Raw genomic sequence first — 144,179 nt, forward strand, 5'->3', positions numbered from 1 at the left:
ATGAAGCAGCACAAATGTCATGGGAACAACACTAAGGTAAGAGCTATGGGGTTTGTTTCTCAGGAGGGTTTCGGCCTGGATGTCTTGAATGAGCCTGGTGTAGACTTTTGCTTCACCTTGTATTTAAACAAGCAGGAGCTTAGAAGATTCCTCTTGTAGCGGGTGGAATCAGTGCTATGAGCGTGTGCCAGTTACGGCTATTCTGGGCAAGGTGAAAAGCATGGAACATGCCATTGCTGGCTCCACAATACCCAGGTCCATCTGGTTTTAAGACAAGGAAGAAACCCAACAAAACAGCAACAACAACAAAAAGAGGCCACTTAGAGCTAAGACTTTAAATGTTTCTGGGGTCCTAGCTAACGGACACCATCCATCCACACGAATGTCAGGCCTCAAGCTTCGGGGCCAGGGAAAAGTAAGTTTAAATCAGTCCCCAAGAGATCAAATGTTACAGGTGTCATTTTTCTCTGTCAGGGATAGGGCACCTTTCATTGTATCTTTGAAGTCAAAGGGAAGGCACGGTTTGCATTTGCTGCTGCATCTCTCAGGACCCTGTTCTCATACACAAAGTTGGAATAAGACGCGGAAACGGTCTGCAGTGGTGCACGGCCTCTAGAAGGGAAGGTGATGGGGAAGAGAAGTGATGCTCTAAAGCATCAGCTTGAGTGTAAAGGGAAAGAAACCCCAGAGAGCAAGCCCCAGCCTCCTGCACAAACGACTGCAGCATCTCAGCTACAAGCCAGGCACCACATTTAGTTATACCGTGGCTGTGCAAAACCTCTGCTTCTCAGTGGGTCCTGGCTGGTCTTCAAACAAAGCCATGCTTGCAGCTGCCTAATTACTGCTGTAATTACTGCCCGTTAGTTTTCATTCTTAGTCACTTGGGTACTTGCCCCAGCAGCACTCAGCTCCTCCAGCTTCGGTTCAAACTCCTTCTAGGATGGACAGGCCATTCACAGCGGGACAGGCAGGGATGCATCCGTACATCGAAGCATGGTCTATGTCTCAATGGCCAGGCTATTTCAGGCCATCTGCACGCAAGGTTTGACTTTGGCAGGTATTTGTGGTATCCTTTCGCTTCTCCAGGTAGCAGCTTTTCTCCCTCGTTACAACAAGGAGTTTAGTCACAATAATGAATTGAAAAGTCAACTCTGTTGTTTATTGCGTAAGACTGACTAGAAGAGGGGCACTAACATAAAAGCCAACTTGCTACTCACCACAGCCTATCACCTATTGCTCTGCCGAGGGACACTGCACGGCAGAACTGTATGAACCAGACCAACTCCTTCCTTCTCAATAAGACACGGCCGCGGCCGGCTGCTCCTCTCAGCTGGCCCCTTAGAGAAGAACAGGACTGTGGCTGGCACATGATGTGGCCACAAGCATCAGAGAAGAGCTTTTTAGAGGAGTCACATAAGGGTAGGAGCTGCATTGCAAGGATTAACCACGGTTTTTCCTTGCGGGGCTTCAGCGTGCTGTGATTTACACCAGTCTCTTGACTGGACAGCTGAGATTTCCCTGAGACCTGCATGTACTGCTGCCCTAGAAATCTGGTTTAGACCACTCATTCAGACAGGACTCTCCAGTTATTTGTGGTCTCCCTATTTCCTTTCAGCCTATTGCTAATGCAACATAAAATGATCAAATTCCTCTTTCAACACCACATTAGAGCAGCCAGTTCCCAGAGCAAGGGTCTCATGGCATGAGGTGGATAAAGACACCATCTGAGACAGGTTTATGAAGAATAGTACTGGAACCAGGCTTTCATACAAATAGTGTACATGCTAATGCTGTCTAAAATAAAGCCTCCTGGTTAATGAAGATCTTTGTAACACCATTACTACAAGATTCTAATGACTGCTTTGTAAAATATTACATGTAATATATCATTTTACTAATCTTACATTTACTTTCTTGTGACGTTGCAAATGCTGTTCTAGATAAAAGTATCTCTACTGCCTGCAAATGTGACTTTAGGTATTAGAAACCCTATCGCAAGTAAAGACCTCCTGAAAGAAAATGTTGAAATATATACAATTTAATACAGATTTCTTTAATTTGCATTACTGCTGACTCCTTGCTTCTGAATTTATTTCTTGGACCTGTTTCATGCACCCCTATAGGTGGGAAGCTTTTCCCCCCTACACAGAATGCTCTGAGAGAAAGCAAACCTTCCTCTTCTCTATGCCCTGCTAAGCTCAGGATGTGCAAGCAGACCCCTGAATCACTGCCCTCTTACTAGAAATAGAACTTGCTGATCCATTTTAGTAGTAGCCTCTTGTAGTACACAGGATTTAAAACATCTTCACAGGCCTTAACTTCCAGAGGTGCTCAAGAGGTGAAACCACGGCACCCTCAGGCTCGCTGGCACTGGGTTTATAACCTCGTCTTCCCACCCATTTCAATGGAACTTGCAGCTGGCATTCCCAGGAACGTCTCGCTGTTACTTTAAACACAAGCCTAAAGCTCAGGTGGCCAAATCTGCCCGCAGCAACCCAACAACGCCCAGAGCCGTGCCCTGATTTTCAACTGATAAACTTCCGAAGGGCATGAGCTTAATTCATACAAACTAGGCCGCTTCTTTAGAGGTACCTCCATGTGGATTTACCGGCTTAAATCCAAGTACCCAGATCCCAGAGCCAGCCCAAGGCCTTGCGGTGTTAAGAAAACCCATGTATTCTGTAAAAGAGATGCCAACAAGAGCCCTGTTTTACTGGTGACATCTCTTTGAAGGGACACACAACGCTCGCTAAAGTGCTTTAGAGGAGGAAACACAAACAGCTTCCTTAAAGCTATTAATTCCTAAGTAGCCTTAATGCAATTGATCGGATTAGCCTCTGTGCATTACATGAGCTGGGACATTTTCTACCAGCCAAATGCATGTGTGCAGCTTAGCAAAGAGCCTGGGGATGCTATATCGGGCTCCGGGGCAGCAGCTGGTGGCCAGGGAAGATTTTCAAGGCTGATGGAAAGGAAAGGAAAAGGATTCCCAGGAAAACCCTTCTTCTCCAGCAGAACTTGTTTGCTTTGTAAGGAACCCGAGCGCTGCTCTCACTATCAGCGGTGTAAAACGGGGACACATCACAAATGCTCATTAAAGGCAAAAAAGAAAGAGCATTATTAGAGATTAGGTAATTAAGAGCTAAGGGCAAGAAAATAGCCTGGAGCCATGTGATAACGGCCCCCTGCGGGGAGATGAAGGCTTAGAGACACTTATTTCTGGTAACAGGAATGCAGCTTCCTCAGCTGTGAAGCGACGCAGACGTGAAACTTCCCTTTAAATCCCTGTTTTAAATGGCATCGGCCCTACAGAGCTCGGGGGCTGCGACAGTGAAGCGGTGAAACTCCCCTTGGAGCACCGGCGTTTGCTGCTCCTGGCTCACTCCATGGGTACCCCTGAGCTGCGATCCAGGGCACGTTTGCGGGGTGGGGAAGCCGGCGGGAGCCTGGAGCTCAGCTCTGGGGGCTCTGCAGCACCGTCCGCAGCCCTGCTCCATCCAACCGGCCCCTCCGCAGGGGCAGGTTTTGCCCCATGAGCCCGTTGGCACTGCACGGGAGGGCGGTCCCCAACCTGAGCCGGCTCCGGAGCTCACAGAGCCGCGTTTCCGCACCTTGTGCCCAAAGCGAAGGGCAGGGCTGCAGCCTCTCCCCTGATGGAAGGCGCTCCCTTCCCCAGCAGCCCAGCCACACACGGCCCCAGCCTGCACAGGGGCAGGGCTGCAAAAGGCTCTTCCCTGTGAGGGTGCTGAGGCGCTGGCCCAGGGTGCCCAGAGAAGCTGTGGCTGCCCCATCCCTGGCAGTGTTCAAGGCCAGGTTGGACACAGGGGCTTGGAGCAAGCTGCTCTAGTGGAAGGTGTCCCTGCCCGTGGCAGGGGGTTGGAACTGGGTGAGCTTTAAGGTCCTTTCCAACACAAACCAGGCTGGGGCTGTGTAAAGGAGCCGCGGTCCCTGCCCGCTCCGCAGGCGCACACAGCCCCCTCCGGCCGCATTCCGCTGCTCCCAGACGGTTCCCGCAGGCAGAGCTTGCCTTTAAGAGCAGCTTTTTGCCTTCCCAGCCGGCCCGGTAACCTGCTGAGAGGGTGGCACAGCTCTGCCTTACGCACACACTGCCCAACGGGGGGGGGTTTCCCGTTCACACCCGTGTTTTCTCGGACACCAGTAACAGACCAAGGTGAAAGGTGGCAAACGTACAGGTGGGAAACGCAAACGGGCACGGTGAGGTCTCGGGTTCGTAGGGATGAATCTGTCATTAATTACACAAGTTAATCAGGAGCAGGAGTAACACTGATTCTGCAGTGCTGCTGTAGGCATATTTGAAGTGAATTATGACAGCATTTCTTGTTTGCATCCTCAAATCTTAACTGCAATTAGGACCTAAAATGTCAGTTTATTCTCTTTTTATCTTTTGCTGCTAATTTTAGATCACTTCAGGTTATTCTCAGCATCACAGACTGGTTTGGATCATCTTCATCACTTAGGATCGTCCAGTTCCAGCCCCCTGCCACGGGGGATGCTTCAGATTAGGTAATGTTACCAATGGATGCAGTTTATTTCAGGAAGCATTCTGACTCACAGCGGCATGTCCAGAGCTCAGAGCATCACTGCCATGGCATGGCCCCAGCTCCAGTGGGACCAAAAGACTTTGTCCCCTGCCTCTTCGCAAGCTGGTGCTCAACCAGGAGTGCAGCTGATGCAGGCGCCACGTTCCCTGTGCCACAAAGCCTCCTCAGGTGCTTCACAACCAGGTCTTGGTCACTGGTGAAGACTTCCAAGTGGATGCTGAGGCTCTGAGAGAGCAGGGAATGGCCTCATCCTCCTTTCCCTACAACCCCAGCCCTGACAAACCACACACACCCCGGTAGCCCTGCCTGGAGCAGAGCTTCGACCCTGAGCACCACTGACGCTCCAGTGCAAGGGAGCAGCCGTGCTGGCTCTTGGCTTTGGTGTCTCAGGTGATGTGACACCTCTCAACTCCTGCGTAGCTTGTATTCCACATCTGCCCAACCGCCTGGAACACAAAGGTTCCCATAGTCACAGACTGGTTTGGGGTGGAAGGGACCTTAAAGCTCACCCAGTTCCAAGCCCTGCCACGGGCAGGGACACCTCACACTGGAGCAGGTTGAAACCTGGAAGTTTCACTCGGCGGGAGCTGAAGCAAAGGTTTTGTTCTGCTCCATAGCATCAAAGCACTGAGCTTTGGGTAGCCTCCAGCGTCAAAACTGGCACCCTGCAGCACACATTGCTGACCTCCTTGCCTTCGTTGTTTCTGTATCACCTTTCTCTCCGATGTGTTAACACACTTCAGCATCCTCCACGGTTAGAGCCCTGCAAGTACAGCCATACATCCCACACGTGATTCCTCAAACATGGGGTGATTTCAAACCGCCCCTTGCTTTGCAAGTCCCTAAAGCACCCCGCAGTGCTGCGCCCAGATGCCGGCACGAACCCGAGCTCAGCGGTCCCTGCTCAGGGCTCTTTCCTTCCAGGATCCCACACAGAGGACAAGCTGGAACCCCCCCCCAGGCTCAGACTGTCTGAAAGGCACTGTGGAAATAAGCACTCTCATCATGGCTGCCATGGAGATGAAGCTCAAACTTGCCCTTTCTTAGCTTCTACACCCAGCACACTGCGAGGCTCCTTGTATCCCTCTTCTTTTAGCCTCTGAGAGTGACAAATCTCTCCATCAAGACAGACAGGTTTAAGATTTGGGCTCCCAATGCTTGCACACTGGGAGAGGGGAAAAAGGGGGCAGAAAAGCAGGAAAAACCCCAGAGGATGAACATGGAACAGCCTCAGGATAAGACATAATACATAATATATGTATTGATTCATTTCAGATCAAATATTACGGGCAAACTAATGGTAAATGCCCCATCCCTGGCGGTGTTCAAGGCCAGGCTGGGCAGAGCCTTGGGGGACACGGTTTAGTGTGAGGTGTCGCTGCCCATGGCAGGGGGTTGGAACTGGATGATGTTATGGTCCTTTCCAACCCTAACTGTCCTATGGTTCTATGGAAACTAGCCCAATAGAGCTAAATAAAAGCCACACCTGACTCGGCCACCAGAAACTGAGCTGACTCTCCCAGAACAGAACCAGGAATCGCTGTTTCTCCTGACCATTGCTGGCCTGGGAGTAAAATCAGTAACAACAACCCCCCTTCTCCCTCTTACTGGAAATAGCTGCCAAGAGCCTGAAGGACACAGCTCTGTGGGGCTTCCAGTCTGGCCTCAGGGGGCTTTCCAATGGAAGAGCTCCCAGAGGGAGCAATGCTGGTTTCCCAAACCAACAAAAGACACTGCAACACTTACTAGAAACCAGAAGTTATGAGCAGCCGGAGATGAGGATGTGTTATCCATACACAGACTTTCATCAGGCACTACATGATGGAGACTTTTTGCCTCGGCAATACCTGTTTGCAGTGTTCTTACTGTGGGACTCTTTCCACCTTTGTTTGGATGTAGCTCAGAAGGAAAAACCAACTCTAATCCTTCCCATCCTTCTGAACATTCAGAGAGAACAAAACACATGGATTCATGGTAAGGAGAGATGTTTCCCCAAAGACAACTTGGCTCCAAGACTCCCCATGACTGGCAAGCAACCTTTCTGTGTGCCTGTCCCTCAGGTTATGTTGAAGCAGTCCCATTCAACCTGAACTGGTTACCTCCTGAGGAGGTGGACCAGCACACGGAGACATGCTGGCTGCATAGGCAGAGATGGGGTTGGCAGGCTCCAGGCTTCCTTGTCCTCACTCCCTGAGCACCTGGAAGCATTCCTGCAGAAGGCAAGCCTTGATAATGCCTGAATCAGCTGGGTTGGAAAAGACCTTTAAGATCATCAAGTCCAACCTTTACCCCAGGACTGCCAGGGCCACCACTAAACCATGTCACTAAAGTCTCCAACCTTCCCTATGCAAGGCCATGTAGCACTCCGGACACTCACCATAAGGGGCTGAGGAACTGAACAGCTCATGGTAGAGAAGTGGATGCGTCCTTAAGAAAGCTCTCCTTTAGTGCCAGTTGAGATATGAAGAGCGCCATTCCGCTCCCGCTGAGAGGCAGGACTGGCCAGGTAACAGTCCTGCCTCACCAGAAGCAGCTTTCAATATGAAAACATGAACCACAGAACGGTTTGGGTTGGAAAGGACCTTAAGATCATCCAGTTCCAAACCCCTGCCATGGAAGATCACACCAGAAGCCCCACGAAGATCAAACCCCAATTACCTCTTGCTCTCATCAGAGATAGCCTCCCTATCCTGGTCATAAACAGAAACCGTGCAGCTTCTGGATTAAAGGCCTGTTCCTCTTTTGCTTCTTAGTAAATGGAAGTTACTGTAAACCCACTGTCTCTGTACAGCAGATGTCTGACTTTAGACAAGCTTTCAATATGATTCCAGACAATATCCTTGTAACTGATGTGGGGAGACGCAGCCTGGACAGAATGCAAGGTGGACAGAAACCTGGCTAGATTTCAGGCTCAGAGGGTAGCAATGAACAGTTGGAATCCCAACAGTTACAACTGGCATATCCCAGGGGCTTATATTCAAGCCAAAACTGTTTAATACTGCTGCATTTGACATAAACTCAATAATCTCAACAGTGGAATGGAAATACAGAGCCACTGCTGCTTGCCAAAGGCAGTTACTAGAAAGGAACATAAAAGGAGAGTCCAGGGCAGAAGAGAGGCACACTGCATAGTGAGTTGATTGGAACAGGACTCTACTGTGAGGAGATAGGAGATGCAACTCCCCTTGTGCAATTTCATCTTCCAGAAAGGAAAATGGCTGGGATGTTGTGCTGAAGGTACCTGCACAGTAGGTGAACATCTGGCTTCTCCTCTACACATCCAAGTCACGAAGAAAATTATCACAGCGATGTTGCTTCTAAACAAAACACCAAGTCATTTAGCATAAAATAAGATGCACTTAAAGGAAGATGCCAGGGCTGGAACATGAGAGCAGGTGGGGCTTCGTGTCAAACACCAAAGGACAGAAAGGGTCCGTGCAGCTGCATGTGCAGCGTCCCTGTCCCAGTAGAAGTTGTTAACTGTCTCATGCAGCACACTGAACCCTTCAGTCCAGGCTGTTCCCAGTGGTAGAGTGGGAAACGAGGCAGGAATTTTACTTGCTTAATCATCAGCATGAAGACTGCTCTGAGGACATAGGAAGAAGCTGTAGGGAATTGGGTGAGAGCTGAGATGTAAATAGGCTGAGAATCCACGAGCACTTAACCTCAGCCAACAAATTCCCCTTAACATTACAGATGAAGTAGGTAGAGAGCTGTGGGAGCACAGGTTCTTGGCACAGGTCAGAAGGCAGGAGGTGTTCTCTTGGTTAGGTATTTCCACCACAGTAAAAGTGAGCTTCCTGCGGCAGCTTAGGGGGACTACAAAGTATGAACAGAGTAAAGATATCAGTGATGTGAACCTCACCCCTCATCCCTTTAAAAAGTGCAATTTACAATCCTTTAAGACGACGACTGGAACTCTTTGGTAGAGGTCAAGCAAGGTTTAGCTGACTGAAGCAAATGACACTAATAATATAATCATCTTACATTTCTAGCCAGGGAACTGCAGATGTTGCACATCCAGGTATTTCTGTTAGCTTGTGATTAACAAGGTGACACACTTGAAGGAACAAGCTCAGCAAAACTCTAAAAGCAACATTTAACAAATGCTTATTGAATGTCAGCACCAAAAGCACTCGCTTAATGCTTTCAGCTTTGGTTTGTATTCTGCTATGATGGGAACTTTGAGGGGGTTTTGGGTTGGTTTTTTTCCTCCTCCCCCAAGATATAATAATTCTAGATTGTACACACAATCCATACGTATTAAAGTTATAGCCAATTTATTACAGATATTATTTCCCTGATACTGAAACAATGTTATATATAAATATTTCTACAGTAATATAAATACATGCAAAACAAATCAGAAAATAGAAGTCTTGATTAAAGAATAACTAAATTGCAAAAAATGATAACTAGTGTACTTCGCAGTTACTTATGGTCATCATTTTACCAACCTACTCAACCTCGCAGTCTCTGACTCTGATCCCAGAAGGAAGACAAGAAATAATCCTTCTTGCTGTCAGTGTTCTGCTTTGCACAGAGAAATCTGTCAGTCTCATCAGTTATCTTTTTAATATTATGCTTACAGGAAAGGAGTTCTTCAACGCAGTTACACATTATCTGAAACTGTGGCACACAGCTTAGGAAGCAAGACTCTCTGCAAAGGAACAGTAACGTCACCAAAGGAGTGTGATTTCTAAGTACCATGCACAGAAAACTGTTGATCCGTCAACCAGCTTCAGTACGGGAAGGCAGAGATGAAGCATTAATGTCATTTTTCTCCTGCAACTTCTGCGTGTCTCTTTATAAAAAGAGACAGCAACACAGAAATGATTCAATCTACAACACGTAGTAGAGACACGATGAGCCTGTACCGGTTTTAAGAAAAGGAAATCAACGTTGGCCAAGTTTCTTTATTTCATACTTCACATCTTCACTCAATACTGTTACTGAATGTTTGAAAAAGTGTCCTGTACACCATGAATATACAAAATTGATCGGAAGCATTAAGTCTGTAAAAATAGAAACAATTCAGTCAGACCAAGTGGAACTGAAGACGTGGCGGACAGCTGAGGGATTGCTTATCTGGGCTGAAGACGGAGTCAGAAAGTAAGACTTGACTAAAAAGGACCACAGGTTATTAAGGAAACAGAACTATGGAAGTTAAGATTTCACTCACTTGTCAGAAGATAGGAGAGAGGAAGGTAATGGGTTTTATTTGCAATCAGTAAGCAGAATGTCACTTTTTAGAGACACCTTGGCGGTCTAATTACATACAACTAGAAAACCTCACTGCCTTCAGGCACCCTCAGATCAAGTGCAAATCTGCGCAGTTATAGAATATATTTATAAAATATACTATATGCAAACATCTTTACAGAGCTTTAAATCAAGCCAAAAAGTAAATATACTTGATGGGACAACAGAAAAAAAATCATGAGTCTATGCAAAAATGTGGGCAGTGTGATCGTGGCCCTTTCAAAGCCAGAGGAAACCATGCCGTTTGTCTGCAACAAAAAGGAGATGGGATTTGCACCTTAAAAGTTGACGGTTACCAAAAATGATGAAAATACCCTCTGTGCTTCTGCAAGTTAACATAAAATAAGCAAATTCACATAAAATACGTGACATTTTATGTATCGTCATTATCTTAAAATACCTTCTAAAGCACAATGTCAACCCTTGAATACCAATAACCAATCACATAATTGAAGGTGAAAGGGTTTCCCAGCTAAATTCAGATTACAAACTACATCAGCCTAAGGAGTGCAATGCTCTGGAAACAGCTTTAAATTAAAATATTTTACTTTTAAAAGCTAGTGTTAGGGGCTTTTTTTTTAGTTTAAAACAAACCTGGAAGCAAGAAAGCTGCAAGAGTCCAAATGGCAAAATCATTTTAGGTACACCGAGTGAAAGAGTGAATTATCCACTGATGCAGACAGAAACATCCATTTGCTACATTATTTGCTTCCTTACTTCATTCCATCGCATGTACACACAGCTTAAGTATTAAAATGCAGAGTAATAAATAAAACGGCTCAGATTACTAGCAAGGGGCAAAACACAATCCAGAGTTGTGCTCTATCTGGTTTCTGGTTCAGCAGTCTTTTTCTCTTGCAGTTTATAAGAAAAATCATTGTCAGACTTCCAAAAAGAGTCATTCTTGGTTTTTTGTGTATCAGAAACTCAAGTTTGGTTGCCCAGGTTTTTAACCCAAGACATTTCTGTGAAGGAAGCACAGTGCAAATTATATGACTAATAAAACTTGCTTACATAGAAAGTTTACTTGATTAATGTTAACTGGTATCTTTATGAAATACATTGTAAAACAAAGATTAAATAACAGGACTGGGTTCGGGGGTGGTTTTTTTTCCCTCCTCAGACATTTTTTCCTAATCCCTCTTTTGAAAAGCTTACTGAGATACAAAAAGCTTAATAAAGTTCCAGTCTTCAGCAGATGGCCATTATAAATGCTGCCAATCGATGCCAACTAGCGTCTGGTTTGCTTCTTGTGCATGTCCAATTTCCTCTGTGATACTGTGCTGCTGCCAGAGTTTTTGAATCTTTCTAAATCGTTCTTTGCACAGATGTAAGGGATTCCCACGCCTGAAAAGGAGAGAATAGCCATGAGGAATGAGAAAACACTGCAGCCAAGCACAAACGCTCACATGTGACATGTTAAATATTAGATAACCCTATCAAATGTCAGAAACATTTAGATATCCCTTTAACAGTAATCTCTTGTCAGAAGAAATCATCAGATACTTGGATTAGGAAACTGGAGTGCTACTGTGTCTGGTCGTACAGCCTCGGTGCTCAACAGTCCCCTCCAGCCTCTGGGAATGTCACGTACAGCCCACACAAGCCTTGACCGGAGGTTTTCAGCAATCTTTCCATGCTGAACCAGTTCAGATTCTATGATTTCCACACCAGTTTCAGAAGTAGCAAGCATTAACAGTATCAAACCCCCAACTACTCTCAGAGGAAGCAGCAACACAAGTTAAGACAAAGAACTCCCACATTAAACAAACTAATCTCATAGTATTTTCACTTGGTATTAAATTAATGGAGGTTATGCAAGTAAAAGCACTACATATAAGTAAGATTTTCAGCCTTAATTTCTAGGCAACCTCAGGACAACTGTTTATAACATGGAAATGATCTTCCATAGTTTTAACTTAAAAACACATATTAGCATTAAAAATATTTGAAGATCCTCGATGCAGCAGCCACCTCAAAATATAACATTACCTATGTAATTGAAATTAAAAGGTAACATAGAAAGTGTATGTTACAAACCAGAGAGGTTTAGAATTCCTGTCTTTAAAAGATGTATTTTTTATATCACTTACCTGAGCCCCTGATCTGTCTCTCCATAATCATCAAGATAAGGAGGAGGATAAAAGCAGCCCTTAGTTTTTCCAGCTAAAAATAGCACCTGACATTCTCGTACTCTAGGGAAACACAGAGGAGATTTCGGGTATTGAGTTTTAGGTCAATAGTTTCTCACAATTTGTAGATACTCCTTTTCCAACTCTACTTTCATCCTGTACAATCTGCAAGTACACATTTTTAAGGGCACTTCTTTTAAACTAAAGATGTTATTCTCTTCCTGCTGTCACTCCTCAGTAGTAGTTACAAACAAGGTAGGTTAATGCCATATTATTTGCACTCTATGCAAAGTACTCAACACAAGAGAATAAAATAATTCCACTTCTCTCTAATCTTTGCCAAAGGAAAACCAGGCATTTTCTAACCTTCCACTTTCCGAAGAAGACAACTAAAATGAATGTTCATGTTTTCAACAGCAGCAACAACAAGGAAATTCAGGTGTTTGCCTTCAGCATTTTGTAATACTTGAGTGGAAATAAATGCACAGAGAAAACAAACCCACTTTGAAATGAAATTCAAATTTTCGATGATACTTTATCTTCAAAGAAACAACCTTGTATCAAAGCATAAGGAAGATAAACACTACAGCTTTTAGGCAACCCTGCTGTTAGCAAACCACTGCCTTTACAAACCACTCCTGCAATCACATTCAGAGAACTTCTGATTTCATGTCTACACACACCATCTAACCTAGCAATATAAGTAGAGGTGTGCAGTTCCTTACCTAAGGAATATGCCCACTCCAGACCCGCAAGCGTATGTATGTGCAGTACAGGCTCCAACATCTTCTCCTTCTAATTCAGTTTGACAGCAGTAACTCTGAGAACATAGCATGGTCCCACACACAAGGCACAATGTTGGGGCTCTGCTTTTATCACCACCTGATTTTGGACATCTTTTGTTAAGCGAAAAATAAAAGAAAATAGGAAAAACACTTTGTAAGTATTAAGTTCTAGATGGTAAAAGATAAGATTCAAAACTACTTTTGAACACTTATGCTGTTAAATGTTAAACAAATCCTTGCAGTTTCTACTGCACTGAACTAACACAGCAGTTTTGCTGGAAGCCACGACAATCAGTATGTGCCATTAACTTTCTGAGTCTATAAACAGCTTTGAAGGCTTTCAGGTTAGAGGGTTCCCAGTTCATTCAAAGGAGCAGAAGACTTTAGGGCTCCTCACTATAATTGCATACAACTTACGAGAAATTGGATGCTTGGTTAATGAGGCAGCTGTAGTCATCCGGAAGGTCTATTAATCTGTTGGATTCTCTTGCATAGCTAGAATAAAGCAAGCACATTAACTACTCATACTTCAATGAATAATACACAGTGATATCAAACTCATTCATGTTTTCCTGACTCATCTAAACAGCATCTGGGATTAATTACATTTTTAAAGCTTACCTCTTCTCTGCCATCCACAGAGTAAAAGGTAGCACATGAAGAAGGAACATACATCTCTCCACTAGACTACCTCCAGTTTCTTAGTCATAGTTTTCATGGATTTATATGACAGGCAGAAAGTTAGAAAAATACCTATGTCATAGGTATGCTTTTAGCAAAACTCTTGAGGAGGTCACTACAGGTTTAACTGAGTATTTGTTCTGCTCCCTTATCAGTTTGCTTTTTATTTCCTTAGGTGACATGGCCTAGTGTGAGGTGTCCTTGCCCATGGCAGGGGTTTGGAACTGGATGATCTTAAGGTCCTTTCCAACCCAAACCATTCTAGGATTCTATTCTCCTTTTGCCACTAATACTGAATGGAAAATAGCTTGACTGTCAAGTTCAGAGAACTTGTATCCTGAAGAGCATAAGATATTCATGTACTGAAAAGAACTATTTAATGCCAAATATTTTTATCTTTAGAAATAACAGTTAAAAGTTAACTTTTTGGCAGATGCTATACACTAAATTTTAATAATCTTCAATTTTAGGAATAATACAAATTCAACTGTGATCAGTTAACAGAGGTTTGTAACAATGCACAACAACATACTGAGAGGAAAACAAAATCACTGTCAAGTTAAACCATCCTGGAAAGAGTAGTTAAGAATCAGCAAAAGGAACACATGGCAAGAAATGGCAACAATCACATAACAGGAAATCAGTTCTGCTCTTCTTACTGTATACGAAAGTCTGTTAACAGCCTGGTATTTAACAGATGAAGTGATTAATCCTTATTTGTGTCACTTTGCCTTACTGTATTTACAACACTAAGATTGACTTCATGTATTTAGCAGAGGACATTAAAATACAGGGATATGTTTTCTGATGACAGCACTGTCAAGCTCCATTTATAATTATTTGGATAATTGATTACCACTATTTTTACTCAACCTTCACAAAGAAAAACACCTCAAACGCTCTTCAACGCCCACTGAGCATTAAATGTTTTCTGAATCCAAAAGAATCGCTTAGCAAGTAGAAATGCATGAAAAGCAATTCTTCCATTTAGCAACTGATGCAGTGTTGCTTTCACTGAAGAATTTGGATTCTTTCATACAAGAGTTTAGAAAGCTCTTCAATAACAGAAGTTTTAAAACAAAGGTTGTAGATGTCTTTTAGCAACAGCATATCTTTTGAATTAGAAGGTACAAATCTACTATAGGAAGCACAAAAAGAAATGTCATAGCCTCTGATTACAGCAGATCAGTCTAGATAAAACTGTAATATTTAACTTTGCCTTTTAAATATGCTAAGTAAGCAATATTTCACTTTTCTTACAGGATTCTCCAAATCTCTTTGCTTATCCCCTAGTATCTTTGTCATTCAATAAACCAGAAGTGATACTATGTTATTATAAGCATCCTTTAAAAGAACTATTTGGAGACAACTGCGACATTAAAGTTTCTTGCTTGTCTCTGCTTAAGATTTGTCCATGTTTACCTGATAGCATGTCTCTTGCCTTCCAGATACCTTTTTACTTCATTGTTACTGCACCAACTACAAGAAAGAAAAAAAAATAGCTTTTAACTTCAATAGATGCTACTTTCCAAACCCAAATAAGCAACTAATCCATAGTACATCTATTCAATAATCTCTACAACCAGAATGACTGCTTTCAAAACACTTCTTTCACAATTGCTTTTCAAATTCCACAATTCACTTCTAGATATGCACTCCTGGGAGAATACTTCCATGACTCTTGTGCAGGACTCCTTGTATTATTAAAGCTAAGCATAGAAACAGGACTTACCTTTCTATTAACGTGTTCAGAATCTCACTGTTTTCTTGAAAAAGGCAGGTGAGGTTGTTTGGCAAGGAAAGATAGCTACATAAGTGTTCAAACTGGTTTGTTCCATTGACTGAAAGAAAAAGCATACTTATCATTACATTTTCTTTAATGGTATTATCTACAATAAACAAAATATAGCTCTAAATAATGGGACACTTATCCTTTTCTTGTTTTTTAATCGACTGTATTCCTCCCCCCAAAATGTGGTATAAAGTATAAAAGTGGTAGTAAAGGCACCAGACAGCCAGCTGCTTGTAACGAAAAGCAACCTTCCTCAACCTTTGCCCCCTAAGCCTGTTTTTCATGTCATATACAAACTACAACAGAGGTTTCAATGGCCTTTACAACTTCAGATGTCTTTTGTTCTAATGTCAGGCACTAAATGGCCACTTTGTGCTCCTCAGACACCGTGACACAGAGACAGGCAGCCTGTGACAGGCAGTATACCACAGCCTCAGAAACACAGACACTGCCAAAGCCTGCAACACCAAACTCTACTAAAACATGTAGGACACAACCACCAGATTGCCATATTCATAGCAGTCTGTTGGTTTGACTCCCTGGGCCTCGGCTCTCTCAGCTTTCAGGACAAAGAGTACCAGGTACCTCTTCCACGGCACAGCCACTTTTGCTCCTGAATAACAAAGTGAATTACAATAAAAGCTGTGCCTGCTTCCCTCTCATGCCCATGTAAATTGCCATTTTGCAACCTCCAGTAAAACATCAGAGAAGAGCAATACAGGCCAGTTGTGGGATCAGTGGGTCCTGGGGTGGGAAATGGGAAGGAAAAGCGAAACAGCCACTGCCATGGCCACCGTCAGGATATCCCTCAGTGGTGGGGATCTGCAGAGCCATCCAAACCCCTGGGACTTGAGGACTGTACAAGAAGTGAAGCAAAGCCTTCCTCTCCCCCTCTCCTATAGCCAACTCTCTAAAGGCCTCTGAACCTGTTGTCCAGGAACACATATGCACTTTGGACCTCATCTTTAGAGTACCCATAACATAAAGAATTCAAGTGGTCACTACTGGTCCAGACAATGAACTTGAGAAACTTTGTTACAGAAAATCAAAGGAAAATGTCAAGGAAACATCCTACAACAAGATCCAAGTCAAAAAAAGTACTCCTGACTTTTTTTTTAACCTGTCTCACGTTAGCTCAGCACCAACCATCAGACTTTGTTTTCAGCATGGGAGTCCTGAAGCAGCGTGAATCCACTTATTATTAGCATCTTCAGGTTTATACTCTATCCCTACGTACACCATATTTGGAGGATAGCAAGGTATGTTACTAACATCAATTATTTGGGGTGTAATGTTATTTGGGGTGTAATGTAACATAGCGCATTTATAGAGAGAGATAAGTTGGTGGTGGATGCTGATTCAAATGAAACCAATGCAAGCAAAAACATACCTCATTTCAAAACAGTGACCAATAGATTTGAAATAACTGAAATGCCACTTCTTAACAGAAAAGCATCACTTTCTGTTTTAAACAATCTAGAATGGCATTTGCTTCTATATTAAAAAGACATTTTTAAATGGAAGCAGTATTTTCTTAACTTTTTCATTATGCAGACATGATTCTGCACTGGTAACAAGCCCACATTCATTCACTCAACATCTCAGAAAAGAGTATAAATGTAATTTATTTGTATTGAAAAGCTGACTTAACACAAAACAGATACTACCTTGAATTTCTGAGGGTGCTGGGACTCCATTTAAGTAATGGAAAAACAAAGCAGAACATCTCAGGAAAGGCATGATTCCAGCTTTTAGATTCCTCCACAGGTGCCAGCCTGAGGAAATTTCTTTCAAGGCACTGAAGAGAACACAATAAAAAAATCACGTCACTTTGAGAGCTATATTTAGTAAGTCTTCAGTCATATTTCATATTAAATTACTGATGTTCAACTGACGTACGCATTATACCAAGTGTTTATTTCACAGCTGACTCCAAGACAAAGAACAAAATAAAGATTCATAAAGCCAAAACCAACTGGGACAGTAAATTAAGGGAAACTCTGCACAGACATTTCAGATGCCACCAAGTTCTCTGTACTCGGACACTGCCAATTCCAGACACAACACATTCGCAAGCTGACTAGAAAAACTGCTCCAGAGCATAATGCTCACAAGCAGGTTTCTTCATGAACACAACTGATAGAAATAGTTACTTCAAAAGAAGTTACTTCTAGAAGTATTGGATAAGAAACCAGGTGCATGAATTCCCAAGTTAAGCATCTCATTTTTGACAGCATTAGTATATGGAATTCAGTCAGTAGTTAATGTTGAGCTCAGGAGAGAGAAAGTATTATGAAATGTTATCAAAACATTGCACTTTTACCTTCCTGTACACTGGCAAAGAAATTTATACAGTGTAAGCACAGCTACTTCCTCTTCACTGTTAGTGTTTTCTTGATCCATGCCATTCTCTTCTGAAGGAGAAAGCAGTAATAAGCAAGTTACTTCATACAGAAGTGTTTCTACACCAAGAATTTATTTCTTCAAGTTTTGAGTAAAAGGCCAAAACTGAGTGAATCATTCCACTGGGCTACAATATGATGTACTGGAAAAAGGTTTTCAGTTCACATCTTATGTGGTAAGTTTATGCAACTGCCAGCACCAGAGAGGTCCTGGTTTGCATGTTCAATTGGCTGGGATTCTTAATACACCTGCTTGGAGTTCTTTGCTTTTGGCACACCATACCTTATCCAGTTCCTCCTACTGGGAGATACATGGGTTACTTTGCTAACTGCAATTTATGCATCACACAATGCCTAAGCCAAGTCTTTGCAATACTACCTTGCTACATGACTTAGAAAGCTAGGATTCATGATTAGCTATGCTCCAAAATACCTGCAGCGTTAAGCAATAAAGACAGAAGACTGAACTTTCATGAATAGAATTTATTAGTATTTTGTGACTGTAAACTGCACAGATTTACCCACAGCACCCTAGTGTTTCCCAAGTACAGAACCGAGGAATCATTTCACTGGAAGTTGAAAGAAAGTGGCATTACCTGTTGATGAGGTAAGTAGAATTTGTACTATGTGTGCCATCGTGACAAGATGAAACAGGTGAAGATCTCCAGTGCCAAGACTAACGCCTGAAAATTCCTGACAGTGTATGGCAGGGAAAGAGAGCACCAAGCTTACCTGGAAAAAAAACCAGAAAGCTTGAATACACCTTTTCGTTTTGAATCTACCTATTTTCTCTGCTCATGCTACTGCTCCGCTAAGGCTAATTTTGAAGTTAAATAAGCAGCCACAATTTAAGGGCACAATGAGTAACTGTATCAGGGGGTTCTGGGGGTGGTGTTGAGTTTTGGTTGGTTTTGGTTTGCTTTTGTTGTTGCTGCTGTTTTGTTCGGGTTTAGTGGTTTGGTGGGAGGGTTGGGTTTGGGTTTTTCTTTTGCTTTACCATTCAAAGAGTACGCATTCTGCCTCATTATCCCCCTTTATATTTATAGATAAGAGTACTTGAAATGAAAAGGAGTCTTGAAATTCTATTAAGTAGTGAAAAAATACTAAACCCCTGAACATTTTGAAAGGTTCCTAATCCAGAGTAAAGAGGAAGTTTCCAATTAAGTTTTTACATAGTGCCTACTAGACCAAAGCATTCTTACTGTATCTGACGGAATACTTACCAATAAGTGAAACATGTCAATATCAAGTATGCAAGGAAGACTTCCATTTTTTTCATTAGGCACCAGCGCTGAGTATTTTAGAGAGAAAAATAAACTTATTAATTGAACATTTAGATATTAAAAGGTTTTAGTGCACTTCACTTATAAAACAAGAGCCATCTCCTTGGTTTATATGCTTTAAAATACAAATGTGCCCATTTGGGACAGAAAGTCATGAATTCAAGAGGTTTTCAATATTTCTGGAAAAGATTTTTGCCTACTTAACTATAACGTATTGAAATGAAACAAACCCAAAGTAACTATCACAAAACAAATGCTGCCAGTCACTACTCCCATCATGACTTCTCTTTCATTGCTTTGGTTTCTAGTGGGACACAAAATGAGATAGTATCTCAAGCTCAGTCCCAGAAAGCTTGTAACTAAACAAAGTTCGTGCCTCATGTAACTCATCTGTGTGACAGACTCAAAAACACATGGCTAAAGAGTCTCTTAAATTCATTATTTTATCCCTAATTAAGAGCTAGGCATCAGTCTCTCCATCACTCTAGTATTCACATTCACAGTAACCACAAACTATTAACCAAAGCACAAAACAGAATTTCATAAATCCCAAGGCCATCTAAAAGCAAACCTAAATTGTCTTGCAAACATTACAACATATTTAAAGTAACAATCAAGGAACAGTTGCCAGTAAAATCTGATTTACAACACAAGAGCAAAAGTGCAGCATGAGAATAGTTATACAATACAGATGTAAGCATTAAGCTGCCAAGTTTAAAACACTACTACAGTAAAAAATGGCCTCATCACAATGACTTCAAAATGCTTCAGTTGCAGACTGCTGCCTTGATGGCCAAAAGCTTAATCCGTGATATCTTGAAGCTGCTTTTATCAGCAGACATACCACCACCACTCTGATTTCAAATCCTTCTACCTCGGTAAGCAGATAGCCACAGAACTCAAACCAGAAGTGTGAAGAATGCTTCTATGAAAAATGTGACCAGAGCAAGGGACTTTTTCCAAACTCAGCTTTTCTTCCCCAAGTTATTTTTATGTATCATTCATAGAATATTGACTGATTGAAGGCTAATATTTTTCCTTACTCCTAGGCTTGAAAAATACACTAGCAAACACTAGTGAAAATACCAGCTCTGGGTTTATTACTTAAAACCAATGCATAAAACAACCTTCTTGTAATCATGATTAACAACATTCCGTAAGCATTTTCCTGTATCTCCTTGTAAAAAACAGCATAGGGTGGTGAACTTACATGCTAAGAGAGTACAAAAGTGACCCTGTACTGCTGAAAGAGATGAAACTGTCCAGTGAGCTGCTGCAAATCTTGTTAATGACTTAAGGCAGTCATCCTTTAAAAACAAAGAGACACGGCCACAGTTAATGAAGTTCCTCAATATGGAAAGGTTGTTTGACTTACAGCATTTGAGCAGACCCCTCAAACCGCTCCCATCAGCTACAGTTTAGTGTCTAAGTACATGACAGATATTTATGTTTATGCAAATATAAAAGTTCCCTTCAGTATTCTTATTTTGACTGTTACCATGAGCAACTCTTACTAAACTAAGAATTTATGGCAAAATAACCCAAAATATAATGGGTTTGTTGGCTAGATTTGATTGTTAAATAGATGAATAATTAGATACTGACTGATTACACAGTGGTCTCCAACAAATAAAATTATCAGGTAACCCAAACTTAAAATTTACATATTCTGCATTAAAGCAGCATAATTCCCTCTTTTTTCCACTGATTCAGAGAGGAATTGCTACTTGATCCTTACCTGCCGACAAGGTAAGTGACCAAACAATGGTTTATCTTCATCAGCTAAAATGCGTTCTGGAAAAAACCAAGCCCACAATATATTTGAGCAGTGTGAACTTAACTAAACTCCAAAATTCACATAGAAGGGAGCAAAATGAATACATTAATACCTATAGTCTGTATCGTGTAAGCACAGCTTCCCCAACACATTATAGGTACACGTGGATCTTCTTCATTTGGATGAACCTTCAAGCCTACTTTGTATGTTGCTGTACCAAAAGTTGTTAACATCTCTTTTATGCTCTCAGAATAAGGATTCCTGAAATGAAGAAGGCAGCATTCCTAATTCATCATTTTCTCCATTGGCAGCATAGAACTTTTCATAATGAGCATTTACCCCATAGCTGAACACCTGGATTTTTCACGTTTAAGTGAGAACTCCAGTACCCTGGTTTGGATCTGGGATTCTGTAACCTCTTTCCTGTGACAAATATACTCCCCAATTATTTTTTGATTATTTGATTGGAACGGATCTCATTTTTTAGTATTAAGAAGATCCAGCCTTCAAAGATAATATAGTTAAGGCTAAATTAAAAGAATCAGTCACATCCCCTACTCAAGGAAAGGTAGGCTCAAACACAAACACCCCATAATAGCTGAAATTACATATTAACATACTCTCCATCTCATAGTCTTCAGGTTTTACTTGTAGTGCTGAGCTCTAAAAGGACTCTTTCATCCAGTTACAAGCAATATGGAAACAAAGCTTAATCCTGATGTCTATACAACTGCAGCATCTCTGCACATCCAATTACCACATTCACCTCTGAAATTCTACTGCATTATTTACTACTTGTGGGTTGGACTTCAGTATTATCATAATAATGGGATCAGCTTTTCTAATTAAAGCAAAATCCATATATTTTCCTTAATTATTGAGACCTTATAGCAGAGGAGTCACATTCTATTTTTACGTTACCATTTCATGATTCATTTTTCATGATTTATTAAGACTGAAATACATACTTGGGTTTGAAATCTGGTCTAAATCCTTCAGGTAATTGCAGTTGATCCATTTTTTCTGAATGACCAGAATTGCCTGTATAAACAAGAAGTAATAAACCACAGATTATTCACCTATATGTACTCCCTGCAGTATAAAAAGGTGCAGGGGGATATAGGCATAAACTGAAATTCCAAGCTGTTCTGACCACTTTCACAACCATCTCTCAACTCCACTGTGGTAGAACCACAATACTTGGTCTTTTCCATAAATAACATAACATTCTCACATACAGATATACACATTTCTTCAGACTTACTTGCACCGTCTTCATCTCGAAGTAAATGCAGCGCTTTTATTTGCTGGGATATTGTTTTGATCCACTGAGTTAGGTTTGGTTGGCTTGAAAAGTTTAACCTGTTCAAGAATATACATAAACAGAACACATACATGAGTTAAAAAACAAACTATATGCTGAATTATGCCATAGGCATCCCATGTTCTTGTGTTTCTCAACAATCTCTGCTGTGCCACTTCTCTATGTTCAGTTCTTTTACTGCAGTCTTACACTTGACTCTCCCTTCATACTCTAAATTCCATACTATCCAATCATCAAGTCAAGCCCATAAGCCAAAATAAGCAGGCAGGCAATCCATTTGAGATTATCAAAACAGAAGGTAATAAACACCTTGAAAGGGTGTTTTGGGGTGTGGGATTTTGGTTTTTGCATTTTTTGAGGACATGTCTAAAGCCAACAGACCTGTTAAATAAAACCCTTGGTGGAGGAAGCAGAGGAATAACGGTGTTGCTTAAGCATTCACAAAGTGGGCAAAGGAATTCACCATTTTCTACATCGTAACTTGTGTGTACTCGTAATCTTTGTTGTCTTCGTTGCTCTTTTGCTTGGACAGCATCAAAATACCTTTAGAAAAGAGGAAGATATTAGTGGCAAATTATGAAAACATTAACATACAGATGAGTAAATTCCCATGAAGGCCCTCTTTCGCCTTTCCCAGATACACATAAAAGAATTACTGCAAGGAGAAAGTTCTACCCTGTGACTGACAAAGCATTACTAACTGCAGACTATCCTCAGGTTTTGGCAGCCAATATACCCCAAAGTGCTGAAGGTCACTGGGCTGTTAGGTCTCAGCTATAGCACTTTCCATTTATGATAATAAGGGTAAGGGGAAGAGGCGAAAAGCAAGTTGAAAGCTCTCAGTTTCACATAAAGGTTTAAGGGAGATAGCAGGAGCATTATCCCGGTGCTTATTCCATTACATGCCACAAGAGAGCACTAACTGGAAGAAACGGTGGCTGATCTCCAAATCTATATGAAAAAGAACTGGATTCGCTGCTTTGTTAAACTGCTGTTCCTCTGAGACGGTTTAGAGCATGCCTGACGATGACCCAAAACTGGACTGAATACAAGCACCTAAGGACATTTTCAGGAGTTAATGGCAACCACACAGGACTGTACATGAGCTAAACAAGAAGATGCAAAACACATCTTTAGTGAGTAGTGCTATCAAAGACCATGAACCTGTGCATGGTTACAGACACAGAATCTTAACAACCTTCACACACATGGCAGAAACTGCAACCAGGCACTGAACAGCCATGCCAAAGATCAAAGCAAAGGCCTAACCAAAGCCAAGAGGCTTGAGTGGTCTGCATTTTTCACATGGCATTGGCACCATGTAGCACTAAGCATGTTTATCCCCCTCCAAAAATCAAAGAATAAAAGTAACAGAAAAAGGGTTTATAAAAAAAGACTAAGAAGAAAAGATAAAATTGAGTTTATGTTGAACATGAACTTTAACTAGGTAGCAGATGTTTCTATTTCAAATTCAACACGAAGAAGGAATTAAGAATGCAAGGAACGCATTCATTTAAAACTCCAGTAGAAAGCACAAGAAGCAGCAGGAACATGTTTATTACTGAACTACACAAAACCTCCACAAATTTGAGCTTCAGTGTTCTATGTGCACCACAGGGGATTATGCATAGGGATAAACAATCAAAGAGAATGAAAGCTGCCATGGGTGGGGTTGGAACTAGATGATCTTAAGGTCCTTTCCAATCCAAACCATTCTAGGATTTGGATTCTTCTTTACCAAGATGACAGATTATAAATGAAAATTTTTTGACCAAGTTTACAGTACGTATTATAATATTATTACAAAGATTCTATTATAATGATTACTACTTGGTTTTCCCCAGGGGAAAGCTGGTTTCAGTGCTATATGAAATTCTGTAAGTTTACTACATGCCAGTCATTTTGCCATAAAAATTACTGCCATTAGGCAAACCGATGGCATGACATGCTATTTAGACTAAAAACGTATATAAAGCCTTTTACCTTTGCCAACAATGAGCATGCATAATATGTCCACAGCTACCCGTGTGTGTTCCACATGACAGATCTGGATGCATGAATAATGGGTCATACTTTTCTGTATTTAAAATAAAACAAAACAACTTTGAAATAAAGAGTTATCGAAAGATTTAACTACAGATAAACGTTACATATTTATGTTACTATTAAACTTTATGACAAAAGTGTAACTCATCTGATGAAGCATAAAAGCTATTACTAAGCCACAACATCTACATCATTTATGAGCATCCCATCATTTTGTTTTGAGTGCATGTACTGTACTCAAGCTTTCAGAGGTATTGGGCTGCGGTAAAAGTCCCCAAGATCTACCTGCAGTTTTGGTGGTTCACTACTATTAAACAATGAGTCCAAGAATGCTGACCTTCAGCGTATTAGTGCAAAACGACTGAGTGCAGATATTTTCTGTGTTTGGACCAGGGCAGTGATTGTGCCCTGCACTGCGCACTGGTGAGGCCGCACCTCAAATCCTGTGTTCAGTTCTGGGCCCCTCACTACAAGAGAGACATTGAGGGGCTGGAGCAGGGCCAGAGAAGGGCACTGGAGCTGGTGCAGGGCCTGGAGCACAGTGTGATGGGGAAGGGCTGAGGGACCTGGGGGGTTCAGTCTGGAGAAGAGAAGGCTCAGGGGGGACCTGATGGCTCCCTACAACTGCCTGACAGGAGGATGGAGCCAGGAGGGGCTGGGCTCTGCTCCCAAGGAACAAGGGATGGGACAAGAGGAACCGGCCTCAAGCTGTACCAGGGCAGGTTTAGATGGAGCTGAGGAACAATTTCTGCCCCAGAGGGTGCTCAGGCATTGGAACAGGCTGCCCAGGGCAGGGCTGCAGTCACCGTCCCTGCAAGTGTTCACACACCGTGGAGACGAGGCCTCAGTGCCATGGGTCAGTGGTGGCCTTGGCAGTGCTGGGGAATGGTTGGACTGGATGAGCTTAAAGGTCTTTTCCAACCTAATTGATTCTGATTCTGCATAGAGACTATAGAGGAACCTCTGTAACAATGTTCACTGATCATTGTGATCTGTTTCACCAAGTTAACTAAATCGAAGCATTTTTTATTATCACTAAGAGGCATTTCAGATCATGTAACTGAGAGGAAAGAAATGTCTATCTCGTGCTTTTGCAGCACTACATCAAGACCTCCTCTCTCTATAACTTTAAGCAAACACTTCTGCTTTTAAAGGGGTTTTTAACAGTAAACCGTTTATTTCCAATTATTCATGGCAGAACATTTAGATAATGCCTTGAAGTGATTTAGAACACACATTTCTACCTCACTAAAAATATGGGAGCTTTACCACTGATCATAATGAAGTCATTCACAATTACACAGTCAACACAAGCAGGTGAGGCCACTGTCTAAAAAGAGAGCAGGTGGTTGTTACAGTGACTTGACATTCCCTAATATTAAAGACAACTCTAAACGCTACTTACCAGGGTCTGGAATAATTTTGCTTCTATTTTTAGACAACACAGTTGATCGCTGAATAAATGCTGCCAAGACCATAGCCCTGCTGTCCACTTTTACTTCTTGTTCCTCCTGACACAATATACACATAACAACCTGTCTGTGTTCAGCTACTCTAGTTTGCTCTGGTCCCAAGGCTGTGAGTTTTGCATCCGAAATGACAGGGCTGGAATATTCAAAGAACACCAATGAGCAAATGATTTGAAAACACTGCAAATCAGAACACGATTTAAATGTGATTAATGGGCTTCATGATAAATGCTCTTTTGGCATCTATACAATTCCTTTGTCCCCAGAAATAGAACATATTTTCCAGAAAAAATTCATACCCTCCTAATAGTATTACACAGTTTAACACAGAAACTGTGTCTGCAGCTCTCCATCATCACCATCCCTGAAGTGCCTGACACAGATTCTGAGAACACTCTCCACTTCCCCACAAAACCATCAACATGCTTCCATTTGTACTTTCAGCTAGGAGCAGAATTTCTTCCAGATCCTCGACAAACATATAATCAGCTCTTTTCCATTTACTATGTTTTATCACATAGTCTTTTCAGTGTTATTAACAATTTACTCAATGGCTTGATACAAAAAATTATTTGCCTATGTTGAGCACTATGAGGATGGGATGAGGGAGGAATCAATATTTATCCCATCATCTTGACAGAAAGTGAGAGGAAATCATTCCATTTACTGCTGCTTTTTTAGTCTCAGAAACTTATGAATGGTTTCCATCAAGACTAATAAAAGCACTTTTTAAAGCAGTCACGATAGGACAATCTGATATCAAAGTTAAAGGAAAAAACAATTTAAATGAGATTCCTTTACCTATTTTCATGTACCCCAGAGGTTGAGGTATCGAGCTCCTCCAAAGTCTGCTGAAAGAGTTCTTTGTTTTCATTAATGAAGTGCCGCTGCATCTCAGACATCTGGGCCATGATCTTCTCCCTGCGCAATCTGGCAATCTCAGCTTTTCTCTTCCTTTCAGCTTTGTCTTTATCGCGTGAGCTCTGAAATCATATTGTTCACCTTTCAAACCTTGTTGCAACAGACAACTCTAGCTACTCCTATGTGTAACTTGTGTACTAACCTCCAAACAATGAAAATCTCATAAACACAGACAAAAGTCTACCAAAAAGCTATTTTGTGCTCCCTTTTGTGCAGATCCAGAAAGGTACCTCTCTCCCTCAACCTTTACGTGTGTTTTTTATTTCTTTCCCCTTTTAAAGCATTCATAACAGGCTGCCCAGGGGGGTTGTGGAGTCTCCCTCTCTGGAGCCATCCCAAACCCGTCTGGACATGTTCCTGTGTGCCCTGCTCTGGGTGGCCCTGACTTGGCAGGGGTTGGACTGGATGATCTCCAGAGGGCCCTTCCAACACTGATGGTGCTGGGATTCTCTGATAGATAAAAAGATAAGCAAGTGACACATCCTGTCTCTAGAGCTGCTCTCCATCTGTACTAGCTGTATTCCTAAATCCACTACAGTGCTCCAAGGTCTTTGCATAGCATCTAGAAGGTCATGTCAAGCTAAACGAATTGGCAGACCTTATCTAGAATAAGCATGGCAAAAATATACAGATACCATTTCTTTTGATTTTCCAAGGAGGCTGAAATAACAGGAACAGCAGATTCATTAAATGTTGTGATCAGTACTGCAAACAGTCCTAGGGAGTACACTTGCAAAAGATTTGAAGACTACAACCTACAAAATGAAGGAACAGTCCAGGGACTCTCCCAATATGTCTTTCAAACAAATGAGTTGGATCTATAAAGCCACGAGACAGAATTTCAGGAATCACTGATATTTCCCATCTCTGATTTAAAGCTGTAATCAGAAACAGAGTCCTTTGCTAGACACAACCCAGACCTGTCCTGGATCTAGCTAGGTGTTACAGTTTGCTTTTACCTCCTCCATTATATTTCCTTCTGCCTCCGTCACAGGACTTGTAGAAGAGCTTTCTCTTAGTTTCTTGATAGTATTAAAAGTCTGTAAGAAAAAACCAACATATATTCACATGTCACAAACAAATACAACTGTCTAATGCTGCCAGGTAACGTGCAATGTTGGGATTCCAGAAGAGGAAGAAAGTAGGTACACAACAAACCAATAAATGAAATAAGGAAACTTTCACAACGTGATCAGGAAAGTTTCAAAACTCTTCTTTCCATGATTTTCAGCACTTATATAACATAGAACTAGAACAGAATATTTACCTTCAATATCCATCTGATCATGTCCTTATGCACTTCCAGATGAGGTGCACTTTGCAGTGTTTCTAGCATAGCAAGTATACTAGGGGAATTATTTGGTGCCTCTCCTGGCCCTGAGAAAAATGACAATCACAACTGATTATACTGTTACCTGACAAACTAATCATTTCCTAACATTAATAACAACAAAACCCAAACCCCAACCCTTCCTCAACAAGCAGGCACAATGTGTAACTTTCACTCTCTACTTTGCAAGCGCTTTCATTAATACCCTCTAAATCCTGAAACGTTAGAGGCAATAGTCTAAGAAGCCTTGCTCACTGTATTTTCTTATAAGACATGCACTCTGTGTGCTGCCTGGCTGTTTTCATCTTGGGAGCTGCCATGTACAGCTTCCAATATTTTATTTCCCATCTATTTTAAAGGGAAGAGTCTTAGCAGCTTTTATGTCTTAACAAAACCAGAGGCACTAGTCAGAAGAAACAAAGGAGAGACAACGTGAAAAGACTGATGAAGAACACAACCACAGTTGTTGCAATTTGAGCATGTGATCCTGTACAGCAATACATCTTGAGATGCTACTTACAGATATTAAGAACAAGATTTACTAGGAATTATTCAACTTCTGGATTTCTCCTCTAGGAAAATCTTACTATTGTTACTGTCATAGAATCTACACATAGGTAAAACCCATCTACAGTCGACTTGGTAAAATTTTGCTGGATAAACAAGTAACACTCTTCTGGTAAATGCAGTTTCAGAAGAATAAACCACAGGTAACTGCATTTTCAGTGACTTAAAATTTGCTAAACATCTGAAAAGAATGGCATACTTGATATTTTCTGAGTGAAGGTAAATGTTACAACATTCTCCTCACTGACATTCTCTAGATGTTGTTTTTCTTCTTGTAGTGCCATTCCAATCAAATGCAAAACCTAGGTAAAAAATACAAGTTTTAGTTATTTCTTAAAGAATCCATAGAATCTCTTCATATACTTTGTGTAATTCATTAAGAGACAAGGAAGTCATACACAAAATTATATAGCAAGCATATAGAAGTTATTTCCATATACAACATTCCAAAGCTCTCTTACACAGGAGTAACAGCGTTTGCTTACAAAGTCTTGACACTTCGTCACATAAAACCCCTCCACATTACACCACTTGTATCATTCTGTCTGCTGTCCTGTCTAGAGAGTAAGAAGTGACTGCTTCTTAGCTTTCTCCCTAGCAATTGCGTGTTACAAACACAAGCCTCCGGACAGCGGCATGATGCACTTTAAATCCTTTTTAAATACGAAACTCAGCTGGCAAGCTAAAATGATTAAACTAAACTTATTCTAACACTCTAGAAACACATTTTAAAATAATTTTCCCTTTTAGGTCTGTAATCTCCTGGAACTTCAAGATGGAAATTATCCTCTTTGGTGCTAAAGTAGTCTGAATGGCATTTTAAAGCTGAAACTCTTAAACCTTAGTGGGGAACTCTATCATGCGACCCCATACAAACTGGCAGGAAATTCTAGACAAAAAGCATTACAGAATGTCTGGAATCAACACAAACCTGGAATGAAGCAGTCTTAAATATCCACTGAAAAAGGGGTAAAACCAGAGCAAAGTCTGGAAACTGTCACCATCTCTTCTAAGAAGTAACAGCCAATTTTTCCTCAGTTTATCACATCTGTCTAACAAGGTCTCACCAGATATGGGTCACCTCTTTCACATGTCTGATGTTAGCCTTTGCATGATGCTTTCCAAGACAAGAGTGGTAGACTTGGGAAAGACGCAGTCCAAATGCACAGCACCAGTGAGTACAAAGTGCCATGAGTTTCTGAGCAAGGTCCCTAAATGAATGGCACGTTTTGGAGAGCACCACAGAGGTACTCAAATGGCTGAGCACACTTTAGTTCAGTTTCCAAGTATGAAGATGAAACATTACTCTACCCAAAGAGTTATTCCAAAGGCTGGCATTCTCTCATCACCCACATGTAATTTCAATTTTTGTGTATAACACTGATGTATTTCTCCATTTTCAACTTTTGTGTAATACAGAATTGCTGATGGAAATTTCAGCTTAGCTCTAAAAAGGGGTATACAGTCAATGAGACCGTCAAAAAATCAATACTCAGTTTCAAAGCTGGGGGTTCACTGCAAAATGTTATTGATAAATTCCATGAACATTCTTTACAAGTTTGGGTTTGGACACTAAAACAACAACCCCCATCAATATGAACAGCCCTCTGATGGCAGCTTACCGCTTCTCTCTACACACATAGAAAATGACCATCATGGACAACAAAATCTGCAATAACCCTCCAGGCTTCCCAAGATATATAAGGATAAACAAAGAGCTCAGTTAAGTTTCCCAGAGCTGATATGTTTTCAACTTAGGAAACTCTTTTCTGTAGTTCTGTGATATTTTTTCCCCCTAAAGTGATTTAACTTACACTGAAAATAAGCAAAGGAACATCACTCTGCTTTACTCAATACGCATAACCTCAGACAAACTGGTTCTCCACCACAACAAACAAAATTTCAACTGATTCAAGCAGAATACTCCCCTCTCCTGTGCATCCCATTGGAAATTTACCTCTATCTTCCATTTACTTTTAAAACTAGACTGCATCGCAGGCAGAGAGGCTTCCCTAGGCTTGTATATCAGAAAACACAACTTTCTTCTTATTCGGAGTATTCTGGGCATGTTAGATACCAAGTAAACAACTCAAATCTATAAACCCATGTTAAAAACTAATATACACATTCCATCCTTTAGCATAGCATGATTTTAAGTAAGGAAACATACCCTTTGCAGCATGGACTCTGACCAGGCATAGCCATTGTGTTCTACTGCCCACTGCAGTATAGTTCCCATAATACACAGCATGACATCAGATTGCAGAATATTCACCAGACTTGCAAAAAGTGGGCAGAAAGGAGGAAGAGCTGGTGGTGGAAGTGCTGAAAGGGAAATTTGTGTGACATTTCAGCATCTCTCAAGTTTGCAACACACATATAACATGGATGACTCTAGAGAGCTTACGAACTTAAGCCAAGACAGTATACAGATGCTTACAGAATCACAGAATGGTTTTGGCTGGAAAGGGACTTAAGATCATCCCATTCCAATCCCTTGCCATGTGCAGGGACACCTTTCACTGGAGCAGCTTGCTCCAAGCCCCTGTGTCCAACCTGGCCTTGAACATTGCCAGGGATGGGGCACCCACGGCTTCTCTGGGCACCCTGTGCCAGCGCCTCAGCACCCTCACAGTGTTGCTAAACAGTATTACAGATAACAGGCTGCAGCATTCAACATGGCTTGCACATAACAGAAAAGCCAAAGGAATAAGCCTTTCATAAGGCTGGTTTCACGATGGATCGGATTTATGTCTATAAGCAGGGAGATACAACATAAATTGCTACATTTTCAACCAATTTCTGGCTCGCCCAAGAACAGGATACTAGTCTAAGTACTGGAGCAATACATGCTTTGATAGCTGCTTCCACCTTCTCTCAAAGAGAATTAAATACCTGTATCTTCTCTGTTCTGTCTTCTTAACTTTCGTTGTGCTTCCTCAGCCTGAAATAGAAAGACGACAATATTATCCCAAAACCCCATGCAAATCTATAACTAATCAAAAGGCATTCATGCTCTGTTACATTGTTACTGGTTATTCCCCTTTTTCCTAGCCTTAAATAAAATAAGAAAGCTTCCAGTTCTTCAGAACTACTTGTAAAATAGGGCATGCAACTTCAAAATTAACCTTTCACCTTGAGCCAACCTGGTTTCTTTTTCTAGCCTAAAATTGTAAGGCAAATCTGAGCTAAAATGGCATTTCCCATCAAGGTAAGTGAAAAAAACCAGACTTGTTTAAATACTTTCAGTAAAATAGGACTTAAAAAAACCCTTTTTAGAGGTCCACCGATCGCAGGAGCTCTGTATAAGGCACATAATCTGGTGGCACAGAAATAACTGCAAAATCTTGGGCAAATTTTGTTAACATTCTGAAGTAAGATAACTTTTAAAAGCTAACTTTAAAGCAGCTGATAATACTTCACCTCAAACTTCATCAAGCCTTGGAAAAAAGCAAACCACAAGAAGACAAACCAAACCCCAGACAGTTATGAGTTACCTTTGATTGCTCTGCCCTTGAGAAGTGATAGAAATACAGATTGAAGTTCCTGGCACATTCTGGTTTTAATTCATACAGCCCTCTGCCTGTTAACCCAGGCTTCCTACAAAAACCAGAACAACCCAAACAAGACGTTCATTGATTGTTAACATCGGAGCACAAACGGTTAAGTAAAACAGCTAAAATACCCCACTGCTCAACAGGCAATCTAGAAATCAAATAAACAGCAGTATTAAGCATGATACACATGAGTAAAGCCATGGGAAAACACCATGACACAGCCTCCTTTCTTCTGTTCTCTCATTTTCACTGATTTAGGTATTCCACTTTTAAAGTTGAAATATTAGAATTACGGGAAACATACTTGAAACATGCCACTTCTTCAATCACATTTTCCATTCCTGTCTCTCTGTTCTCCTACAGTGAGTGAAAAGACAAGACAGTGTGTTACTGTAGTGCTTGGATTAAACACATTCAAAACCATATGACACTAGATAAGTACGCAAATGGAATGTAGTAGGAAGACATTTTACAGGCACTGAAGAGGACACAAAAGCATGCAAGGTGAAAATACGTTCAGCAATACCAGCTCTGCAAAAGTATTGTTAAAATATCATATATTAAATGCTTATTTCTTTTGTTTTATTCCTGTCATAACAAACTTGGATGCCACAGTAGCAGAAGAAAAACCTCTAAGGTAGCTTACTCAGCATATCTTAGGAACATACAGCCAGTATTTCTGGTTTCTAGCCCTTTAAAATTAAACCAATCTAGGAAAGCTAAAAAGACCCAATAATGTAAAATGGTAAAACACCCGAAAAAGGCAGCAGGAGAAATCAGCTCAAATATGTACAACGCCACTTCATGCACAAATTAACTGTTAATATTCCCATCCCCTTCCTGCAATACATATTCACAGCAATTAACAAGCCAGGGAAAAAGTATTTAAGACTGACAATGCAATTCAGAACTCAAGCTTAAATCCTAGTTTGCTTTTTCATTCCACCTTAAAGTGCTTTTAAAAAACCATAATGCTCTCCTACAAAACCCCTCATACCAGAATTCAGATAAATGCTTCTGACCATGAAATTAAGCATTTCTGTTCCACAAGTCATTACGCTCTCTCTGAATTCATGGCTTTTCAATTATTGTTAGGCCTTAAAATATAACATATATTTTTGTGTAGCTCCGACAACCCACTTCCATACATCTATTCATGGCTTATAACTAGACTGCAGACACTGCCAGCCAGATGGCCTGATAAAGAGACAGTATTAAAAAAGAGACAAGAGCTGAAGCAGCTCTCAGGTTCCTGCCCATTTCATATGCTGTTTCTTTTTCTATAGCTCTTTCCTACCTTCTCCATGACAACTGCTAATCTGTACCCATGTTAACTTTGCTCTTAGCATAATCATGCTGCTCCCATTCCAATGGCATAAGGTTGTGTAAGAAAGATTTTCAGCAATCACTCTTAAAAGGTTGAAGTTGCTTTTCTGCCCGGCAAGTTACTTACATCTTCAGGTAAGGCCTTCACCAATTCACTGTGAGCCATCGGCCTAATACTCAGTTGATGGATAATCTCTCGTTTGATTTCATCTGTTGCATTTACCTGTCCTATTCCAGGACTGAATCTTTCACCTGTAAATGTAATAAATATATATATAAAAACACTGGAAAATAAGTCTCTTCTGTGAAAACTTGTGTTCACCCCCAGTGTTCAAAAATTCATTATGTTAATCTAAGGAAGGTTTCAAGGCTTTTTGCCCAAGAAACAGATCAGAACTACAGGAAGTTCAAAATAGAACTGCCCTTGAGATGCCAATGAACAATGCTCATTCCAGACCATTAAAGAAACCAAACTAAAAACAAATACTGAAAGGTATTCTGAGCTTACCAACAATCATTATAATGAGGTACAGCATCTCTTCTATGAGAGTGTTATTTTGTTGAACAACATCCTGGATTAAAAGAAAAGAAACAAACCAAAAGAATTTACATTTCTCAAGCAAGGGTAAAAGAATTATTCCATAGGCTGAAAATGTTTCTTCAGTGCTTTAAAACATTGCCTGGTTTCACCCTTAGCGCTCCCAAATTAAGCTGTGCTGAAATGCGGCCACAGCTGACTTAAACTTCTTCAACAATGCAGAAGAGTTTCTGACATTTACCAGTTCAGCAGGTGAAAGGATTTATGCATATTTCAAACTGGTCAAACAAAACTGAAATAGGACAGGTTTTGCACAGTCTTGGTACAACAGCACAAAGTTGCACATTTTCTCTTGCAGTAGAACATAAGGTACCTTGTTAGTATTTTCTGTGCTAAATCTTTTGCCATAGTCTGGAGTACTAAATATCTGATAAAGCTCAAAGCGACTCAGCATGATCATCAAGAAGTGATTTGGATCCATCATAGACACACCTGTCTATTAAAGAAAAAAATTATTAGAAACAGAAGATACAACAACAGGGTGTTGTTATAGCATGTTTATATATTTGTATACCATGTTCACAGTATATTCTTTATGACATTCACTCCTCTATCCTGGGCATGAAGATTTACTTAGGTTTACTCTCTTTGGACTCTAATAATACAAGTCACAGCATGTATGACAAACAGGATCCTGTGCTCTATCAATAGTTTCTGATGCCCTTTTAAGTGTAAAATACTCAGGTCTATTCTTCTGTCTCAAATACTCTACATAAAATTTGATGACAGATGGTTGGTTGTTTGGGTTTGTCTCTACAATCCTGTTCCTGCTGGGTCAACATAATATCACTTAGTATATAGTACATAAACAGTTTAAAAACAAATCCCACAAATAATGGCTTTTTTAACTTGTCATTACAAGGCTCTGATGGAGCTAAAACCAAACGCGAATGTTTGATCAAAGTGCAAACTGGCACATGTGGTTACCTGAAGCATTACTATGTCCTTGTCAAACATCTCCCTCCTGCACTTCACATTATGATAGTAATAAATCTGAAACAAAAAAACAAATCCACAATCATTAACAAACTGATTTAATCAAAACTTATTTTCAGTGTGGAAAAATCGACTTTGTTCTACAGTATCAGCAAACAAAATAGGAATCAGTGGCTTGAAATATAATTACACAAATATTTGTATGCAAAAAGCACTTTCATATAGCACAAACCAAGCGTAGTTGCTGGCTGGTTTGTATTGATTTAATGTTTAGATTGCATACACTTAGAAGAAGAATCCTGTGGAATTCTTTGGGCTTCATTTTCATCTATCTATTTGTTTAGCAATGAACCGTTTGAACTTCACAGGATTGAAAGCCCTTGCAGTTAGAGAAGTGTTTTTTCTTTGCTCCATGAATTGCTTTTTAATTATTTGAGATATAAGCTTTCAGGAATTGCCAGATTCAAAGTGTTCATATTGTGACAGAACCATTCTTAAGCCAAAGCATTCTGCGAGTAAACTTCAATATGTACCACACCAAGCAGTGGCAGCACCACAGTTGTGGCACTAAAATGTGGGAAAGGTTGAGTCTATCACAATTAAGGAAAAATAAAGAGGTTTCCACCTGGAACTGGGAACAATCTTCAGCATGCTGAACCTTCTAGAGATAAATTATTTCTCACCAGAATTACATGGAGGAGAGCTAGGCATGTCTCCTCTCTCTTCCCCACACTAACAATCCACACATACAGATGCCTATTCCTATCTTCTGGGAAAACATCCAAAAGAAACTGGCTGAACTTCAGCTCTCCATAGGCAAAGGAAAAAGAAGGGACTTCCAGACTACGGGAGCTGTATTACCTAAACTAAACAATGCTCTAGACTTCAAGATGCTGATGAGTAGCGGAAATGAACACAGAAACTTATTTCTCCATCAAAAGCTATGCTGAAATTTCGGATTTTATGTTTGCCTATAGTAATATGGGCAGTGCTGTAACTGTACATAACTAGACCTCCTTTCGCTTTAATAATAACAATAAAGAACATCACCTTATTAGATACCCTTTAGGTCAAGAGGCAAAAGTGGCAGAATGTATTTGAGAAGCTTAATTCAGTCTCCTAGTACACAGGCAATGCAATTATCTAGTGAAGATGAGGGATTGTGGGAGGGAAAGAAGTTTCTTGCAAATAAATCAAGTTAACACCTCGCAGAACCAAATCCTATTTCTGTTTTAATCTGTGTCTCACTAAGAAAATCACTTTGGACGATCACCCTGGTGGGTGGCACTGACACTACAGCTCCCATTTTATAGCTGTTATCCTTGAAACACCTAAGACCTAATTCGTGCAAACACAGAGAACCTAAGTTTAGTGATGGATGGAGCAAGTCTCCAGCAGTACGAAAGACGTACGAGAGATAAAAGCCAAGAAACACTCAGTTCTGTGCTGGTTCTAATACTTCTGTGTGGTCTTTGGATTCCAATTACTTAATAATCTTAATGGTGTATATTTTCATATTTGATACACTTTGATGTGACGGTGGTGAATGCATCACTGAGAATGCACAGATTAATACTGTGCTTCACGTTGCTGTTGGACAGTAGACAGTAAAAAGGCAGTAACTGCCTTACACTAAAACTTCTTCATGCACAGAGCACTAAGTTCACTGAGCACTGTTGCAGCTCTGAAACAAGAAGTAACTTCTGACTAAGAAATCAATGGCCAGTTTAAAATCACCAATATTCAAACAATGTGAATGCAGGCAGAAATGCCTCCCTTGCATTGCCTTCCACACAATTTACATGGCTGAAGTTTGGGTCCGAAATTATCTTGGGGGAGTTAGCAGAAAACACTGATTGTACAGCTACTATGTACTTACCTGATTAACAAGAGAGAACCCGTTTCTCCTCCACATCCCTGCATGCACTTGAGCACAAAGGACTAGGCATCGTAGAGGATGTTCTATCAGCATAGGCGGGCTAAGTTCACTCTGCATTAAGAAAATGCAGTATTTTGATATACACAGAGAAAATAAACAATGGGAAGGAGGAGGATATTTGTGAACATTAAAATAGTTGGGCAATACAGAAGAGAAGCAAATCACACACACACCTTACAAAATGTGTGTTTGATGAGCCTATTCAGAATTTACGCATGTTAATCAACCTTATATTCTGTCTTTGCACCACAGAAGTACTCCACAAGGGCTTTAGCACATTCTTAAAGACAGGTTTCATATTTTAAACCATGAATATTATCAATTCAATAACACTGTCATTTGCTTTCTCTCGTTCAAAGGTTAAGTACTACTTCTTTCAAAAGACACTGAGATGTCTTCTCCCAGTTATGTTTTCTCTTTTAATTCATCTTATTCTTTTTAACTTTCCTTAAAGAAATACCATATCAATAAGAACATGCAGGAAGCAAGGAACAGCTGGGGAAGAGAATGAGAACCTAGGCCAAGGAGAAGGAATCAGATCCTGCTAAGAGTTTCTACTACCAAGAGAAGGTAATGCATGAAGAACAAAATATAAACCTTACATTAAGTTATTTAGGTCTTAAGTTATTTAGGGAAGCAATACCAATTGCTTATGCTCAAGTCATTAATACCTATGTATTCATTTTTTAAGAGGTAATTTCATCTATTAAAGAGAGTCTCTCTGAATAGAAGTCATAGCGAAAAGGTCCTTTGTTTTAACATCCTACACTCACATGACCAATTCCACATTCAGCATTAATTATATTCAATGAATACGCTACATTTAATTACATACCAGGGGTAGCAGCTCTGGAAACTTATACGCCACTTCAGTTTTACTCAGCAAAACATGCAAGCCTACATAAATACATGAAACAGAACCATACATAATATTACAAACAGTACTTTATATCATTTGAATAGGGCAACAAAGGTCATCTCATTTACTAGTGAACCATTTTCTGCACACAGCTACAATTAAGGCTGCAGACTTATCATCCTGCAGCTACGCAGCTAGTTCCTGAAGAGACATATTACATAACATATATATGAGGAGAATTTCATTTTCCCGATTGTATCTGTGTAAGACCTGCAGCACAAGTGACATTTTTGCCTCTCTCCTGACTTTGTCATATCCCCTCAGCAACAGCCAAGAGCCCTTGATCTATTAGGACAAATTACCATAACCGATACCTCATCCTTTCCATCACTCCTGATGACAGAGGAGACTTGACCTGTTTGACAGACAGCTAGAAAAAGGCCAAAACTCATCCTGTTCAGTCTTTAACCAACTGCTGTGTGGTTCCTTATGGCCACACAAAAAACAAATCACATATATTCAATATTTCCTAAAACATTTTGAACTAGTTCATACCTGCAAGTAAACGAGAAACTGGGAGATGAATGCTAACTTTTTCCTGAGAAACGCAGTATCTGATGGTCTCCACTGAATGTCCACACATGCTGAGAACAATAGGCTGTTCCCCATCAGTAAAACCACTATGACACTGCATCAACACATTCAGGCATTTCTTGTAAGCTTCAATTAACACCTTCTCCTAAAAGAAAAAGATTGCAGTTTACAGAGATTAGGAAAAAACAACCAGAGATCTGCAAAACAATACAGTCAATGGGAAAATGTCTGAAGGGTTTGGGGGTTTTACCTTCATTAACAGTCCTGCAAAATTAAGACAAGGAATCTAACAAAAAGAGCTGAATTAAGGGGAAACAGATTGCAAAACGCATACCAGTATGTCTGATTAGAAAAACACCCACTGGTTTTGAGGGTTCTTTTTGTAACTGATATTATGGGAACTTTCTGAGCAATAATCATGCCAGGCTAGTAAATCTGCACATTAACTAACAGTGACAGATTAAAGCCAACTCGAATGTTCAAATATTCCATGATCACTTGCCATATTTTACCATGCTGAAGTTCTGTACTCCTAAAGCTTGAAACATTTATGGAGTAAACCCATGATCTATAATCAGGCAGTGTTTCATGTATCAAGGGCCTACACCTCTATTCCCTCTTGTCTGAAAATTATAACCTGATAGTGTTGTGATGATCACAACTTTCAGATGTGTGACAGAACTCCCTCTATAATGTTTTTAAAAGAGCTTAACCACCTCCTTATGAATTGGTCAGTTCAAGCCATAAAAGATGTGCTTAAACACAGAAAAGATTTGCAGTTGCTCTGAGAAGTTGATCTTGGCTTATGCTGTAGCTATGTGTTTAGCTGAAGCGTTACACAGATTAATACTTGGGGTTTCTTTCCCTTCACGTACCCACATGGAAAAAGAATTCACAAGGAACTTACATCTAATGCACACCAGTCCTGCATCATTGAAATAACAAGTGTTAATTTCATCTGCAATGTAAATGCAGCTTCCCATTCCGGTTCCATTTCTATGTGCTGTCCTACTTGACGAGTTATGGGATCCATACCCTAAGAGCAAAAAGAATTACCCATTTCAACAATACATCACTGAAATATGCTGACAACATTAGCCAAAGTGGGAGACAGTGGTTACTTGTCCTTACAAACATATTGTTGCTACAACCAGAAAAAAAAAAGCTTGGGACCATACGGAAAAGGAATTATACATATTGAAAGAATAACAAGAAAATGAAGCAGGAATTGGAAGAGAAGAATACTGGGACAAGAAAGGTTTCTGATTTGAACTCTATTATTAACACCTGAAGAGATTTTAGTATTATGAGCAATACAGCAGGGTTTGCATACATGTATTACCTTAAATGTGGGTTTTTTTGAATACAGTTTCTAGGGATGCACTATTAAATGCAGTGAACTACTGAATAAAGACTAGTGCTGTGGTACCTAATCAGTTCTTGCCATAAGAAGAAATAAAACCAGCACGATCTGAGGAATACAACGTATTCAAGAGACTATCATGAACACACTAAGCCAAGCATCGAGAAAAGTAGCCTACTGAAGTACTGAAAAAAATGGGAGTGATTCTGACTTATACCTTACTGATCATAAGGCCAACTTGCCCTCATAAAAGCTACACTGCTTTTAAAATACTCCTCTTAAGGTAACACAGCATGTGAAAAGGCTGGGGGTGGGGGAATAAAATACAGTGAAAAGATCTCTTTGTATGTCAGGAATTAATATTCTTCAATACACAGAGCAACTCTGCTGATACTGGAGTAACTGGAGACTGCGAGGGAGAACAGTTGCTTAAGATGGACCAGATTTCGCTCACACAATTAATTGTGTCTTAGTCTGCCTCTAAAACTGCACAATAAGCCCTAAATGCCATTTTTCTTTTTGAACTGATCTCCCTTTTTATTGCCCTCTGCAATAAACTACATTGAAAAGAGCTAGGTGAGATGTTACGTTTCAGGAAAACATGATGGCTCCAAAGTTTATACTGCACTGGTTATAAAAGTGAGAGGACATTAAGTTCCTTCCACTTTTCTCTCATGATAGCTATTTTCCTGCTTTAGTTTTGCACGATTCTGGAATTCACAGATTTACATACCTGCATACACTTGAGTAATTCTAAGAAGGCATCAAAACCCTCCAGGAACTTTTGCCTCAAGTCATCTGACCACTCGGTTGGCTTACTTATCAACACATACCTGGGTACATCAGAAAAGATGCAAGTGTTAAGTTTGGTTTTTTAATTAAGTCCTCAATTGATCAAATCAGCACATAGTTAATAAGTAAGATACTTACTTGAGATCCAAAATAAGGCTCTGAACACGCCTGAATTTGAAAGCCTGCAGAGCAGTGTAACGTTCAAACTGAAACCTGCCTTGGATGTCACGGTGCCTTAAGTGGTCCATAAAGGTTTTGATGATAGTGGTCATGAGATTTTCTTCTGTTATTAACATTCGAGCCTATGCCAAAGTACATTGAAATCTGCTGTAATTAACAGACACAGCTAACAAAAAGTGTCACACTGCACCATGAAGCTTATCAAATACAGGAATTTTCATCCAAAAGAGTTACATCAATAATTAAACCAGAACATACTGAAAGCCAATCTTCCAAACATTCACAGAACACAAATATCTAGCCAGAAATAATCATAATCCAGATCTCTTTCTTCAGATCCCTTCTGTACAGAAGTTTGACTATGGTTAGGCTCCTGCAAACCTATATAATTACGACACAAGGCATATGTTATTATGTGCCTTATAATTAACTTGCACCTCCCTTTAAGTATGTGCTGTCTCCTCTCTTACAGTTGAAGCATGACCCCTTTACAGGAGTGACAGTTCTATTCACAAACCATCAAGCCCTGCAGAGCATCTTCCGAACTACGAAGGGACTGTCTAGTGCAATTTCCACACGGAAATCACATCAAATCACTTAGAATTCCCCTCAAAAGCTACTGCATACGTCCATATTGTAGGAAACAGGCATCACAAAGCCTGACAATCATCTTCCACATGCAATCTAATCCAATCCAACCTGACAACAGAGTAGGGGGTACTAAGAAGTTACTGCCACCTCCTACTTGTGAGCTCTTCCAGAACTGTCCCATACTGCTGGTTCACCAAGGTAAGTGGGATGAGTCTTGCAGTTCTTGGATCTCAGGAGGATTTTACTTCGTGGCTGGTAGATTCAAGACCGGCCACTCTGATCGACCTCAATGACACCGTGGTTATAGACTAGAGCTTCTGGGTTCTACAGTTGCCAATGATACTCCAAAATACAGTTTCTAAAATGCTACTGTGGGGGTGGGTGGGATAAAACCTAATGGCTAACATTTCCCCACGCAAAATCACCACCAACACAACCACCCATCCTCTCTCAAGCCAAAAAACCTCAGTTACTTGAGAGCTCAAACACTTAAATTACTGAGATCAGACTGAAGATGTTCCTGGAGGCAGGAGGGTGGTTTTACATTCTTCAACTTATTCATTAAGAATGAATATACATAAATATGTAAAATATGCATAAATAGATAAAAATAATTCATGTGGTAGGAGCTTATCATTATTTTCAAGTCATGAGTCTTTCCTATCCTATGAAACAGTCAAAGCCAAACTGGCTTTCCTTTTTTTGCATGTTTTTGAAACAGAAAACATGTAAAGGGACATGGCAATTATTCTCCTCCAAGGAGAGGAGAATACATCCTTTTTAAAAAGCAATGTATCAATGCACGTATTTCACTACCCATCTGTCAAAGGAAAAAATAATACCATAACTATTTGAGTAACGGTTGGTTAAGTCTAACTGGAAGTCTGAATATGGGCAACATTCTATTGGCAGCATGAAGATTAGAAGAGGTAACACAATATTGCCCTGACCCATGGAAACGAAATCTTCATGTCTTGTTGAATGGATGAACATCCACCCGTAGGAAACTTGAAATAGGTTTTGCTCAGGATCATAACCGCCATGCTACTATCGAATTGGAGAGCTCAATTAAGCTGAGTCAATTTGGAAGGATTCAGAAGCATTCATTTCTTAAGCAATTCTGGCTATGAAATTAAGACTTTTCAGTCTAGCTCCAAAGTTTCATGTGTTCAGCTTGTAATACAAGCAAAGAAAGACTTATTGGAGACTGGAGCAAATAAAGACATTTCCCAAAACAAGGAGAAACTGGTGAAAGACCAGCAGAGTTAGTGAGCTGTGAGAAGTAACAGTGCTTGAAGCACTGTAAGGGAAATTAACTAGAAACCTAAAAGAAAGCATTGTCCAAGTCTAGAAGAGCCACAGGAAGTAGGAAATACCATGAGACAACTGTTACTTGCACTTGTGTTGATTGATAAGTTAATGTAAAGGATCATGTATAAAGCTGCCCCAGAATGGTATGCTCTGAAACCACAATATGCAAAACATAATGTAGACTCCTACAAGCAGTAACTGTTGCTTAGTATGATGAGGAATTTACATGTTTGAGTGTATCTAAATTAACCTTTAAGTACCTTCCTAGAAAAAGGTAAAAGAAAAACATAAAACCCCAAACTACCCAGCCCACTCTGGGAACTCAGACTTTGCCATGTTGAACACTTCACCCTCTAAACCATAGTAATGTATACAAACAGTCTGAGTGCTGGGCAGCAGTAGTGCCTTTTGTCTCATAGAGGTTTGAGCTGGAAAGACACTTAAGCTCATCCAGTTCCAAACCTCTGCCACAGGCAGGGACACCTTTCACTAGAGCAGGCTGCTCCAAGCCCCTGTGTCCAACCTGGCCTTGAACACTGCCAGGGATGGGGCAGCCACAGCTTCTCTGGGCACCCTGTGCCAGCGCCTCAGCACCCTCACAGGGAAGAGTTTCTGCCTTAGATCTAACCTGAACTTGCCCTGTTTCACTTTGAACCCATCACCCCTTGTCCTATTGTTACAGTCCCTAATGAGGAGTCCCTCTACAGCATTCAATTATTATTATCCAATTATTATTCCACATATTATTACTTCCAAAGTAACGTTACAGAAATCTGCAGTCTTGATTCAAGAACCTTGAGTGGCTTTCAACAAAGAAAGATTTCCTTTTTTGGTCTTTTAGTACTTACAAGAGAAGGCACTGTGAATATCTGTATCGAGAGGTCAGCAATTGAGAACTCTCTGTCGTGGTCATCTTTCATAAAATCACTCTGCAATCGCTCATAGTTCTATTAAGAAGGAGGCAAAAAAAGGCAAGGAGTGCCAACTATCAGTTTTTAAAAGAAAGACAGGCACTACTCACCAGAGTAGGTACAGTGAAGAGTTGGACAGACAGAGCAGCCACCGATACTGCCCGTTCGTGATCATCCTCCATATAATCTCTCTGCAACTGCCGGTAATTCTAAACAACAAGGGGAAATTCACCTCTAATCCACACTGACCTGAGTTTTGAATTTAAATGTCTGCTCTGGGAAACTTTAATGCCATGATAAAGGGAAGAGAAGCTCTTAGGGATTATTATATATGTACTTTGTACAAAGAACACGACAACTTAATCTGCTCACATGTGAGACCTGCTCACTTTCATTTTCACAATAAACTCTAATGCTGTATTTTCTACTCAAAAAGTGATTCATCTTCAGCAGAGTGAGCAGAAATCTGCAGTGCTGATTTAAAGCATTTCAAATACTCATTGCTGCAAAAATACTGATCGGCATAACTGAGTTTCAGCACTACTTCTGAGTAGTGCTCTAACAGCTTACACAATGAGAAGCGATTAGCTCTTAAGAAGCAATGGCCTGCATAGTTGATGGTGAAGACTAAAACATCTGAACTGCTTTAGTTCTGGAGAGCCTGGAAAGGCCATTTTCTTCCCAGGAGATGAGATGCCATTATAACTAAAGTTTTGAAGACAGAAATCAGGTAGTCAGCATTACATTTCAACTTTTCGTTTCAAAATAAAGGGAAAAAAGTTTGGATAACAATTCATTTGAAGCACTGGATGCTAACTAAACTCTCTTCACTACACAGCTTAAGCATTTTATGGGCTCTTTTTGAGAAAGATACTTACTCTTGCAAAGCGGATAGCAAAAAGTTTCTTGTATTTCAAATCCATAAGCAGGCTGCTCATGAACAACTGATGATACACATTTCTTGCTCCTGTCAAGAAAAATGAATGAAATATTGCACGTCACTATTTTCTGTCAACACGGAAACATTCAGAAAAGCAAAGATTTTAAAGCATGAAGTAAGAAAAATCTTACAGGATGAGGTGTGCTTTTTAGAGCAGAAACTGCTTTGATTAAGTTGGTAGCAAAGGATGAAGAAGAATACACGTAACAAAATTCATCAAGCAACGTTCTTTATTATACCGGCCTAAGAGAACACTGAGCTGTTGAAGGGGAACATAAACCTTCAAATATAAGGCAAGTCAGGCAAACGAGAACAGAACTCTATTCATAAGGATAAACAGAAGATTTGGATGGCCCGAGGTAAGAAAGGAGCATGTTATTATAAGATGTCCTGGGAACTGCAATAACTTTTGGTAGCTGTGAACAACGTGCAAAAGAATCAGCTTAAATAGCTCTGAATTTCTAGTCTGTCTGAGCAGCATCAATACAAATGGGAACTGCCTTATGTTGCTTCGAAACACGTGCACACATGTACCATTTCTTTCTGTAGGTCACTTTTAAGTCAAAAGCCATTACACTATTTCCTTAATGCAGAGTAACTAGGAATAACATGAAAAAGTAGAGAAATACAGATTTTGAAATAGAAATGCAAATTACTCCTTGCTTATGTAAAAAGACATTATCCTAACAAAACCTTTATTAAAACCATTGTAATGTAAATGTTCACAGAGCAGTACCTCTCATACCACCAAATTTGTGGTCAAAAACCCCTAATTAACCCCCCAAAAACCTGAGTGCCAGAAATTCATTCACCCAAGACAGAAGTCCACTTTCCACTTTACTTCTTTTCTTGCTGCCCCAAGAAGTTCCCAAGACAGACCACAAAGAGATGTTACTACTCTGTAGGAGGGTATCTGTACCTCAGAACTAAAGAACAAAAGATACTGGAGGGAGGGTACCAATCTTCAAACTACTGGATTCATGTTTAAATAAGGAAAAGACTTGTACATTGCACCATTCTTTGCCTTCTCTTTGTGCTTCTCTTTCTTGCACCTAGCCTTACATGCCCTTTCAGGATACCAAAGCAGACCCAAAATCCATGAGAGAAATGAAATCAACTACCTCCTCCACTTCCTCTACATCACAACTTCCTAGCCGGTACCATTGGATTGCCACTTTTGAATTTTTAAGGGCTCTAAAATAAGAGAACAGAAATATTTTGCACTGAAATGTTCTCAGAACACTTAAGAATCCCTCATGAACACAAATCCAAGTCAAAGCAGAAAACTTCTGCCCTGTGCCTTAAAGAGAGGCATTTTGGTTAATATGATAGAGATGCTGAGTTCCTATAAAGCAGGGAAATCCGAATCCTGGAATCATAGAACGGTTTGGGTTGGAAATGACCTTAAGATCACCCAGTTCCAACCCCCTGCCTTGGGCAGGGACACCACTCTACTGTTTACTCATTTTCCTTTAATGATCACTGTCCTCTGTGTATTTCTTCCCCAAAGGGTGCTCAGGCATTGGAACAGGCTGCCCAGGGCAGTGCTGGAGACATCGTCCCTGCAAGTGTTCACACACCATATAGATGAGGCCCTCAGTGCCATGGGTTAGTGGTGGCCTTAGCAGCGCTGGGGAACGGTTGGACTGGATGAGCTTAAAGGGCTTTTCCAGCTTGGTTGATTCTAGGATTCTAAGTTAGGCTTAATTTCAGTCTCCTTTGAATAATGAGATTTAACACCAACCACAGCTACAAATGGTCTCCCCATGTTCTCGTCTTTGATATATTTGTAGTGCATCATGAAGGGACAGATTATAACAAGTCAGGCAATTCTGCCCATAGTACTCGACAGTAAAAATGATCAGATATTAGCAGCTACAGTAAAGGGAAAACTTTTATGCATAGCATTCTTTAGTATTTTCCAGAGGCTTGTGAAAACTCACCTTTCCACAGTTTAGAATCATACAGCATCAGCTTATCCACAAGAGAAGAATTTTCACCATCTGGCCCCTCTTGTAAACCAACCTGACACAGTATTCGACGAAGGCCATCTTTAATGAAGAGAAATGATGTAAGTTACTTAGAGTTACACACAAACTTGTGCATTTCGACGTCCTGCAATCTTCATAAGACAGTAGATGCCATAGAACACTCTTTTCCTCGTCAACTCAGTAGCACTGCTCAGATTTTGCCAGGAGAAACACACATATTTTATACCTTGCAGGTTTCACACTAACCTCATGGAACATTTGGAACCTTGTGAAAATTGTCAACCATTTGTTTCAAAGTTAGCAAATAAGAACGTGCTTTCTTCAAAGTGCTCTTGCTTACTGATAGAAAAATTATACAACAGGCTTATTTTCTAAGGTATTTTTCCTGTTGAGAGTCCTACCAAAAGGAAAACAGAATTCATACATGAAATGACTTGTACACTCATGAGGTTTTTAGTTTCTACTTACTAGCTGCTATTATTTTAAAGCTCTTTTCTTCTAGTGGAAAGCAGTAATAATTGTTATTATATGACCATGCAAATAATTATATGCTTGCACGGAAGCCCGCCTCTGCAACAGAACTCAACACAGACATGTTCAGAGCAGTGTTCAACCTCGCTTTGTGCTGTAGGGGATACATATTCACTGACACAGCTCCATGACTTACATGCATCAGCCCTTATTTCTGCTCCCTCTTGAACCACTTCAGCTTCTCAGGTTGAACGTGGCTTAGTGCCATGTGTACCTTACAATGTGCAGCTCTAGACAGTCTGTAAAATCCTACAGCAGTTTGGGGGTTATTTCTGCCTTGCAGAGTTCAATTCCAACTACTGTCATGAAGGGTAACAAATCAATGGAAACTACTTTATTGCACAACAGATACTTAATACTGAAGAACTGACACTTGCTAGAATGAACATAGTAGTCAAGCTTGTGACAAAGTTCCATAGTAAGGTTTTTCACTTTACTCGCAGACAAGAGTTTGATGCTCATTTCATTACAATCATTCAACCTAAACTTGTGGCACAGCAGAAGACGCCTCCACCTGCTAATGCCATCTGGTCAAGCAGTGTAATTCTGTCACCCTATCTTGCCGATCACAGAACCCCAGAACCATCAGTGCTGGAAGGGCCACCTTCATTCATGGAGATCATTCAGTCTAAGCCCTGCCAAGGCAGGGCAACCCAGAGCAGGGCACACAGGAACGTGTCCAAGTGGGTCTGAGATGGCTCCAGAGAGGGAGATTCCACAACTCCCCTGGGCAGCCTGTGCCAGGGCTCCGCCACCCTCATGCAAAGAAGTTCTTCCCCATGTTGAGCTGGCACTTGTTGTGGTTCAGTTTATGGCCATTGCTCCTCGTCCTGTCACTGGGCACCACTGGAAAGAGTCTGGCACTGTACTTCTGGCACCTCTTTTGAGATACTGACCTACATTGATGGGATCCCCTCTCAGGCTGCTCTTCTCTGCACTAACCAGGCCCAGCTCCTGCAATCTCTGCTCATAAGAGCCCTGAGCATCCCTGTGGCCTCCTCTGGATCCTCTTCAGCAGCTCCTTGTCTGTCTTGTACTGAGGAACCCAGAACTAGACACAAATGTAGCCTCACCACGGTCAGCAGAGTGGGAGAATCACCTCCCTCAACCTGTGGCCTTCTCCTGATACACGCTATGATACTATTGGCCATGCCGGCTACAAGGGCACACCAAACGGTAACCGAATCTAGATGTTTGTTAAAAAGCTAAGGGAAACCAACTTTTGTAAGGATGCATGTCACAAAACCAGGCTCCAGAGCACACTGCAAGTCTGCATCACAAGGCGTGAGGCAGTTCAAGTAGCTGAGCACACAGGTCACAGACAAAACGTATGCATACTGCTTACCATCAAACCTTAGTTTTGTCCTTCTGAATCATAAAGGACACTACATTTAATGAAGTGAACTCTGCAGAATTTCAGAAACACCACACACACAAATCAAAGCATATATTCAATGCTTTCACCTGTACTTTGATACTCCATTAACATATTCAACTTACTTTCTTACAGCTGTAATTAAGTGCTGAAAATTAGTGACTTCGGCATGTGACACAAATGACATGGCACAAATCTAGGCTTAAGGAATATGAAAAAGACAGTGCCTGCCTACACATTACACTGAAAGGAAAAATTACCTTAGAAATTAAATATCTTTATGTCACTCCTTTCTATGAATACCTATTATCTGCCAGCAATGCCGGCAAATAGTTGAACAAGCTGCAACCATAACTCTTCAGAAGTTTGATTTACGTATCTTTAAAAATAAACTTAAACCAAAATAAACTACTTATCTTTCAAAAAGATGACATGATACAGATATCCTATGCCTGGAATCCTGGCTAGTTTTTCAATTATCAGTCCAATACAACATATAATCTCTGAAGAAACCTATATAGAGCATATATGCAATATTACAGCTGAGCATGCTTTCCTGATAGTTCTTGTTAACATGTACATGTGTATTACTTCTGAATAGTTCTGGTTTATCTGATCAGGTTGTTTTCAGCTTACTGCATCCATTTTGAAAGAACCAGGGACTGAAAAAAATAGCTCGTTAGCATCCAGCATTTGACAGTGATTCTCAGTTCCTGCTCAACAGCAGCCAAACATAAAACAGTACCCGAGAAATCAAAGACTGGTAGCACTTTCATACAGAAGTTAGAACTCAGAGCAGCACTCCATTAAGAGAAAACAGAATGAAGTCTGACAAGTTATTAATAGCTTTGCCTTATATATTACACATCTGAAAGAAGTAGATAAAACTGCTTTAGGAATCCAGCTTGCCTCACAAACTTCTCAAGCAAGTTCAAGTTTGCCCACCTGAATATCCAATAACACTGCCAAGCCACGTTAGGAGCTTCAGACCAAAGCTCTGATGGGCAACAATAGATGAATGCATAACTTGTACTTTCAATGGCTTTGTCTGACGACTGGTATTTCTCTTAAAAAGAAAAGGAAAAAGGATGTAATGCATATTTAAATGAGGACTAGTTTCTGCACAGAAACACAGCACTCCTATGATTAATTTTAACGTTTTAATATCAATACATATTCTAATTACTAACACCTACATAGGGAAGCAACAAAACCAAGAAAGTCCAAACTTTGTTTAACCTATTAATATTTCAAAGACCTATGTTCTTTGCATAGGTGGCAAGTTAAAAACATTGTACAACTTAATCTTTACATATATGTTAATGTTGTCAAAAGAAGTTTAAGGCCAGTAACTAGTTGCAGTACTTGTTTTTCAGCAGTAGTATACATAAAGCATTTCTATTTCATGGGATTAAGTACTGCACTGAAGCAGTTCAAGAAAAATTAAGTAGAAAATATTATTCCCATGTTCTTTCATGGAAGAACATTGTAATATACAGATAGTATGCATACATACACACACGTATAAATACACACAAAATGAAAGGGTATTTGTAGGTATTAGATTCAATCAGTAGCAATTTCCATTAACTGTGAAAAGACACAAATAACTTCATGCTATAGGAGTAAAACTAGAAGTGTTTAACTTCACTGATCTGAACTGACATGCAGTTCTGAAAGATGACATTTGAAGTTCCTGATCACACTCCATTTACTGATGGGTAAAGTTGCCTAGGAACTTCTTTTTAGGAAATTATTTTGGTTGCAAGGTAGACCAGAGTAGACAAATAAATAAAACCAGAGCCTCAACCTGCATTTTCATACCTCTACTATGTGTATGGAGGCAAAGATGAAGCAAACAAGTAAACATTTTTACTTACCACTATGACTGATTTTGCTTGATCGCAGTACTGAAAGTCTCCGTACCGAACAGACCGACGTCCCTTGAAATGTGTAAAGGAGTAACATTACCACCAGATTCTGAACAAGAAGTTCAAATGCTGTTTTACATGAGTATAAAAGATACAGTAATAGTTTCAGATGCACGTTAACCACTCTTTCTTTCATTTTCTGTGTGTACTAAGATGCAATCATCACACATTTCAAATACTGAAAACTTATCCTTAGTACTAATGCATCAATCATTACTTTGGGCAGAATTTAAAGTTATTTCAGACATTTCAAAGCTTTTAAAAAACAGATATTAAAGCTAACTGGTCTTCCAAACATACAAATAAAGCACTTGATTTATTTCCAAACTGGAAGGATTCCCATCTTTCTATACTGTTAACACATACATTAAAATAGCTGACTGGATTTATAATGTATTACAGACAGAATAGCTTACTGAGATTTTAGATCTGGTCTGATGCCAAATCATTGTTTGAGGCATAACCTTCTCATTTCTTTTAGATACATACACACATACACGAGTATATACGGATTCATATTTAGGATGAGGGCAGAGATCACCAGTAGGGAAAAAACTACAAAGTGCATCCTACAATCCACGGCATGCGCTCAAGTCAGCACATCCTCAGAGATCAATAGCGAATCTTTTGGTTACCGATAGCACAGAGTAGTGGTAATACAAAACCAAAGTCCAGTGCAGTGTTAAGTAATATAAAGTGGTTGTATTTCCTTTCCCACTGACCTCCTTGAGTCAACAACCCAAAATGACAATTCTTGGCGTTTTGGAAGAGCCTTCCCCCCCAAAAAGGCACAAGCAAACAAAACAATATGGAAACCAATATAAAAAGGCCACTCATTTTCACAGCAGCTGCTTAGAGGCCTATGGCACAAATAACAAGATGCAGTTGTACCCAGAAATTGTCCCTTTCTTGGAAAAGGCACACTAGCCACAATGCAAACACAGCTGACACCAACATACTAGTTAAAATGATATTCAGCATGTAGTGATTCTGAACTCATTGTTCTTCCTAAACACTGTATGAAATGCGTTATCTCTTCCTGCCACTCTCATCTGACAATGATGAAAAAGAAAATTAAATTAAAACCAAAACAAACACAAATATTTCCATAAGCCCTGGAGCAAAAGCAGTCAATTTAGGATTTTACCCCTCACAGTTGACTGGTGTTACTCCAAGAAGCATTTCCAACACTCAGGAGCACCTACAGGGCCTCTTTCAATGTCAGCTCCCTGGTGTACAGTAAGGGATGAGCTAAATCTGCTACTTGTCCTTTACACAGCAGCAAGATACACGCTGCTATCTACCCTCCCAATGCTTACTGGCATACGGTTACACTCAGTAACACTGAGATATACTCAGTATTAGGTCTGGTTTGGATTAGCCAATGAGTTAATAAGGTATTTCAGGGTGACCTGCCACACAGGGCTCAAGCACATTAACCACATTTTGGGAAAACAAACTAAAGTAAATGCAGTCATATCAAATAAACATTAGGGTAAGTGTAATCACAAGTTCTAGCAAAACATTTACTTACATCTCTATCTACTGTTGTTGCAAAACCAATAGCTTCCTTCTGCGTGCAGTTGACAGCCTTCTGAAGAGTATAAATAACTTGTTCATAGGTATGGACTTCATCATTAAACAGCATGCAGTAGTAAGTGTCACTCTTCTCACTTCAAAGCAAGGATTGAATTTACATAATTCAAAGTAATGAAATTTTAAATATCAATTTCTAGGTTAACCAAGTTTTCTAACATGCAGACAACCCAAAAGCCTGACCCTCCTTTGCTGTACTGGAACATATCTCAATCTGACCACCCCTAACTTCTACAGGAATGTGCATCTTTCCTGCAGAATTAAGTCCCAAATGAGTGAAATCTTAAGACAACACGTAAGTCTGAGTATTATTTGCCAACATTTGTTTATTATGACTTGACAGTTTCCTACTAAGAAGAACACTTTACCTTCCAGTGCAGCTGTGCTCAATGCATTCCCCATAGCTTCTGAGAGACTTCACTCATCGTGGCATTATTTTACCTCACCTGGTTCCCTCATATGGCATAAAGGTACTTAGTAGACAACAAAACCTTGGCAAGCTCTTAAAAAGCCCGAATTCCACAATTCTCAAAGACAAAACTTACTAAGCTTACACAGATTCAGGGCAATCTTTTGATTCCCATCCTTTAGTTACACAGCATTTTTACTTGCACAACACCAAGATACTAACAAATGACTCCATGATAACTGTGATGCTACAATCCACTTAAACAGTCTGAATGCTTCAGAATTTGTAAGTGGATCACCGAAAGTACAAAATCCTTTTTCCATCAGAATTTCTGTAACTTGGATCATAAAAAATTAACCTGCCGCTTCTTTTACAGTGTTGCATTTTGCTAGTACTTGCTTTTCAATGTTAAGAAAACAAAGGTATCACAAAGATATTGGCTCATCATCAGTATGGAGAGAAATAAGCTGTATAATCACATGAACAAAAAATATGAGAAAACAAATCTATTATAATTAGTCTGCAAAATATACCTGAAAATTTAGGAAAGGCAGAAAAAGTACTTAAAAATCAAAATCTGCATTTGCTATTGTAAATTATTTGCTATTGTAAATATATGCAAACCTTTAAGAGGCAGAAGACAAGGACTATACTTACATCATTTCTAGGCCAGGCAATTCATTTTCCTTTTCCCATGTTAATATGTCTACTGCATATTTAAATGTGATGGCAAAAATATTATAAGCTCTTGCTACCATATCTTCTGGTAAGTGCACAAGAGGGTCCTGGAAAATAAATAAAAAGAGCAATTGGGAACTTAAATGAAATTCAGAACAGAAATTGTCACATTTGCACCTCTCTGCCAAAGATGATGCAAGCGTCTTTAACTACTTTCTCTAAATGACTTCACATTTGAAAGGAATAAAGTCAAGAATCATCCAGTTTCCTTCTTCCAGTTCTTCACTGACAACCGCCAAAGCAGTAATCCAGCATTCAATACCTAAATGTTAACTGGTCTCTAATCACTCAAATTTCCACTCACTTCTCCATTTTCACTGTCTTTGTTCCTACCTTCTAAGATAGTTCTGAAGATCTTCTAAGCTCAGCTGTAATAAAATCTGCTTTTTCCACAATGTCTTCAAAACTGAATTTGAAATCATTGTATACTTTGTCCCGCTTACCAATATTAGTAAACTGCTGAATACAGCCATATATATTACATATATAGGTATTGCCTTGTTTTATATGCATGCATTCAGAGGCAAGAAGTCATATCTATCCAAGTTTCTACAACATCCAGCACACTGGGATCACGACAGATGCTGCACATCTCTAACGTGCTGTGCTATATAAACAGTAGAATGCCTAAATATATCTATGCATTCCATAATCATAGAACGGTTTGGGTTGGGATAATAATCTCCCCGTGTCCCAGTCTCGTTTACAATGAATTGTTCCCCTTTTGTATGCGGACTATGCACTCACTTGTCTTCGTTCTGCACTCTCCAGGGTGCTCTCCATTTGACATCAGCAGCAGCCACTACACATTCATCCTCCTCTCTCTGCCAGAGCAGAATTGCTGCTGCTGCAGGTGGGGGAACTGAAGTGAGGAGGGGAAGGAAGAAAAGTGCTGCCTCAGTCTGCAAAGTCTACTTTTTGGAGCAGCAAATGAGAACCACTGCCAACTCTCAATCAGGTAGAGTACAGGTACCACTGCCATTTCCTTCGAATCCATTTCAAGGGATTTGTGTGTGAACTAAAAATATTTAAAAGTCTCCTCTGAAACAATTATTCTTCTACTAGTTCAAATGTTTGATGTTCAGAGCAACTAGTCCCTGTTCTACAAAGCTAGAAAGGGAACACTGCAAGCCCTGCAGGTCACCTGGCATATACTGGGTCACTGACTCAATTCCTCATTTGATATTTTGAAGTATGTGTAACTGCTAGCCAATTAAAATATTTCACGGTAGCCCAGTTCCTGGTTTATGATTACCTAGTACCTCATTTTGTGTTTCACCACAGCTTCTGTTGTATAAAAATGGTCGCAACAATCTATTCAGAACGTAAGTCCGCATTTTCTCCAGGAGGCCCTTGACAGTCAGCAGTTCACCTGTACTAGCACTGTTGTCTATTTACCTTCTCCACCACCAAACAAGCTTTTATAGATCTCTATCTTATATCTCCATTATGGCTTTGCTTTAGCAGCAAGTTGCTTTGATTTTAAAAACCTGTGCACTTTGCTTTGGTAAGAATCAAAACACATATAGCACAGACAGCTTAACTTGGCTTCTTCATGCACATGATCACACGTGGATGTTTTTTATCACATGGCAGACTCCCTTCACCTTTCAGAATAGGACAAAAGAAAAAAGCAGCAGAACTAAAGCTGCAGAGGCAACCCAGAACATACAAAATGAAGCCTTTAAGTAGAAAAGGTAATTCTAAATAACTCTTTAAGTTAGACACTAGTTTTGTCTAACTAACACAGTGAGATTTAAATACTACTACTAAATTTCCTCCCACCTCTCATGCATGGTATACAAGACTGAAAACAACTTCATATGAATGATTTATATGTACACATAAATATATACACACAGTTGATGTTTTGAAACACAATGCCTCAAATGTTATTACCTCTTCTTCTGCAGTCTCTGAAGTGTTAGTTTCATGCTTTTGACAGTAAGGACCTTCTTTCCAAGCTTCTGTATCACCACAGTCACAGAAACCTCCTCCACCTGATGTTGTCATCTACAATTATTTTAAAACAAAGCAGTTCATGTGAATATGCATATACATACACGCACATTAAGACATGAGTAGTCATAGCTAAACTACAAAAGCATGACAAAGCTTTAGCCAGTACCCTATTAAAGTAGCACAGTGAAAATATGTCTGCTTCTATGGTGGCTGAAAGCTATTCTACTTCATCAGTTTGCTTATGCCAAAAGAAAAGCAAAGAAACCCCACAAACATCAAACAAAATCACCCAAACTTCCAACCCCTCCATCCTGCCCCACCTGAGGGCTGTGGGGTTCTCCTGGATGTCAGGGGTTTTGACTCTATGACTTGCAATGCCATCTGTACTATTCCAGATTCTCAGCTGTAATCTGAACAAAGCTGAATTGTTTCATATAGCACTATTACACGGCAAGCAAAAGATGTGCTGCTTTTAGTGAAAGGAGTTCACAGACAAAACTTACACTGTTCACATAAATCTTAGCAAGCACAGAAAAAAGTATCTGAAAACTGTAATGATATATTGACACTGTTTTAGTACCATTCATTTTAAGGCTAAGACCACCTCAAATTAACAAGTGCAATAATACCTTTTTGAACCACAATTATTAACTGATTTATAGAAGAATTCCACTTACACCTACTTTTGGCATACAGGTACATTCTGTATATACAGGTACACCCTACAGATGGACATCAGAAAGAACATTTGCTTGCACTTCTGGATGTCACCTGAACTTGCTAATTCACTATGCTTGCCAACTGAAAACCTACATCCAAGAAGCACGCTGATATCAGCAAACTGAGCTGGCTTTCTTGTTTGGGGTCTTGGGTTTTGTTTTTGTTTTGGGTTTTTGTTTGGTGTTTTGTTTTTTCCTCAATCCTAAAGCTCAGTGTAAGCATGCAGTGATCAGACTGACATTAACAGCAGTACAGTATTGTCAGAAACTGATCTACAGAAAGTCTGCACTGTGAGTTTTCACTCAGCTTCTCAGTTTAAAAACACACCAAGGCCTTCTTGGGTATTCTTTGCAGGGTTTCTTTTAACTCATCCCTACTACTAAAATAAACAGCATCTACAGTTTTAGTTTTCGATTTTATGTTCAAAAACGCTGCTATTGTACAGATTTTGATAACAATTCAGACATTTAAAAAAACTAGTTTTAGGTAAAAGAGGGTTCTTACTTAAAGTTTTTCAATTTCTTTAAAGACAGTCAAACATCACAGTGAAATCAAGTCAAAAACCAGCTCTAATGCTGTATCCAATTCACATCGTAAAGATAACACACATTTGTAAGCTTAACTGGTGTGCATAAAATATAATTGCTCGATACTTTCAAGTGTTAACTTTCAGAACTTACGCTCGGATCAAAACACTCAAGTTCTTGAAAGATTATTGCAGACAGAGTTCCAAACTTTGTGTCCATCCAACATTTTGGAATTCTACATTATTAACCAAGGAGTTTCATACACATGCAAAATCAATGACTACAACATGTATTCCAGCAGTATTACTAACCCTGTATCGGTGCTCTCTGTGAATACTTCCAAGAAAGCACTCCATGCATAGCACACAAGTTGGGTCAACTGCACAGTCCCTGAAAACACCAACAAAGGAAAAACAACAAAAAGGCAGTGTTAAACTAAAGAGTTTGCTTCTAATTACACTTTTTACAACAGGTAATTTTCAAATATCACCAATGAACCACCCAACTAAAGTACAGATTATCCTGAAAGAGGGAAGGAAAGAAGGGAGAAACAAATGAAGAATAAAATCATCTGTTCTCATAAAAGAAGAGGCTTTACAATATTGTTTGAGCAGCATGTATATTTGGGCAATATAGCCATTGACTTCAACAGATGAGACCAGTATACAAGCAAGTAAACAGATAAATTCCAGAACATGGTACAAACCCACTCAAGCTTTCTCAAGTACAGAGTACAAGCACTACCAACCTCCAGCAACTGGAGAAGACATTTTTTGCACTGAACACTGGAAAGAAACATAGCACACAACAGATTACATCAATCCTCTGCTTCTAAGTTTAGCCCTACAAGCTCACTGAAGAGGTCCAAGAATGCAACTTCCTGAACCAAGAGACCACAAACCATAATTAAGGTCCTGTCTACAAGCATCGCTATATTAGATAGAAGACATATTTCTAGCAAAAGGGGGTAAACGAATGAACGAGAGAATTATGCATTATATTTAACTGTCTCCCTGAGGAACACTGAAAACACGTGAATGTGTGTAACACAACCAACTTAAAGCACCTCAAGATTAAGGGAGTCAGGTTTAGCAATGGGAAAATAACTACCAAGAGAATGAATGTCTTATGATGGCTATTATTAGAACAAGAATTCAGGGAAGCAACTTATTTTGTTTAAAAGAAAACACCAGAGCTCCTAGGAAATGTTATTATCAAGAATTCTCTTCATTTCATTTCATCAAATAAATTAAACCAGGTTAATCACTGAAAGATAACTAGGCATCCAGGACTTACTCTGCATAAAGTACCATTTTCACATTTGTTTTCTTTAGAGGAGCCACTGAAGGTGAAAATGTCAAAGTCAAATGATATGAAGCTCTTCTGACTTAGATTAATTTGTGTTTCATAGTAATTCTTAAATTAAAAAATAAACTTATTGCAACAATATACCTACAAAACTGGGTAGATCAGTTCTACAATATTGATTACTGATTCTTCAGAGCCCTAAACCTGTGGCAGTACACTTACAAACTCAGGACCATTTGCCAAGGATGCTTATACTTAAAAGCAGATCTGTAAGCTTCCCAACTGGACAGAAAAGCCACTGCTGCTACTGGATCTCATGGACTCAGAAAATCATTTTTCTTCCGTATCCCACAAAAGTTTAAATGAAACTCTCACTCTCCTTCATTGCCAGCTATAAATCAAACTGTTAACGCACAACAGGAAATACAGTTTTACATCTAAGTTCTCTACTTATTCTAAAGAAGGTGAAACCCTACCTTGATAGGAGCAACAGCAAAAGTATTTTGTAATGACTTTTGACCCTGACTTGAGCAGAAGATTGGATAAGATGGCCTACAAAGACATCCTTTCTAACCTGAATGACATTATGATTATATTGCTGTATTTAAATCTTTTTTCTACTCAAAGACCCTGAGTATGAATAGTACATTCGCTCATTCTCTAAATTCTACACCAACAGCTTGCACTATTCTGTTTTCAACATACCTGACAGTATTCCCAAGGATATCATTTATATATCGAGTTGTTTGTCTTGAAAAAGCAGGTGTTTAAAAGAAATTAACAGAACTCCCACAGTTTTTATTAGTACGTATGAAGAGAACTCATTCACTAACATATTACTTCTGGGCTGCAATCTGACTTAAATGAAAACGCTACTTCTGTTTTTTTAATTCTCTGGGACCAGATTTCATGAAAAGGTACTAAAGAAGCTCTGGAAATTCTTTTTATAGCCTCTTGAAAGTCTTTATCCTCCCTACCCTATTCTACTTGAAGAGGCACCTTACCAAGTAAACTATCTCAAGTCCACCCTGAATCAGAACTTCAGAGAGTAAGGCCAATAAGGTATCATGTTTCTAGAAGAGGAGGCTACTAGAGAGTAAAATTTGTCTAAGATCATTTCCATCCCCTAAATGAAGGGGATGAAAACCCAGGAAAACAAAACCTTGCAATGAAACAGACATAACCCTCCCTCTGCCAACCCACCAAGTGTTCAAGTGTCTGAGCGAGTGGTAGAAACCACACACAAAACAAGAAGAATCTGTGGCAGAGAGGGTACAAACTAAACTTGAACTACAGACAGTTCAGGAAGGAGAAGATAAGGTAATGAATATGCAGCTAGGAATACACTGGCTTAAAACTGAAGATTTTTTATTAACTATTTGGAATTGGTTAGTGGTTTCCTGTCTTCTTTCAAGTAAAATGGTATTTTTTAGAGACCTAAAGATAGAGGTAGGGATGGAACAAGAAACTGGTACTCACATTTTAGCATCCAATAGATTGGTTGAACAGGTCATGGAAAATGGTCAAAAATACAGGATCAACTCTGACAGCTGTTATTAAACACCTCAATAACATGCACACAAATCTGCCCACTTACTTCTGATTAATGAGCTTAAATCACACTGACAGCTAATCCCAACCACTTTCTTAATCTTATCTTAGAATCATAGAATGGTTTGGGTTGGAAAGGACCTTGAGATCATCATTCAGTTCCAACCCCCTGCCAAGGACAGGGACACCTTCCACTAGACCATGTCACCCAAGACTCTGTCCAGCCTGGTCTTAAACACTGCCAGGGATGGGGCAGCCACAGCTTCTCTGGGCACCCTGTGCCAGCGCCTCAGCACCCTCACAGGAAATAACTTCTGCCTTAGATCTAACCTGAACTTGCCCTCTTTCAGTTCGAACCCATCACCCCTTGTCCTATTGCTACAGTCCCTGATGAAGAGTCTTACATTTCTTTTGTACAGAAAACACTCAATATTTCGCTAACTCATATTTTTCCACTTACAGATCTGTAGTGCGTTCATTTGCTCCTGGTTCCAGCTGTTATGAAACACTGCAAGGTTACTTTGAACTACCTTTGGGATATGAACTTTTCATGAGGACAGTGTATTCTTATTGAAAAACATTCCCCAAAATTATAAATACTCCAAATTCTAAACACTTCACAATGCTCAACTGAACTACCTGCAAGAATACGTAGGCTCTCCCACTTTAAAAACACGGCCACAGAGATGGGAAGGTTTGTTCGCTTGCTCAAGCTTTGGAAAACCAAATGCAGGATCTTCACCACAGAGGTACCATTCCATTGGTCCCAGCAGAACGTGCTGTGCCAGCATGTCTTCCTTTTGTGGGGCAGGGTTAGGCCCCCTGCAGTAAATTTTTGGTACATAGTAGGCCAAATGCTGGTATACTTCTTTCTGAAGGTCATTTGCTTGCAGCCATTTCTTTCAAATGAAAAGGAATAAGAACACAAATTGTTCATTAATAAAAATACCAATCACAGTTCTAGCATCAAGATGACTTTTTAATTTCTAAATCAAACAAACTAAACTGACAATGCAAAGCTAGAAAGCCACGCTTCCTTCTAAGTGTGAAGTGTAGACAATCAGAAAGACATTAAGAAAGGAATCATTAGTTTCCCTGCCTGCACATTTCATCCTTTTGACACACAAAATCCTTTGCAAAACCACAAGATTTAAGAGACCAAATTGTTACAAATTTTCCTCTGGGATGCATGACCAGGAAAATGTCCAAGATTAGCAGTGACTGTTAGGATAAGGCCCAGACTATGCTGGTTGCATTTCTCTGGAGTGCAGACTGATGCTGCCAGCTGGGGACACAGGAGGAACAGAAGCCTGGAGTTGGCAAGGAACAGGCAAAGACAAAAAGTACAAGGAGAATGGCAAACAGCATTAGGTAACGGTCCCTCTCATTGAATTTCAACACATCACCTATGACAATTAGAGGGATTTGGTTTCTCCTATCACCAAAATAACTTATCTGAACCACTATTTCAAGTGTTATGTTAGACCCATGAATTCCTGGACTGGGTTTGTGTGGCCCCAAGTTTTGGTAGCTGGGGGGCTGCAGAGGTGGCTTCCCCTATGTCCAACAGAGCCAATGCAGCCGGCTACAAGACAGACCCACTACAGGCCATGGCTGAGCCCATCAGTGATGGTGGCAGGACCTATGGGATAACAGATTTAAGAAGGGAGAGTGAGAAAAAACACCTGAGCAATTGTGAAACAGCTCTGCAGACACCAGGGTCCATGAAGAAAGGGAAAAGGTGCTCCAAGCTCCAAAGCAGAGATTCCCTTGCAGCCTGTGGTGTAGCCTATGGGGAGGCAGCCGTGCCCCACAGCCCATGGAGGTTAATGAGGGAGCAGATTTCCACTTGCAGTCCATAGAGGACCCTACGCCAGGGTAGGGGGATACCCAAAGGAAGCTGAAATCCCATGGGAAGCCCACACTGGAGCAGGCTCTTGGCAGGACCTGTGGCCTGTAGACAGAGGAGCCCACAGTGGAGCAGGTTTGCTGCAGAAGCTGTGACCCCAAAGAGGACCCACACTGCAGCAGCCTGTTCCTGAAGGATGCACCTGTAGAAGGGACCCAGGCTGGAGCAGCCTGATCCTGAAGGATGCACTCCATGTAAGGCACCCAGGCTGGAGCAGTTGGAGAACTGTAGCCCATGGGAAGGACTCCTGTTGGAAGTCCATGCAGGACTGGTCTCCTGTGGAGGGACCCCACTCTGAAGCAGGGGAGGAGTGTGAGGAGTCCTCCCCTGGGGAGGAAGGAGCAGCAGAGACAACGGGTGATGAACTGAGCATAACCCCCATTCCCATCGCCTGTGGCACTCGGGGGGAGGAGGTGGGGGATTCGGGAGTGAAGTTCAGCCTGAGAAGAAGGGAAGAGTGGGGGGAAGGTGTTCAAAGACTTGGTTTATTTCTCATTATCCTGCTGTGGTTTGATTGGTAACGATTTAATGACCCCAAGTGGAGTCTGTTCTGCCTGTGCTGGTAACTGGTGAGTGTCTCTCCCTGTCCTTGTCTCAACCCATGAGCCTTTTGGTGTATTTGCTCTCCTCTGGCTGAGGAGAGCAGTGACAGAGCAGCTTTGGTGGGCACCTGGTGTCCAGCCAAGGTCAACCCAGCACAATTCTCTTAAACAATGAATTGTAAAAAACAATGTTGACAAAGATTTTTAAAAGCCAACAGACAAAGATCTGCAGCTGCCATAAGCCACTGAAAAACTCAGTGGTCTTGCCAGTTGTTGAGTTGTTTGGGATTTTTTCCCCTTGAATACACACAGAGAGTAAACCAACCCTCTAGGACAACATTTGTTTTATGTCTGCCTTATGGATTACAACTTTACAAAGGTTCAAACTGTAAATTAAGGCTGCAAGGCTTTTAAAATAAACAACTGGGAGCAAGCCCACAGTGCAAGTGTGCACTGATTAAACCCTGTGTTACATAAACAGCCTTAGTCTGCCATTTCTTATTGTAAATATAACAACCAGATACCCCCTGGCAACTTCAGACCAAGAATTTGGAATCAACCTAAAACTGTACATGGAAACCAAGAATTAATTATACCAAAACAAGTGGGTTTGGTAATCAAACGTTACAGCTTGATTTACTCTGAATTATTTATGACTTACTCTAAAGAAGTTATGATTGAGGCAATGGTTGTAGTAAGTTCCTTAGGATACAGCCAGAGGCAGCGCAGCACTTAGCCCTTGGGTTTTTTAACATATTGTTCACTTACTAATATTAATTTCATTATTGACCATTAATATTCATTTACTGGACTACGTTTTCTAAAGCAGAAATAGATACTAAAAAACCTAAACAACTTATTTGTAAGCACACCCCTTAGTAGACTAAGATGCTTTCTCCTCACTTCTCTTACCTTAAGTTTGAATCCTTAAAATCATAAGCAATCTACTAAATCTTTCCGTATTGATCAATTATTTTTATTCAGCCAGCTCCTTTCCAAGGAAGTCCACGGGAAAAGGTTGCCAAAAAGCCATATCCAGCAATCCAGAAGTTTACAGATAATCTCACCAGGATCCAGAGAACACCACACAAATGAATAAGGTTTTTCACAACTACTTTTTTTTCCCCCTAGTTCATTAATCTTTCCCTCTCACCATTTGTGCCAAGTGTCTCCTTCCACCAGGGACTGACCTAACCATAGTGAAACTTGGTCTCTTCTATGTTTTCCATTTAATAAGATCATTTTTAGATTATTTTCTAGGGCACATGTTATTACACCTGCATTTTTCTCAGGAAAAAGAAGTACTTTTAATGTCAGCTTTTTAATGCAGCAATACACTACTGATTTCTACCTAGAACATACACTGCGCACATTAGCTACCCTACAAGCTCAGACAAATACCTAGCCAGAGAAAATTCTTGTTCCTCAGGTAAACAGCTTTCCCATCCCCAAAACCTCTGGGAGTAGTTGCCTGAAAGTTAGGTGTGGCAACACTGAACGTCATCACACCTAAACCTCTTTTGGAGCCAGTTCTACACACATAACTGTGCATAAGGCTTTGAAAATCAGCTCTTGGCACAAGGAATACCAGAAGGAAGTACAGGCTACTAGGACAAGGAAACAGGAAGGTAAGACAAAGTACTGTTGTGCATGTAGAATTGCGTATGTCTGTTGTGCTGCCTAGGAGGCACTGGACTCCAGCAAAACTACTCAAAACGTGGCAATCTCTTCTTCAACAAAAGCATTTTGTATTCAGGCAAGTTTTCAATTGGTGTTTGTCTTATCTTCCAAACTGAAGTCACATGGAAGAAAAGCTAATGTTCCACTCTCCCCAAAGAGGGAAGTATATCCCTTGTCACTTCCTCCCCTCCCATTCTCCTGCAGCAATTTTTGACTGCCCTGGAAAAGCATTGGCCAAATGGTCCATCAGGGCTTCTATTAAATCCACATCTAAAATAAAGAGATGTTAGGAAAACAAAACATGTAATACAAATAAGCCAATTACAGCTTGCGCTAGTGATGACAGAGGATAAAAAGGAGAATGAAGTGACCAAATTTAAACTGGTGTTTGTACCTGTAGCTAATTCCTAAATGTGTTCCACTTTTGCACATTTGCCTTGGGTTTATCTATAGTGTGACCCAAAAATAATCTGCTACTCACAAAGACAAGATAGTCTGAGCTTAGTTTGGGCTACTTCATGAAGTGCTTCATGAACTATTTGGCTTGCTGATGAGGGGAAGGAAGACTAATCCTGGAGCTAAGCTAGCTAGGATATAGCTAAGGATGCACATTTGGCCATCTGATCACACCTCTGTCTGCACTGTAAGGATACCAGCATAATCTGAAATCTAACACAGCACAGAATCATAGCATGGCTAAGGTTGGAAGGGACCACTAGAGGCCATCCAGTCTAACACTACTTTGTATCTTCTTCTGGAAAGCACTCAATGTAATTCTCACTGAAATATAGGCAGGCAGTTCTTCGTGTTCTTAACCTACAGATATGCCCATGAGCAGTCCCAGCATTTTAATACATAAATCCAGGTCCTCAAATGCACAAGGGTCTAAGATCTGGCATCTGTGCCAGAAACAAAAGTTTCTGGGAAAACTTCACCCTTACTTCACTTTCAACTACTCTGGATAGAAGCGAGAGAAGTATATTAACACCACTAGATTACTTCAAGTATTACACTGATTTCACTATTTCCTCTACAAACGCCCCATTCCAATAGCCCTAAGCTTAACCAGTGCAAGCCTTTGTTAGAAGAGCATCTTGAAAACCCAAGAACAAGGAAGAACCCTACAAACTCAGCACTACAAAACCTTATTTGCGGGCAGACATCGACCTAAATAAACCGGGGAGAAGGAACCTTCTCACGTCGAGACACGACTGCAAGCGAAAAGGCAACAAACGAGGCAGGAGGAGCGAACTTGTCGGCTGCCTGGAGAAGGCAAAGCCACAGCAAACGAAGGAGTGAGGTCCTGAGCGGCGGCCCCGCTACCGCCGCGGCCGTCGTTACTCGCCAAGCCTCGGCAGGGCCACCCGCGCCTGGGCGGTTCGCTGGAAGCTACCACAACAACAGGAAAAGCCGGCTGTGCGCTCCGAAGGACCCCGCTGCTGCAACAGCGACGCCGGCGACAAGAGAGGGCCGAGGGCAACGAGAGGCGCCAGCGCCGCACTCGCACCCTGCCCGGCCAGCAGAACCCCCGAACCCTGCTCGGCCTCGCCACGGCCTAGCCCCGGCCACACGAACAGCCCCCGGCCCTCTGGGCCCCACCGCCGGCCCGGCAGGACGGTGCCGGCCCCGCGGCCCCCCGCTCCTTTCTCTCTCCGCTCCAAGCGCTTCTCGCCCCGGGCTGGGCCGCGGCTTACCACGGCGATCTCCTCGGCGGAGCACTCCAGCAGGCTCTTGTCAATGGCCTGCACCTCCGCTTCCAAGTCCGCCGCCATCTTTCTCCCCCCCGCGCCGCCGCCGCGGCAGGGACACCCGGAACCGGGCCCGGCCGCACAGCCAGGGAAACCCGCTTCCGCCCCGCCTCGGCCTGACGTCACGGCCCGCGGGGCGCGCTGGGAGCTGTAGTCTGGCCCGCGCACATTTACCTCAGTGGGCGAACAGGAGGCGGTGCCCATGCCCCTGGGCCGCGGTGCGGGACCCTGCGGAGCCGGGGAGGGCGGGCGGACGGACGGACGTGGTCCTTGGCCCCGCTCGTTTCCTCCAACGCTAAGCGATGCTCGTGTTGGAAGGCAAAGCCGGGTGTCCTCTCCCGAGGCTGAGGCCTGCTCGCCCTGTCAGTGCTGCCTGTGGGCGAGAGGGAAGCAAGGGCTTCGAGGAGGGACCCCCCCCCCCCCGCCACACACTGCCTGGATGAAAAGAAAACATGAAACCTGCTAAATTAGATGAATCATAGAATCCCAGACTGGTTTGGGTTGGAAGAGACCTTAAGATCACCCAGTTCCATCCCCCCGCCACGGGCAGCGACACCTTCCACTGGAGCAGCTTGCTCCAAGCCCCTGTGTCCAACCTGGCCTTGAACACTGCCAGGGATGGGGCAGCCACAGCTTCTCTGGGCCCCCTGTGCCAGCGCCTCAGCACCCTCACAGGGAAGAGCTTCTGCCTTAGATCTAACCTGAACTTGCCCTCTTTCAGTTTGAACCCATCACCCCTTGTCCTATCGCTGCAGTCCCTGATGAAGAGTCCCTCTCCAGCATCCTTGTAGCCCCCTTCAGACACTGGAAGCTGCTCTGAGGTCTCCCCGCAGCTTCTCTTCTCCAGGCTGAACAGCCCCAATGTTCTCAGCCTGGCTCCATATGGGAGGTGCTGCAGCCCCTGAGCATCCTCGTGGCCTCCTCTGGACTTGCTCCAACAGCTCCATTCCTTACGCTGAGCACACCAGCACTGCATGCAGTGCTGCAAGTGGGGTGTCAGCAGAGCAGAGGGGCAGGATCACCTCTCTTGACCTGCGTGTTCAACTTCAAATCTGGCAACTACAGCTTTAAGACAAACGTTATTACACTGCAGAAGCTGTAAATGCTGTCACCAAGCCGTCCCCTGCCCCCAGGGCCCCGCTCCACCCCACCTGAGCCCTGCAGCCCAGCCTTGCTCATTGCGGTGGAGCTTCAGGTCTGCGAGTTGGAAAAACAGTCACCCCTAACAGGGCAAACAACCGCCCTCCATAATTTGTTTCATTATGGTAAATACAGGCTCTGCTTCTGACGAGGTCTCTATGAAAACCTGTTGTACCACTGTTGTAGCCATGGGCTTGTCTGTGTGTCGGCGCCGCACCACTGTAATTGCAGCTGGGCCCAAAACCACGCGGCACTGGAGAAGCTGCTTGAGCCATGCCAAGGGCTTAACACCACGCTGTCCTCGGGGAATTGCTGTGTGGACCTAAGCATCGTGCACAAACTAAATGCCATTTCCACCTTGCACCTGCTGTCAGCCTTCACAGAGATGAGGACTTACCCTGCAGGAGTCTATCCCAGCAAATCCTATGAGGAAGTCTCTGCTCAGGCCAGTTTCCACTCCCAAATCTAGACAGTGCAGGGGAGGGGAATAAACAGGCAGGAAAGACAAACTGTAATTGCCTGCAGTGCTAGCCGAAAGTGGCCATAAATGTTCCTTTTGCCAAACAGTACTAACTTAGAATCACAGAATAGTTCGGATTGGAAAGGACCTTAAGATCATCCAGTCCCAATCCCCCTGCCATGGGCAGGGACACCTCACATTAAACCATGCCACCCAAGGCTTTGTCCAACCTGGCCTTGAACACTGCCAGGGATGGAGCATTCACAACTTCCCTGGGCAACCCATTCCAGTGCCTCACCACCCTAACAGTAAAGAATTTCTTCCTTATATCCAATCTAAACTCCTCCTATTTAAGTTTTAACTTATAACAAAACTGTGCATTTAAAGTGATTCCCGGTTCACAGCTTATATTCTGTATCATGTTTAAACGTTCTCATAGTGCACCTGCAGAGTTGTCTTTTCCCTTTTTCATCTCATTTCTCTCTTCTTCCTTTTCCTCTTTCTTCTCTCGACTAATAATTTAAATATTGAGTTACCCAGGGGAGATAACATTATCTTATGCCTGTTCAAGCAGTAACAATTACATCTACGGCCATATATATAAATATAAGAGAGAAGGTGAGCTGTGTGCCATTGCCTGGCTGCTCTTAAAAAGATTTAACGTTCCCTGCATCAGGGGGCAGCAGCACACTCGCGTATTAGTCATACTGTATAAGCACTTGTTTCTGAAACCTCAGGGGTTTATAAATCATCACATTCACTTACATACTGCGTTTGGGAGTTCTGGGGAGTTTTGAGATGAAGGGGATGCACACGTCTGGAAAGACTGATGGCAATAGCTGAAAAAGATGGGTTTAACCAGTGCTAGGAGGGAATCATAGAATGGTAAAAGGACGGCCTTTAGAATATTAATTTTATCACCTAATAGTCTACGAATAAGAGTAATTTCCTCTTGTCCCTTACTATATGCAGCGTCCATCTTTTTACTCTCTTTATTTTTATCTAATTTTCCACTTTTTGAATAATCCTTCTTAGAACACAGCAAATAATTATATATTCCTCAGAAGATCAGTAAAGCCCACGCTGTTTCTCATTCATGTGCTGTCGATGCTTGAGTAACACAGCACATGACACTTGTTTGGAGCAAGGCAGAGGGTAAAAGAAAGCTGTAGGATTTAATTGTCTCTCCTTCTGGGCTGCATGAAGAAAATGATAGAAAAATCATAGAATCATAGGATGGTTTGGGTTTGAAAGGACCTTCAAAGTTCATCTTGTCCAACCCCTGCAATGAGCAGGGACATCTTCGACTACATCAAGTTGTCCAGAACCACATCCAGCCTGGCCTGGAATGTCTCCAGGGACGGCACAAGCCACCCTGGGGATAAATAAATCTTGGAGTTTAGTATTGTGAAAGGCATCTTATTTTACCTAGAAAGGTGGGTGACCCAAAGAGAAATCAGACTACAAAGCCATTATTTCAATATAAGCGTAACAACTTCCTGGGTATCATTGTTTATAACTTTGGGTAGAATGCTCCATAACTTTTAGCCTGTGCCATTAACTTCATAAGCAAAGATATTACTCAAATTCAGGGACAATAATTGAGGTTGTGGAGGCTGCCTTTATCTTCTGCTAAAGAAACTAACTCTTCCCAGGTCTATTATCAGCTAGAAATGGAAGAAATCTAGAGAATTTAATGTTTCAACAGGGTTAATAGTAAAACTTCATAGCATTTCCCTGCTGTAGCTGATAAGTTTTTGGGCATCACCTTGCTTTCAACACACACATGAAAGATGCAGATACCATCTGTATCTCTCTCAAATCAAAACTAAGTGGCACTTTGACTGGGGGTCAATTAACTTGCTTAGGTTCCTGTAGTTTCAATAAATGCTGCATCCATTAAAAGCACAATGTACATAGGCATAACTGAGCAAATACTAATTATGACAGTGGGGTCTGATGGTTCCTTTTTAAAAACTCTTTTAGATGATACTTAGTATCAAAACAGCATCTTCCACACTGGAAGACTGCCTCTCGATGCCAATCCAGCAGAAGTCACCAGCAGCAGCTAAGCTGAAGCCCAGCTATGAAAGAGAAAGGGCTTACAGCAGACCATGCTCCAAAGAGGTGCTCTGCCTACAGATAGGTTTGTCACCTTGGCTGGGTGCTGCTTGAATGTGATCATCTTCAGGGCCTGTTGCATTTGTGACTAGGAATGGGTGAAATCGTAAGATGAAGGGATGTTGGAGGGAATTTTTAAGTGGCTGGTTTGCTGGCGTGTTCACTATACCTTAAATGCAGCCCATTTATTATCACTGTGTTAATTTAAATATAAATAGAAGAACGTGGCATATCTAGGCTGCAGGGATAGATGTCTTCTTCATAGACTCAGAGAAATAAAACGCTATTTAATTTCCTCCACATCGATGGAGTTTTATGGCAATCATTGTGAAAGGCATGTCTTGTGAAAGGTTCATATCCTGGTGGAGTTAAAAAGACATTAAACAACTTCCTTGAGTGCTCTCTAAAACAATCCTGCAGTTGTAACTTCACTTCAAAGTTGAACTATTAAAGCAAATGACTGGCACTTTTCTGCATTAAGTTGATATTACGTAGCTATGTCTAAGATCATCACCTTGCAAAGACATTTGGATCTCTTTAATCTTCACTAAGTCCACCAAGGCAGCACGTCTAAGTGCAGGATCCAGGTTTATATTATCAGTAACACTAATTGGGATAAATCAGTTTGCTTAGCAGATACCGAATGACCAACGTAATGATTTTTATATAGCAAATAGAACTTTTAAAGCCACCATCATCATCAGTGCCGGATGAGGTGGGTTTGTAGTCACCATCTCTCACATTGTCTTCAGATAAATTCAGATGGCAATTCTTTTATTTCTGTGCTGCCAATCCCAATGACAAATGATGCTGAGCAAACTAGAATTTTGCCTGTGATAATGTTAATTAAAAGATGAATTGTGAATGAGGTGAACAATGACACCCAGTACTTGGTGGATTGATAAGACATAGCTCGCTAAGCAAGACATTGTTCAGAACAAAAGAGCCCATGGAAATGTGCAAACACAGGATATTTTAGGAATTTGGTTCAGAATTAGAGGATTAAAAATACTATCTGTCAAACTGTAGGTGATTCTTTGTTCCTTGGAGGCAGTAGTGCTGTAATATCAGCCCTTTCAGCAATAGAGCCGAATAAGCTTATTTCTTTTCCCTGCTTTTATCTTTGCATGATTTTAGATTACACGTGTGCAATATCCTAAACATGATGTCAAGAGAAATGATTTTAAAAAGATACTGAAAGCAGATGTATTGCATAATAAGTGAACACAGGAGACATAATGGAAAGCAGAAAGATACCGTGGCCATCTTTTTGTCTGGTGAATGCTCTCTGCAAGCCTGGCAAAGGCAGTTACACAACTGATTTTTATTGCGTGAGGCAACAGCAATATTGCTAAGCAGAACGATGTGTGGAATTAGAAAGCTTCTTCCGCCCTGGAAAGGAACTAAAAAGACAGAGGAAGGGTTCTCCAGGAAGAGAGCAGGGCAAGAGGGTGTGCACCTTCATTAGCGGATCATGTCAAGGTGATGTGATTTATTCTCACCAAGCAGTGGCTTAGGAAAAACACAGTGCAAACTGAATCTATGATAATTTCACTTCTTTCTGCAGTGTAACATGTCACCAGTCTAAAGCTCAATGGTAAAATACAACACCAGCCTCTGAAAGAGATGTAACAGGAGCTAAGGGATAGGCAGTAATGAGGTGTACGTGGGGAAAAATAAACACAGGAGTGAAGGGAAAAACCCCACGTGTGTAAAATAGTGCCTGATCTCATTGGTTTATACTGTAAATTCAGAACGATGCTGGTGTATATTTAGACACAGCAGTTAATAGCAGGAACTCTGTGAGATGTTACCAAGAAAGCCTACATGTGTGGTGCATGGGTGGTCAGCTTTGACACATAGGAAGGTGCACGCACCACTTGAAGTTGTTGCTGTAGCTGTCACCCTTACCTCTCTGATGCCGATGAACGTATAGGCTGATGGTACAACCTTCCCCTTCACAGGCCTGTCGCTTGTGTGGCTGACTGGTTTTCAGTTGGCAAACTTAATTATTCTTCAGACTTCTGCCCCTCGTGTCTGTATGGAGGAGTATGCAGACACGTAGCCACCTCATGAAGTGTAATTGTGTATGCTAGGATGCTGAAGGACCAGACTTTGAAAACCCCTGCACTAAGAAAGAGCAATCATAGAATCAATCAACTGGGCTGGAAAAGCCCTTTAAGCTCATCAAGTCCAACCGTTCCCCAGCACTGCCAAGGCCACCACTGACCCATGGCACTGAGGCCTCGTCTCCACGGGGTGTGAACACTTGCAGGGACGGTGACTGCAGCCCTGCCCTGGGCAGCCTGTTCCAATGCCTGAGCACCCTCTGGGGCAGGCATTGTTCCTCAGCTCCATCTAAACCTGCCCTGGTGCAGCCTGAGGCCGGTTCCTCTTGTCCCATCCCTTGTTCCTTGGTCCTTGAGAGAAAAGTGCATTAACTGCAGCACAAGAAAGTGAAGTAGGTTGGTTAAGCAGTGCTGCTTAGGACAGAAGAGGACCTTTTGACTCATGACCGCTGTGGTGGCTGATTCGCAGGAGTCCCAGCCTTGGGCAGAAGGCAAAATCTTGCTTTTCCCTATCTGCAGCACTAGGTGGCAACAGGCTGCGCAGCCATGGCCTCTGCTGCTGCTTCCAATCCAAGCCCTCACCGACTCCCACTCTCTCCAGTGTGCACCCGGAAGGGTGTGGGTGGTGGCACTGGGGGAACCAACCGACTTCAGAGCTTTTCTATAGCTCAGGCTCTAACTGTTCAGAGACCAGCACTTAGGAAAATTCAACACAGTTTGTGAATGTCAGCTCTTAGAAGTGTGCTGGAGAGGGACTCTTCATCAGGGACTGTAGCATTAGGACAAGGGGTGATGGGTTCAAACTGAAACAGGGCAAGTTCAGGTTAGATCTAAGGCAGAAGCTCTTCCCTGTGAGGGTGCTGAGGCGCTGGCACAGGGTGCCCAGAGAAGCTGTGGCTGCCCCATCCTTGGCAGTGTTCAAGGCCAGGTTGGACACAGGGGCTTGGAGCACCCTGCTCTAGTGGAAGGTGTCCCTGCCTGTGGCAGGGGGTTGGAACTGGCTGAGCTTTAAGGTCCTTTCCAACCCAAACCATTCTGGGATTCCATGATTCTAAGATGAGAAATATGCTGTGGAATGCCTGGTAGGGCCTTGGGTGGCAGGAGAGGCAGGAGAGGGAGAGAAGCAGGAGTGGCCCAAGGAGTCTCCCACAGAGGTGCACAGCAGGATAAGCACAGCTGCACTCACCCTTTGGCAGAAGAAGCCAGAGCAACCTCCTCTAGCAAGGCCCCTGCCTACAGCACCACAGAGGATCTTCGAGATGGACACCACAATGGTGACACTTGACGACGTCGCTTGCTCTTGGCTGATAGAGACAAGAACTGATACTGAACTGCTGGAGGAAGAGTTGTTGGCTCCATATAAAACACGTTCTTAGAATCCGAGAATCCTAGAATCAATTAGGTTGGAAAAGCCCTTTAAGCTCATCCAGTCCAACCGTTCCCCAGCACTGCCAAGGCCACCACTGACCCATGGCACTGAGGCCTCGTCTCCACGGGGTGTGAACACTTGCAGGGACGGTGACTGCAGCCCTGCCCTGGGCAGCCTGTTCCAATGCCTGAGCACCCTCTGCGGAAGGAATTGTTCCTCAGCTCCATCTAAACCTGCCCTGGTGCAGCTTGAGGCCATTTCCTCTTGTCCCATCCCTTGCTCCTTGGGAGCAGAGCCCAGCCCCTCCTGGCTCCATCCTCCTCTCAGGCAGTTGTAGGGAGCCATCAGGTGCCCCCTGAGCCTTCTCTTCTCCAGACTGAACCCCCAGGTCCCTCAGCCCTTCCCCATCACACTGTGCTCCAGGCCCTGCACCAGCTCCGCCGCCCTTCTCTGGCCCCGCTCCAGCCCCTCAATGTCTCTCTTGTAGTGAGGGGCCCAGAGCTGAACACAGGATTCGAGGTGCAGGCTCACCAGTGCCCAGTGCAGGGGAACAGTCACTGCCCTGGTCCTGCTGCCGCACTGGTGCCGATACAGGCCAGGATGCTGGTGCCCTTAGTGGCTGCCTTGGCACAAGCTGCTCTTGTTCAGCTGGCTGTAGTTAGACAGGGGATGCATAGAGGAAACAGGAACGTAGGAACACAAAGCCTACAAGGAAAGGCAGGATCAATGAAAGATTTATCTGGGAATATGAAAATGCTTGGAACAACTGAACCAACTCTTCTTCTTTTCCCCTTCATTCGCACAACGGAGCAATTTTAAATTAGAACAGGTTGTAACAGATTTAATTTAGATCACCATGGTGCCTCGTGTAATGCTACAGCTTTTCCCAGTTTATCTTTTCCCCTGATTTTAAAGGGCTACCCAGTTTTTACATTGTGAATCTTAACAGCATGTATGTCCGCTAGACTGTCCTGCCCAATTAGAGTTCTTTTTCTACTGCCCCATGATTAATTCTGTTAGATAAAACTACTGAAATACAACCGAAGGTAGAAATAAAAAGCATTTAAGTGCTGTACAGCCATGATTTACTCTGCGGGGATGCATTTAACGCTGTCTCCAGCAGAACAGCTTCATCCATTTTCCAAACATTCATTTGTTTATTTCAAGATTAGTCTCAGTTATAAACAGACATTAAATCACCTCCAGGCCCTAATACGTTGTAATGAAGTATTGTAAACCATGGGCTATGTTGGTTTAAACAATGTAATCAGAAAGCAACAAACCCATTTTCTCCTGGTTCTTGCTGGCTCCCTGACTTGGTCTCTCTATTCAAAGAGAAGGTCTTTTTAGTCTGTAAATGTCAAGGTCAGTCAGAGGTCAAGTTTGTGCTTTTGAGCCATGGTTCCTTTCAGGTTATTGCCTTTGTTTTATTACTGAAAGGAGCCATCCATTTTGGCATATAGAGCAAAGAAGTCATGTAATCCGATTAAAGACAAAACCAACAAGTCCGAGTAATGGGGAGGGGTTGGCAATGGCACAAAAGCCCCCTTTTTCTGCCCACGGTTAAGCCTGTGCTGAGTAATTAATGGTCCTTCTATGAGCCTGTCTACACTGGGAAAAGTGCCTAACTGGTTCTCAAAACACTCGCTGGAAATCTGGTTACAAGCACGGCCCACAGCTCCTTTTAGTCAAGCTTGTGTCCTTCTACTGCGATGCTCAGGCACGGAGGGGGACAGAAGCTGTCACTTTCCATCTCAGAGCAGAAAATGACACAGAAGGAGACAGGCAGGGTCCTAGGCAGAGGGTCCCTGGAAGCAGAGAGACTTGAATTAACAGGGAAGAAGGAGGCAAACATCTGTAGAGAGTTAAGGATAAAAGGAGGTTATTAGAAAATAAACTTGCTTTGTTGGCAGTAGAGAGAAGAAGTGGAAAGCAGCGTTACAGCACGCAGGTTGGGATGTAGCTGGATCATTATGTACTGGGCCTAAAATCTAGGACATGAAGAATGAACTCCAAATATCTCACTGATTTCCTGATGGAGAATGTTTGTGCATAGTGCAAGGTCAGGAGAAGGAAAAATAAGGAAGAGGAAACAAGATAGAACCAGAGGTTAAAATGGAACAAAGAAAGCGCAGGATCATTTAAAGAACACTGGCCTCACAGGGGTATCTACACAGAGGTAACCCAGGGAAAACAGGATCAGATGTAAACTATGGGCTTGCAACGCTGTCAGCTCTACTTGTCACTCCTTTGAGGACAGTCAGCTATGGAATGTGAAAGCTACGGAGGCTGTACAAGCCCCAGGTTTCATAAACAACATTCATAACATTATTTTCACATCCCTCAGACAAGCATATAGGTTATCATAACCTCAACATCTCTGTCTGCCGGCAAGACAAGACATTACTGTCCTAGAGCTCATGCAAGCATATGAACTGACTGGATCTGTTACTAATAGAAAGAGATGAGCTGATTGAGAGCGCAGATAGCAATTGCAGATAAGATGAAGAACTGCATGAAATGTAGGTAGGAACTGCAGAAATGAACACCAAACCAGACATGTGATTGAGCATACTAAACATTACAGAAGTGGAAATGGGAAGCAGAGTAATCTCCATTCTGCAGCTTGTGAAACGAGCCTTACAGAAAGCCAGAGTGTAAAACTTTCCAGCCTCTCACACTGCAAGGGCAGATAGACAGTAAAGATGCTTGGAACTTCACTATGGAACAGGTCCAAGATCTTCAGACAGCCTTGTAAAGAGAAGGGAAAACCACTGGCACACGCACTAGGGAAGGACTCCACACAGGACTGCCCCTTAAACACAGACTCGAGGGGTTTCAGCAGGCACTTCAGCAAGAACGGCCTCTATAGTGGTGCCTCAGACTGCTCAAAAGCAGTCTGGAAGAAGCCTCACCCAACCCTGGGTTTTCTCCTTGGGTTGAGCATATTTTAAGGCCATGGGTTCAGCTGAATAATTAGGGCTGAATTTATGTTTTTGTCTTTCTTTGTTCCCAGCACAGCACACACGAAGTGCAAAGAAAGTGAAATACACCCACGAGTCCCCATGTGGGGATTTCCTCAACCGATAGACAACCAGTGCAGCTCCTTTGCCTCTCTTGGGGGTGCAGAGGAATTATCAGTGTGGCAGTGTCCAGGTATCACTGCCTGCAGGTGAGTCAGTGTCAGCTTTCCTAGGATCATAGAATAAACTCCTCTTGTAGTGAGGGGCCCAGAACTGAGCACAGCTTTGAGACTCTGACCAAAATCCATGGAGTTGAGCCTGTCCTCTCGAGGGGGTTTAGAAGAGATGTCTGCACAATGAGAGGACATATAAGCTGTAAAATATATACCCAGAGAAACACGAAGTCTTGCCTTGTCATTGTTAGAACATCTGAATGAAGTGAAATGGATTCTGCAGAGAGCAACTAAAGCAAATGTCAGTTTGAGAAACCTCTTTTCCGTCCTTAGATGTGACTCCCCATATTCCACCAAGCTTTACTAGCAGGCTGGCAGTGCTGTGGGTGCCACAAAGAGATGAGCTTTCTGGTCCCTAAGTTATTCAGTCATCACTGATGGGTTCGAGGGAGGTTGCAGGTACAGGAGGACAAGATGGTACCACACATGCCTAGAAGAAAACTTTGGAGACTTTTGGAGGAAAAGAGAGCTCTCAATTTGCGCCATTAACTCTCTTTTCAACAGAACAGACCCAAAGGTTGAGACTTTCAGTCTCACAGACCTAAGCTTGCATCTGCAGCTCTACACTCAGGTTGTTTGGGGGACCTTCTGCTTCATCTCCCAACTTCTATGTTTGTTTGGAGACTCACAGGCTGTTTGAATGGGATGGAGATGGTTTCTTCATCTCTAGGAGTAAAATCTGTCCATCAGAAAGCACACTGTAAGAGTTCACATATTTACATATCCCTGTATTTACTGGTCATCTGCTGCGCTTCCGCTGCTGCTGGCAAAACCATCTCAGCTGTACACAAATTGGGCTTCCCCTACTATCAATGTTGCTACCCTGCTCTATAGTGGTCCCCTGCAGTTCCGTGTCTTACTGCAGCTATACAGTAACTCCATCACATTTTCTGCTTTCTGTTTTTCAGCCTAGCTCTCACCTCCTCAAGTGTTTTGGGGCCACCAAACGAAAACACAGGCACAGAAATGTAAATGTGCTTGTCTTCAATGGTAACTGCACTTCCATCACTATAAAAATGTGAAACTATACAGCTTATTTTAATTTAATGATGTAAAGTGCCCTACATGACTATAAACAGAATATACTGCACATATTGGCTACATAAGCCTTGCCACTTTAGTTAGTAGTATTTTTTACATCATGACAGCTGTATTTGCACAGTTTCAGGGGACAGTCTGTCCACTGTCACATAGGGAAGAAACAATTCAGACACAGTGTGACCTAGAAGTAACAGGTATATATAATCACAGAATCCCAGAATGGTTTGGGTTGGAAGGGACCTTCAAACTCATCCAGTTCCAACCCCCTGCCACGGACAGGGAAACCTTCCACTAGAGCAGGTTGCTCCAAGCCCCTGTGTCCAACCTGGCCTTGAACACTGCCAGGGATGGGGCAGCCACAGCTTCTCTGGGCACCCTGTGCCAGCGCCTCAGCACCCTCACAGGGAAGAGCTTCTGCCTTAGATCTAACCTGAACTTGCCCTCTTTCAGTTTGAACCCATCACCCCTTGTCCTATCGCTGCAGTCCCTGATGAAGAGTCCCTCTCCAGCATCCTTGGAGCCCCCTTCAGACACTGGAAGCTGCTCTGAGGTCTCCACGCAGCTTCTCTTCTCCAGGCTGAATAGCCCCAATGTTCTCAGCCTGTCTTCATACAGGAGGTGCTCCAGCCCCTGAGCATCCTTGTGGCCCTTTCATATATGACTATGAAAGACTTGTATAAAAATTCATGTTACAGTTCTCAGGTTCCAAGCAGAAGATGTGTTTTCTTTTAAACTCCTTCTACAAACCCTACACAGAGAACATTCAACTCAATAATTTGCTTCTGTGCTGAGGAATATAGAATGATAGAATCAGGGAATGGTTTGGGTTGGGAATGACCTTAAAATCATGCAGTTCCAACCCCCTGCCATGGACAGGGACACTTTCCACTAGAGCAGGTTGTTCAGGGCCAATATGAAATAGAAAATGGAGAAACTGCTGCAAGAAGGGGGATAGGATGACTGGGATCGTTCTGATCAGAGGTGGCTGCCTGAGGTCACTGAAATTCACTACATGCACTGAAAAACCTGAATCTTAATCTCAGTTGGCAGAGTGGACTCGGCCATGCTGCATACTGTGGTAGGGAACTGCACTGACTTAGTCACATCTGTATGGAGGTATTAGCCTTCCATTACAGAAAAGGGTTTAGATGAACTGCAACTTGAAGTCATGATGCCAGGCTCCCTTCTGCTCTCCTCAAACATCTTTTCCATAACCGTTTACCTTGATCTTTACAAGAGATTTGCATACAATCAGCTTCATTTTTCCTTCCCAATTGCTCTCATTCAGCCAACACCTTAGAAATTAGGCCAGCTCTGTGTAACCACCATCCTAAAGCCTCTTTTTGCATATGTCAATTTTACCACATAACATTTTTAAAGCCAAGCAAAAATAATTCACAAAGACTGGTGGGGGCATTCAACACAAATCAGAGGAGGCACTACCTGAAATCTGTTCCTGTCTTTCACTGCGTCTCAAGTTGACGGTGTCTCTGTAGAGGCAGTTTCAATTGAATACTGTAATGAAATTGAATCTTTATCTGCAAACAGGGCTGGATATTTCTTTCCAGTAGTACAGCAGCAGGACATTTACAATAAGGTGTGTTTCTTCATGCAGCAGTTTTGAGCTGCTACCACCGCGAGTGCTTAGAAACCAGGACAAAACTTCCTGCATGTCAGTCAAAGCTGCAATAATTTCCAGTGGGGCGTAAGCCTTATGGAAAGATACTGGTCTGTCTTTAAGACATAACACAGTGCAGACTCGGGAGACTTGGTTTCATCTGTGGCTGCTTTCCTGGATAATGTTGGACCACCTCTGTTACCCAGTTTGCCCATCTGCAATGTGGGGACAGTGTTACTCGCCCCTGAGTGTAAGACCCTGTCTGACCTACTCATGCAAAAAGCTGTAGCAGAGTGAGTGGTTTCAAAGGTCAGAACAGTTCAAACCACAGCATCAGCTTAAAACCTGGAAATGAGTCAAAAAATTAAAAGATGAGATTTTCACTCATGTTTGATGAAGATACATGAGTGTTCTATGTTTATGCAGTCATCATTAACAAATGTATGGAATATAATTTATAGATGTAAATACTACACACATTGTACATTTATAAATACACATGTCAGTGCATTCTATAAAGCATTTGTTCTTCTCTATCATGTGGAAAGCCCCACAAACTGGAGCGCTGCTCACTAGGATGTGATCCCGCAGGATGGTCCATGTCACTGTATCTCTCACATGCGCATGCAGATGCCCACAGACTGTTCCTGACAGCATGAGAGTGTAAGCGCCTCATCCAAGAGGAAGGGAGCTGACACAAAGCAAATGAAGCAAAAATGTCCCCTTTAAAGCTCCCAGTGTCTCCAGCTCATTTTCCTCTCTAGGGCTTGCACATGGTTGCAAAACGGTAGTAGTGTCATTGAGAGAAAATCTTGGAGTCGTCACTGTTTCTAACTGTCCCATCTGTAACTTCTGGACCAAAACATTCCAAAGCACTTCACAGGCTTCACTTAGTTTCCGAGCATCCCTGCAAAGAGACAAAAGTAAAGGACTGACCTTTTATTACTATTGAATTTCATCCCACCTCTCATGCATGGTATACAACGCTTTTAAACTGTTGTGACACTACTAGTGTCACTCCTGTAAGGCCCCGCTGTTTCTTATTTATCTAACAGGGAAGAGACAAAAGTAAATGACTGACTAAATGCAAGGGATTCAGATGATACCAACTAATTTAGTAGGGAAAGAACCAGCAGTGTCATGCTGGAACACTCACAGATTGAAATGAAGAAGCAAGGAGGTGACGAGTGAATACATCAGAACAAGGGGTGGCAGAGGGTGTATTTGCCATTTCTTGAAATCTCCATAATGACTTTTCTTTATCTTCAGGTACATAAACTTGAACTAAGCAGGTTACAACCTCACTTACAAACACTCCCTTCCACATTATGGAGGATGCCAGAATCTGAGACCAAACTTGCTTCTAAATCCTGTATCAGTACACTATATGGCTCAAAATCTCCACATTAACCAAAACTAAGCCTATCCAACCAACTTGCATAATTAAGGTCTGGCTATTATTTTGTAAGATAACAGCCACAATTCAAAATTCAACCTGGAAACAGGCATTCATAACTGAGGAATTGGATGGACACCCATTTGGCTGTTGTGACTTGGACGTGTAAGATACCTGAGTAAATGTGATTCATTAGAGAGTCCTAATGGGGTTTTCTTCTACCGACTCCAGCTGTTGCACAAAGGTATGCTGCCTTCTACCACACTCACACCAAGTTTTCTTAAGCATTAGTTTTCTTGGAAAGGCCACAGATTCAAGGCAAAGCATCCTGGTAAAAGCTATGGTGTTTGGGAAGATAATGACACAGCAGTCCTGGGTCAGAAAGGAATGAACCAGGAGAATGATCCGAGACCTCTGTCACTTCTGCAATTCTTTCATTTCTAAACCAGCCCAACCTAGAAAAATACAAAATTCATAGAATCATGGAATGGTTTGGGTTGGAAAGGATCTTCAAACTCATCCAGTTCTAACCCCCTGCCACGGGCACGGACACCTTCCACTAGAGCAGCTTGCTCCAAGCCCCTGTGTCCAACCTGGCCTTGAACACTGCCAGGGATGGGGCAGCCACAGCTTCTCTGGGCACCCTGTGCCAGCGCCTCAGCACCCTCACAGGGAAGAGCTTCTGCCTTAGATCTAACCTGAGCTTGCCCTGTTTCAGTTTGAAAACATCACCCCTTGTGCTATTGCTGCAGTCCCTGATGAAGAGTCCCTCTTCAGCATCCTTGTAGACCCCTTCAGGCACTGGAAGCTGCTCTGAGGTCTCCCCGCAGCTTCTCTTCTCCAGGCTGAACAGCCCCAATGTTCTCAGCCTGTCTCCATATGGGAGGTGCTTAAGCTCCTGAGCATCCTCGTGGCCGCCTCTGGACTTGCTCCAATAGCTCTCAATTCATTAACCTCTAACAAGAACTGGACAGACCAATGGCACATACCAGAAGACATTTGCTGCTTTGCTGCTCTTTGTAAGCAGCGGGAGGCTTCAGGAAGTTTTCAGCTAAGCCACCTTGGCAGGTTGCTGCTGCTGCAGCTCCCTTGGACCTCACCAAAATGGCAGGAAATGAACCCAAACAGGAAGAGGGAAGAGCCTTCTACCTTGGTGAGCTGCACCAGCTCGGCGGGGCAGGGAGGAGAGAGCAAGGTCTCCCTCTTCTGACAGCAAGCAGGCGGCCAAGCCAGCCAGGACTTCACCGTGGCTTCAAGGCTCCCGTTGCTCATCACTTATCAGTGCTGAAGTGGTGTTAAACGGCACCACAACAAGCCCATAGAATTGCTCTGAGGTTTAATACTGTAAATAGTAATATGGGTTGTTACTCAAAACCAGGCAGCTTGCTACCCGGAGCCTTGAAGATTAGAAGGAGGCTCAGGAAAACTGAGAACATAAATTAAGGCTTTGTGCTTTTGATGGAGACCAGTTGATGAACCGCAGGGTATACACAAAGAATGCAGTGTGGCTATAGCCAGCCCCCCATTTCTCTTGAGGTGTTGACCAAAGCTAAATGAACTACTTGACTTCATTCAGAAGAGTTTTGCATAGCTAAACTTGTTACAGCAGAGGAAGACGGGTCCAGCTTGTAGTATGTCAAAAGGCTGCTTGAGGATGACTCTTTGTTTGAACTTTAATAGGACATTTGCTTCTGTTTTGAGAGTTACAGCACAAACCTGAGTGTTTCAGGTAAACCACGTCATGCCCGGCCAATTCCGTATAGAATGGTTTGTACTGATAAGCTGGGCACGTACAGAAGCTGAGACAGACCTAGAAAGGGCTGCGTTAAATTCCACTGCTTATTTTCAAAGGTAATTTTGGAAATCAGAAGCAATCTGGGCTATTCTGGGTTTCAGACTAGACACAAAAAAACAAACAACAGAGGCAAGGCACATGGTGAGTTGTGGTTTTAATTCTATTTTCAACCTCGTTTCTATGACTTAGGACTCCAGCAAGCAAACAAGCCAACCACTGAATCCCAGACTCAGCATAGCCTTTGCACAGCTCAGCACGGACAGTTACAATATCTGAATGGTATTTTTCACTTAAGTAGAAATAAAATCAGAAAATGGCTAGCTGGCTGGGAAAAAAACCTACCAAAAACCTTTCTCTTGATGTTTTAAGCAACTGAGACCTTTGCTGTAGTACAAAGGAGTTTAGTAGCCGATGGGTGACATCATGCTTGTTCGCTCTTGCTCTAATCTACACTGCAAATCAAAGCAATCTCATAAAAGGTTAAATTATTAAGAGCAGTGGCCCGGTGGAAGTGCCATGCAGCCAGGAAACCAGGATGACCATAAAAAGAAAATGAAGCTGCTGGTAACCATTATAATGCAAGGCTGAATCACAAATGCTAAAACCAAAGCCCTTTTTCTGTTCCAGTTATAACCCTTGAGAGTTCCGTTGGCTTTTTTCTCTCCTCTCTGAAGGCAGAAGCAGGCCCTGTAACCACTCCTGTTTCGGTTTCTCTCTTCCTAGCCATGGTTTCTTACACTTAACTTGTCATTGCCCGTGAGCTTGAACAGAGCACTGCGTAAGCTGTATGCATCACATAGCTGTTCCCAAGATGCAAAATCCTTCCCTGCAAGGGAACATTTTGGTGCAATCTAATGCGAATTCTGAGCTCCAGGGAGGCAGGACCGATGAGGAATGTCACCATGCCGTTTCTGTAGAATTAAAGACCAAAGAAAAGAGTGATTTAAGACAACCAGCGGCAAAGCTCTGTGACCACAGCAGCAAGTTCCTACAGGGCCCGCTCTATTAGAGAATTAACTTCCACATTAACGCGAGGCGCAGGAGCCGAGGCCGCGGGCAGCGCGGCAGCTCTTCCCCGCACCGGGCCGAGCCCTTCCCGAGCCGAGTCCTTCCCGCACCGAGAAGAGCCCTTTTCCGCACAGAGGCGAGCCCTTTCCCGCACCGAACCGAGCCCTTTCCCGCACCGAACCAAGCCCTTTCCCGCACCGGGCCGAGCCCTTCCCGGTGAGACCGCGCCTCCACCGCAGCAGCCACTGTCCGGCTCCGGCGCCCCGGCGCTGAGGGAGACCCCGCGGCAGCAGCGGGGAGCCCTCCTCGTCCTCCTCCCTGTCGCCTCCATCCCCTCAGCGGCGGGACCCCCCCAGCCTCAGCGCTGCCGCCGCCCGGCAGCGGGAGCGGCGCCGTCCCCAGCGCCCTGCGGCATGCGGGAGCCCGCGGCAGCCCCTCGCCCGCCTCCCGCCGACTCGCGGCTCCGGCCGCCACTGACAGGTCTCCGCCGGTGGCCCCGGCACCTGCGCTGCGCTCACCGCGCTAAGAGGAGGAGCTGCCGGCGGAGCGGGAGGGAAGCGGCGGGAGGCGGAGGGTCGGCGGCGGGCCCGCGGGGCGGCGGGTGCCCCTCAGCCCTCACCCCGGCGCGGGGCCGGGCGGCCGCGGCGCCGCCGACACCTTACTTCCTGCTTCGCTACCAGAGCCATCGCGGCGGAGGGATCCCGCCGCCTCCCGCAGCCTCCTCCCCCTTCTGCTTCTGCTTCCCCCCTTCCCTCTCCCCTGCGAGGGAATAATTTGACAGCGATTTGCTGACACCGGGGTTTTTTTTTTTTTTTACCCTTCTTTTTCTTTCCCTTCTCCGCACCGCGGACCCGCAAAGGCAGCGCGGCGGCGCGGGGAGGCCGCGCTGAGGTAAGTGCCTCTGCCCGGAGTCTCCCCCTGCGCCGTGCGGGGTGCGGCGGGCGCCCGCCCCGCTCCATGTGCCGCCGCCCCGGGGTGGGAGCGGGCAGCGGGGCCTCGCCGCGCCGGGCCGGGGGGGAGTATGTTTCCTGGCGGAGCGATATTTGTTTACAGGATGAGCGTTGCACTGTAAGTGCAGTAGGACCGAGCCCGGGCAGCTCTGTCATAAATTCATATCGCGATTGCGCCCTGCTCGCCGACACACGCCCCGCGCCTGCACTTGTTGCAGACTTCCACGCCAGGTAGGGCGAACGCTTCGCAAGTTTCGGTTTTGCAGGAGCCGGGGCTGCGCTGGGAGGGAGGGGATAAAAAAAGAGAGAAAAGGGGTAAAATAGAAAGTTTGCAGTTTGCGGCTCACTTTCGGTCTGCAGCGCCCGGGAGGCGAGGCCCTGCTGCTGCCTCCTCCTCCTCCTTCCCGGCCGCCGCGGGGTGCCCGGTACCTGCGCGGCCCGGGCGCGAGGACGGAGGGTGCGGGTCCCGGGGCGCCCCGCCGCGGCGCTGCTGCCGCTCCCGGCCACCAGAGCGGAGGGGAGGCGGGGAAGGGCGGCTCGGCGCGCTTGGGCGCGGAAGTTGTGTCCCAGCGGTGGTCCCGCCGCCCCTCGGCCCGGCCCCGAGAGCGAGTAGCAGAGGCAGGCGCGACCCCTGCGCCCGGCGCGGCCCCGGTGTGGGTCGGTGTTAGGGATGAGGCGGTCCCCGGCTCTCTTCCCTGCGGCCGGGGGAGAACTTGGTCTGGATGAACTCGGGTATTTGCTCCTGATGGGCGCTGGTGGGTGCGGGAGGGCTTCGCGTTATGGCCCGTCAAAATGGGGGGAGTAAGGGGGTAACGAACAGCAACTCTTGGCCAGGTGTTTAGATACCAAAGAGGTGATTTGCAAGTAAGATTAATTGGCAGTTAACCAGTTAATAAATGGATAATGCCTACTCATCCTTCTGCTGACTTTACAGAATGGTTTTCACTGCTGCCGGTCAACTAGACAGGCTTGGCTATCCGAGATGGGAACTTGGCGGGGTCCAGGAGAATCTGACCTGTGCTGGCTGCCCTTGTGCATCAGCCCTGGTCGTGCCTCAGGCGGTTCCTGCTGAGGCTTACAGATGTTTACCGCCTAATACGATAGTGGCAAAATAAAAACGATGACCCATAACTAAGCTATTGATGGAAAACAACGCAAAGTGCTTCACAGCATGATTAATGTTCTGGGCAGGTAATCAGTGGGGGAGAAGTTTTGTCTCTTTGACAGCTTATATTTTGACTCTAAGTATGGGAAGAGGGGAGAGTTCATCCAGCGAGCTTGAGCCTGGGCCGCTTTGCAGGGCTGCCCTGCTGCCCGTATCCCCGAGCTCCCCGCACCTGCACAGTGTAGGATGGTATGATCCGGCCTTGCGGTGTTGGTGTGTGTGCAGACCCTTTCTGTTTGCTGTCAGCTACTTGGTGGTCTTGTTTGGATGTTAATTGGGATCAGAATGGAGCCGTTTCCTTAATGCATCTACCTAGAAATAGCCCATTGCACTTTGTTGAAGTGAAAGGCCGTGATGTGCCCTGGTTGGTATGTTACCTTTTTCCCTAAGGCTTGTTCGAGGCATGTATTTAACAGCAAAGGTGCTGCTTCTCCAAAGCTCTGTCCACACATACGCATCGTGAAAGTTAAGCTGTGCTGTTTGGTTTAAAACAAATAAATGTTTTAAGTACATAAGAAACTGTGTGCAGTTCTGGTGTCCCCAACATCAGGAGGATGTGGAGCTGTTGGAGCAAGTCCAGAGGAGGCCGGGAGGACGATCAGAGGCTGCAGCACCTCCATCTGAAGGGGGCCTACAGGGATGCTGGAGAGGGACTCTTCATCAGGGACTGCAGCGATAGGACAAGGGGTGATGGGTTCAAACTGAAAGAGGGCAAGTTCAGGTTAGATCTAAGGCAGAAGCTCTTCCCTGTGAGGGTGCTGAGGCGCTGGCACAGGGTGCCCAGAGAAGCTGTGGCTGCCCCATCCCTGGCAGTGTTCAAGGCCAGGTTGGACACAGGGGCTTGGAGCAAGCTGCTCTAGTGGAAGGTGTCCCTGCCTGTGGCAGGGGTTGGAGCTGGATGAGTTTGAAGGTCCCTTCCAACCCAGATCAGTCTCAGATTCTATGATTAAATGCATTTGTTTAGAATTTAGATAAGTGATTTTTCATAGAAAGAAAATGTGTTGTCTGCATTTGTCTTGTATCACTGATACTCTGATACAGTTTGGAAAAAATTAAGGCTTAATTATACCCTACTCAAAAGTTCTGGCACAAATCAACACTTTCAGGGTCTGCTCTGCCACCACTGATAAGTGCCTTGTGTTTCTAAGGCTGGGAGGCTCCAGAGAAGATCTGAGCAGCACTGTCGGTGTGGCAGGCAAACCAGTGGTTCCTGAAAAGCCGAGAACACTCAAATTCCTGCACTTCACTGTGGAAGCTGGCCTGAGTGAGGAGTACAGAATCGGCCTCTTGGTGAAATAAGGCCACAGCTTAATCGTGCTGCTATCAGCGTATGTCCTGCTGTTGGCATCCCGCCGTGGGAGAGAGGAAAGAGGCCAGGAGGTAGCTGGGTAGGCATCCTGCCTCCAGTGTTTGCATCACCCCTGCTTGGCCCAACAGGAGCATAAATAAACCACGGCGTGACTAACCTCTGCCATTGACTCATGTTGTATTGGATAGACCGAAAAGGTCTCCATGTCTTATCCATTAACGTTTCTCAAGCTTCACATTACCACTGATGACCTGTCTCTGATAATACTCCCCTATGCATTTAAGAGCACAAAGTGAGTCCTTGTGTCAGGTTTGTTTCGCTTTTGGGTAGCGCTCAACTAGTCTAGGTAGTTAAAAGGAATTCCCAGGTTTTAAACTCCTAACTTGGTTACTTCTTTTGTTCTGGCCATTTGAATTCTCCCAGTGGTACAGTGGGGCTTGCCATCATCAATTGAGCTTCTAGCTTGGGCTTTGGCAGGGAGTATGACAAAAGCCTAAGAAGAGCAGTCCTGTCATACCCTGTCGATTTCCTAAAGCAGTAAGGTAATGTTTTGCTCTGAATGTTTTCATTGTATTTTAATCTGCTTTTGTTTGCTCTAACCAAATGAGGAATATATGTCACTTAAAAACTTACTCAGCACAGTGCTCAGGAAGGCTCTTCTCTTTCAATACTGCAATGGGACAGCAGGAAACTAAAGCAGAAGGGCTCTGCGGTCCGTGATGGCAGCATGAGATTCTGGAAGGCTGTATCTCACATTATTATGCTGTGTCATCATAATTTGCAAGATAAGGCAGTTTCATTGATGAACATAAGTATAGAAATACGTTTATTTAGAAAAAAGCAAGCAACAGTTAATAGAGATAAAATAACTGTTGATATGGAAACAGGCTTTTTTCTCCCCTTGTGGTTTTTTGGGGGGGCTACATAGCTTCTGATGAAAGATTACCATCAGAATTACATGTTTTTCTGTCCCTAAAATTAAGGGATCTTTTTGCCTCTCCTCCACCTGTAAGATGTGGCGCAAGCACCTTTGAGCGCAGCTGTGAATTCTGCCGTGCACTTGGCTTATTTACGTAGCCTGGCTTCATGGCACTGCTTAGAAGAGCAGATTTACTCTACTCACAGAGTTACCGTGCTTACACTTCTGCAAGTGTGAGTATTGGTAGGGTGGGGTGTGAGGAGGCTGTGCTTGGAACTCAAAAAAGGCAGCAGCAAATTCCATACAGTTTGCTGCATTTGAAGTTCTAAAACCTCTTCTTAACTTGGCCGGCTCTGAGACACCTATTATTGTAATCAATTGCGGGGCTGGGAGGGGAAATGGGGCCTTCTAAGATAAAAACAAAAATAGCACATTCAAATATATTTTAAGAAAAGCAGCTCTTCCTTCAAAGAGTAGGGCTGACCGTGGCTCAAAGGGAGCTAGCAACAATTTTATCAGTTTGGGTTTGCTCTTTAACTTTTAGCTTGAAACCAAACAGATTTAAGAAAATCCATTGAATTTGCTTATGAGCATCTATGTGCCAAGTGATCTTGTAGAGTTGGGGGTGGGGGGTGGATCCCCTCACATCTGGAGATGCTGAGAACAGGACTTTGCACCATCACCTCCTCGCTGCTGCCATTGTGTCTCTGGGTAGCGCGTGGTCCAGCGCGCCTGGGAGGGTGATGTAGGTAACACGGTCTGTTGTCGGGCTGCATTGGCTTTGGTTCCTGTTGGATATTGGTTTCTGTGGGCAGGAGGAAGAGTATTTGTGACAGCAGTTTATTTTCTCTCTCTCTGCCTTGGCTGTGTTGCTCCGTTGTGGTGCGGACTCATGTGGCCCTTCTCAAAACAGCAGCAGAAACTAAGACGACATTGATTTGTGTGGGGAAAACCTGGTTATTATGCTCAGGTTACAACCTGCTGCTGCAGAAACTCCAAGGCAAATACATCATTGATGTGACTTGCTTCTCGAGAGGATAATGGTTTGGGGAACCCAACGCATGCTTTGTATTACCCTGTAATAGGGATTGTAAAAGAAGTTTAAACTCTTCATATTAGAGCGGGGATGTTGCAGGGGTTTGGAGGAGTTGTGTAGTGCTGGGTGTATTTTGAGGTTCGGAGTGAAATGAGTCTTGTGGTTTCAGCTTACTGTATAACAAAGAGTAACGTGTTTCACACAAACAGCCCACCTAAGTTTTCAGAGTTGACTGGTGATTTACTCTGGAAAGACCCAAAATGCTGCTAGGATGATACAGACTCAAAAGGTAGCTGGGTTTTAATTTGTTCTGTTTAAATTTCTTTTTGGTTCATCTCTCTCCAATTCCCAGTTCTAACACTGTTAGAATTTCACATGAATTGATGATCTTCAGCTGCCAGGGGCTCACTTTCCAGGCACAGAGCTGCAAGGGCCAAGTTTCCCTGCCCCACTCATTCAGCCTTTCTAAATAGCCATCCTGGGCCTGATCACTGATTTGCTCTGGTCTTTTTTAGTTCAGCAAGGAAATGGTTGTTGTCTTTCCCCTCCCTCCCCTCATCAACTGATCATGGTAAGATTTTTGATAGAGCCTGCATTGTGATATGTCCTTGAAGTGCAGTGCTGCAAGGTTTTGTTTTGCTTTGACTTTTTTTGCCTCTTCATGTTCGGGCTTCATTACAACCAGAGCAAAGCGAGATTGTTGGAGATGATGTTTTTGATACGTGGGGTTTGTTTTGAGGTTGTTTTTTTTTGTCCTTTGTTAAAATATCTCATGTTTATTAAGGAGGAAAAGCTCAGGGTCGGGTGCTAAAACCTCCAGCTAACCCTGGAGTGTAAAGACTGCAGACATATGGATTGAAGAAGGATTGGCCCAGCAAAAGGGGTATAAGAGGAATGTTACGTTATAGGCAGCCCTTTTTTTATGAGGTCCCTGACAGCGAGAGGTTTTTGTTCACACTGGCTAGAACAAGGCTCTTAAAGGACAGAGTCCATTTCGGGTGCTTTCATTTGAAGTGAGTATCAAATCCTAAATAACTTCAGCATATGGGGAAGAAAGGACCCAGCCCTGTTCAGTTTGAAATGGGCTAATGGCTGAAGTTCTCTGTAATTTTTGTCTTTGTTCTTCACACCCCACACCACCACCCCCCCCCATTTTCATTGATGGGGAAGTTTCATTTCCTTTATTTATATATTTATATATTTTTAGTGTGTGCGTGGGGGAGGATAGGAAGGAAGTCTGTGTTCTACTTTTTAAATATTAAAGAAAAAAGAACCTAATGCCGGGTGTGTTTAGAAATAACCTTAAGTGCATTCTCTCCTTTAAACCCAAAATTCTGCTGGTAAACCAGTATGTATTAGGGGACTAGAAGGTTTTGCACCACTTCTGTGTGGGCAAGAGTCCCGTCTGAGTTCCAGTTGTCCTAGGAGAAAAGTGGTTTTCCCAGCATTGCCATGTTTCACATGCCAAATCAGAACTTGAAATGCCTTTTCCTAGGAGGACCTCTATTTACACTCGGAGGGTTATGCCAATTCCAGCTCTATTAGTAAGGCTGTAGGTTGAATTTTATGTTTAATTTTACTCTTCACCTAAATAGTAAATTCTTGCATTTTTCTTAACAGAATACACACTGTAAACCTGGCATGTAGTTTTGGATGGGTCAGTAGGGTAAACCCTGCTATCTTAGGGCACAAATGCATAGGGGCACCCCTGCAATAGTATGATCTGACATGGGGCCTAGTGAAATGAATGCTTTTGGAGCTTTGTGTAAGTTGAAATAGCCTCTGCTATTTCAGAGGCTGTGAACTGAATACAGAACTGAAGACAGTTTATCTGCAGAACTGAATACAGTTTATCGGTGAGCAGGAAGATGTGTTGTGATGTTATTCATGTTTCGTAATAGTTTTTTCCTCAAAACAGATCCTGTGTAATTTTAACATAGTTTTTAAATCCTGCAGGTGAGGAAAACCTGCATAATAGATCTGTGAAAGTGTAGAGGCATAAGATAAGAAGCTATTAATGCTAAAGATTTACTCCTTTGGACAGTGTAGCAGTGCTTGAAGATGGGGCAGATAAATGGGGCTTCTTTGGCAACTTGGTAGCTGCTGGCTGCTATCAGTGCTGCCCACTGGACTTGCACCACGGGTGCCTCATCTCTGCTGCTACCCTGCTGTGTCTCTTTGTGCTGGAGAGGAGATGTCCTGGTGGGAGATCCTCTTTGTACCAGAAAAACCCCAACCAACTGACTAGTAAATCATGTCGCTGTTATTTCATAAGCAAATTTGCTAGTTATTTGCTCTTTTTATGATGCTCGGATTGTGTTGTTAGCAACAAGAGCAAACAGTGTGTTAAATAAAAAGTGGATGCTGAGCAGTCTTTCTATCTGCCACAAGTATGAATACTTGGAAGACCCTACCTGCCACAAGTATCAATACTTAGAAGACCCTACATAGCTAACCTGAGCTTTCTTTTCCCCAAAATGTAGGCTGCCAAAGCCTTGCGATATTTAGGATATTAACGTATTAACTTAGAGTTCCATAAATATCTTCCAGTTGCTTCTTTCTGGCCTGCCTCTTCTCTGTTTTGTGCTGAGCATCAAAACTGGCCTTGCAGAGAGGTGGTAGGGTTAGAGTTGGCTACGCAGTGCTTTCAGCAGGGAGAGGGCTGCATGTTGCTCTCTCTGGAGGCTGAAAGCATCCCCTTTGCGATGGCTCCTAGGTCGCGGTGGGACTTTAAATAACCATGGGCTCCGTGGTGAGTACCAGAGCTGTGGCTGCTGAGCGCAGGAGCCTGTCGTCACCTGAACTACAAGTTTATGTCCCGCGTAGCTCAGTGTTGAGCGCAGCAGTTTGGTTGCTTCTTGTGCCTGTAATGTATTGGGGGGAAACGGGCGGGAGCAGTTCAGATGCTAACTTTGCTAGCTCGCTTTTTGGGTTGTGTTTGTTACTTTTCAAAAGCTTATGTTGAGTATTGCAAAGGAGCCCGTATGTGTTTTGAGAAAACAAAAGAGCTGGTGAATGCTAAGCTATGTTGAATGGCGCAGCTTTGCAGAGTGTTGATGCTCCAGCTGTCTCTTTGGCCTGCCATGCAATTCGAATTCAAGAGAAGGTCTCCCACGTGGTTATTTGCATGTTACCTCCTATCTCTGTTTTGTATCTGCAATTTCAGTCTGTGCTTCCAGAATTATTTTTTGTTCATTTCCAATCATTCTTCAAAGATAACTGGCGAAAGCCAAAAGGCTGGTTGTGCTTTTACAGCAGGAGAAGACAGACAACTTTGATCTTCTTGTTAAATGAGTTTTCTCCGTGTGTGGGCTGGGTGTGTAGTGTGTTGACTTCGGTTTTATTGATCAGTGTAAAAACGTGAATTCAGCATCACAGCATTATTTATGATAATAAACAAGTACTTGCAGTGATATTCTAATGAGTTCCTGGCAAGAATTGGGCAGAAAACCATCTCTCAGACTGATGTGCTTTAGTGGTGAGATGCTGAAAGGATCACGTAAAGCTGTTTGAAGTTCCAGCTTTCTTTGGCAAAGATTGCTGCAAGCAGTAGCATGCCATGCAGGGCAGGATGCAGTCTTTTCTATAGGCATTCGAGTGTCAGAAATGGCATTCTTGCCTCTGTCTGGGAGGACTTTCACCCTCCAGATATGCTAAGACAAGACAGATCATAGGAACCAGGTATCCGGTTTGTTAAAGGGTATCTCTGAACACAAGCAGTGAAGCACTAGTTACCTTTCAGTCATCATCCGCAGGAATGCCCTGCACACCATCCCCCTGTGTTTCAGTAGCTCTGCATAGCAAAGCATCAGGTTTAGAAAGGGGGAAATGGAGGAGTTTTCTCAGTCAGCAAACAGTTTATGTCTGGAAAAGTAAAATTCCTATTCATAACTCTGTTAAACCCCTATTTCTGAGTATGTGAGGGACATAACCTTCATTGAAGGTGGCAATAATTCATCTAAGCCGACATGTTTGCAGAAGCACCATCAGGCAGCTTCTCCCTCTTTTGCCATTGATGCTCCGCATTTCCAAGACTGGAAGAGGCTTCTTAGTCATGGTGATGAACAGTAGTTCTGTGCATTTTTTCCATCAGATAAACTTGGTTTATGCTGTCAGAGTTCAGTAAATTGGTTTCTGAGCTGCATGGATCATGATGAAGAAGTATTGCCACTGCCTGCATGTGTTTGACAGAAGTAGAAAATGAGAAGCAAATTTTCTCTGGAGTGAGGAAAAGGGGGGTTGGTTTTTGGTTTCTTTAGGACTATGAAATTTTGGAAGAGCTGGTTCATAATGAAGTTTCATACTTCTCTAAAGTTGCTGCTATTATAATGAAAAAGCATGAATAAGAGAATATGCCTTGCAGGTAAAACAAAAAAAGGCTCCACCATTTATATGCTTGAAAACCAAAGATGCATTGCAGAGGGTGAATTTTATCCTTCATTTTGCTTGCAGTTTAGTCTTTGAAGTTAAAACCAGCTTTAGATTTAAAGAACTAATACGCCTGAAAAGGGAGGTGCACAGCAAAGAGATGTTGGGATAAGTGCTCTTTTGTTAATGAGAAGAACATAAGTTAAGCCAAACCTGACTGCTTGCATAGTAAGGTGCTGCTTAACACGAGCAGGGATGATAAAACAAAGTCCTAGCAGACTTTTATTTCAAGTGATTTCCAACTTCCAAAAGAACTTTTAATCTGATTGTTGAATGCACATAAATAAACGCTAGACTAATACCACGGAATTACACTAATTTATGAAAGGAGTGATGCTTCCATGCTGGAAGTCTGTCAGTAGGATCCCTGGGCTAACTACTTGATGGTTACTTACAAGTAGGGGTTCATTAAAATAACATGGGCTCATCTGGTTTTAAAGACCCGCTCTCAGCCAGCGGGCGATGGTCCAAAACTAATAACGCTGCAGCACACACGTTGTGGCTATAGCGCACAGACTGCATAAAGCTGGTTGATGGATTAAGTGTGCTCAATATTGGCCAAATCGGCCCGTTTTTACTCATCTGTGCTAGAGCTGGTTGGCTGACCTGTGTGACTGTTTGGATCTGTGTATGAAGGCAGCTCTTTGCTGCAATTACTTTACTCTATAATATTTGTAGTCTTCTAGTTGAAGAGTTGTAATTACAAAGTGGATGATAGGCTTCAATTATGGAGAGAAAATCCTTACGTTTAAGCCCCATGTTAGCCTTATTATAAACAGGTTTGGGGTTGTTGGGTTTTTTCTTCAGGTAGAACTTTTACTTTCAGGTTATTTCTGGAAAATCCGTGCTGCAAATTATGTAAATTATAAGAAATGAAAGAAGAGAACAAAAGAGTGGAGCATTTCATTTTAGGTTTCAGCAAATGCAAAGTCACCTATGGCCATTCCAGCTGTCGATAGTATGCACCTGTGTTGTTTCTGCTGCTGCTTTTGTTGTCAGTTAACCAGATCACTTAAATCGGGCATTTCTCATGGGCTTTGTACAATCAGATTGCCAAATCATGGAATCCCAGCCTGGTTCTGGTTTGGGAAGGTTCCTTGGGAAGGTTTCCCTGGTTTGGGAAGGCACCTTAAAGCTCATCCAGCTCCAGCCCCTGCCACAGACAGGGACACCTTCCACTAGAGCAGCTTGCTCCAAGCCCCTGTGTCCAACCTGGCCTTGAACACTGCCAGGGATGGGGCAGCCACAGCTTCTCTGGGCACCCTGTGCCAGCGCCTCAGCACCCTCACAGGGAAGAGCTTCTGCCTAAGAGCTCATCTCAATCTCCCCCTCCAGGTTAAACCCATTCCCCCTTGTCTCACCACTACGTGCCCTTGTAAAATGGTGGAGCTGGGATGTTTTTCCGGTAGCATAGACCCTAGAGAGTCCCTTCCTGTGAGGCTTCTTCCTTGCACACATGGGATTTTGTTGCTGAACGATAAAGGTAGGGCTTTTTATGTAGGCCTTTCCTTTTGTCCTTCTATTTGGTATTTTTGGGGGTTGTTTTTTGCTGTTGTCTAGGCAAGCCTGTGTTTTTTAGGTCAGTCCTGCACCATAGCAGTCAGTTTTTGTACCTGCACCTATTGCCTATTAAGGCAATAAGAAGCTCTTCTTGAATGAAGGGAAGGCAAATCTCAGATGTGCCTGCAGATCAGAGAGAGAGGAGAATGGAAGAAGCGGTGTTGGAGTGAATGAACCAACTTTCAGGCTGACTCAGTGATGCACATACAGTGTACGCTGTGGAGATTAGTCACCGCTTACTGTAAGCCTTCACGGTGCTTGGTGGGCATGCGCCTCTGTCAAGCGAACTTTGTCGACTGGGAATGCAGAGAAGTGGGATTTCCACGGAATTTTCCCAGTGCTAAAACAACCAACCCCCAAAACCTGAAGGCTTGTAAATTACTGAGCTAAAGGCAAAAGAAATCTTTCGGTTATCTCCTGCTGCTGCTATCTTCATCTGTGAAACCGGGAGGAAAGGGAATAAATTATGCAACAACTTTGGGGTTTTTTTTATGGTTTAGAAACCTGTGCTTACATGTTGTTAGTGCTGCTCTGCCCTGTCCTGTGCAGGTTGGTTTGATACCTTCCTTTCTTTGTTTCCAGTAGGTAGGTTTCAAGCTGCGTTTGGGTAAAACACCCATTTACATGATGCTTAACAGACTAACAATTACAGGGAAGCATATTCATCTGTTGAAAACACTGTTTTCGTTTGCCAAGCAGAAACCTCAGGAAAATTACCCTCCAGGTTGAGTTTTCTCATGAATGTTCTCAAGTTCGAAACTTATTTACCAGCACAATAGGTGTGTGTAGCACTTACGGCAGACTTTGTATTAAGGAGTTACTTTTTTTTGGGGGGGAAAGTGGTTTTTGTTTAAAAAAAGAAGTTAATGTTGTTTAAAAGGGGTAAAATCACGGCCTGTTCTGAGTTACCCGAATTCACCAAGTTGAATTTTTGTGCTTTCAGTGGTTTCTTCTCTGTTTGGCTGAATATTTTGTTGTTCATTTAACCAGGCATCTTTTACAATTCTTAGATGCCCTTTCCCCTCTGACCGGCGCCTGTTTTGCTTGACGTGTTTAACCTGTCCTTGGGGAATTACTGATTTCTGCCACAATCGCGCCAAAAAGCCTTTTGCTTATTACAGATGTATTTATTTTATATGGTTTCTTTAAAATGCGTTCCTCCAAAGCAGGAAGAGCCCCAAACACCTCACTGGGGAGTGCGCAGCAGGCTCCTGGCAGTGCCGGCTGGGACGCGCTGCGGCTGCGTGCCTGTACAAGTGCTTTGCTCACTGCCTGTCGTAGGCTTCGACTTCGCCGAGGAGCAGGAGCGAAGGCTGAGAGCGTTGGTGCGGCTTTGGGTTATCTCACGCTGTTTGTTTGCCGCGGAGGCCGAGCAATTTACGTAGCGCTGGATCTTGGTTCTGAGAGAGAAAAAAAAGCTATTTTTGATTGTCTTTTTCTTGTCACTAGCCTTCGTGTGGAAATGACGTCGCCGCTGACGTCAGCTGTGCTAAATTCAGAGGTTGCTCTCCTCCCCGTTGGGTTATTAACTGAGTATTAGCTCTACGCTGCGAGTCTGCCTTTGCTGGCTGTGGCACCTTAATAACTTCGTCACAAATGCTCTGAATTTGGATGACGAAGAGCACTAAAGGCTGCTCTTCAGCCTTTTGAAATCAATGGGGACGTAACGGGATTTCATGGCTTTGCCTGCGACTGGATGGACTGGCCCCTAACGCCGTGGTGTTCCCCGGATCACTGACGTGGGGAGCAAGCAAGGAAAGAATGGCACGTTGCCCTTTGCAGACAGTTGGGTTAATGGTGGGACTTGATGGTGTTAAAGGGGACCAGGTCTGGAGTTTGCTGCAGCACCTCGTCGCATGGGTATGTCCTCTCAGCCCTGCAGGTTAAACCCTCCTGCCCTCGTGCGATGGAGTAGGGCTTTGAACTGAAGCTCTTAGCTTGTGCCTGCATGTCCCATGTGCGAAGCTGAGCTCTGTGGCAGGGAACAGAGTGCTCCATCTCTACCAGAAATACCAAGCAGTTGTCCTTCTGGGCTTGACACTAGGCAAAGTGTGAAATGGAGGTACGGGGGTTTCCTGGGAGAGGCTGAGGAGGAGGGAACCAGAAATCAAATTCAAGTTGACGTTTTGAGCAGTTGGTTGCTGCCTTTTTTTAATCATAAAGCAATTTTTAAAGTAAGTCGCTTCCCAGAGGAAAAATAAGTACATTAAGAAGAGAGAAGGGGGAAATGTGATGTTGAATTGATGCGTTTGAGTGGTACTGTGATGGTGGTGGTACCAAATGTGCAGAGGCAAAGCAGAAGGATGCCAATCGTCCTGCCGCTCCTCTTGCTAAATCTCCAGGCACAATGTCCTGTATGCAGAATGACTTTATTTATCTTTATTATTTTGGAAGGTCTGAGGTGGTGTGGAAGGGACTGATCCCTATTACTTTGTAGTACAGTGAAGGTTTCTTTGAGTTTGATCTGCAGTTCAGGGATCCTCAGAACTTGTCTTTGCTTGTGTCTGACCGTGAGCTGACAGGGTAATTTCTTTTGCTGGCTGAAGCTTGCAGGATGTTGCTTATACATCTTCTCTTTGGATGCAGTTTAGAGCTGATTGATTGCCATAATCCTAGGGGTGCACTGAGCGTATAAACCATCAGTGGCCTGAGCCTACCAATGGTAGTGGACTTGGCAGTGTTGGGTTAATGGTTGGACTTGATGATCTTCTAGGTCTTTTCCAACCTGAATGATTCTGTGATGCTATGAAACAAACCCACCCATCACCACAATGGACACGGGGAGATTTCCCTTCTTGTCCTGTGTCTTGTCAGCTGCGCTTTGTCCTGGGAGGAAAGTGCCTTCAGTGGGAATGCTTGCAGGAACAGCTTTGGATCGGGCTCTTGGCGTGCGGAAGCTATGGATATGCATTCACATGCTTTATTGTTTGTTTTTAATGTCTCTTCTGGCTCAGCTCTTCTGTTAGCAGTGGAGAAGGGGATGAAGGGAGCAGTGCTTAGGGATGCCCTGGGAGGCCATGTGTATGTGTTACCCCATGTGTATGTGTCTGAGCACACACTGTGGAAGTGGCTCATTGGAAAACCAATGAAATTCCTTGTCTCTTTTAGAGCCTGTGAGGAGCAGTAGTTACTTGTATAGCCATATGTTATCCTTTTCTCTTACATATGTTCTCTGGTAATTGTCAGTAGCAGGTGCCTGTGAACGATATTCAGAAACCAGAAGCTTAATGGGGATAAAGAGTTGTGAGTTTAGCACCAGCAAAGAGGCCAGGTTGAAACCCTTGTCTTCTGAAGGTCGTGTTCCTCACAGAGCAATGGCACAGTTGGAAGCAATGCTGGTCCTTCAGCTCCACAGTTCACCCGCAGAGATGTGACCTTTGGGAAGGAGTTGAGAGCCTGGTTTTGGGTCTGTATATCCGGTTTGGCTGAATCAAGGGAAAAGCAACATCCCTTCTGATGTGTGCACCAGCCCATAGGAACTGTGTTGGGCATGTGTTGCAGCCCTGCTTGGTGGTGTGGTGTGGCTGGAGATAAGACTTGAAATATCTGATTTGGTAGTCTCCCACTCTTTGAACCTACCTTTCCCTGTATGTCTGTTGAGCATCCTGAGCTGTTCTAGTTGTATCACTGGTTGCTGTTGCATTGCATGCGTGTGTATTAGCTCCCCATTGGTTACCGCTGTGATAATTGTTGCTCTTGCATCTCATTCCATCATCTGAAGAACAACCACCGAGAGGAAGATGTGGGGAGACTTGAAACAATGCAGCTGCATACACTGAAAATCAGTGCATTGGGGCATTGCACAGCCAAAATCCCCCAGTATCCCTGGCACTGCAGTCACATCATCTTCACACCCCCACAGGTAGCCATTCCTTCCATGTATCACTGGGGGAACTTACAGGCAGGTGTAAATAGGAGACTGACAATTCAGAAGTAGCTGAGATTTAGGAGTGTTGGGGAAGACATAATGCCCCTGACAGCCTTTTTTTTTTGGGATGGGGGGGAAATTGCTGCTTTTTTTGCTGTGTTTAATTTCTGGTGAAGAACTAGTGCAATACAGAGCACATATGGAAATGGCAGACGTTGTTGTTGGGGGTTTGAGCTTTTTTTTGTTGTCCTTGTTTCTAAAATTAAGCACACTGGAGTTTGCAAGATCCTGCAAAGAATTCAAATGGTATTGCACAGTCATGTGTTCAAGAAACCTTTTTAATCTAGTTATATACATAGTGAACAGATCCAGCTTTAGAAAAAACCACATAGTGGAGGTGAATCAAGTGGGATAAAGACAAAAGACTGCTAAATATCTGTGATGGTGCTTATTCCGTTCAGGTTTTGCTGCCAGCATCCTGTTGTGTTTCCATTCTTATTTTTGGTTGTCCTTCGTGTTCTTCCTATGTAAGAAAGTGACCTGTGGTATCAGCTCTTCTGCTTGAAAAATGTTGGTAACTGAAAATGGAATCATGGAATGGTTTGGGTTGGAAAGGAGCTTAAATTCATCTAGTTGCAGCCCCCTGCCATGGGCAGGATTGCTTCACACTAGACCATGTATCATGCGACCAAAGTAGGTGCCTCTGTTTCAGCAAGCTAACAGTGTCTTCTTCACGTGGGTAGGCTATGAGTCTGTTACACTCGCATCCCTGCACATGGGTAGTAAGTTCTTATTGTGCCACTGTGTGTTTCTGTAGTATATTTCTGAGCTGGGTTGCGGGAGTAGGCATCCCACAGCTCAACCACGAGTGCACTCGGTGATGTTCTCAAGAGCAGAGCTGGTTACAGAATCTGGGCCAGCAGGGCAGCATCCTGATGAGCTGTCTGGCACAGGACCCTGTAAAACCAGCTAACTGGATGAACTTAAGCTAGCTCTTGCTATATATACGATCTTGAAGGCTTATACTTTGGCATCTCCAGAACCTAGACCTTGAACTAGTAGGTAACTTCTGGAGATGATTTTGATGGGGTCTCCTACAGCACTTCAGAGCAAGTGGCGCTCAAGTCAGGCTTTATGCTGTGGAGCTGAAGAAGATGTACAGCATGTGATACAACTGTATGTGATACTCTTTTAATTCTTTCTGACAGTAAATGTAATGAAGAAGTCTTGGTATATGCACACACCCACACAGAGCGCAGATCTGAAAGGCAATGAATGCAGGCATATATGCATTATATTGCAGTTGTTTTCCCTCGGGGGCTTTGTTATTGTTGTCCCTTTCACAAAGTGGGAACCTGTAATTTTTCATGTGCTGTTCTTTGGCCCTCTCTGCCAGAGAGCCTCAATCTATCATGGTAAAAAAATCAATACAAAGTCTAGAGGTTTATTTATAAAGTAGAGCATGGAGAGAGGGTGCAAAAACCCCATTAAATCGGCAGTTTAGCACGAGCTGCATCTCTTTGGGACTCAGCTTCAAGTTTTTAAACTACTAAAATTGTTACAAGAGTGCTTTTAAAGTAGCACAAATCACAGTAAAGCTTTCTAGTTGAAACTTGCCTTTATATAGTGCACTAGAATTCAGCTTATATATGTTTCTGGAGTGTCTGATGCTGCCCTCAAACACCGTTTTAGCATCCATTTTAAAGCTTTATTGCAGTTAATAATCTTACAGGTTTATGCTCCAGTGAAAATAGGTGGATGTAAGAAGTCAGAGTTTCTTTTCCTGCATGTACATCTTCGTGCAGATGCAGTTCTGAGGAAATTCATTATCTCTGAGAAGTCTATAGGCTTCTGATGTAATTCTTCAGGATTGCCTGGCTTGGCACATGTTATCTCGTTAGAGAAACTTATACATTCGGGTAGCATTGGGTTATTTTATGACATAGAAGTTCTCACCAGTGATGCGATGGTCATCTGCTCCATGTTTCCTATCCAAAGAGATAAATGTGTCCCTCTGCCTCATAAATGTGATGCTGAGTTTATGGGATAGTGTTAAACCTCTCAAACATCAGGCGCCGTGTGTCTGAAGTGTAAGCTTCGCCTCCCCCCAGCAATCCGTCTGACTTGTTGAATAGGTCGAAGAAGATTGATCTTGAAACGGCTGAGTCTCGCAGACAAAAGGCAGTGTGTGTTTTGTGTCGTGTAATCTTTTATCCTGGGATGATGAGAATTGTTCCTAGAGGAAATGCCCAGAAAAAAGATGGTGAACGCTGTTGTGGTTTAAACCCAGCACCACGCAGCCCCCTCCCCCCCAGGGCAGGATGGGGAGGAGAATGGAAAGAATGTAAACCTCACGGGTTGAGATAAGAACAGTCCAGTAACTAAAGTACATTCTAATACTACTGCTAATAATAATGATAAGGGAAATAACAAGGGGAGAGAACATAAAACTGAAAGGGGAAAGAGGTAAAACCCAATAAACACAAGTGATGCCCAATACTATTGCTCACCACCCGCCGACTGGTACCCAGCCTGACCTGAGCAACGATCTGGGCCTCCCTGGTGATTCCCCTCAGTTTCTGTCCTGGGCATGACGTGCTGTGGTATGGAATACCCCTTTGGTTGGTTTGGGTCAGATGTCCTGTCTCTGCTTCCTCCCGGCTTCCCGTGCCCCTCCTCACTGGCGGAGCATGAGACTGAAAAGTCCTTGATCAGAGCAAGCAGCACTGAGCAACAACTAAAAACGTTGGTGTTATCAGCCTTGTTCTCAGACTGAAGCCAAAGCACAGCACTGTGCCAGTGACTAGGGTTAACTCTATCCCAGCTGAAACCAGGACAGCTCTTAACTTGGGCCAAAAGCAGGCTCTTCCATCGCCTCGAGACAGCACAGACTGCCGGAGAGTATAGTTCTTAATGAGAGCTGTGGGAGCAAGCTACATAAATGAACATGACAGAAGGCAAAAGAGAAACTCCAACTCGCCAAACATTTGTGTGTGGTATAAATATGCACCCTGTCACACAGTCATATCCATTCATACATGTCAGTAACCTAATCCATCATTCCTGCATTATTCATCCATCAGTTTCTCCTTCTCTTACTAATCCTCAGCCTACTTCTAGCTTACTTGTTGCCATTGTTGATTGCGTGCATTTTCCTCTTTCGTGGACTTGTGAAGTTGGAATCCAGTGACAATTTCAGCAAGCTTAAAAAAAATCAAGGCTGTTAACATGGCCCTTTCCCTGTTAATTGACACCTGAAGTTCAGAGAAAGGGATCCAGCTTGTGTAATTACTGTGTGGTTAAAAACTCTGTGGAAAATTCATATTAATGCTTGGAAAGTGGAAATGCTAAAAGGACACCATTAAGGCTTCAAAAAACCCCAACATATTTTTCGACTCAGAGAACTAACATCTATTCTGTAAGGTGCTTCTCAGTGTGGAAAGGAGAGGCTTTAGTTCTCAGCTCTGAACAGCAACGACAGCTCACCTGCTGTTGAGACAACAAGCAAGTGATGTTAATGAGCCCATCAGAACTAGGGTTGCAGGTGGGTTAATTTGGCTTGGTCAAATTGTGATTGCTGGCATCTGTGGTTGGGTTCCCAGCTCAGCTCTTCTACCCAGGGTACCGCCTCCAGATGCTTCTTCTTTCTCTTCCTGGGCTTGCTCTGGTTGGGAAGGGAGCACGTTGGCTCCATCGCAGCTCTGTGCTGTGCTCAGACTCGTGTGAAGTACCACCAGGTAGGGAAGGGAAGCCACTGGGATGTGTAGGAAGAGTTGGGTGAGAGAAGGTAATGTGGAAAGCATTTGTTAGGTGAGGGTGCTGCAGTGATGTGCAGGTTGCTCGGGATCATTTGGGAAGGGTGATGCTTGTGAGGTGATGGTCTTCTCTCCTCTGGCTGTCCCGTAGCATTCAGAGCTGTTATGGAAGTTACTCCCTGAATATGTCTCTTGGCAGACATGAGCTTTTAAAGCCCTCGGAGTCAGTCCACTGGCTTCCATCTCTCCCCCTCCTCTCAGTGGTGGCTGTGTTATTGGTCTTTCTGCACAGTTTTCCCCCAGTTTCCCACGGGGTCTTTCCTTTCCTTTTATCATCCTGTGTGTGTGATGTGGAAGTATGGGGAAAAGTGGGGGCTTAATGGACGTATGGGGAAAAGTGTGTTTTTATTAAACACTTCCAATAGGGTAGGGCTGCTGAGCCCTGCATATGGCATGTGTTGTGTTGCTGCTTTAGATGAAGATGTCCCTGCTCATTGGACTTTGATGAGCTTTGAAGTTCGTTCGAACCCGAACTGTTCTGTGATTCTATGTGCTGAGGGTGTGCTGGGAATGAGCCCTCTCTTGATAAGAGCCATTCCTTTGCTCAGCTCCTCATCTCTCACCAGGCAGGGCTGGCTGCTGGGTTGCTATCACTTCTCCTTCTATGCTCATGTTGGTAGCATCTCTGCTTTCGCTGGTGGGATGTGTCATGGGGGATTGTGTCTCTAGGGCCCAGAACCTGCAAGGCATGGTCATGTTGGACACTGCATGGGTCTGTTAGGGTTCTAGGACAAGCAAAATGGCCTCTGGAGGAAAACTTGGCCCTTTTCTCCTTGCCTGCACACTACCCTTTTGCAGGGAGTGGTAAAAAAGAAAAGCCACTTTATCGAGCATTGACTGGTTTTGGTGTTGTCCTTGAGGTGTGCCGAGCTGACACATGCTTTATGTAACGGGTGAGATGGGATGATAGAGCTGAACAGCTCTGGATCATACCCAAAATGAAGCTAGTCAGGTGGGTGCAAAGGGTAGCTGCTGATCGCTTTAGCTTCTAAAATATCTTTGGGAAGACAAAGTAAGACCTTGTATTTCCCAGGTGGTAAAAAACATCCATTGGAGGTGGTTGGTTGAAGTATTGTGAGAGACATGGAAGGTGTCCCTGCCCGTGGCAGGGGTTTGGGACTGGATGAGCTTAAGGTCCCTTCCAACCCAAACCAGTCTGGGATTGTAGGGGCGCTGCCTTTTGCTGGCTGCCTGCAGGCTGAGTCCAGCCCCACGCTTATGTTCACTGCATAGCCTATGTGCTGGGGTTGGGGCATGGACCAGCTCCTGAAGAAATCCCCTGTTCCACCTGTTGACTTTTTCCTATTATGGTGACTGGGGACATGGGGATGCCCTCCTGGAGGACAGGAGAGGGAGGGAAAGGAGCCTTTCTTGTGGGTTTCCTATAGGGAGGAGGTAGTGTTTTAGGATGTTCTCATGATGTTCCTGAGCTAAATAGGTGTCATGTAGCTGCTGGTGACTGGAATGCACTGTCCTCCTGCAGGTCCTATCCCTGCCCCTGGCAGTCAGTGAGGAAGGACTCTATTGCTTCTTCTCATCTCCCTGGCAGAAAGGAGGAAGTGGTAGATACCAATCTTCCTTTCTCACACATCCTTCCACATGCATCTTGCTAGTGGCCACCCAAACTGTCCTCTAGAGATGCTGCTCTACCATGACTAATTTCCTGGCTTTTAGTTTGCAAATGGAGTCATCAGCATTGTGCAAATCAGCTGGAACAAATTCCGCTTCTTTTGTATAGGAAAACCTAGAAAGCAGACCTCTGGGAAGATGCGTTGGCAATGGGTTTTGGATGTCTCTGTGATTTGAAGACACGGAAGGCAGGAATAAATGTTGAGGATTTAACTGGTGTGCCTTGATTTCAAAATAAAGAAAGAGAGCACTGAAAGCAGTGGATGCAAACTGCCAGGTAAAGAATAACCCAGGCTGTGATCATGCAGAATTTATGCTGTTAACTGTAATGCCATCAAAGCTTTGGGTCTGATTGAGATGATCCACCTGTGGAATAAACATTACCGTGTCTTTCCTTTGCTGTTTATACTAACATTTTTGTTGGTAGCGTTTTGTGGACGGCCCTACTTGTGTGACTCTGTGTCTGTGTGTGTTAGACATACCTCTGTTGGTTAAACTCCCTTCAGAAGTATTTTAACTAATAGATGTACAAGCATGTGACTTTAGCCAATTCTTTATGCATTGTTTTCCCAGCTATAAACAGGTTCCAGTTAAGGAAAATATTAACTTTTCTCAGCAAGTAAATACAAGTCTAGGGAGAAAATTTTGTGTTTTCTTGCATTGCGTGGTTTTTCTTTGGGATGTGTGTGTGCGCTTTAAAGAATGCTAACTGAGGCAAAACCCTTGCTTGAAGTATTGGTGATCTGGTAATGTAAAGCCAGATGTTTATATTACTTATATTTATTGCGTGCCACTCATTTAAAACCCAACACATTCTAATATGCGTTTCATGTCTGTATACAGCTGTGGATGTTGTAAACCACATAGCACATAGCAGAACAACAGAAGTAAGCTTTAATTGTAGATGCAGTGAGTTAACTGAGATTTGCCTGGGGAAGCAGATTTAGAAAGACAGCAGCTATGGATCCCTCCTTTGAGCAACTGAAGTGAGCAACCAGTTAGAAGTAAGTTCTTCAGGCTAGTGCAGCTTCAATATCTGAAACCCATTTTTACCAGACTTTGCTCTTGTTGCTGGGGCTATCAACACCATGCAGAATAATCTCACTGAGCTCGTGGAGCTTCCGCAGATCGGCATCAGCCCAATGGCTCTCAGAGTCTGGCCTCACTTCCTCCTTGGCTGGAAAAGCCAACCCAGTTCTTCAGACTGGGGGAGAAACCGGCTGGGCATTCATCTCCGATAACTGGAGGTTTGCTTTTCTTCTTTTGGTTTGGTTATTAAAGAAATTAATCTTTTCCAGACAGATTGTTTCCTGGGAATGCTGGCAGAGACGGTGAACGAAGGAGCTTCCTGTTAGCAGGCTTAGTCGCAGTGTTTGACTCCAAAGCAGCAAAATACAGCCTCTCACAAGCCCAGCTGAGCCCTACAGACAGCCTCTGCTCTCCAGCCACCCCAGCCCGAGCATCCCTGAGGGCAGTCTGGAGCACAGCAAACTTAGCAGTGTGGTAACTGCAGTCAAGGGGAAAGGCAAGTTCCCACTGTTTCAGTGTGGGAACCAAGAGAGAAGCTCTGTGTTAGTCTAACAACAGGGTTAGGAACTTCCTCGGATGGTACAAACTCAGCTCTTTTATTGCAGGGCACTGCTTTTATTTTAGATTGCTCTTTAGGAGTTGGTTGGTATCATTGAATCTCAGGGAAAAGTGAGTCAGTTACCTAAAATAACAGTGTTGGTAAAGACTTGCCCCACTGTAAAGTATTTGAAGGTTTTGGGGTTGGTTTTCATTTTAATTCTTCTTCCTTTTAAACTTGTCTCAAATCTGACAGCAAGCTGGGAAGTGGTTGTGACACTCACTAGCTCCACTTAAGCCTATATCAAGACCCCACTCCAAGGAGTGCAATCATGCGATACGCAGACGAGTCTAACATGTCTTAGTTGCTGCATGCTCAATTTAGATGCTTTCTGGGGCCTTTTCCTACTGGGCTTTTACAGGACTGGGACCAGAAATTGGCTTCTCCATACACTGCTGGTGACCCCTGGGTGAGCAGCATAAAGAAGGAGTAGTGTGTGTGTATGTGTGTGTGCTCATGGCAAATGGGAGGGCAGTTCGCCTTTCATTTCAACCCCTGGCAGTGCAGGGTTTTATTGGCTTGCGGTTAGAAGAGGCTTAGTGAGATGGATAGTGGCGTTGTCCCAACTTCCTCCAGTGATCCCAGTGCTGGTCCCGTGCTTCTCGGGTTAAGAGAAGTAAAGCGAGACAGGAGGAAGCGAGGATGTAAACTGTGCTTACTTCTTGGAAGCAGCAGGAAAATAATGACATCATGTTTGCCAAACCTGGAGCAATCTGAAACTGAAGGAGCCGTTTTCATCACATCTAATTTGTGAAGGAAGATGTATGTATTCTCTAGTGCTCCGTGTGTGTTCTCAGCTTCTTCCAGCAGTGGCTTGTACAGACATGGTCACTGCTTTGAAATGGGGTTTGTTTCATTGCAGACCTGATGGGTTGGGAGGCAGTGGGCATTGCAAGTTTTAATAACAGTGAGAACTGGCAGTGTTTTTTTCTCCCCATCCATTTAGGTATCTTTGATTTCTTTTCTATGTGAGGTCTGTGCATGTTATCCCATTGAAATAGCAGTATACGAGCCAGTTGTAATTCAGCATTCTATGTAGTAATTCCTTTTGGCCAAAAAAGGGGGCTGTGAAACGTTCTGTTCCCAGTTCTGAAGGAAAGTTTGGGAAGTTCTGGCTCTGGAATCCCAGTTCTTTCTTCTGGAACTTTTACTTGGTGGTGCAATTCTTTTCAAGAGGTTCTGCTGCTTTCAGAGCAATAGGATGCTCAATGAATATCATGGGCTAATACAGAGGCCTTTGTAGGATGTGAACGGACCCATCTAGGAAACCCAAGAGAGATAATTATAACCTTTCTTGATCTACATGTAAATTCACTTTGCACAGGTTTTTCCATGCAAAGAGCATGAAGCAATTATATTTTGGGATCTATACCTATATAGAAAATGGACTGTAAAAGAGATGCCTGTTTCAGGTGCTTTTTGGTGAGTTCCAGATTAAAGAGAAAAATGCAGCATATTAAATTATTAGGCATCTTTACTGGGGTGTAAGGAAGATTTATGGTGTAATGAAATATAGCTGCAACCCAATTTAGAACTTGACAAATCCGGTTTTATAGGGCTGAATTGTAAGGGATACCTCGTTATTTGAGGGGAAAACTTCCTGTATGGTTATTTTTGGCACCCTGGTCTCCTCTTTGGTTGGGCTGTGCTCTGTAGGAGCTGCTTTGGGCAAGATGTCTCAGCTGATCCTTTTTCAAGGGAGCTGTGCGGGATGAAGTCATAATTAAGGATCACATCCTGGCAAGCCTTTCTTACCACATGTGGTCACTGATTTCAAGTTAAATGCTTGCAGTCCTCACTGCTCCTCTGTAGCTATGAGGAAATGTAGGTCTCCTTACAAGCACAGACTTCTACTTTACAGGCAGATATTCCTTCCTGATAGTGTATATCAGATGCTGTCTAGTGTGTATCAGATACTATATAGTGTATATCAGATATATACCGTGTCAGTAGCTATGCGGAACATAGCTACACCAAAATTACATGTGTGCTGCTTTTTATTTCATGAAAAGCCTCTATTCCTTCCTGCAGTGTGCAGATCTCTTGATTGCCTCTCGCTTTGAAATCAAAGCTTGTCCTCATGCAATGTATCCAGAGTGTGACTTGGCATTACGGCTTGCAGCACGCAATAGGGGACAGCACAAAACCCCCATCATTTGCTCGATTTAGGAAGTCTAGCCCAAACGCTGGGTAGCAAATATCTCTTTGACCATCTTTTGAGACTGCCTGTGGTATTCTTGTGTAGGTGTTCACAGGTTCTCAGTTGAGAAGCAGAATCGTAGAATCACAGAATGGTTTGGGTCAGAAAAGACCTGAAGATCATCCAGTTCCAACCCCCTGCTATGGGCAGGGGCACTGGGAACAAGCAAACTTTGTGCATTTGGGTAAACCGAAGGGAAACTTTTAGCTGGAAATGCTGTTTTCTTAATAGGGTAATGAGTTTCTTGTGTGCAGGGTTTCTGTTTCCCTTGCTGCCCTGGCATGCAAAGTGATTGATCTTAAGCAAATTACACTTGTAACTACAACCATATATATGCACGGAGGAAGGGGGCATGTGACAAAGGAAAACAAAACCTCAGGGTTTGAGCTCAGATGGCAAATCCTTCGGGAACCATTTCTCCTTGTTCTGGAGGGAGAGAAGTCCAGCTTCTCCCAGCACTGTCTCCGTGTTACCTGGCCCTGTGGCTCCACAAGTGCTCTTTCTGATACCGTATCAGAGGAGTAAGGCATGGCTGGATGGCTTTATGTGGTCAGGTCTAAGTAACAGATGGAGCGTTTACACTTAGGAGAATCTCATTTTGAACACTTAAATGACTTACTGGGAAGCAGAGCTTTACGAGTTTGAGAGGTGGTTTGGTATGAAGTGAATGTGCACAATGTTATGTGCTTAGCTTCAACAAAACCATTTGCTGAGTTTTAGTGACTGATGTTTAGTCTTTGCCCCCCCTGTTTAGACATCAGTAGCCAAATGTTTTGCCTCTGTATGTAGCCTCGAGTTGCACTTTTTTCTGATGTAGTCATCAGAGCAAATTATTTATGAAATGAGGACATCTTTTTGGACTTCATGTAAACAGTGTTCAATATGGAGAGAGGCAGAGAGGTTCTTGTCTGTTTATCCACAGTTGAAGCCCAAATATTAATAAATACAAACATTAAGCCATAGAAACAACCAGGTTGGACAAGACCTTTAAGCTCACCCAGTCCAACCGTTCCCCAGCACTGCCAAGGCCACCACTGACCCATGGCACTGAGGCCTCGTCTCCACGGTGTGTGAACACTTGCAGGGACGGTGACTGCAGCCCTGCCCTGGGCAGCCTGTTCCAATGCCTGAGCACCCTCTGGGGCAGGAATTGTTCCTCAGCTCCATCTAAACCTGCCCTGGTGCAGCTTGAGGCCGGTTCCTCTTGTCCCATCCCTTGTTCCTTGGGAGCAGAGACCAGCTGCATCCTCCTGTCAGGCAGTTGTAGAGAGCAAAATAGTGCATTCCCCTCAGTCTTCATTTAAGTTTTCCCTGTAAGGCTCAGCTTTCTTCTCTAGATTACCTGGAAAACAGCTTTCACCTCACCCTTGATCAAATGGCTGGTTGCAGTGATGGTTCTGCTGCTGTGATTTACCATGAGTCAAGGGTTAGCAAATGAACTCCTTCAGTGATTCCTACTGGGCAGGTATTAATGTAATTGAAACTGTGGCTGCAGTTTGTGGCACATGCGTTTGAGGGTAGGATCTGCCGTCTTCAAGCAGTGTGATGAGTCCAGGCCTGTTCACTTTGCTGGGAATGATGAGACCTGGAAGCCTGCTGTCAACCCACCAAGGTGCCATTTCAAATCTCCTCGGAGCCAAGCTGGTGTTGGACTTGGCTTACTTGTAACACATCTCAACAGGCAGCAAGGTGCTCCTCTTGTAGTAGGGATTTGGGGGTGGTGGGGAAGGACTGTAGAGGCCAGAGGTGGCTGGTCTCTCTTTTTGCTCTCACCATTGCATCTTTTAGCACATGATGTGCTGGAGACCTGAGAGGTGCCCATCAGCGTGGAGATGGGAAAGCAAGGAGCAGGATGCTCTAAAACAGGAGCTGGAAAGGTTCATCTTTCTTAGGTTTTAAAGGTACCAACTGCTGCCAAGGCAGCTTCATCTGCCTGTTTGTTTTAGCATTCTGGGGTTTATTTTTTGCTTTTTTAACCAAAACTTCAAACATCTCAGCCCCTGACAGCAAGGTTTGCAAATCAACCCAAATCTGAGCATAGCACTACACTTGAGTGAGCTGTGCTAATCTAAGCTGAGCTTCTGTTTCCTGCTTCGAGCTTCTCCCCCGTGCTCTCATTTGGCGCATGTACAGTGCTGTGTGCTGACAGACACCTTTGAGATGCAAATCAGTCAAAGTGTGTGTTATGGCAACTGCTCCATGCTCAGGGTTCTGTGTACTTACTGGCTACCTACTCATGGTTTAGGAGGCAGGTGTTTGGAGTCATGTGGGCTAGGGAGGAGTCCTATGTTTCTGAATTAACATGCATAATGGGGTGGTCTTGGGTCTTTTCTGTGTGTGCCTGGGGTCAGGCAAAGATGTAGTCTGCCAATGAAAGTAGCCTCCAGGAGAAGCTGTATAGCGCAAGCACTGTGAAAGCAGAATACTGTAGGTAGTGAGTACGTTGAGCTGATAGAGTCCTGCGTAGTCCAGCTCTGTGGTTTGCATAAAAGCAGCCCCTCAAAGACCCTGTGGTCTCATCTTCCCCCAGCAGCTTGGTGACTGACCTTCACTTTCCTTACAGGAAGAGAACCCATAGAGAAGGGAATTTGCCATCAGTTCTCTTCCTACATTTTCCCAGCCAGTTTGGCCTCCCCGGATTGTGCAGCCTCCCTTTTCTCTGCGTGGGAGAGCACAGGCTGCTGCTGGTGGCAGGGAGGAGAGATTAACATTCATCTGTTCGCTCCTCGCTCTTTTTCTATCCCGTGGGCATGGGCAAGTTAGGATTGTGCCGCTCCTTCGGGGAGTGTTTCCTCTCATTGCCCTGATGGGAAGACCACAGAGGCACGGGTAAGGTTGTGCGAGTTTCCTGTTGCTGATGAAACGGGCACATGAAGAAGCCAAGTGCAGTGGCTCCCTGTAAGAGATCAGAGGGGAAGATGGAAGGACCAGCATAAGCCTTAGGATGCTCACTTGCTAAGAGGTCTCCTTTTCCAGAGTCCATGTGCATTGAGGGCCTAATGCAAAGTCTGCTTCCTCACTTGGTCTTGCAGGAAAAGGGGTATGGGTTTATTTTGAAACAGCTCTGTTCTGAGAAGAGATATTTACTACTCTGGTTCTTACTCGGTGTCTTGATGTTATGTGTATAGCCAGGAAGTCTGATGGGCAATATGGGGAAACAAATGGTTTTATGGCTTGCTTTGGGTTTTTTTTTTCAGTCTTTGCTGGTGTGGAAGCTAAAGCTGGTATTGTACATGCAGGTACATCCTAACAGGGGTTGATGATACTCAAAACCAGGATCAGGAGATTTAGTTTCACTCTGTGGCATTGGCAGGGGCAGGAAGGGTCCCTCAAACACATCTTTCCGAATCACCCTGTCACAAATGGTGCTGCCCTTTGGTATCACTTTACCCTTCATAGAAGACAGGTACTGAGGTGGGTGCCTGCCATGACAGGGTGATGTACCTGCTCACATCTACTTCCTCGCGGTATGAGCACCAGCACAGGCTGCCTGTGCAGAAACAGCAGGTGCCTTGTTGTCCGCAGTGTCTCCTGCTGCTCCAAACTGGAGGATCTCTCAGTCCAGGCATTCTTTCTCCCTCATTGCTCTCTGATAGTCAGCATTTACTAATTTAGCACTGGAAAGGCAGTGGGCTTCCTTCCATCCTTTCCAGTGCTGGCCACTGCCTAGTGGGATGTGACAAGCCAAGTGGCACTGCCATGGTGGCCTGGAGGTGATGGAGCTGCTGGCGTGGTTATGAGAATCCCCAAATCTGAGAAGCCTTACGAGAGCACCACCACCATCCTGGATGAGGCAGTGGAAGAGTGCGAGTGCAGGATGAGGCTAGAACAGGGAGGGTTTTACCCGGTGTAGCATGTGTATTGCTGACAGTGGCAGGGAATTGCTGCACTTGCAGAAGGATGTTGCTAACAGGCATCAAGTGTGGGGAGGTCAGGGGAGGAGGAGCAAACCCTCCCATTCAAATAAAAGCAGAGGAAGGGCAGGTCTACCTTCACATTCCAGTCAGGCTTTGGGAAAGCAGGAATAGCACCATCTGTGTCCCACTTCTTTTAATTTTCTTTTTCAAATGAAGTCTTGAATGCCAGCCATCTGCTGATGCCACATCCAAACTCTATCCCTGTATCTGGAGGCAGAGGATGGGTTCTGCAGGGAGAGGCACTGTTCAGGGTGGAAGAGCTGCCTGTACCTCAGGGATGCTGCTGGATCCTGAAACCACCAGAGGAGCATGTGCAGGAGGGCTCAACATCTCTGTTGAGTCACCTTTGTAGTGCCAAAGCAGCCCTACCCAGGGAGAGTGAATCTGAGGTGCTGACAGAGTCCACAATGCTTGGTTTATGGATCATTAGTAGGAGATCGGAGTGTTCCTGTGGAGTGGATGCAGAGTGGTGGGGTGGTTCGGAGCCACTGTATTGATGGCTGAGGCAAAAAGACGGTCATCACTTTTTGCATGTATCCTGGTCTTTGGGTGTGATGTTGTTTGGGAAACAGCTTGGGTTGTGGTTTTCTACAAGGTGGCTCATAAAACAGGCCCACTATCTCAATGGGAACCAACACAAGCCCTCAGCTGGCCACAGGAATGAGCAGACTTGGTTTTTTGTCATAGAATCCCAGCTTGGTTTGGGTTGGAATGGACCTTAAAGATCCTCCAGTTCCAACCCCCTGCCATGGGCAGGGACACCTTCCATAGAGCAGCTTGCTCCAAGCCCCAGTGTCCAACCTGGCCTTGAACACTGCCAGGGATGGGGCTTCTACAGCTTCTCTGGGCACCCTGTGCCAGCGCCTCAGCACCCTCACAGGGAAGAGCTTCTGCCTTAGATCTAACCTGAACTTGCCCTGTTTCAGTTTGAACCCATCACCCCTTGTCCTATCGCTGCAGTCCCTGATGAAGAGTCCCTCTCCAGCATCCTTGTAGCCCCCTTCAGACACTGGAAGCTGCTCTGAGGTCTCCCCGCAGCTTCTCTTCTCCAGGCTGAACAGCCCCAATGTTTTCATTCCTTCTGTCCCAGCTCTCCCCCAGTGAGTTCTGATGTTCTTAGAAAGGTGGTTTTTCTGAAGTCCTTTTTCTGTGTGGTATTTCTCTGTTCCTCTCTATTACAGCCGTCGAGCGGTGCTGCTGTGCTGACAGCTTTTGTGAATGTGAACGTGAGTAAGGCAGCAGAGAGTTAAAGAAAACCCCATTAATTAAAATATTTACATTGGAAGCTGCAAAACATTTACTCTTTGAGTAAAACAAACTTCCCATTGTTCGTGTGGGATTTCACTGAAAATAGCCAGGAAGAGGTTGTGCTGTGAGGAATTTCACTGGGTTGGCAGAGGAATAGGAGGGTAGGGACAGTCAAGTGGGCTCTTGGGTAGTGGCTCTCTTTTGTTCTCATCTTTCTGTCACGTGGACAAAAGATCTCTGTAAAAACCCAAAAAGAATCCCCCAAAACCCTGTTGTGATGGCAGTTTGTTGCTCTGTTGTTCTGGTAAGGGCAAACAAGAAGTTGTTACTAGTAGAAGATGAGAAAATGGTATTTTCTGGATGAAACATTTATGATTAGCACTTAAAGTGTATATTAATGTGTGCACTTAGCAGGGAAAAAGAGAAGCATCCCAGAGCAGGTCGTTTGGACTGTGGCTTCCCTCCTGGCTGGTGAGCCGTGTTTGCTGGCGGGGAAATGGCAGCACAGCACTGCTAAGGATGTTATAAAGGATGTCACCTTTCCTCAGCGTGGAGCACCAGGGGTCCATTGGCATCACACTGCTCAGTGTCCAAGGAAGGTGATGGAGAGTGCAAATTGATGTCAGACAGCTAAACCACAGTGCTTTCTTTTAATCTAGCATTTTAGACACAGGGATACTCTCAGTAACATCACTACAGGAAGAGTAAGCAGATATGAAAACTACTTGCTTCAAATCCTTTCATTCCTGTCATATCTCTCCCCAGATAACTGGATTGAAAAACGGAGGGTGGCTGGTTTATGTTTGTTTTGTTTTGAATAGCATTTTCTAATACAGTGTGCCATTTCACTTGTGTATCTCTGGCCTTTTCCAGCCTGGCACTGGCCTAGCAGGCTTCTAGGGCGGCTTGTGGGCAGGATGCTGAAAAGGCTAAAAGGGTGTGCGGAGGAGTTGGTTTGGTTGCTTTCAGGTCCTTGGTTCACATTTCTCACTCTAGGTAGACTCTTATGCTGTTCGAAGTTGTGAGGCAGGAGGTCTCTCTAATGCCCTAGTGACTCATGGACTGGCTGGATTGCAGGTCATGGCTCCTTTTCTTAATAGTGCCATGGAAAGTGTTTGGTGAAGCCCGACTTTATCAGGCTAAATGTGTGGTACTCTTTCCTCTGATGCCAAGCATGCCAGACTGCCTTGTGTTTACCTATACTAGAAAAGCATCTTTGTTCCATTGGTTTGGTTTGTAGAGGTGTTAAGAAATTAAATGTATTTGCTCAGGATAGGCATCATTTAAACTCATGTACGAGAGCTTTGTTCCGTATGTTTCTTTCCTGCTTTACTCTATTTAAGGAAGGCTGGATGCTGACAGTTTCTTGGCCTGGAGATAAAAAGTGCTGCCTGCCCAGGTTTGATACACTGCTGGAAAACTGTCTCTGCGATGTATAACATCGCCGTGATTATTTCTAACCATTACCACTGGGCTCATTTTACAGCCATTCACATTATGTAATTTGATGGTCATTTAATTTAATGAGAGGATGCTGCAGACTTATTTATGGCTCGGCAGGCTAACCTGTGTGCTTCGGCCACCTCTGTTAGCCCTGCCGCAGGAGGAAGAGCGTGTTTCTTACGGAACATGTTACAACATCTTTAATACCTTTCTCTCCAGGTTTCCCAGTTTGCTGCAGACGGGAGGGCGACTTGCCTGGGGTATAGATTATACTGGAATGGCCGCACAAGCTAAACAGTTTGTTTGCCTTGTACTGCTGCTTCGCCTTCTGTGAGGTTATCGGGAGGTATTAATAGGCTTTTCCTTTTGTTACAGATGGAATTTTATGACTTGCTGGATTCTGAATAGGACGAGGAGATGTGTCTGATAAGGTAAGAGAGAGGGTAAGATTAACATCTTCCTACACAAAACAGTCTCACTGGTTTCTTGTTCAGGTTGAAGACAACCCTTTCCTGCCTTGACAGAACCCTGCAAATCATTGATTTATGTACTTTAAAGTCCCATCTGCCTGTGCCCTTCCAAGCACAGACCATCTCTGATGTGTACACTTGATGTCCCCGTCCTTTCTCCTGGTGAACTGATGGACAAAGCCCACAAGGACACTAATGTATGCCTTTCCAGGCATGGGCTTAGCAAGACAGGTCACACTTATCCTGCTATTTTAGAGCTTCTTATAAAGTAACAGATGAGGCAGAAAAGTTTTTGTTCAGCTTTGAGGTTCTGCTTGTGCCTCCTTGCCCCTCTTCCCTGCAGACATTTGAAAGGTGAAAACATCCTTGAGCTGTTTAACTTCTGTTCTTTTAAAACTTGTTTTTCCTGTTGCAGTATTTTCAAGCTGGGACGGTTTTTACTAGGACAGAGTGTATATGAGTAGAAAACCTCTAAGTCTGAGTCTGAAATGAGTCTTTGCTGTCACTGACGTGCTGAAGGAAGCCGTAGGTTTGGCGCTGTTTGGTGTTCTTTTGTTTTGCCTTCTCTAATAGCAGTGCTTTTAAAAGGCAGTGCTTAGATACTTGTTTCTCTTGGTTTCTGGTTTAGAGGCTTCTGCTGGTAAGAGAGGAATTGATGTCTTTAAAACCCTTAGCTATTGGGATACCGTATTCAAACAACAGCCAAACATAGCAGTAGTATTACATAGGGATTGTCACTGCCTTTCAAGCTACACTCCAACCTGTGACTATGCAGCTCTAGCACTTATGTGTTTCATTTTGTCTTCTGCTTTCCTGAGGCCTGTGCCATTTGCAGGCCTCAAAAATACCTGTTGTTCTTCTTGGCTGTTGGTTGGAAAATGGAAGTGCATGCGGACAGCAAAATGCATGATGGCATTGTATGAGGACCAGGACTAAATCACTTTTTTCCTTGGATTCAGAAATGTAGCTCTTGTAGACACTCTTGAGTGCTTTTTAGTTTGGTTTTGGTTCCCTCTCCCATAAGTTCTGTTCGCTAAGTAGACTTACCCTTTGGAGGGTGGCTGTCCAAGCAACAACTCTTGGCACCGTGTGGAGTATGCAAGAATCGAAGATACACTTGGTGCTTAGACTTCTTTTACAAGTGTGAGGCATTTTGTCCATTCAGACTACCCTCTTTCATGCACCATGTGTTAAATTGTGTTACAAATACTTTGTGTTAAAGCTTACTCTCTCCCTGGAGGTGGTCTTGTATGTGTACAGTTGGCAAAATCCAGCTCTTCAGGGAAGAGGTCTCGCAGTCTGCAGTTATTACACAGAGCATCTCACATGCATACCTTGTTTGTTATGTAAACTACCTTCACGTGTTCCAACCAGTCTGCCTGTGCTCCAAGAATGGGTAATTACAGCTGATTTCAGGACTTCTTAGAGTGTGTTCTGCCTGCCTGTGCCAGCATCCCTGTGCACGAAGGTGGTCCAGCTGCCATCCCATCACGCGTCTGCCACTGGAGTTTGTGCGGTCCCCACTGCGGCATTGCTGCTGCTGCTGTCTGTGTGCTCCGATCATAGAATCGTGCAATAGAATCACAGAATCAACCAGGTTGGAAAAGCCCTTTAAGCTCATCCAGTCCAACCATTCCCCAGCACTGCCAAGGCCACCACTGACCCATGGCACTGAGGCCTCGTCTCCATGGTGTGTGAACACTCGCAGGGACGGTGACTGCAGCCCTGCCCTGGGCAGCCTGTTCCAATGCCTGAGCACCCTCTGGGGCAGGAATTGTTCCTCAGCTCCATCTAAACCTGCCCTGGTACAGCTTGAGGCCGGTTCCTCTTGTCCCATCCCTTGTTCCTTTATTAGTTAATTTTAAGTGCTGTTCTGTGGAGAGGGCATTGATGAATCCATGTGCTGTAACGTGGGCAGCTCCTGTGGCACAGCTGGCTGCTATTGTGCTGTCTCTCCTGGGGTGAGGTTGCTCTCCCCTTTCCTCATAAAACCACCACTGAGGAGGCTCTGTTTCTAGCAAGTTCTGCAGCTTGAGGCCATGACACCTTCTCTCGCCATGGCTTTATTACCAGCCCCAGGCGTGTACAGAGCATGAGCCAGATGCCTGGCAGTCGCAGGACTGCCTTTAACATGAGGCTCTGGGAGGAAGCAGCAGCACTTCCCACCAGCTCTTGTCTTTCAGCTCCAGAAGAAAACGTTATGTCCTTGTTTCCTGAGATACCTTCTCGGGGTTGAAATTACTCCTGAGCTGTGAATGTGTGGATCTCAGTCTCCTTTCTCTGAGAGGGCTTTGTTTGTCCCTTTCTCAGCAGCCTGGGCTGGAGAAGTGCTACTGCCCAACTCCCAGTCCTCATGTGTCACAAGAAGTGGCTGTCCTGGTCCTTCTTCTTCTCGAGACTGCGCTTTTTGGGTGTCCATCATTACTTCAACTGTCCCTGACTGCTGTGGCATGGGTGTCACTTGATTTAACCTTCTGTTCCCTTTCTGCATTCCCTCTCCCCACTTACATTTGGGTTTCCGTCCTTCCAGACAGGCATCTGGATCCTGCTCCAATCATGTGCTCTGGTCCCGAGTTACTGGCTGGGCTTAAACCACTGCACTCTGTCTGCTGTCCATGTTCTCCCTTGGTCACTTAAAGTTCTCATGGATACTTCCTGACCCATTCCCTGCTGTTCCTCCTTCCAGGGAAGTCCTTCTGAAGCACTCCTGTGTTTATTGCTGCCCTTGCAATTAAAGGGGTTGCTATCCTTTAGTCCCATTTAAAGCAATGGGGCATGGTCCAGTCTCTGTGAGGAATAATCCTGTTTTAATCCTAGCCATGGTGACTTCCATGTAACGGCTGGCATTTGGCATCCATCCTATTGATTAAGTGATGGGGTTGACTTAACACAAATGGGTAATAGCTCTTTTAATATGCCTGAAGTGCAATGATGAAATGATGAGCCTTGGCAAGCTTGCAGCAATGTTGAGAGGTGCCAGACCTCTCACCCAGTGTTTTCTTTTCCTTCCCCTTTATTTCCCTGTGCCTTTATCTTACTTCCTTCCGAGGAACCCAGGGCCCTGGTGACCTGCAAGTCAAGTTTCACATGAGCCCAATAGCTCAGGTAAATCAGTATAAGATCTTTCTGTAAGGCCTAATCTATTTTCAGAGATGCATTTATGAGATAAAAATGAGTTTGATCACTGAAGCAGCGTTGTGTCATTTTTTGGAAGGAAATGACAAGGAAGTAACTGTTATCAGGCCTGTTTTCACCCACTGTTAGCTTAGACCTGACGGATTGCAGCTCCAAGGTCGCTTGTCTTGGCAGTTCCAAATTAGGTTGCCGATTAATATTGATTATGTGAAAAGCAGTAGATTGATGTGTGTTATTAATGCTGTTAATGCACTTTGTAAGAGCAGTATGTTTCACAAACACTTCCTAGTTGTTCCTTTTAACGAGCCTTGGCAGTGAAAACCCCAGTTTATCACACGCAGAACTAGAGTAACTCATTGAACAATTGCTGTTCCTTTGCATTTTCGGTGTGGTGTTGGTTTTTACTGTAAGTAACCCTTGATTTTCATGAGACTAAATTGCGTCATAGTCCAGGAGTTCTTTCTTTATCAACTGGTACCTTGTGATTCCTTCTTGTGTTAGTGCATATCAGTGCAAACCTCTTGCTTTGTTGCTGGATGAGTTTTAATAACTTCCTTTGGCGTTGCCTGTGAATAGTGTTGTCTGCGCAGAAGCAAGTTAATGTGAATCAAATGGGAACAGGTAATTTGAGTTCCTTTGCTTGTGTTATTTTGCTGTTTGTCACAATGCGGAAAGTACTTTGGAAGCGCAGGGATGAAAATGGGAAAGCTCTCATGCATAAGGAAAAGCCTCCAGATAACAAAGTTGGGGGGGGAATATCTATGTAAATGTAGACATCAAGGTAAATGCATTTTCCTTTCCTCTTTCTTCCAGAAGATTTGAATATTTGCACAATATGATGTTGCAAGTTGTACGTGCTTAACACTTCTAAAGGAATAAATGACTTCAGTGCCTGAATGTGTAGATAACTGTCATCTTCAAAGGATCTAGTGAGTTGGAAGGAACGTTTGGGGGACAGGCAGGTACCAGGCAGCCGATAGAAAGCAGCGGTATACGTTCAACTCATGTATCAGAGGCCTAGATGTAAGCTTATATGGAAATTAAGATTAATCATGTTCTGAAAAGCAGATTTCTGTGGCTGTGCTCCTAATGTAAAACTGGAATGCTCACTTCCCACTCCCCACCTCTGTCCCACTGGGCTCCCCAAGCTGCTCGCTATAAGAATTGTGTTGCTCCTATAAAAATTGAGATGGGAAATAAGCCTATTTAGTAGTTTTCAAACTACCCTTATAAAAAAGGCCACTTTTTGCTGTACAACGTTCTCGTTGTGAGCTGGCTGGTTCTGCAAGATGTAAGTAACTTTGCACTCTTGAATAAGCAATTCAGAGAACTGAAATCGTTACTGTAGAATGCACATTAAAGCCATAGGGCTGAGATGGGAAGAGCCATTTCAGCTTTTGCTTGAGAAGTGAGCTGGTCTGAAGTTCCCTTTGGAGCAGGTAAAGCATGTAGAAGATAGGGTGTGTTTTAGCACTGCAGTTTGAGATGCACGTTGCTGTCCTTCACCTCACTAAGCCTATGTAGGGAGCTAAACCTGGCAGAACCCACAGCCTCTGGCTTCTCTGTAGGGCTGTTTTCCTGACCCAAGTTCTTTGGGCTCCAGTGGGCACAAGAGATCATCCTGGAGGTATGTAATAAAGTGCATTGTCCAGGTGTGTTTGTTTAGTACCAGTTGCTATGAGTTAAAAAGTGGAGAGAGGAAGATACGGGTATCCATAAGCTTTGGTGCTTAGATCTGCCATGGGTGATTCTAGGTGGAAATCACTTCATGTTCCTCATTTAGCCACGCAAATTAACAGCACCAATTAACATGAGCTAGAGCAGCAGAATGGTGGACTCCAGTCTGTCCTGGAGCTCTGGGAAAAGCCTTCAATCATACAATCACAGAATAGTTAGGGTTGGAAAGGACCGTAAGATCATCTAGTTCCAATCCCCCTGCCATGGGCAGGGACACCTCACACTAAACCATGTCACCCAAGGCCTCATCCATCCTGGCCTTGAACACCACCAAGGATGGAGCATTCACAACCTCCCTGGGCAACCCATTCCAGTGCCTCACCACCCTCACAGTAAAGAATTTTTTCCTTATATCCAATCTAAACTTCCCCTGTTTAAGTTTCAACCCATTACCCCTTGTCCTGTCACTACAGTCCCTGATGAAGAGTCCATCCCCAGCTTCCTTGTAGGCCCCCTTCAGGTACTGGAAGGCTGCTAGGAGGTCTCCACGCAGCCTTCTCTTCTCCAGGCTGAATAGCAATACCCTGACCTGTGGCTATGGAGCCCTTTGGAGACAAAGGAACTTTGATGGAGTGTAGGGAGCAGCCAGTCCTGAAAGATATGTGCTCCAAGAGCCACATTGGCTCCAGTTACCTAAATGCAGAGGTCTGTATTTCCAGATGGATAGCATTGCTGAGGAGTGGGGAAGATGTGAATGCCAGAGGAATTCTACAGGGTTTTAGTCAGCTGGATAAGATATGAAGTGGTTCTTGTGGATACTTCTGCAGGCTTGCTGTCGATGAGTTTCTGAGCAGACCACACATCATAGCAATCAACAGTAACTATGGACAGTCGGGCAGAGGAGGTTAATTCTGAACTCTTCCAAACTCTTGCCTCTGCCCAGCAGTGTGTTCTTGGGGCCTAGTTTTGGCTAATGTATTCTTTATCTTCTGAGTAAATTTGGTGGAGACATTTGGGTGCTTTGTCAGGCAGTCACTGATAACCGTTATCCCTTTTGATAAGCCAAATATGCAGACTTTAGAAACACGGCCTAGGATGTATTTTTTGACTCTTTAGCTGTTCTTGTGGTGTTTTCTTTGCTGAAGTGCAAGTTGCCTATGCTCTCACTGTTCTTTAGATAAGGCCCTTCCTCGCCGCGTTGCCTTGTGCAAAATACTGTTCTTGCCCATCTAGAGGCCAAGTTTCCTTGCTTAGCTGCAGGTTCATGCAGGCAGTTTAGTATCTGTCCTGTGTCTGCTGTGACCCCCAGTCCTTTTACAGGATCCTTGCCTTCCCGAATGCAATTCCCCAAGGATAACCCTTATGGTTCTTTGCTTGTTCCTAGGAGTTAGTAACTTTGGGTTATTGCTGTATTGAAACCAGCTGTTGTTCAGATAAACTGTACCCAGCAAAAAATACACTTTACCAAAGAGTAATTGAGTTGGTTTTTGCTTACCCTTGCCCTGGGTTTCATGTTCTGTGCAGATGACAAGAAGTGGTTTAATATTTTCCTTCAGATGCCTGGTAATGGCAATGGACAGCATCCCATCAGGCCCCCCCAAATACAAGAAGTGGGGTTCAAGTCATTAGGCATAACACTGACAGGGGTTTGAGTTCCTAAGCTGAACTTCTTGTACTCTGCAGGTTGGTTTTGTGTGAACAGAAGGGCATCTTGGAGATCTTTGTTCTGAATACTGCATGGATGTGGGGGTGTAGTTGTCTTGGTTTTGCTAAGTGGCATTTTTCTAGACCATTGCATTCATACCACTTGTGTTCTGTTTTTGGAGGTGGGTTGAATGTTGATACTTCTCTTGGTCTAGTTCTTATATGAGATGAAGTACCAGACAGTTGCACATTTACCATCAACTAATAGTCAAAAGGTACAGCCTCGCAAAGACTTGGCTAAAACTAAATGAATAGCTCTTCATATCCTGTGGGTGGGGGGTTTTGTGTGTGTATTTGCACTGTTTACCAAGAAGGAATAGAGCAACTTTCCTCCTCTGACATAGCTGCATTGCCAACTTCTACACTGTTGAACTAATTTTGTTAAACAGGAGGAAGAAAATAGGTTAATAAATTGACAAAAGGAATTTGTCTCCCAGGTGTGCCAACAGGGCTGGGTCTGGTTTTCCTCCTCCATTTTATCAGGAGGGGAAAAAAGCTTGTTGCTTTAGGACTTTGTTAGCCTTTTGCTTTCAAATGCTGAGCCTCAACAGTATACTGCTTTTGTGATGTATTGTAAAGGTGGCCTGTGAGTTTAGTATTTGATCACACCTCAAAAGGACAAGACCTTTCCTTCCATAGGGATGTTGTACACAGCCTCATTTTACGCATCTCACTGGCTATTTCTGAAGTGACTCAAGTAATCTGTTTAAGGCAGTGTGGGAAGCCTCTGGGGACTTGAGTAATGGTACCCTCCCACCAAAGCCATCTTCTGATGGTCAGGGAATACTCTGTTTGGTGTGTCTTCTGTAGGCTCAGATGATTTTTACCTCTAATAGATACTAGTGCTGTCACTTTGTGCATTGCTAGGTTGAAAACTTGTGTTACTCTTAATGTTTGTGTGCTTTCTCTTATACAAAGGAAGAGCAATACACTCTCTGGCTGTTACCCTGGTCTGTGTGGTTAACAACAGCCAGGCACATGAAGTAGACTTGACTGTGTCACACTTAAACTTTCTCTGGATTTCTTGAATCGACAACTTGGAAGAACAAATTAGCTCCTGGCCTTTTCCTCCCTGCTTTCTTCTGCTGCCTTGCAGCTTAAAATACCACCCCCTTTTGTAGTGTGAAGAGGGGATGATGACCAAGTCTTTACTAGAAGTGTTCTTGAAAGTTCAATCCCACAAATAAGCAATCCCACATATAAGACTCCATTGAAGCAGAGCTTTTTGGCAGTGTATTAGGACAATATCCAACAGGCTTTGATTGAAAAACATGAAAAATGTGCTGGGAATGTACCTCTGCAGCTTGCTGGGTAGTGTTCTCCTTTGATGAACTCCTGCATGGACCATGCTGCCTAGAAAACTTCCCATTTCTACCAAGAGAGGCTGTTGGAGAGCCATTGAGGGGTGCCTGCATTTCCTCTCTAGGAAATGTGTGTTCCATGTGTCACTCGGAGAGGCTAGCTGTTGTTCCTCAGCTCTGGTTTGAGGGTTGGAGCAAGGTGAGGCTGTGTTCTTGTGCCTCTAGTTTCCAGAGGTGGTGTGAGGGAATGAAAGGGATGAGATGGCATGGTCTGAATATCCTAGTGAAGAGTGGAGTCTGGAAGTGCTTTGTGGCCCTGACTCCTTGAGACATAAAAGGGGGTAAAAACCTACTGTTTAATTTAGGTTATAGAAGGTACCTGAGGTTTACCTGCAGGATAAGACAGAGTTCTGTTACTGGTTTCTGGTGAGACTTACTATTGGATGAGGTTTGAGTAGAAGTAGCAGTGGCTACTGTTCAGCAGAGCCATAGCTGGTTAATGGCAGGGTGTTCTCTTGCATTATTAAAGCACTTCTGTTAAAACAAGACACAGGGCTGTGTGTCTAGGTGTCGTGTTGATGGATCCTGGTGCAAGAATCAAACCAAGTAATGCTCTTCAAGCACTATTGAATCACATGAAGTTAGGAGCTCCTGTGCTGTCTGTCATGCAAGAGAAGTTCATGTTCGTGTAGCCACTGCCTTTTTCATGCGTGATTCTGGTTTTCACTACTGATAAACATTGAAATGATTTCCTTATGTTTTCAGATGTTTCCATAATATTAAAGTATTAATCATTTTCTGGTTGCTTTTCCTCTTTCATGTTTATTTTTTTTCATAGTAAAGAAATACTATTATACCATTACATAAAAGTATATCTGGAGAATAACAGGAGGAGAGACTGAACTTCTAGGTCCTTTTTCCCCCATTTAAAACCAATGGAGATGTATATGGTATTTGAGCAGCAGTCTCGCTTATGCAGGGAAATTAGTTTTAAAGACTAAACCGTGAGAGTGTTCTTTTCATTTGGAAGGGGTTAACATCAGCTTTCCATGTTCAGCCAGTGGGGATGGTGTCTGGGATGTAGGAACCTAGCCATAGAAGTTGCTGTTGGTGGGGATGCTGTTTGTATAAGTAGCTTCCTTAGCAAGTGATGACCTTCTTCCTTCATGATTTAATGACTTGATCTCAGGAGATCCTTGGGGAAGAAAAAGAGATGTCTGGGAAGTTCTGCCAGAGACTTTTGTAGGTGTGGTGATAGAAGAGGAAAGAGAAGACGACTTCTGAAGTTAGATGAGGGGCAGGAAGCGCTGGAGCAAGCGTTGGCCAGAAGTGCTGCAATACAGAATGCATCTCTGTTCTGAGCTCTTGATGGGCAGCCCAAGAGCAAGTCACTTCAGCCTGAGTGTGCCTCTGAGCTTCCACCTATGCGAGGTGTATTATAATATGTGCCTCAGAAGTTCTGTGAAGGTGCCAAATTGATGCTTTCAGGGGCAGATCACAGGATGCTTTGAATAAAGCTTTACAAAGTACACAGTGTTCTTACTATTAATACCGAATAGTTTGTGTGTCTCTCTCGAATGACAAGGAAAATGAAATGTGCCAGATTTGTGAAGCTGGAGGAATGGTTTCTCCTTATTTTGAAGAGCTGGAAAGCGCAGATGGGAGAAGGGAGGGTTTGAAATCCAGGTACGGAGGGGAAAATCCCATGGACTGTCCTCATGGATGTGGTCTTGGAATCGTTCCTCTTGTTGCCTCTTGTCTGTAACTTAGGTTTGTAAGTGACCGAGCGTTTCTGAGCGGAGAGGGAAGAGAGTGTTCACCAATGCAGAGTAATGCACAGCAGAGGAAGCTGCTGCTCAACCCCTTTATTTGAAGAGATTGTGACAAACCAGGAACTGCTGTAGTCCCTTTCTTAAATAGGAAATACATGCAACCACAAAAGGCAAGTGCAGGGCTGAGTGACTGCCTAGAACCTGTATTAGAAATGTGAAGTTACAAGAAACAGTTTCTCAGCCTGCTTTGCCGTTTGGATCGTACTTCAGAAGCTGAACGAAAGGCCAACATCCAACATGCAACCTGACAGCTGAATAACCATCAGCAGCATCTTAGGTCATCCTTTCAAGTGATGCCGTTATCTGCTGTGCTGGATGTTGCTGAGATACAGGCACTCTTCATAGTGAGGGGATGTCTTTGCTGCCCTGTCTGAGGTGTCCCCAGCTTTGGATGTCTCTGCCTTCACCAGGCTCTGCTTTTTCTCTGCCACAGGCTTGATGTGGGCTTACCTAAGTCACTTCGTTCACTGGAAGCTGGGCTGTTGAGCCTGGAGAAGGGCAGCTGCGTGGAGACCTCAGAGCAGCTTCCAGTGTCTGAAGGGGGCTACAAGGATGCTGGAGAGGGACTCTTCATCAGGGACTGCAGCGATAGGACAAGGGGTGATGGGTTCAAACTGAAAGAGGGCAAATTCAGGTTAGATCTAAGGCAAAAGCTCTTCCCTGTGAGGGTGCTGAGGCGCTGGCACAGGGTGCCCAGAGAAGCTGTGGCTGCCCCATCCCTGGCAGTGTTCAAGGCCAGGTTGGACACAGGGGCTTGGAGCAACCTGTGCTAGGGTGAGGTTGGAATTAGAGCATCTTAAGGTTCTTTGCAGTTGAAACGATTCTGTGATTTTTAAACTGGCTCAGAAAGAATGGGAAAGATTCATGTTTTCTCAGATGGCTGGAGCTTTGTGCTTTATTTTGGTTGCTTTAGTTGGTAACAGTGAAATGTGAGCTTCCAGTGAGCAGGCAAGAGGTGAAAGCCCTGCCCCTTCATTGCTTGGGATACTGATGTGCTCAGAAATGAGGAAACTGCTTCATCCCCTTTGAACTTGGTCACGGAGGTCAAAACACACAACACGCACCCCAAACCAAACCCCCCCTTATTCAGAGAAGCGAGTCCTCAGCTTTGCTATTTAGGAACAGCCCCATGATGATGATGATGGAGGTGTTCTTCTTATGGGCGAGTTGGTGACCCTTGTGAGTCCTGACCAGTGAAACACTTCAGTTTGACAGGAGCTCTGGTGGACATGTTCATAGCCAATCAGTTAAGTGTCCTAGGGAAGGCTTTGTGGCTGATAATGAATTCTGGTGATTAATTCTGAAGTGGAACTGGGGTTCAGCAAAAGGCTGCACTGCTTTTACTAAAGCCATGCTAACCTGAGGAGATGAGTTGAAACTTCTTTGACCCTTGTTAAAAAGTTAAAGCTCTATTAAGCTTTAGCCTGGATAAGAACACCTTCAGGTCTACATTATGGTGTTGCCTTGCCCTGAATAAATCCCTGTGGGCAAATCAGCACAGGGTGCTTGAGTTTTGCATCTAGACCCCTGCTTTTCAAGGGGATCCTCTCATACAGGCTGTAACATCAACTGCTGGCCAGCTCTGTTGTGATGATGGATGCAGACTCTTCTGGTCTTGCTCCTCTTTCTGCATGCTGCTTTTCCAGCACACTTTTGCAATGCTGATGCTATTTGTCTAGAAGATAAGAAGTTCTCTTACTCTAGAAAAGCAAAAGTAGCACAACTACGCTGATACTATTGTCTAGAAATACTACTGCCATTTAATAGTGACAGGAAATCGTCTTTTTGAGCTGAAATCTCCAGAAGCACTATGTTTTGACAAGTTGTTCAGACTCAACTTCAACTCTAGCTTTTCTTAATGGTCATTAAATGCTATATTGTCTATAAAACCCAAACCAAACATTTTTGTTTTGGAAGAATGAGTATCTGATATGACAGCATAGAGCTAAAGTTCATTATACATATACAGCTGGAATAAGTTAACTTGTTTAAATTGTATTGTAGGCACAGTGCTCCTGCATTTGAAAAAGTTTCATGACTCCATATAACCATATCAACATGTTTCCATAGTTAATTTCCAACCTCCAATTGTATTATCTTTTGTCTAATGGAACATCATCATATTAAGTAAACTAATAACCATAATGTTAATGTTGCTGATGCTTTATTAGATACTACATTAAAAACCCACCAAAACAACAAACCACAATTCTGCATTCACTTAACCAGGGTATGTTTTAACTCATGAAGCTCTTCTGGGATGGGAAAGTGAAGGTGAAAATAGTGTGTCCAGTGTTCAGAATGGACCAGGATCCAACAGTGTGACATACGGTTGCTCTTGAGGGCGTCAGATATACACCCAGTGCTCTTCAGCACTTCTGCAAAGAGGAGCATGTTTTATACTGGGACTTCTGTCACACTTATGTATGAAGCGAATGGAGAAATGATGGCAGTGAATATAAATGGGTGATGAGGCCATGTGTTTGTTTGGAAAGAGAAGGAACTACAAGCCTTTAGTTGATAGAACTGAAATAACTGATTTCATTATTCCTGGTAATTACACTGAACAAAGTTATTTCTTCTTAAATTTGAAAATGCCATTAAGAACTAGGGCTGTGGCAGATTATGACGTGTCATTTGTCACATCGGATTAATTTCCTTCGAGTATGGACACAGAGTGTGTGTGTAAAACATATTCCTTTACTGAAGAGCAATCTGTTCCTGTATCCTTCCAGTCTTGGGGCACTGGCACAGGGTGCCCAGAGAAGCTGTGGCTGCCCCATCCCTGGCAGTGTTCAAGGCCAGGTTGGACACAGGGGCTTGGAGCAAGCTGCTCTAGTGGAAGGTGTCCCTGCCCATGGCAGGGGTTGGAACTGGGTGAGCTTTGAGGTCCTTTCCAACCCAAACCAGGCTGGGATTCGATGAATGTTAGCACAGAGCAGTTCACCTCTGTGCGTTGTGCAGGAGGAAGGGCTTGCTATGTTCTGGAGGGGAGTTTACCCTGGAAGGGATCTGGGGTGATGGTCAAAAGCTCACAAGATACCAACTCTTTGCAGTGTTGCTAAAAGAATGCATGTGCTCTTTGGATGCGAGAGCCAAGCGTGTCTTGTAGGAGTATACAATAGTTTATCAGTGGCACAGGATCATTGCTGGGATATGGGCTCCAGTTCTTGTGTGCCTGCTTTAGAAATAAGTAATTAAAAAGGATGTATAGGGCTTTAGAGAGCTGGGAGATCGATTACAGTTGGAAAACCTGTTTTACTGTTGCGTGGTTAGTTATTTGTTTGAAATAAAAAGCCTGCCTTGCTTTAAGTGAAGTGGCTAAGTTGTGTTTTGCAAACATCTATAAAGGAAAGACAGTAGAAGTTCTTCAGTTTAGTAGGTGTAATGAGGTTGAATAGTTGAAAGTAGAAACCAGGTGAATCTGGATTAGTCATAACACACAAATTGTTAAGTAGGATAAATTACTCACTGAAACAATTCCCCTTGGATGTGATGGGTTCTTGATCACCTGTTTGAGAGTTAGAACTGCACGTTTTTAATATGGGAGTTTACTGCTGATGTTTGTGTGTTCTGGACTTCAACAAGTAACACATCTGCATGTAGGTCAGTGGCACACCCTGGGTGGAAGGTCAAGGAGATTACAGTGATCTGTTCTGCTTTCCAGGTCTGGGGGAGGTGGATAGAGACCGCCTGATGCTGTGAATGATGGAGCAGCCGCATCTGGGATCTGTGCTCATGTTTATCCCCCTGCCATTGCAGTAGGCTGGCCAGCTTTCGGTGTTGTACTTTAATTTCTGTCTTGGACGGGTCTGCTGGGTTTGGATTCATGATTCTAAAGGGAGAAAACAGACTTTAAGCCCTGACTACTCACTGTGTGGAGAAGGGCACCTGTAGGTAGAGCAGGGAGAGTTCTGAGGGGCATTCCTCTTTGGTTGATGTTTTACCCAGTACTTGGGCATCGGGGTTTGGGGGTTTTTCTTTAAGGGCACAACAGGAGTCAGACCACTGAAGTTTTGCATCCATGCAGGTATCCTGCTGCAGTAAAGAATGGTACAGGTAGAATAGAAGAATGAACTTAGAAGCAAGTGTGTCACACATGTTTTTTCCTTTATCTTGTGGGAAACAGGCGAATTTGCACAGGTCATGGAAAACGGAGAACCAGTGCTCTGGGTTAGGTCGGCTTTCCAGATTGATTCCATCTCAGTGGCAACTGGACTCTCCCCCCTGCGGTGACTGTTTACCCATAGAAATTAGTTTGTCTTAATCTAATTTCAAATAGCGGCATGTTTCCATTGCAGTGTCAAGCTTGGGGCATGCCTTCTGTGTGAGGGGTTGCCCAGTGCTTCCACTCCAGGATGGGTGTCACGCTGGTTGAGTTTCTGGTTCAGCCTGCCCCTGGATTTGCCTTTTTGGCTGGGAACAGATGACACAAGGTAGAGCTGTGCCCCACTGGGCAGTACACCCAAGGTACTATCTACAGGGATGAAAATGAAATCCGTATGTGCAATTTAATGCCTTAAAAACTAATGAACTGCACTTCTTGTCCCCACAGTGGCAATGCGTGTGCAGAAAACGCCGCTGCTTTTACTTCTGACATGTATTGAACATCAATTATTTATGGTACTTCATCTCAAATGGAGTGTTGTGTAGTCTATTTGTAAATAATGAATTCTTTATGACAGGACAGCTGTGTCTGTGGATCCTGTATCGCAGAACTGGTTTTCTAAATCCACTTTATGATAAGGTGTCTATCCCTTTTCCCAGGCTGCCCTGTCTCTGTTCCTGCTATATCTGTTATCCATTTTGACTCTGACTCATAAATAATAGATAGATACATATGTTCAAGTTTCTGCTTTTTGTTGTCAGTTGATACTGACACAAGGTAGTGTTAAGCTAATTTTATCAGAAGAAGTAAGTATCTTTCTATGTAAGGGTTCCAGTTTTTGATCTGTGTAAAGTCAGATTATTGGGAGAATTATGTGCCATGTAAATTAAGTTTGCTTCTTATTTTCCCAAAGAGACCAGATTCTTGTAAGACAGTACTGTTTAAGGTTTTCTTACTTAATAACAACTAGTTTCTGGCTATGGAAGAGGCTGCTTTACCTGCTCCTGCCTGCATCTCCCAGCCTGGTCCCTTGCTGTCCTCCCGTCTTTACCACATCACTTCTGTTCCCCTCTCCTCCTGTAAGGACTCTCAGGAGCCTGGTACCAGTTACCAGTTTCACAGCTGCTGTGCTAGTAAAGCCTTTCTGATTCCCTCAGAAAGAAAAAGAAGCCAGTGCTGGATGCTGCCGCAGTTGCTTAGCAGCCGGCGGGAGGCACCGTGAGGAGCAGCTCATTGCTCCTTGAATCATGTGCTGAAACAGAGAAGACAGTTAGTGCTGGTTGGGTTCCTTAACGTCTTTATGTCTGTCTTCCTCTTTTCCCCTGTCTTTCCCACACACACATGCACACATTCTTACCTCCCTCTGCTCAGCAGTTTCCCTTGAGCTCCGAGATGGAGTCTCCAGCTTTCAAGCAACACTCGTGCTCGCAGGCTCGTGTGGGATAACGCAGTAGCCATCAGGGGTGACGGCGAGGTCTTGGTCCACAGCATGGCAAACGCACTGCGTAGATGTTCCACCAGCTCTTGAAGGAATGGGGTTGGTTGGGGTGCTTCAGCTGGCGAGGTTGTGGGTTTGCACATTGGCCTCTTGAGTTTGCCATTTTCAGTTGCAGGATGCTCGGCGCTTCTCACCTCTATTCCTTGTGTTCCGGTGGTAGCTGGAGACATCTCCAGCTGTCAGCCAGAAGCTGTGGACTCTTCTTTAGCCAGGACTGGCAGACAAGGATGCTTGCCCCTGCCTTGGCCATGCTGGTGCAGGGTGGTTGAGAACTTGTCCGCAGGGTGAGCTGTGAGGGATGGAGGTGCAGGTTTCCAGAAGAGGATGGGTACCAGGGATGTCATCTGTAGAACTTCAGCTTTGCTACAGAGGGGTTTCTGTGAGCTTGAGCTGGAGAAGAAAGAATTGAGAATGTCTCTAACCCCTACTATATCTAGTTAACCAGCTCACCCTTGCTGTGGTTGTAAGTACCAGTGTAATGTACTGTTTTGGAGCAGGGACTGTCCTCAGAGTGATGCAGCTGTGAGGTGTCCAGTGCCGTGGGATCCTTCCTTGCTTCTTTTTCCTCTGAGGATGGTACCCCTTCCTCCTAGCTTTTATTTTGTCCTTACTGGTTCAGCCTGTGTCTGCCCTGGAAGATCCTGCCATCTCGGCTGTGGCGTGTTGGCCATGGGGCCTCCCAGCTTGCAAAATTAACAGCTAAATCTTGACCCAAAAGGAAAGTAAGAGTGTGTTTGAACTCAATTTTGCCTTCGAGCCTCCATCTCCTCGTTACACCACAGGGTTTCTTCATGAGCTTGGACAAGCTGCTGCCTCTTCTGGTCTTTCCATTCGGCATCATAGGATAAGGATAACGAGTGCGAGTGCAGATGCACAGTGTCTGAAGGGGGCTGCAAGGATGCTGGAGAGGGACTCTTCATCAGGGACTGCAGCGATAGGACAAGGGGTGATGGGTTCAAACTGAAAGAGGGCAAGTTCAGGTTAGATCTAAGGCAGAAGCTCTTCCCTGTGAGGGTGCTGAGGCGCTGGCACAGGGTGCCCAGAGAAGCTGTGGCTGCCCCATCCCTGGCAGTGTTCAAGGCCAGGTTGGACACAGGGGCTTGGAGCAACCTGCTCTAGTGGAAGGTGTCCCTGCCTGTGGCAGGGGTTGGAGCTGGATGAGCTTTAAGGTCCTTTCCAACCCAAACCATTCCATGATTCTGACTTTCATTTCTAATTGGCACCTCTTATTTCAGTGGAAGTGAATGATGCAAAGGGAGAAGCTGCTGGCAGTAGCAGTCGTACATCAGCCAGTTTCATGTGTCATGGTACTTGTCATTTTAATGCAGATTCCTAGATAGCCATGAACCCACAGTCAGAGGAATGAGCCCATGATTATAGAAAGAAATACAGCGGTAGCGCTTGGCTTTTCTTTTTCAGAGGCTAATTGTGCTAATTTGCTTGAGACACAATTATCTCAATGGGATTGATTTGTTTAATTAACTCGGGATGCCTGCAGGTTAAATAGTGAGTATAAATAGAAGGACAGTGGGGAATGCATTGCTGATGTTTGTATTGCGGGAGGATTGACTCATATGTAAATGAAGTGCTGCAAGCCTGCCAGGCTAACCTAGTTCTGGGGTGGTTTCTAGATACAAAAACATCTCTTGCACTGTCATGCATAACACAGGGCTCCTACACTCAGGGATAGGTTGGTGAGGAGTGTACACTGTAGTACTAACGGCAGAAACACCTTACTCCTGTTGTAAATACTTTGCACGGGAGTACTTTCATGAACACTGCGAAGGGATGGGGGCTGAAGGATGTGGTTTGTGCTGGACCAGTGCAATGGCACTGCTCTGCTGTAACCCAGCAGCTTCTTCGTATGTCAGCCCTCTAGTGAGGTGTCAGTGTTGTTTCTTGTTCTAGACATTGCAAAGGCCACTTCTGAACAGCGAACACAGTTACCCTTTATGTAGCATCCTTAGGCTTAAGGCTCAAACCAAAGCTTTGTATGCTCCCTTCTTCTCAGCTTTCTCTACCTCACTGTGTGGACATAGGACTCTGCACTTCTGTAGAGGATTGGGTGTCCTAATGGACTAGTACTGCAACCTCTGTGTGTGTCCTCTGCCTACTGCTTGTGGGGGCTCTACTTTATACTTTAACATGTCCTTTGTCCTAAGGTGGACAGTTGTGTTCAAGCCCCAGAGGGGAAATTCTGAGCCTTTTCAGTTAGTTTGGTCCTAACTAACTTTGGTACTGTGAAAACCTTGCATCCTGCAAATATTATTGAGGACAGGTGGGTGTTTCTGATCTTTTCCCTGCCTCAAGTAAATTACTCATTGTCATGAGCTCTGAAGGACTGTAAGCTTTCTCTGGGTCTTTCTCAAGTCTTCGTTGGAGCTTGTGGCAAAATAATGGGTAAACTGAGTGCTGAATGCAAGGAAGATAAAACAAGAGCACCAGAGCTCTGCCGCAGAACCAAACCAACCAAACACATTTCCTTTCAGCAGCTTGGAGTGTATTGCTGTTCTAAAGATGCCCTGGCTCCTACAGGAGGAAAGTGGCTGGGAGCACTGTAGTCTTCCACAATTCTCTAATACCTGTGCTGATTTCCCCATCTCCTGTTGGTGTGGCTGTTCCAAACTTCATCTCTTACTGTACGGAAATCTGCCTTTGTCCTGGGTTATTCTTGTCCCCATTTACTGAGCCTTTTCCTCCATCTGCTATCTCAAGAAGAGATCAGATGGTAAGAGCTGAACACAGCACTGATGGAGAACACACTACTGATTTATGCTGTGGCACAACAGCGTTGTTGGTCGTCTCCTGCAGATAATCACGTGAATGCTTTCCTCTTCAAAATGGAAAGAGGAGGGTATTTGGAAGTTGTATCTCTGCATATCCAGCACTGCTTTACATTTGTTTGCTGAAGACTCGATTCAAGCATTGAGTTACTCCAAAACTGTTCAACCCCACAATCAGTTCCGAGTGCTTCACGCTTCTCGTTTAAATGCACTTGGATTGTTATTGATCTGCAGGGGATTTAATTTGCCCCTTGGCCTGGCCCTGCATGGCTCATTTGGAATTCCTTCCAGTTCTGCCCTGGTTTTGACCAACTGTAAATAACTTTGTCATGTGTGGGTTTTGCTCTTCAGGTTTTTGGGGGGAGAGGAGAGGAGATGAGGTGTTGCCTTCATGTCTTGTCGTGTTTCAAGAACATAGGAAATATTGCCATCCCAGTGTTGAGCTGAGGGCATCCCATCTTTTTTGCCTTACTGCAAGCTATTTCTTTTGTTCTCATGTATTTCTTGTGTCTCTGCTGCTTTCTAATCTGTGTAAGTGCTCTCCCTCATAAACCTCAAATTGTTCAGTAGTACAAAAGGATTTAGTCAAATATTGTTTGCAGGTCCAATTCCCAGCCTTTTTAAATCCATACTTACGGATTTAAAGCCGTACAAGCCAAAAAGAACTCGTGAGCAGCAAAGAAGGAGGTATGGAAGCGTGTATCTGCTAGAGAAACCATGTCAGAAAGCCGAGTTATGTGCACCAAGACTGTAGCTCTTCCCCCTCCAGGACACTGTTGCCTTTGTGTTGCTCGTTGTGATATCCCAGTCATCGTACGGGATCATTTCATTCCAAATGCAGCGAACTGTTATTTCAGTGCTGGTAATCGTCCTGCCCTGGTATTATCGACTTGGAGAGTTGTGGTTTGAGTTTATTGAGGGGGATGTTGGTTCTTGTAGCAGGTCCCTCCGCTTTTCCATCATAGGATCATGGAATGATTGGAAAGGACCTTAAAGCTCATCCGGTTCCAACCCCTGCCATGGGCAGGGACTCCTCACACCTAGACAATGTCACCCAAGGCTCTGTCCAACCCGGCCTTGAACACTGCCAGGGATGGGGCAGCCACAGCTTCTCTGGGCACCCTGTGCCAGCGCCTCAGCACCCTCACAGGGAAGAGCTTCTGCCTTAGATCTAACCTCAACTTGCCCTGCCTTCTGCTGAAAAGATTTTCTTTCCATACATGTCACTTGTTTTAGACAGGTTATGGAAGTACTGAAGCCCTAGAAGCAGCGTCATAATTCGTCCTCATCTTCCTGTCAGCCCTGCTGAGTGCTGTTACTCTGCTCTCAAGATAGAGGCTTCAACCCTCTGGTGTTTAAGATAGATGCTGGTTTGCCTCAGCCTGTAAATGTGTGTTTCTGTCCTGCCTGTGAAGTGGAGTTTACCAGGCCTTTGAGTAGAACTAAGCTTACTGAGTAATGCCAGTGTAGGGAGCCTTGTAACTCGCCGCAGTGATTTCCCATTGTGTGCTTCTTAGGAGGGGTTTGATTTCCTTTCACCCGTTGGGTTAGTGTCCAATGGCAACATCTGAGAGTGACTTGAGCTCTGCTGAAGGAAGCATTACAAAGGAACTTTTTGGAAGTTGCTTTGAAGCTCAGGAGTTAAAGAATAGCAACTGTTCTTCCCAAGACACAGGTTCTGACCCAGTTATGTAGATTTCACTCATAGGGTTTCATTGAAGTAAACCGGTTTTGGTTCTGCCTTAAAACCACTGTGGGAAAAGGTCTGTGTGTTTTGTTGGTTTTCTTTTAATCTGTTACAGCAGTGAAGTATTAAATAACTTAATACTGCAAGAGTTTATTCTTTCCAGTCCATGGCTTGCTCTGAGAAGTGAATATGCCTCCTCAGAGGCGCTTAGAGAACAATGCTACCCAGATGCGCAGGGATGCACACACATGTGTGCACGCACCCGAACAGCACTGTGAGTTCAACTTTGAAAGCCTCAGGGGGTATGATTTTGGAGGAGACACACTGGTCTGACTGGAGACTGCCTAATACTGTGTTTAACTTAGAATCATAGAAACACAGACTGGTTTGGGTTGCCCTAGATCTAACCTGAAGTACTCCTGTTCTTGTAGGCCCCCTTCCTGTTCTTGTAGGCCCCCCCTCTTGAAGGCTGCTATGAGGTCTCCATGCAGCCTTCTTGAGAAGTCACAAAGCACCAGGTTTTTGTAATGTACTTCTGTCTTCAAAAGTGTGCTTGAACACATTAAAATCATTTTTTCCATTGCCCGTTATTTCTTAATTACAGATTCCTCACACAGAAAAGATGCAGCATGCTTTTCTACAGAATGACCTAGGGGTTGCTTCCAGGCTCTGCAGGATGGATAACCAGAGCAGTTCTAGTCATTTTGTTCCTCTGTATTATCTTGAATCAGGAAAACACAATCACTGTGATTGGTGCATGTAATGGCCTCGCAGATATTTCTTCAAGGTAGGTTCAGAAATCAGTCCAGCAGATAACAGTATGTTAGCATAGGCCAGGTAGGGAAAGCTGATTATGAAAGACACATTGGCTGCTTTAGAGGAAGTGAAGTTAAAGCAGGAATTGTTGCTTCCCTTGGAGTGGAGCCTCACAGTAATGCAGCTGGATGGAGCAGCAGGTTGCATGTGCTGCAGGGACTGCTTGGGACAAGGCATTGATGGGACAAAGATGGAATAAGGAGTGTGTTGGTTGGAATTCTGGGTTCATTTTCTAAAGGTCCTTCAGGACGCTGATGTGGAATGGTTAAAACCCATCAGGAATGTGAATGGAAACCCAGAAGAAACTAAGTCAGAACAAGGATGGTCTGGAGAAGGTGTTGCTGCTTTTGAAGTAACCCAGCAAAGCCCCAGCTGTCTCTTTAGTGCAGAAATACCTTTTTTCCTCTGATAATGTAGAAAGCCACATCTTAAAGTAAAACTGTATTTGACTTGCTTTTGTCTTTATATTGTTGACATTGAGTTACCTGCTTATTGGACACATGCGTGTCATGCAGGCCGGCCATCCAGGATGCCACCAAGGGATGGTGTCCTTGAAGGGTATTTTCCACGTGGTCCTAAAAATGATACATTCCTAACTGGAAAATGCATTTATTCATGTTACTTTAAGATTTACATCTTCTCTTTCCCTCTGATGCCCTCAGTGAAGTGCAGAAAATAGGTTGACAGAAAGGCTGACTATCAAATTAAATCTGTGCATGTTTTAAATAACTTTTCACATTCAATCTCTGGAGGTTTTTATCCCTGTATCTGCAGAAATGTCACTAGAATTTATCTTGGTCCAAGTTTTTACCAGGGTGAAATCTCAGAAGTGTGTGCATACATTCCCTTCACCCCCTTTTTTCCCAGTTCTGTGCCAAGCTGTTCCTCTTCTCCCTTCCCTCGGGTGGCCTTTGCTCGTGCTGCTTGCTCAGATGAGTTCAGGCTTGGGATGCAGGGGCACATCTGCTTCCATCAGCCAGCTGTTACTCCTGGATGCGGATGGTTTTTTGTTTGCCATAAACCAACTTATGGCTGGTTTGTAGAGACTGGAGGAGCTTCTTAGCACTACATAATGTGCTGTGCAAGGGGAGGTGGGCACAGTTCGGAATAACTAGCTCAAAGTAGGACAAAGCTGTTTTTCCTGGGAAAACTTGCTCTATTTTGCATCTGTTTCGTTTGAGTGATGAGTGGGGGGGAGGAAAAAAAAAATCACGATTTTTTTTGCTCTTAATTCTGTCAATTCCTGTAATGTTCAGGAAAAAATGTGAATAGAATTTACAAGATTATTGCCGATTATGCAGTGGCCCCATATCTGTGAGCGGTTCAGGGAGGAAAGTCACTGTTGTACTGTCACTTAAATATGATATGAGAGAGAGACATTTCCCTCCCCTGCTTCCTGCCTCCTTTTATGTTCTTTGCAATGTGAATATACTAACATCTAGTTGAAAGTTATTTTCGTCACCTAGGCCTTCTCCTTCACATCTACCTCAGAAGCAATGCATGTATCTCGGCGACATGTGTTTGTTTAATCTAAGGAAGAGCAAAACTGGTTCAGGTGACCGCAGAGGCAGGCACAATTGTTTGCCTGAGAAGATGATGGCACGCGTTTGTTCATCTCACCTTTAAGGTGTTTTATAATCACTTTTCCCCAGATCCAAAAGATAATATCCTAGGAGATGATGCTTACATGCAAATGCTGTGTGAATTAACCTTGCTTCAGTCACCTTGTGCTGCGACAAAGGGAGAGAAAGAGAATGGATGGTGGTCCTTGTTCTGCAGTGTGTTGAGGGCCCTTGACTTGCCTGAAGGCAAATAAACAAAACGAATAGGTACCAAAGAGGAGAAATGATTTCTTCTTTCCTCCCTTAGCGCCTCACCACTTCTGGTTTTACAGAGATGTGATGGAACTGTTGTTTTTGAGTGTTAAATAATATACATACTTACATAAGAACAAGCTCTATCCCTTTTGTGGGAGTGGTACTGTGTGTTAGGATTTTCTCAGACACATGACAGCAGCTCTAAGGGCTGCTGAGATTCTTGCCCAGTTTCTTCTCACCGTGCTGTCCAGTGGGAAAGGCCGGATGCTCCGTGGGGCAGGAGGAGCAGCTCGGGCACTGCTCTTGGGCTTCTGCTCCTGTTGTGGCCTAACAGCACCCGTGGCACTCTGGTACGTTCTGATTGAGGTGGTTCTCTGGGGTGGTTTGGTGTGGGTGGGCAGCAGCAGTGTTGGGGGGGGGGGTTCAGCGGGGTGGGTGGGTGTGGTGCTTGTGTTCAGTACAGTTCATTACAGCAGGGAAGTGTTGCATGTTTGCTGTTTGCCTTGCAGGAAGTTTTTCCTTCCCTGTGTTTTGTGCCGTTTCACCTCCCTCGTTGCAGCGTGCTTTCTTGTCACCTCGTCCTCACTGGCAGTGCGTTGTAGCCTAGCCAGAAATCAAATGACATCTGGTCCCGAAAAAGCTGGTACTGGTTAGTTATTAGTTATAACATAGAAAGGTTTAACTGAATTTCCTGCTGTTGCAGTTTGTGCCCTGAGTATTCCGGAGTTTAGGCTTCAGACCGTATCAGCTCATTTCACCAGGCTCCTGACTGCATTAGGCCCCTTGGTCATCACTAGAGACAAGAGGGTGCTTTTCTTTAGGGCAGCTCAGCAGGAACTGGATTTCGGTGCTCTGGGTTGCTTCCTTTTCTGGATTTTTTGGTTTTCCCTCTTTTTTTTGTTGTTTCCAAATTGTCTCTATAGGAAACCAAGGGAGAAGAGCCTCCAAGTTGGCGGAGGTATCAGGTGCATGATTGCCTCTACAGTTCTCAAGTAGGACATCTTTGGAGGGCAATAATGAAGGCATTGCCTTGAAGTCCTGCTTAGTTTGCCCAGAGCAAAAGACTTTTTACATCCTTGAAGGAATGCTTGCAGAGACCGATGCCTGCTCTTCTTGCTTTTCTGAATGCAGCAGGCCTGTGTGCATTGGGGGAGATACAAGATCAGCTCTTGAATCTCCACTCTGGTTAGAGCAAAATACAAATTGAAACTACCCATAGCCAAATAGGGTGCAGAAAGTAACAGACATCACTTAGTGCTTTCAGGGAAGTGATTGCTAGCATACGAGCATCTGTATAGACACAGATCCCTCCTGTGCTGCTAACAGCTGTTGATGGGTGTTTTCTATCATATTAGAAACTGCTTTAAAACATTCTGCTGCATGGGAGCCCCAAATGTTCTTGTAGGTATTCTCAAGTGAACTGGCAAGCTAGACAGAAGAGCATTTGCGAGAGCTTGCAACCTCATGCATTTGAAATGATGGAAAGACCTGTGCCTGACACAGCTTGGACAAGTGCTGTTAAACCAGATACAACTGGTTTAGTTTCCATTTCAAAAATGAAATGAGAAATTGCTGGTGGAGTGTTTCACCTATGATGTTACGTCTTTGAGTAAAAGCCTAGCAACTTTGCTCCTGACTCGCTCAGCACGTTTGTGATGTCTCTCACCTTTTGTTTCTGCTGCAGTTGGGTTTATCTCTTGTTTTAATTGTGTGTTTAAATCAACTCAGAATCCCACCTTGCTCCTCCTCTGCAGCCCCAAGTTAAGTTTGCTGCTGTCTGCGGTGTTGAGGGCCGTTGGAAATGGCATTGTCAGTTGCATCTTTCAGCCAGTGCCATGGGTTAGTGGTGGTCTTGGCAGTGCTTGGGGTAATGGTTGGAGTTGCTGATTTAAAGGTCTTTTCCAACTTGGCTGATTCTATGATTCAGGAAGAAGTTCAAAGTCAGAACTAAAACTTGGACAGGGGTTGTAGGTGGCTGGTGGAAGCTCATTTCATACGAGGCTGTCTTCACAGAGAAAGAAGTAATATGGTGTAAGTCTGTGCCCCTTTCTGCTGAGTGAGCAACTGGACTTGGAGCAACCTCCTCTAGTGGAAGGTGTCCCTGCCCATGCCAGGGGTTAGAACTGGATGAGCTTTAAGGTGCTTTCAAACCAAATCACTCTGTTTTTCTGTTCTATGATTCTAGTGCCCAAGGGCCCTGCCTGTGCAGCATTGCCTCTTAGGGCTGCTCTTCACTCTGAAACCAGTCAATGCGGACTTGCTGAGCAGGAAAGACAGGCTTCTATCTGTAGTGGTCACTTCTTGGTTTTGAGGGTGGAAGGAATGGTTTTAACTTTGTGTTGATGGAATGTACATTTAAATTACTGTTAAAGTAATATCTCAGGAAAAGTGTTTGTATATTTATGGAAGAAAGGCGCTATTTTAAATAGATCTTTGAGGCAAACATACTTGTCAAAGAATTCATGATTTTAGTCATGGTCCTTCTGAATGCGTTTGACATGATCGTTATTCACTTGTACCGTTTGTTCCCTGCCTTGTTATATACGTTAGCAAACCCCTCTAGGGTTACCTTTACTTTTATTTGCTTTAGAAAATTGCACCATGAAGAATGTTCTCCTCGGATTGCCTGCTGCCAAGCCAAGAGCTGTAAATAAAGTGGCTTTTAATTGAAGCACAGGAGAACCACAGAATCATTATAATGAATGCACCCTCTGGTTTGTCTTTCTCTTTATGTTGCCGCTTACCTTTTTATATACAGTGAACCAAGTTTCTCTTCCTCCTAGCTCTGCTTAACTTGAAATAGTAACTTCTTGCTGAACCAAGTGAGTGCTCCAGACCTCTTGACATTTATAGCCTTCTGAATAAGTGAATGGTGCTGGGAAGAATAGCTGGCGCTGCTTGTTTGCCTTCTTTCTTTTAGTACAGAATTCACTTATGGAGAAGGACACTTTCAGGTAGGAGTGAGGAAAAGGTATATGTTAGGAAAGCATCCATGTGAGCACCTTGTGATCTGCAAGCAGATGTTCCTGGGAGGTGATTTGCTGCTTTTGACTGAGAGGGTGGGCACATGTTGCCACTTGTGTTTTAATGGAATTCTCCATCTGCTGTCTAGCCAAATCTCCTTCAGAACATGAAAGTTTTGTGCCAAATGTGACATCAAATCAGGAGAAGGGAGGTGGGGGGTGTTTTCTTTCGGTACTTTGTAAATGTTAAACCCCGATGTGTCTGTGAGGGTGGGCAAATCCAGGTCTTTTTCTATATCTGGTTCTTGGCTTTTTTTAAACCAGCAAATCCATCTCATTCCAGTCGGTTGTTAATTTGGAAACACATAGGCAGGAATTCTTCTTATCTGTAAACAGCTGCTTTGTTGGGGTTTTTTAGTGAACTAAGTTGGTATCATCTGCTTTATTCATAGAGTTCTCATCCCAGACTACTTCATGTGTTGGATTCCTGCCTCTTGTGCCGAGTGTTATTTTTACCCTTTTTGCAAAGGCTGGTGCTGTGCCACTGAATAGCTTCTTTAATAGGTCTTTTTTTTTTCCCTCTCATTGTTCAGGAGATGCAGTGGTTGCGTCATCCATTCTTAAGAGTTGGAATTCATCGCTCTCATGCGCTTCGCTCTCATCCTCTGTACTGATGATCTTTGACTTTCTGAATCTGTTTATTGACATGGTGCATTTTTTGGTTCAGATGGGACAGTCATGCATCATCTGGTGAATGACTTCAGTCACGTGGATGGCTTTAGTTTTCTTTCAAAGCACCCTGTGGGCAGAACTCTTCTCTTACTACTTCATGAGATATAGGAGTAGGAGCCAGGAGGATCTTGCCTTCACCTGGCTTATCAGAAGCAAAGCTAATGCTAACAGCCTTGTGAGGCCACAATTATCCATCTGTGGTGGTCCGTTAGGAATGGAGTCCAAAGCCTCTGTTGTGTCAGGGGTTTCTATCTTATTTAAAGTCTTTCCGTTTAGGACTTTCCAAAAGACATGAACCCACTGGAAATTGTGATGTTCTCAAGTCCAAACCAAGTTCCTTCTGCTACGAACGTGGTACTCGTGAGACTGTTTGAGGATGTAGCTACAAGGAAACTAGAACGGAGCCTACTGCCTTGCTAAAGATTTCATTGTTATTGAGCATCGTCTTCTTGTTAAGAGCCTATAAGAAGCTGAGGAATAGAAGGGAGATCTGCAAGGAGGTGGTGATGGTGATTTAAAGTATCTGAAAATGCTCCGTTCATACGAACCAGAAACCTCTTGCTGACTCTGTGTCCTGTGCTTGGGGGCTTTTAAGATGTGCCAGTCTCAGTAGGATGAAGACCTATGAGCATTCCCAAATCTCTTCTTCAACGAACTCATCAGAAGCCTAAAATTAGAGAGGGCTGAGATCTGTTCATTTCAGGATTTCATGTCTTAAGTAGTCCTGTGTTGTTCAGAGAAGGTTCTTACCCATGTATGTTTCACTCCAAGATATATTTTTCAGTTCAGGACTTAATAGTCCAGACTAATGAATAAATCATCCAAATCTCATCTTTAGGTTTCTCCTGACAGGAACAGGCGTGTCTATTGGAAATGAGGATGTAATCATTTATCAGATGGATCTCCAGGACCATGGTCTGTAATTGTACCCTGGTTTACTGGTGAACATAGAGGCATAGAGAGCCTCAGCACCACCCATGCACAAAGCGTACCAGAGATGCTTTTCCTCTTATAAAAGCACAGGAAGGTTATCTCCATCCATCAGCAGCTCCTGATGTATCCATGGCCTGCAATAGGTCAGGTCTGGAAGGAGGCGACTCCAAAAGGCATCTGAACAGAAGAGCAGCCTCTGGATTGTGGCTTCTGCTGGTACACCAGAGATAAAGAGAAGTTGGGGACACCAGCCTGGTGCTCCTCTGCTTTCAGTAGTTGTTTGCGTTGTGCAAAACCACTGTGATAGTGTTTGAGAGACGGCTACCTTATTGATCGGACCATTATCTGTGTGTCAGTGAGCTGGCTCAGACTTGCACAGCTTCAGGAAGTGTCCAGAAGTTTGCTGATTCAATCATAGGTCTCCCTGGGATCCCAGCGCCATCAGTGTTGGAAGGGCCCTCTGGAGATCATCCAGTCCAACCCCTGCCAAGGCAGGGCCGCCCAGAGCAGGGCACACAGGAACGTGTCCAGGTGGGTTTGGGATGGCTCCAGAGAGGGAGACTCCACAGCCCCCCTGGGCAGCCTGTGCCAGGGCTGTGCCACCCTCACGTAAAGAAGTTCTTCCTCGTGTTGAGGTGACACTTGGTGTGATCGAAGATACTTTATACCATCCCTCTGGCAAGGGCAGGAGATCCCAAAGGATCCGGGTGGTCCATTCAGACCATTTCAGCCTTGCAGAACTCAGTGCCTGGAGTTACTGTGGTTACAACTGAAACTTCTAGTGTGCAAAGGAATTTCAGCCCACAGATGAGTCTAGACCTGGTGTCATGGTTTAACGCCAGCCAGCAAGTAAGTCCCATGTAGCTGCTCACCCCTTCCCCTCCTGCCGCTGTTCCTGGAATGGGAAGAGAATTGGAAGAAGGTCAGACACACAGGTTGATATAGGAATAGTTTGAAATTAAAATGCAGTAATAATAATTTTAATTAAAAGGAGCATAGCAAAAAGAGAGCAATAAAACTCAAGAAAAGCAAGTGATGCACAACACAATTGCTCACTGCCCACTGACCAATGCCCAGCGCATCCCTGAGCAGGGATCAGCACCTTCCGTCTAACTCCCCCCAGTTCCTATACTGCGGATGATGTTCTGCAGTCTGGGGTACCCCTTTGGCTGGTTCAGGTCAGCAATCCCGGCTCTGCTTCTTCCCAGTTGCTTGTGCCCCTCCTCGCTGGCAGAGCATTGGAAGCTGAAATGTCCTTGACTTAGGGTAAGCATTACTTAGCAACAACTAAAACATGGGTGTGTTATCAGCGTTGTTCTCAGGCTAAAGCCAAAGCACAGCACTGCACCAGCTACTGGGAAGCAAAATTAACTCTATCCCAGCCGAAACAGGGTAAAACTCATTTACTGATGATGAAAAGAGAGATGCAGCTTTTGAGGTAGCTGGGGATTACTGAAAATATACCAGCAGGAAGTATGGGAGCACAGACTTGTGAGTCTTGCATTACCAGAGACATGAACATAGGGGAAAATGAGGTAAGGAATTCCTTGAGGAAAACTGCCCTGTAGGAGAACAAAGATGAAAATCAAATTCCTAGCAGGAATCTCCATATTTAAAAAATGAAATTAAAACATTTAGGCCCTTTTCAGAGATAATCTCAGACATTTGTGTTGTTACATTACCTGGTGCAGCATCTGATGCACAGACTGGGTTTTGTAGCTTGAATTTGCAGCCCAGGAATGCTAAGGGCATGGCAGAAACCAGAACTCTTCCAATTACCTTCAGTCTCATGCAGTTATCTCTTCTCCAGGAGGCTTGTCTCTGAATGCCCCATAAGGACAATTGGATTTAAAAAGAAAATATATCTCTTTTGTAGGTAGGACTCCTGCTTATTAAAAAAAGCAAGCATTGTTTTGCACAAGCCAGTGTCCCATTACTGTTGGTCTGACCTAATTTCGGGCATCTGAAGGGAAACAAATGTTTGCACATTAGGTATTTGGAATGGAGTTTACATCCCATACACAGTACCTGCATTATATATTGTATGTCCTTCTTGGTATCTTTTGACTCCAGCATCCTGGCCTATATCAGCACCAGTGCGGCAGCCGGACCAGGGCAGTGATTGTGCCCTGCACTGGGCACTGGTGAGGCAGCACCTCGAATCCTGTGTTCAGCTCTGGGCCCCTCACTACAAGAGAGACATTGAGGGGCTGGAGTGGGGCCAGAGAAGGGCAGCGGAGCTGGTGCAGGGCCTGGAGCACAGTGTGATGGGGAAGGGCTGAGGGACCTGGGGGGTTCAGCCTGGAGAAGCGAAGGCTCAGGGGGCACCTGATGGCTCCCTACAAGTGCCTGAGAGGAGGATGGAGCCAGGAGGGGCTGGGCTCTGCTCCCAAGGAACAAGGGATGGGACAAGAGGAACCGGCCTCAAGCTGCACCAGGGCAGGTTTAGACGGAGCTGAGGAACAATTCCTGCCCCAGAGGGTGCTCAGGCATTGGAACAGGCTGCCCAGGGCAGGGCTGCAGTCACCGTCCCTGCAAGTGTTCACACCCCGTGGAGACGAGGCCTCAGTGCCATGGGTCAGTGGTGGCCTTGGCAGTGCTGGGGAATGGTTGGACTGGATGAGCTTAAAGGGCTTTTCCAACCTGGTTGATTCTGTGATTCTATGGCAATGAGAACTCTCCACCACAAGATAAAGGAACAGATGTAAGGTTATACATATATTGGAGAAAATACTTTAATAGTTCTGTAGCCTTCCCCATGAAGTCTCTGCTTGAGATCTTTGTTAGATGAGATAGCTTTTGGAGCACCTTCCTCACCCTCACGCGTGGTGATGCTCTCCTCCTGTGGATGTATTCCTAGGGGAAGGCTGTTTTGGAATGCCCCAGTGCTGTGCTGGGTTCAGTCACTGTATTTCCGCTGTCAGTGTTGCTGTTGGGGAGTCCTCGCTCCCAGTCAGTGCAGTGCAGTACACTACATGTGACCTGTATTCCTATTTTAAGAGAAATCTTTTCCTTTTCAATAGATCTATTTCAGATCTCAAGAAAAGTACCATTATATCAGATTTCAGTATCAATATTCAATAACAACTATGCAGTTCATTATTCCAATAACTTCTGAGATGCCTGTCCTGCGACGTGACTTACATCAGAGCTGAAAGAACCACAAACACACTCTCCCCACAACCCTACCACTCTAAAGGGGAAGTTGTGCAGCCTCCACCTAAGTTAAGGACCATGAGGTTTGACCAAGAGCAGCTCCCGTGTGGAGACAGGCCAGGTTGGATGGGGCTTGAAGCCACCTGCTCTAGTGGAAGGTGTCCCTACCTGTGGCAGGGGTTGGAACTGGGTGATCTTAAGGTCCTTTCCAACCCAAACCAGTCTGGGATTCTATAACAATGGTGTTTCCTTAACATGATGTGCTATTGGAGCTAAGGGCAGGCAGAGAAATGAGGGCAAGGTTTGGCATCCATGAGCCCTTCAGGCCATGCAATGGTAATGCCAGCCTTTGCTCCAGAAGTGTGCCACCACGCTTCCTGAATGGGAATATTCTTCTTTATGGGAGGGGTTCTTGAAGACTTGTGCCCCTGCCCTGCTGTCCCTCGTGTCTGGATGTGTTGGAGCTTTGGGGAGATCTTGAGCTGCTCTCTC

At 43.7% G+C, this 144,179-nt stretch overlaps 1 protein-coding gene across 5 annotated transcripts; it reads right to left on the reverse strand.

Moving 5' to 3' along the window:
- Window positions 1-8,366: 8,366 nt before the first annotated feature.
- Window positions 8,367-64,823, reverse strand: UBR2 (ubiquitin protein ligase E3 component n-recognin 2). 5 transcript variants are annotated; one of them, XR_013956555.1, is made up of 48 exons: window positions 64,695-64,823; window positions 59,509-59,768; window positions 56,322-56,400; window positions 54,701-54,814; window positions 52,721-52,848; window positions 51,593-51,731; window positions 50,008-50,070; window positions 49,073-49,193; window positions 46,174-46,281; window positions 44,169-44,257; window positions 43,228-43,326; window positions 40,436-40,599; window positions 40,239-40,338; window positions 39,050-39,178; window positions 38,104-38,287; window positions 37,525-37,586; window positions 36,630-36,740; window positions 34,742-34,807; window positions 34,128-34,250; window positions 33,725-33,788; window positions 33,344-33,468; window positions 32,195-32,247; window positions 31,831-31,933; window positions 31,229-31,277; window positions 30,504-30,658; window positions 28,533-28,635; window positions 27,704-27,813; window positions 27,396-27,476; window positions 26,317-26,498; window positions 25,452-25,651; window positions 23,984-24,077; window positions 22,382-22,543; window positions 21,941-22,038; window positions 21,645-21,717; window positions 20,789-20,937; window positions 20,638-20,693; window positions 20,110-20,206; window positions 18,840-18,907; window positions 18,213-18,348; window positions 17,538-17,628; window positions 16,882-17,012; window positions 15,155-15,263; window positions 14,845-14,901; window positions 13,159-13,236; window positions 12,682-12,852; window positions 11,918-12,019; window positions 9,020-11,171; window positions 8,367-8,381 (listed from the first exon to the last, which is right to left on the reverse strand). XR_013956555.1 is itself a non-coding variant. In XM_080614938.1 (47 exons), exons 1-47 carry the CDS (start codon window positions 64,770-64,772, stop codon window positions 11,030-11,032), a joined length of 5,256 nt encoding a protein of 1,751 aa, XP_080471064.1. In that variant the 5' UTR covers window positions 64,773-64,823; the 3' UTR covers window positions 8,840-11,029. The 5 variants fall into 5 exon arrangements, 4 of the variants coding, with proteins under 4 accessions (XP_080471064.1, XP_080471065.1, XP_080471066.1 ...); XM_080614938.1 differs by lacking the exon at window positions 8,367-8,381 and having other exon boundaries at window positions 8,840-11,171; XM_080614939.1 differs by lacking the exons at window positions 8,367-8,381; window positions 43,228-43,326 and adding an exon at window positions 43,401-43,499 and having other exon boundaries at window positions 8,840-11,171.
- Between the last annotated feature and the right edge of the window lie 79,356 nt (window positions 64,824-144,179).

This window comes from Psittacula echo (assembly GCF_963264785.1).
Source record: "Psittacula echo genome assembly, chromosome: 4".
Classification (NCBI taxonomy): Eukaryota; Metazoa; Chordata; class Aves; order Psittaciformes; family Psittacidae; genus Psittacula; species Psittacula echo.

Coding starts and splice junctions, on each gene's coding strand:
- UBR2 (XM_080614938.1), bottom strand. CDS start 64,772: ATGGCGGCGGACTTGGAAGCGGAGGTGCAGGCCATTGACAAGAGCCTG. Junction 43,327..44,168: donor TTGCTATCCGCTTTGCAAGA/GTAAGTATCTTT, acceptor CCTTCTTAATAG/AACTATGAGCGATTGCAGAG. Junction 40,339..40,435: donor AGCCTTATTTTGGATCTCAA/GTAAGTATCTTA, acceptor TGATGTACCCAG/GTATGTGTTGATAAGTAAGC.